We start from the raw sequence: 144179 nt of genomic DNA, 5'->3' as shown, positions 1-144179 counted from the left end.
ATTTGTGGTGTATTGTTGCAGCGTTACGTGTAGGGTGGGGGCAGGTTTCTATGATGTTTATTGCGGGACATGAGGCAGTAAAGCTATGGCGCGAGATGAAGAGGAACAGAGCGTGTTGGATAGTTTAGGTCTGGGAGCGGCCGTTGTTGGATTAGGAGGGGAGAGGGGAGGAGCGGTAGGTAGTTTATCTACACAGAACTGTGTTATTTAGAACACCACTTGCACGTTAGGAATGAAGAATGATTGCATTCATGACAGTAGTAAGACTTTGTACTTGCATTGTGTTATGTTAGGCAACGGTGCTCAGCTCATAATATGAAGTAAGTCCAGTTATTTTGTAAATACCAAGAGAAGGGAGTTTGTGGCAAATAGATTTCTCATTTCAAAGCAGATTAGCAGGGAGAATGGAATGCAGGTAGACTTTGTCCCTATCCGGCCAGGTGAATTCCGAGAAACGGTAGGGTGAACGACCTTCAGCCAACACATCTGTTGACGTTCCTGTAGCCCGGGGCAATAGTTATGTCACCGTCTGTCACACCTCATATTGGTCAAGTACTAACCTAATGACCCAGTGGATTCAAGTAGGATATAATATTAAGAAGGGGAAAGTAGACGGATAGACAGATAAATGTTTGAAAATAATTGTATCACTGGTAATAAAAACGTATAATTTAAGTGTGCTAGATACGAGGTCATGAATCGTGTGAAAATACAATGCAAGATGAAGTCAGCCCTGTGTGGATGCGCGAACCATTTTAAGATGCTGTCTACATCCTTCAGTACGTCTTTAATCCCAGGACTTGGATGCTGACGGGACGATGGATGGACGACCAACTATCAGATATATCCAAGTTGTTGATCCCGAATTTGTAAATAATGATTATTCTGAATCGCAGGTTTTTCTTTTGTATAATATTGTTATTATTATTATTATTATTAGGTTCGTTACGACCTCTGAGGATCACGAGTGACTTGTTCGGTACGTCTTCTTTCTTCCCAATACCTCTTCATTCTCTCACTCCTCCTCTTTCTCTCGGCTTCCGTGATCTGAATCTGGATCCTGGTGTCTGTCCATCTGTGACCTTCCACGAGCTTTTTGTATTTGGACCTATCCTGTACTGTCATCAGTGGATATTTTTCCTTTATGCCAATAGTCTCCCAATCTTCTCTGACTTCCGTCATCCACTTATTTCCAGTTAAGCAGGTTGCATTCCATATCTTCTTCGTCAGCCTACTGTCATCCATCCTCATGAGATGTCCAACAAATCCTAACCTTCTCTTTCTTATCACACTCGAGATTGGTTCTATACTCGCATATAGTTCCTGCCTTGATCTGTGTACCCAAATTTCACCTTGCTTTTTGGTGCCCCATATATGTCTCAAGATTCTTCTTTCCTCCTTCTCCAATTGTATGCAAGCTCTCTTGCCTAATGTCAGCGTTTCAGTTGCATATAATGCAGCATTCCTGATGGTTATCATGTAGTGCTGCAGTTTGGCGTTCCTCGAGAGGTTCTTCTTTCCATATGTAATCATGGCTGCATATCGTAGTTTCAGCAGCAGTTGAGCTCTGTCTCTGGTACTTTTGTTGCTTTGTACTTTACCCGTGATGTTCTCACCTAGGTACCGGAAGCTGTCGACTCTCTCTACCACTTGGCCTTTTACATTCCAATCGGTCTTCGTATTCAGTACCTTCGTCTTGTTGTAGGCTATTTTCAGACCAACCTTTGCTGCAGTTTCTGCTAGATTTGCTAGTGCCAACTTTGCTTCTTCTTCCTTCTCATGTAACAACACCATATCATCTGCAATCCACTATGACATTGTTTTTGATCTTATATCCAATATGTACACCTTCAATTCCCATGGTTCTATTCAACTGTCTCCACTGCTTCACCACTTCATCCAAAACTAGGTTAAATAATATTGGCGACAGCCCATCCCCTTGTCGGTCTCATGTCTTAATTTCAAAGCTGTCTAACAACATACTACGGTATCTTACTCTAGCAGTTGTATCCTTCAGTGTTTCCCCCACCAATCCATGTGTCGTAGAATCCAATCGTCTGTCGCGTAGGATGTTCAGTAGTGTGTTCCTGTCTATTGAATCGTAGGCTTTTGCGAAGTCTATAAATGTAACTATCGTGTCTTTTCCTTTCCTGTGTCTGTGCTCTATGATTCTCTTTAGTCCAAAGATCTGTTCTACACAGTTTCTCCCTTTCCGGAAACCACCCTGGTATTCTCCTATGGTCGATTCAAGCTGTGCTTCCACTCTGTTCAGCAATAATCTCGAGAGTATCTTGTACCCAATATTTAGCAGTGAGATACCTCTGTAGTTATCCAGTATTATTTTGTCTCCTTTCTTATGTACTGGTATAATTATGGCTTCTTTCCAGTCGCTAGGTATTTTCCTATTTATCCAGATGTCCATTATTATCCTGTACATGCTTTCTTCCATTGCAGGACCACCCCATTTGATCTCCTCGGCGCATATACCATCATTACCTGCCGCTTTGTTGTTCTTGAGATCCTTGATTGCCTTCACAACTTCTGTTTTGGTGGGTGCTCGTCCTTGGTTGACGTCCCTGCTATACTCTAGAGTAATGCTCCCTGTGGGTGCTTCTGTGTTCAGTAGATCTTTGAAATATCTTGCCATTTCCTCGCATACATCTTTTTCTCCTATTTTCAACTCGCCATCTTGTCCTTTCACAAAAGGTTCTCTCGCCTCATAACCCTTTATCCTGCTCTTCATCTCCTTAAAAAAGGATCGTGATTTGTTTTTCTTAAACGCATGATCAGCTTCTTCCAGCCTCTCATTCCACCTTTTCCTTCTGGCATTCCTGATCACCTTGGCAGCCATCTTTCTCGCTGTCTCGAAAGTTGATAGGTCCTCTTCCTTCTTGGTAGTCTGCCACCTTACCCACATCTTCCTCCTGTACTCTACCGCCTCTTCACATTCTTCTGTCCACCACTCATGCTTCCTTCTCTTGTTGTTAGTGGCCAATCGTTTGGATTCTTCTCTAACCTTATCCTTTAAGGTTTCCCATTTACTCTCCACTGTCAGGTTCTTCATGTACTGATCTTGGTTTTTGTTCAGCAGTTCTCTGTCGATCTGGTGTGAGTTTGTGTTCGTGTTTCTCCTAGTTCTGTTTGGTATCCATCTACATTTGATTTCAGTAAGATAGTGGTCAGACTCCATCCTGCTGTTTTTCCTGACTTTGGTGTTCATGATCTCTGCATGGTTTTTGTCTCGGATCGCTACGTGGTCTATCTGCCTTTCACCAATTCTATTGCCCGGACTTACCCAGGTTGTCTTTTTACTCGCCTTGGCTTTGTAGTGTGTGGTCATGATTCTCATCTTGTGTCTTTTGCACAAGTTTGCAAGCCTTTCTCCATTCTTATTTGTTGTCTTGTGTGCAGGGTAATCCCCTACAGGGCCTTTGAATCTCCTTTCAGTGCCTAGCTGTGCATTGAAATCCCCCAGCAAGATCGTGACACCTCTCTTGCTTGCTTCCGTTACTACCTTATCCAGTGTGTTCCAGAAGTTATCTGTTCCTGCCTTGTTTGTTTTGTTCTTAGCATTTGTGGGGGCATGTGCATTGACAAGTGTATACGTTTTATTGCCAATTTTCATCATCAAGTATGACAGTCTCTCATTCACACCCTTCCGGTCAATGACACTACTCAAGAAGCTTCGGTCTACTATAAACGCCGTACCAAACATAAAGGGCTGTTGCATCATCTTGATACCCGGTTTTCCCTTCAAAATTACATATCCTTCTGATTCCACCGTATCTTCATCTCTGAATCTCGTTTCCTGTAGAGCCAGTAGGCCGATTCCATGTTCTCTCATTGCATCTAGGACTTGTTTCAGTTTCCCCACTCTGATTATGGTCTGTATGTTGGTGGTTCCCAATTTAAAAGTTCTCTTGGGTCTGATCTTTTGTGACCGGCGTATTGAGGATGTTGAGGTATTGGGGAGCTCCGACTCTCCCTCCGCACACGATACAGGTTCCCCAGAATCCGACAACCTGCTTGCGTCGACTGAGGTCGACGGGGGATTAACCCCCTGGGGTAAAGTAGTGATTATCATGTGCTCCATGGTTACTTCACAAGCCGAAGTATATACTTGTCCATTCTGTAAATTGCATACGCTTAATAATAATAATCGCAAGTTGTCCGTCGTTGGAGTTCGTAATATTCAATGTTAATTATGTAGGTTAGCACCGCAGTCTAATGTATCATGTTAATAATAATAATTAGACCTAGTTTATGATTCACGCATATTAACGGTAATAATTGTAATTATGAGTTAAGGAACTGGCCAGCATTAACTCTTAAGATCGCTGAACATTTTAAACTCTTACTCTGAGGGATAAATATTATTGACCTTGCAACACAAGCAATGCTAGATCATTATGGCTAAATTTTCATAAATCCAAGTAATAACAAAGCATATGAGAAAATTTATATAGAATATCATATCATAGTGAAGGCAAGGGCAAAGATTAATAAACGCAGATAAAATTTGGATGAGTAGTAATATTTGCCCCTAACAGTTGTATGTGTGTTTAAGTTAGACAACACGATATGAGATTAGTAGAAGTAATAATAATAATAATAATAATAATAATAATAATAATAATAATAATAATAATAATTTAACGGGACGTCCATCTCAACTCCGCACATTCAAAATAAGCGCCTTAATGAACTCCTCTATCGACCAAAATGTGAAATTGCCACTACATAAAGTTGAGACTACTGAAATATTAGGTAATTGTGTTATTGTGAAGTTTCCTAAACTGACTGGACTTCCCTTGGTTTTGTTTATACTGTACATCAGGAAGTTTGGATATTTTTCCACATTACCGACCTACGGTCGTGCAAGTATACTTGCGCCTTGCAGTACGTACCCATGGCCAGTAGGCAGTAATGTTCGGTCTTTGAATGTTAAAAGCTTAGCGTAAAATCGTGAAAAATCGTATATATATTCCAATATGGCAATCCACATCACATACGAGTGTTAAGCTATTAGGCCCAGTTAAGAATTGCTGGTACATCTAAAACACTGAGCGTATGTTGAACATTAAAGCTTGAAATTTTCTTCACCAAACGGAAACGAAAAATAATTCATGCAGTAGAGGGCAGGCAGTATATCAGCCAGGTAATGGCCACCTAAATTCTCTTCTTCTGTACCTAACTCCGCAGACTTATCCGAGGGGAAGGTCCGAATTTTTAACTATGTAACAAAACTTTTCTAAAATGTAAATTTTCCTTCGGCTAATGTAAAATTTCATAAAGTCTTTAACTGTAAATCGGGGATAGAAAGTGAGTTACCCTCTCGAGCTCCCCTTCATCTTGGTTTGAGGTACTACGATTTCGTAACTGTTTTCTTCCTGTAATATATTCAATTTATTTCCTTGTGAGCCACCTCAGTAGCTTGGGACTAGCCCCTGTTTCATCGGGCTGAGAGGTTTTTAATATTTCATTATCCAGGAGTGCACGATACGCCTCCATTCAGTTTGTGTTCGGGCCAGTCATTTAACCTGTTCTTTTTCCGCAAAGGCCCAGTAGGTTAGGTACTAGATACCCCTGTGTAAGTCGTGCCTTGTGAGGCCAGAGAGTGTAAGATTGTGATGTAATGTTGCCTTGAGCAGGCTGTAAGAAACTGAGAGCATGCAAGCTCTTTTCTAAGTTTTGTTATAGTGAGGGCTGCCTCCAGAAGGCTAAATATTGTAACCTTTCGAGCAAATTGGGATATTTCCGTCTTTGTCTAAACAGAATCTGTAAACTAAACGCTTGAAGCCCCAAAGCTTTAAAAATTCACTAATCTTGGATTTTCCAAGTCTTGTTTCAATTGCACCTGTCATGTTGTTATGTTCACTCAGTGAAGCGGATTCTTTATTCGTTCTGCTCGGTTGTGGAATGAACTCCCACCGCAGGTAAAAGAACTACCTGCAGAAAATTTTTGTAAAGACGTAAAAAGGATGTATATATAACGAAACCTTCTGTACAAAACATAATTTTTCTACTGTGTGAATGTTCAGTATGAGTGGGAGGATGGATGAAAGTTATGGGATTCCGAGTGATTGAGACGGTAAATGGGTATGAGTGAGCCGGTCTAGCTAAAATATATGTGGGGATTCGAGAGAGGGGGAGAGACTGTGCGTGTGTGTGGGTGGGTGTCTCGAATTACTTGAATGTTGAACAGGTCTTGTGAGTATTATGTAATTATGCCTATGTAAATACAGTAACTGTATATAAGAACACTATGTAGAATGTAATTGTATATTTGTATATTATAATTTTAAGTGGTGATGGAGGCACTTTTGTGTATGTGGGGCTATGCCCTTTCTCCATTCACCATCCCTAAATTGTAACTACAGTTAGTGGAAAATAAATAATAATAATAATAATAATAATAATAATAATAATAATAATAATAATAATAATAATAATAATATAACCTTTGAAAGTTTTAATTCAGTTCTTGATATTGTAGTTAGACCCATTCCACCCAGCACCTTCTTTTACCTCTTTCTGCTCCACGGATATCTCCGTAATAATAATAATAATAATAATAATAATAATAATAATAATAATAATAATAATAATAATTACAAAGCATTGAGGAACAAATCGGTCATCTGCAGTTTTGTCGACTTCAGGAAAGCGTACGGCACGGTTGATCGACGGTCTCTCTTCGTTATTCTTGAGGAACTGGGGCTTGATTCCAAGAACCTCATCCTCATCAAGGCAACACTCACTGACACTATCTCCAAAGTTAAATTCATGGGGGAGATCTCTGAACCATTCCCAATTAAAACTGGCGTCCGACAAGGTGACGGCTTATCTCCGCTTCTTTTCAACCTCATCCTAGACAAAGTCATCCGCGAGTGGGAGAAGGCATTGAAAGGCACGGGATACTGGCGCCCCATACGACTAGGACGACCCAAAGACGATATTGAGATATCATGCCTCGCTTTTGCAGATGACCTTGCCATACTGACAGATGATGTAGTCACAGCCGTTAAACAAATTGAAATCCTTAGAGAATGTGCTGGAAAGGTTGGCCTACAAATTTCCTTCGAAAAGACTAAGTTCTTCTGCTCAAAACTTGACATCCAAAATTTGAACACGACATATGGGCAAATCAACCGAGTAGCAGACTTCAAGTACTTGGGAGAAATACTTGAACCAACGGGAGGCGAGAAGGCTGTACAGAAAATTCGCTTACAAAAATTTCGAAAAGCCTACGGTAGGGTTCAGAACATATACAATAAAAAGTGCTTGTCCCGCCATGCAAAGATCAGACACTATAATACAGTAATCAAGCCCGAAGTCTTATATGCCAGCGAGACCCTTACACTAAACGGGAAAGGTGACCTAGAAAACATTTTAAAAGAAGAAAGAAGAATCCTGAGGAAAATTCTCGGCCGCCGAAAAACAGAAGATGGATATAGACTGAGGTCACGCAAAGTGACAGAAGAGCTTTCCAACATTGCAGCAGACATCCGCAAAAGACGTCTGAAATTTTATGGGCACGTCCGCAGACCGCCGGCAAGTAGACTGACACACAAGATTCTCACCTACATAGAACATTAGAGGTGGGGACGGAGCGAGTAATACCGATGAGTAATCCGGTTGTAGCGGTAGAGCGCTCCACCCACGGTTACTAGACTAGACGGTAGGGGCCATCAGTTGGGTGCGCAGTAGCAGGTTACGCCTCCTGACGTCACGCGTTCCCCATGTTCGCTAAACGAAGCAGAACACCATTAGTCTAGGGATGGTGTTTACCTTCTCAACAGTGTAAGAGTTTAATTTTTCTGTGCTGTGCTGTGCCATGGTGCGTTGTGGTGCCGCTGGTTGCTCTAACCACGATATACACTGACTGACAGAGCAAATGCAACACCAAGAAGGAGTGGTCAGAACTTTATGCCAATTGCAGGGTAGACTGACGTCACTGAGGTATGCTCATGATGTGAAATGCGCCGCTGTGCTGCGCACGTAGCGAACGATAAATGGGACACGGCGTTGGCGAATGGCCCACTTCGTACCGCGATTTCTCAGCCGACAGTCATTGTAGAACGTGTTGTCGTGTGCCACAGGACACGTGTATAGCTAAGAATGCCAGGCCGCCGTCAACGGAGGCATTTCCAGCAGACAGACGACTTTACGAGGGGTATGGTGATCGGGCTGAGAAGGGCAGGTTGGTCGCTTCGTCAAATCGCAGCCGATACCCATAAGGATGTGTCCACGGTGCAGCGCCTGTGGCGAAGATGGTTGGCGCAAGGACATGTGGCACGTGCGAGGGGTCCAGGCGCAGCCCGAGTGACGTCAGCACGCGAGGATCGGCTCATCCGCCGCCAAGCGGTGGCAGCCCCGCACGCCACGTCAACCGCCATTCTTCAGCATGTGCAAGACACCCTGGCTGTTCCAATGTCGACCAGAACAATTTCCCGTCGATTGGTTGAAGGAGGCCTGCACTCCCGGCGTCCGCTCAGAAGACTACCATTGACTCCACAGCATAGACGTGCACGCCTGGCATGGTGCCGGGCTAGAGCGACTTGGATGAGGGAATGGCGGAACGTCGTGTTCTCCGATGAGTCACGCTTTTGTTCTGTCAGTGATAGTCACCGCAGACGAGTGTGGCGTCGGCGTGGAGAAAGGTCAAATCCGGCAGTAACTGTGGAGCGCCCTACCGCTAGACAACGCGGCATCATGGTTTGGGGCGCTATTGCGTATGATTCCACGTCACCTCTAGTGCGTATTCAAGGCACGTTAAATGCCCACCGCTACGTGCAGCATGTGCTGCGGCCGGTGGCACTCCCGTACCTTCAGGGGCTACCCAATGCTCTGTTTCAGCAGGATAATGCCCGCCCACACACTGCTCGCATCTCCCAACAGGCTCTACGAGGTGTACAGATGCTTCCGTGGCCAGCGTACTCTCCGAATCTCTCACCAATCGAACACGTGTGGGATCTCATTGGACGCCGTTTGCAAACTCTGCCCCAGCCTCGTACGGACGACCAACCGTGGCAAATGGTTGACAGAGAATGGAGAACCATCCCTCAGGACACCATCCGCACTCTTATTGACTCTGTACCTCGACGTGTTTCTGCGTGCATCGCCGCTCGCGGTGGTCCTACATCCTACTGAGTCGATGGCGTGCGCATTGTGTAACCTGCATATCGGTTTGAAATAAACATCAATTATTCTTCCGTGCCGTCTCTGTTTTTTCCCCAACTTTCATCCCTTTCGAACCGCTCCTTCTTGGTGTTGCATTTGCTCTGTCAGTCAGTGTACATCAGAAGGACTTAGACATTAAATTGCATCGTTTTCCAAAGAACAGTGAAACTTTAAAATTTAACGTGATTTACGGCCTGACATTTAAATTTGCCATCGAGTAGTAATGATTTAGCGAGTCAGTTCTGTAAAGATCGTGAAATAAGGGCACAAAAGCGAAATCATCGTAAGGAGATATGGCAAATTTTACAATCGCAGGTGCCAATTGAAGCAGAAAATGTTAATAATGCAATCTTGAGGAAGGAATTAGATAACAAAAGTAAACATCAGTCCGCCTCTGTGGTGTAGTGGTTAGTGTGATTAGCTACCACCCCCGGAGGCCCGGGTTCGATTCCCGGCTCTGCCACGAAATTTGAAAAGTGGTACGAGAGATGGAACGGGGTCCACTCAACCTCCGTACGTCAAATGAATAGAAGCGTGTTCTATTCCCACCTGAGTCATCCTAGAAGTTATTTTTCGTGGTTTCCCGCTTATCCTCCAGGCAAATGCCGGGATGGTACCTAACTTAAGGCCACGGCCAATTTCTTCCCTCTTCCTTGTCTATCCCTTGCAATTTTCCCATACCCCCCCCCACAAGGCCCCTGTTCAGCATGGCAGGTGAGGCCACCTGGGCGAGGTACTGGTCATTCTCCCCAGTTTCATCCCCCGACTCAATGTCTCACGTTCCAGAGCACTGCCCTTGAGGTGGTAGAAGTGGGATCCCTCGCTGAGTCCGAGGGGAAAACCAACCCTGGAGGGTTAACAGATTAGGAAGAAGAAAATGGAAAATGAATTTAGTGCCTTCCATGGAAACTACATTAAGAAATGTCCAGGAGATTTTAGGTTTGTAAAGGAAAAAAGAAAAGAAAAACATCCTGATCTTGAAGATTTCGTTGTTTTATGTTTCGTTAGAACCAGAACGTTCATAAGGATGAAAAACATAAACAAACATAGGCACATGAATTCTTGCAAGAGCTGTAAACGAACTCCTAATGAAAAATAGAAGTGTGAAAAAAATTAAGTGTTGTTTGATGGACTGATTTTGAAGTAATGTAAAACAACCGAGTAAAAATCTGGTGTAAATATTTTGTGTGGAACCTATATAATGTAAAAATGTATACAGTTTTACTACCATAATAATAATTAGGAGTATTCATTCGGTATTTTAAAATATTGAACATTTGATCGCATTTTCTGACTGAGGGTTTTCTCCGCGCCACATTTCTAGTCTGTGGGAAACATCTTTCCCCACCAAACAATGGTGACCCCTGATATGGTGGAAGAGGTTGACGTTTCTTCAGGGGAATTTTACCAACATTCCACCGGCCAATACACATTTATAAATAATAACTTATACATAAATATAATATTAGATGTTTTTAATACTACTTAAGACCAACAATCCACGAAAACAACGGTAAAAAGCATCCCGCGTGATTGGTCATGTTTCTTTAATTTTTGTAACTAGTTTTAGAAATACCGAGCTCGATAGCTGCAGTCGCTTAAGTGCGGCCAGTGTCCAGTGTTCGGGAGATAGTAGGTTCGAACCCCACTGTCGGCAGCCCTGAAAATGATTTTCCGTGGTTTCCCATTTTCACACCGAGCAAATGCTGGGGCTGTACCTTAATTAAGGCCACGGCCGCTTCCTTCTCACTCCTAACCTTTCCCTGTCCCATTGTCGCCATAAGACATATCTGTGTCAGTGCGACGTAAAGCAACTAGCAAAAAAAAAATGTTTTAGAAATAAAACTACGTATAAAATGGTTCTAAAATCACTGGATGGATAGAAAATACGAAAACCGAACAGAAAATACTTTATTTGCGAGGCGAAAGATAATTTATTAGTGAGAGAGCTACTGGAGTAGTTCGTGTTAAGCACAGTGTTATTATATACTTGTAATGTTCTTAAAAATACTGAAATAAATTACAACATAATTACCTACACATAACAACTGGCAATTATATTTGACAAAACTGAAAAATATTTAGCAAGTGGTTAAATAAAAAGAAGCAAATCATTAATAGAAACGCACAATTCCAATGGGTCGTGTTCACTGCAAGCCCGGCAGTGGGGATCAGATGACGTCACCAGCCAAAGCGAGCCTGCGCGTAACCCCTACCGTCTAGTCTAGTAACCGTGGCTCCACCGATCCCCTCCGCTTACAACTGCGAGTACTCGCGGAGGACCTGAGCACAGTGTAGCGCACAACACACGTACGAAAGTACCTGTATTCAATCTGTGTGTTTCGAATGTACGTATACATTTCCTATGCTTGTTATGTTTTGTAGATAATGTACAGTCTGTTAGATTATATTTGTATTGTTAGTGTGATATTTAAACATATTCGTAGATAGTAGTTATATTTTTAGAATATTCAAAGGAATTTAAAGAAATTTTTACAGAACGTTGTTCCACAAATGCCACGAAAACCGTCGGATGCCTGGCAGTTTTTTGACATCACTGATAATAGGAAACACGCAAAATGCAAATTTTGTGGCCGCACATACGCGACGGGTGGTGGCACATCAAATATAATATAATATAATATAATATAATATAATATAATATAATATAATATAATATAATATAATATAATATAATATAATATAATATAATATAATATAATATAATATAATAAGTGTATTTATAGAAGCATTCTACTGATAGCTGTTTGGCATTGGGACGTGTAGTAGTATGTTGTCAGATATGTTTTCTAATCACATTTGCAAAGAAGGACATTCCAGTCAACGTTCATTTACGTAATTACTTTTGTCATTCTTTACATGAAATTATGTCAGTGTTTTTCATTATATTCTGATAAGATATTTATATTCAGGTTATTCTTCTCATAACAGTGTACCGTATCACATGAACTTATGAAATAATTGTTAATACATTACAGTAGTATAATTGGATGGTTCGGCCGCCTCCTCCGGCGAGAACTTTGAATTCTGGCGGGAAATTTGAATTTGGCGGGAAATTTGAATTTTGGTGGGAGATTTGAATTTGTAAACAACGCCACGTGCTTTTCGACAGCTGTCATCGACAACAATGCGTCGCTAACCTCACTGCTGCCATCTTGACGGGCCTAAACCTCAGTAGTGCCAACTTAACCTAACTAGCGCGAGGTAAACAAAGCCACGTGTTTTTTTGACAGCCACGTGCTTTTTGACAGACAACAACGCATCGCTAACCTCAGTACTGCCATCTTGACGGGCCTAAACATCAGTAGTGCCAACTTAACCTAACTAGTGCGAGATAAACAAAGCCACGTGTTTTTTGACAGCCACGTGCTTTTTGACAGACAACAACGCACCGCTAACCTCAGTACTGCCATCTTGACGGACCTAAACCCTAGTGGTACCAACTTAACCTAACTAGCGTGTGGTAAACAAAGCCACGTGCTTTTTTGACACTTGTTATCCGCCATCTTTAAACTAAAGAGCACTGTGCAGCACTCTTCATCGTAGTAGATGTAAAATTCCTCACCTGTCATCGGCAGTGCTGCCATCTTGGCGGACCTAAACCTTAGTGCTACCAAATTAACGTCGCTAGCGTGAGATAAACAAATCCACGTGCAGCTGTCATCCGCCATCTTTAATCCATAGAGCACCGTGCTGCCCTCTTAAGCTACTTACCTTTGAAATGTGGTACGTCACAGCTGTCATCCGCCATCTTGCATCGCAAACCTCAGTGCTGCACTCTTTAGTTTGAAATGTGGTGGCGGCAAATTCCACGTGCTCTTGTTTGGAAACAAAGCCACGTGCAGCTGTCATCCCCCATCTTTAATCTAGAGAGCACCGTGCTGCCCTTTTTAGCTACTTACCTTCGAAATGTGGTACGTCACAGCTGTCATCCGCCATCTTGCATCTCAAACCTCAGTGCTGCACTCTTTAGCTAGATACCTTTCAAATGTAGTGGCGGCAAATTCCACGTGCTCTTGTTTGGAAACAAAGCCACGTGCAGCTGTCAACCAGCATCTTTCAACCAGAGAGCACCGTGCTGCCCCCTTTAGCTACTTACCTTTGAAATGTGGTACGTCTGTCATCCGCCATCTTGCATCGCAAACTTCAGTGCTGCACTCTTTAGCTAGATACCTTTGAAATGTAGTGGCGGCAATTTCTTTATGCTCCTGCTTGGAAACAAAGCCACGTGCAGCTATCATCCGTCATATTTAATCTAGAGAGCACCGTGCTGCCCTCTATGTGGTGGTGGTAAATTCTACACGCTTTACAAACCCATGTGCTTTTCTGACAGCTGTCAATCGCCAGAGAGCACCGTGCTGCCCTCTTTGTGCCGGTGACAATAGATACCTTTGAAATGTGGTGGCGACAAATTCCACGTACTCTTGTTTTGTAAACAAAGCCACGCGCTTTTTTGACAGCTGTCGTCCGCCATCTTTAATCAATAGAGCACTGTGCTGCGGGTAATTTCGTCAGCTGTCATCCGCCATCTTTAATCCACAGAGCACCGTGCTGCTCTCCGTAGTAGCGGGTAATTTGAAAAGTTCTGTTAGCTGTCATCCGCCATCTTTAATCAAGAGAGCACCGTGCTGCCATCTTTACTTGAACTGTGGTGGCGGAAAATTCCACGTGCTCTTGTTTAGTAAACAAACTCACGCGCTTTTTGTCAGCTGTCATCCGCCATCTTACATCGCAAACCTCAGTGCTACACTCTTTAGTTGAAAAATGGTGGCGGATAATTTAAAAAGAAAAATTCTACAGCAGCCATCTCTCGACGCTAATTGCACAAGATGGTGGCGATACATGACTCCTTAAAGGTGCTTATGCGAGATGATCGCTATACATAGTTTCTTATGAGACGCCCTTGGGATGCTTGCGCAAGATGGCGGTTATACAAGGCTCCTTAGGAGACACCCTAGGGATGCTTGCGCAAGATGGTGGTTGCTCTTCTGAGGCGGCTTAAGGATCCTTGCAAAAGATGGCTAGAGACGCCCTAAGGATGATTGCGCAAGATGGCGGACGCAAGATGGCGGTTATACATAGCTCCTTATGAGACAGCCAGTACTCGATACAACATGTGATCAGAACATTGATTGATGTGTTCAGAACACAAAATAAGTGATCAAGACTAGAATCGAACACTGTACTCGATGTCGTTAACTTCAACATGTGATGAAAACATTGTTTGGTGTGTTCAGAACACTACATAAGTAGAATCGAACGCTGTACAACATGTTAGGGGATACCTTTGTTCTAAGAAGATCAGATTGAAACATAACAAGACTAGAATTGAACACTGCACCCGATGTCGTTAACGTTAACATGTGAACAGAAAATTGATTGATGTGTTCAGATCACTAAACAAGTGGAACCGAACACTGTACAACATGTTAGGGGATACCTTTGTTCTAAGAAAATTAGATTGAAACAGAACAAGACTAGAATCGAACACTGCACTCGATATCGTTAACCTTAACATGTGATCAGAACATTGATTGATGTGTTCATATCACTAAACAAGTAGAACCGAACACTGTACAACATGTTAGGGGATACTTTAGTTCTAAGAAGATCAGATTGAAACATAACAAGACTAGAATTGAACACAGCACTCGATGTCATTAACCTTAACATGTGATCAGAACATTGACTGATGTGTTCATTTCACTAAACAAGTAGAACCGAACACTGTACAACATGTTAGGGGATACCTTTGTTCTAAGAAGATCAGTTTGAAACATAACAAGACTAGAATTGAACACTGCACTCGATACAGCATGTGATCAGAACATTGATTGATGTGTTCAGATCACTAAACAAGTAGAACCGAACACTGTACAACATGTTACGGGATACCTTTGTTCTAAGAAAATTAGATTGAAACATAACAAGACTAGAATCGAACACTGCACTCGATGTCGTTAACCTTAACATGTGATCCGATACAACATGTTAGGGGATACCTTTGTTCTAAGAAAATTATATTGAAGCATAGCAGGACTAGAATCGAACACTTTAAGAACATTGTTTGATGTGTTCAGAGCAAAAGTACAACTTCAATGATTTACCTAGTGTAAAACACACACTGTGGACATTTCGCATAGCTATCTCGCCTATCACTTGCCTAGTATGAAAATCAAAAACACACTGTGCACATATCGCATAGCTAACTCGGCAACACTTCAAATGATTTGCTTAGTACGAAAATAAAAAAATATATACCGCGTAGCTAACTCGTTTATCGCACTGCTAAGACGCTTAGTAATTGCAAATACACTGATATATGTCATACGAAAATCAAGAAAGCACACTGCGTAGCCAACTCGCTCGGGTCACTCGCTTAGTAATTGCAACACGACTAGAACACTGATACACACACGGATAAGAATGTTGCGAGATACTACATACTTACATGTTAAAAAAATAGGGGGATGAAAGATGCCCTTCCTGACGGCATAAGTTGCCAGGATTTGAATCGCGGTATCCATCATTGTGTCTGACTTGCAAGCTCACGCGTATTTTTTTGCTGAGATATCATGCTACTTCCGTTCGCCAGCTAGAGCGGAAACTCGCAGTACTGCGTCTATTTCGTCTTACAACTTGGAGGAGACAACATGTGTACATATAATTTATGATCTTTCATCCCCCTATTTTTTAACATGTAAGTATGTAGTATCTCGCAACATTCTTATCCGTGTGTGTATCAGTGTTCTAGTCGTGTTGCAATTACTAAGCGAGTGACCCGAGCGAGTTGGCTTCGCAGAGTGCTTTCTTGATTTTCGTATGACATATATCAGTGTATTTGCAATTACTAAGCGTCTTAGCAGTGCGATGAACGAGTTAGCTACGCGGTATAGATTTTTTATTTTCGTACTAAGCAAATCATTTGAAGTGTTGCCGAGTTAGCTATGCGATATGTGCACAGTGTGTTTTTGATTTTCATACTAGGCAAGTGATAGGCGAGATAGCTATGCGATATGTTCACAGTGTGTGTTTTACACTAGGTAAATCATTGAAGTTGTACTTTTGCTCTGAATACATCAAACAATGTTCTTACAGTGTTCGATTCTAGTCCTGCTATGCTTCAATCTAATTTTCTTAGAACAAAGGTATCCCCGAACATGTTGTATCGGATCACATGTTAAGGTTAACGACATCGAGTGCAGTGTTCGATTCTAGTCTTGTTATGTTTCAATCTAATTTTCTTAGAACAATGGTATCCCCTAACATGTTGTACAGTGTTCGGTTCTACTTGTTTAGTGATCTGAACACATCAATCAATGTTCTGATCACATGTTAAGGTTAACGACATCGAGTGCAGTGTTCGATTCTAGTCTTGTTATGTTTCAATCTAATTTTCTTAGAACAAAGGTATCCCGTAACATGTTGTACAGTGTTCGGTTCTACTTGTTTAGTGATCTGAACACATCAATCAATGTTCTGATCACATGCTGTATCGAGTGCAGTGTTCAATTCTAGTCTTGTTATGTTTCAATCTGATCTTCTTAGAACAAAGTATCCCCTAACATGTTGTACAGTGTTCGGTTCTACTTGTTTAGTGATCTGAACACATCAATCAATGTTCTGATCACATGTTAAGGTTAACGACATCGAGTGCAGTGTTCGATTCTAGTCTTGTTATGTTTCAATCTAATTTTCTTAGAACAAAGGTATCCCCTAACATGTTGTACAGTGTTCGGTTCCACTTGTTTAGTGATCTGAACACATCAATCAATGTTCTGTTCACATGTTAACGTTAACGACATCGAGTGCAGTGTTCGATTCTAGTCTTGTTATGTTTCAATCTAATTTTCTTAGAACAAAGGTATCCCCTTACATGTTGTACAGTGTTCGGTTCTACTTGTTTAGTGATCTGAACACATCAATCAATGTTCTGATCACATGTTAAGGTTAACGACATCGAGTGCAGTGTTCGATTCTAGTCTTTTTATGTTTCAATCTAATTTTCTTAGAACAAAGGTATCCCGTAACATGTTGTACAGTGTTCGGTTCCACTTGTTTAGTGATCTGAACACATCAATCAATGTTCTGTTCACATGTTAGCGTTAACGACATCGAGTGCAGTGTTCGATTCTAGTCTTGTTATGTTTCAATCTAATTTTCTTAGAACAAAGGTATCCCCTTACATGTTGTACAGTGTTCGGTTCTACTTGTTTAGTGATCTGAACACATCAATCAATGTTCTGATCACATGCTGTATCGAGTGCAGTGTTCAATTCTAGTCTTGTTATGTTTCAATCTGATCTTCTTAGAACAAAGGTATCCCCTAACATGTTGTACAGTGTTCGGTTCTACTTGTTTAGTGATCTGAACACATCAATCAATGTTCTGATCACATGTTAAGGTTAACGACATCGAGTACAGTGTTCGATTCTTGTCTTGATTACTTATTTTGTGTTCTGAACACATCAATCAATGTTCTGATCACATGTTGTATCGAGTACTGGTTGTCTCATAAGGAGCTATGTATAACGGCCATCTTGCGTCCGCCATCTTGCGCAAGCATCCTTAGGGCGTCTCTAGCCATCTTTCGCAAGGATCCTTAAGCCGCCTCAGAAGAGCAACCACCATCTTGCGCAAGCATCCCTAGGGTGTCTCATAAGGAGCCTTGTATAACCGCCATCTTGCGCAAGCATCCCAAGGGCGTCTCATAAGAAACTATGTATAGCGATCATCTCGCATAAGCACCTTTAAGGAGTCATGTATAGCCACCATCTTGTGCAATTAGCGTCGAGAGATGGCTGCTGTAGAATTTTTCTTTTTAAATTATCCGCCACCATTTTTCAACTAAAGAGTGTAGCACTGAGGTTTGCGATGTAAGATGGCGGATGACAGCTGACAAAAAGCGCGTGAGTTTGTTTACTAAACAAGAGCACGTGGAATTTGCCGCCACCACAGTTCAAGTAAAGATGGCAGCACGGTGCTCTCTTGATTAAAGATGGCGGATGACAGCTAACAGAACTTTTCAAATTACCCGCTACTACAGAGAGCAGCACGGTGCTCTGTGGATTAAAGATGGCGGATGACAGCTGACGAAATTACCCGCAGCAGAGTGCTCTATTGATTAAATATGGCGGACGACAGCTGTCAAAAAAGCACGTGGCTTTGTTTACTAAACAAGAGCACGTGGAATTTGCCGCCACCACACTTCAACGGTATCTAGCTAAAGAGTACAGCACTGAGGTTTGTGATGCAAGATGGCGGATGACAGCTGTGATGTATCACATTTCAAAATTAAGTAGCTAAAGAGGGCAGCACGGTGCTCTCTGGATTAAAGATGGCGGATGACAGCTGTCAGAAAAGCACATGGGTTTGTAAAGCGTGTAGAATTTACCACCACCACGGCGCTCTCTAGATTGAAGATGGCGGATGATAGCTGACAAAACAAGCGCATAGTTTTGTTTCCATACATGAGCATAAGGAATTTGCCGCCACTACATTTCAAAGGTATCTAGCTAAAGAGTGCAGCACTGAGGTTTGTGATGCAAGATGGCGGATGACAGCTGTGATGTACCACATTTCAAAATTAAGTAGCTAAAGAGGGCAGCACGGTGCTCTCTGGATTAAAGATGGCGGATGACTGCTGCAAGTGGCTTTGTTTCCAAACAAGAGCACGTGTAATTTGCCGCCACTACATTTCAAACTAAAGAGTGCAGCACTGAGGTTTGCGATGCAAGATGGCGGATGACAGCTGTGACGTACCACATTTCAAAGGTAAGTAGCTAAAGAGGGCAGCACGGTGCTCTCTAGATTAAAGATGGCGGATGACAGCTGCACGTGGCTTTGTTTCCAAACAAGAGCACGTGGAATTTACCGCCACTACATTTCAAACTAAAGAGTGCAGCACTGAGGTTTGCGATGCCAGATGGCGGGTGACAGCTGTGACGTACCACATTTCAAAGGTAAGTAGCTAAAAAGGGCAGCACGGTGCTCTCTGGATTAAAGATGGTGGTTGACAGCTGCACGTGGCTTTGTTTCCAGACAAGAGCATAAAGAATTGGCCACCACTACATTTCAAAGGTATCTAGCTAAAGAGTGCAGCACTGAGGTTTCGGTTGCAGGATGGCGGATGACAGCTGTGACGTACCACATTTCAAAGGTTAGTAGCTATAGAGGGCAGCACGGTGCTCTATAGATTAAAGATGGCGGATGACAGCTGCACGTGGATTTGTTAATCTCACGCTAGTGAGGTTAAGTTGGTAGCACTAAGGTTTAGGCCCGCCAAGATGACAGCACTGCCGATGACAGGTGACGAATTTTACATCTACTACGATAAAGAGGGCAGCACAGTGCTCTGTGGTTTAAAGATGGCGGATGACAGCTGTCAAAAAAGCACGTGGCTGTCAAAAAACACGTGGCTTTGTTTACCACACGCCAGTTAGGTTAAGTTGGTACCACTAATTTTTAGGCTCGTCAAGATGGCAGTACTGAGGTTAGCGATGCGTTGTTGTCTGTCAAAAAGCACGTGGCTGTCAAAAAACACGTGGCTTTGTTTACCTCGCGCTAGTTAGGTTAAGTTGGCACTACTGAGGTTTAGGCCCGTCAAGATGGCAGCAGTGAGGTTAGCGATGCGTTGTTGTCGATGACAGCTGTCAAAAAGCACGTGGCTTTGTTTACCTCGCACTAGTTAGGTTAAGTTGGCACTACTGAGGTTTAGGCCCGTCAAGATGGCAGCAGTGAGGTTAGTGATGCGTTGTTGTCGATAACAGCTGTCAAAAAGCACGTGGCTTTTTTTACAAATTCAAATCTCCCGCCAAAATTCAAATTTCCCGCCAGAATTCAAATTTCCCGTGGGAGGAGGCGGCCGAACCCGCTTATTATACTACTCATTACTTTTCTGTTAACTTCCAATCCCCTTGTACACAAACCCTTTCGGTAAGTGTGCGCCATACTTTGTTTCACTATTCGAATGAGTTAACTATACGTTTTACTAACATTTATTCCACATACTACCTCCTACTCCCTAGCAGTTACGTATATAACAATTATAGTGAATATATATGCAGTTATTTACAGTTGTTACGTTGTGAGAGAAGGGTATTAATAGGGGGATGCAATACCTTACTATAACGTGTTTAAACGTCCCGCGTCAGGACATTCACTCGGTAGTTCACTCGGTACTACCGGGTGATGACGTCACAACAACTGCTCCGCTCCGTCCCCAGCACTATAGAACATCAAAAAAAAAAATATTCCGTGGATACTGGAAGTGAAGAAGGATCTGGAAAAAAGCCCAGATGAACTCAACTGACACCGCACACAGAAACCTCTACAGGATAAATATTAATGGATGGAAAGTGCAACCAGAGAACGAAGTGAAAAAGTAGACTGGAGCAAAGTGGACAGAAGAACGAAAAAGGATTCGCGGAGAAAGGATGAGAGCTGTTTGGCAACTCAGAAAACAGAGCTTTGCGTGATCCATTGGGTCCATACGCACATAATAATAATAATAATAATAATAATAATAATAATAATAATAATAATAATAATAATAATAATAATAATAATAATAATAATAATAATAATAATAATAATAAACTTCAGTGAGATTATAATGAGTTACATCACCAGGTTTAATAGTCCATTGCTCCGATAATTTATGTCATCGTGATGCTATATGTTGTTATACGGCATTATCGTGTAACCTGGGGGAACCAATTGTTATGTAATGATGTTAGAAAGGAGCCACTTAACGTTGAAGGCGATAGCTAAGTTGCTGAAGGCATTATATGAGAGTTTGATGGGTGAGTTAACAAGCAACACGTTGATTCGTTCCAAGAGAACGTGAGATGTTGAGAATCAGATTATTATTCCGGCAATTAGGCTGAGAAAATGAAATATTTATTTATGAACTGAAGTGGTACGCTATGTTCGAGAAATATGAGCAGATGAAATATGTGTGCGATGAAATAATGAAGTAGAAATTAAGAAGGAATAAAGAGATGGTTGTCGTCGCAGGTCAACGACCGTATTAGTACGTGTCCGTGAGTAGCATAAAGAGGACCGGATGAATGAAATATTACTGTTATTACGCAATGCGCACAGAAGGATCACAGATGTTATAATTTGCGCTGTCGTGTCAAGCGTAAAGTTACCTAATTGCTTTCTACAGGGAATAATACAATCGTAAGAGATTTTAATATTAATAATAATAGGACTATAATTAAAAGTTTATTTTTATGGAATTTTATTTTATCATTTTTATGTTGTGGAGGAGAGTGAGGTAGTTTTATCATTTGAGTCTTGCCTAGTGAGTCATGAAATCTCAGGACCGACACCAGTTTCATTGACAATTAATTCATAGACATAGCAATTAGCCGGCGTCTCAAAAATACAGTTCAGGTTGTTGATATTTTGTATATGAAACTTTTCGTGAATCACTCTGTAAATAGAGTCTGAGAGTACAATTGCACATTCCATGAGTACAGTTCCTAATTATTATTATTATTATTTTCTTATTGATTAACAATCAAACATTATAGAGATTGGATGCAACTGTTAACACTTAAACAATATGTATGCTGAGTTATAATGCAATTGAATTATAAATTAATCTCTTGAATCATTAGTGCAGCAGTTTGACATTCAGCGGTACATTCTTGTGTGAGAGTCCAACAACACACTGTCACTTGCATATCTTGATCTATTATGATATTTCTATTCAGATATTTTTTAATTTGTTCATTTGAGTCATCATTTTATTTAATAAATTAATTTTTTGCAAACCACACTGTGCGGTCATTATTTGTAGAGTAATTAGGCTAGAGCTGATATTTTATTCCCTATCAACGCCGTAAAGACGAGTCAAGTGAATGAGTGACGCCGTAAAAAGAGAATCATCTGTGGTAAGTATATATTTTTTGCAGATCATCCGAGGAAGCGCTGAGAGATAAAGATGCCGCTGATCACAGTAATCAAAGATTAATTGAATCTTCGAAGGATCAAACAAACATCTTTCTTCGCTTGTGGTACGCGTTATGAGAGGGATGGTTGTATACATGTCCTCCTCCTCAAAGACAAGAACTACCATCACAGTGGCGAATTTCCTATACATGTGATTGATGTGTTTCATCCCCTGCATTTTCCACGAAAAATAAATATTCATTGTTCATATTTTAATGGAAGTTATTTATATAAAATTCAAACGTAACGCAACGACCGTGGCTGACTAATAATGACTGCTACTAATTGCCAAACCACTTCGGAGATGGCAGCACGAATATTGGACACATGTTGGTTGTTAATCTCTTATGTGGGTTTGGAATGTGGAACGAAGAGCCACATTCGTCAAGAGGGCGGTGCAAGGTGGAATATCGTGTGGCCGGGATGTATTTGCTATTTCGTGAAATACTGGACTTCTTGCTTCTGCGTGGTTCTTTCCTTGTGCTATATGACAAATGTATGTGGTAATATAAATAATTAAGTTTCGTGTGCTTGTAGTGTAAATATCATGCGGGAATGATGCGATTTTGAAATGACATCACACCGAGCATATAGCAGCGCAATCCGAACTGAAGTGTTACCGAACGTTTATTAAGAGAACCATTTAGTACATTTTCTTTCTGAAGGACAACCGCTTCCAACTCTGAATATAACTACACAAGTTAAGTCGTGTGTTCGTCATTTCAACAGAAATATTTATGAAACAGGCACCAGATTAGTGGACGTGAGATCATAAGAAATAATTTCTGTTGGCTTTGTTTGTTGCTTTCTCGTGAATAATCTGTTTGGACGGACGGAGGTTAAAAGTGACTTGAATAATATTTATAGATCTAGTAAACAGCATAAGGACTCTGATAAGTTCATTAAATGTGAAAAGGAACTGCGCATGTTTGATAGAGAGGCAAGGATGTAATTTTTTCTGAGTTAATATTTAGATCAGCATAAACAAAATAGGGAAATAGGCTACGTGGTCATCTTATTTCTCCTGTATGCTATCCTGGTGAACATTCAGAAGGTACAATAAAAGTAATTCTTCTAAAAATAAAGGTAATTTTCTGGAATTGTTAAATAAAATTGCCAGGATATTTGATACACTCAAGTCACATATCGAAAATTCTACTTTCTTTCATGGTACGTCGTCTCCTATTCAGAATGATTTGATTTTTCAATTGGTGAAGTCATTACTGAAAACAATTAATAAAGAGGTGTCGGAAGACCCCTTTGTGCTGTCCTTCTAGATTAGAGCTCCGATGTTTCTATGAAATCGGAAAAGGTTACAATTCTGCGGTACTGAACTAGGGAGGGATTCGTTGAAGAACGATTTTCAGATGTTAGCTCTGATAGGTCTGCTCATGGTTTAAAGTAAAACACCCTTCAAGCAATCGACGATTTTAAGTGTGGTCAAAATTAATCGCTCAGACGTACGTCGTAATGGCTTCGGGGCATTAGGCCTACTGCTTCGCAGTTATTTTAACCCGCGAGTGGTCGCTATATGAGATTTTCTCTCACATTATATTTTATTGTCATATTACTTCACAGTGATGAAAGGGAGGTGACTGTTCCCTCTTCTAGCTGAGTTTATAACTGTCGTGAGTAGAGCGATTCACATTTGAAGGATAAGCACCCCCTCCCCTAGTCAGAACAAAGGTTCCTATATATCCGTGCGCGCTGTGTGAGAGTTTCTCTCATCGCGCGACCAATGACGTTGGTGTTATGTTGAAGTGGAGCGGAAAACTTACTCCTGTTGTACGCGTTAGTATTTGTATTATGAGCACTTCTTGTTTTTGAAAATGTTATTGTGTTTAGAAACCTTGCCTTTTACGTAAATGTTACTTGATACAATGCATGTGTGAGATTTTGCCGGGCTGAGTGGCTCAGACGGTTAAGGCGCTGGCCTTCTGACCCCAACTTGGCAGGTTCGATCCTGGCTCAGTCCGGTGGTATTTGAAGGTGCTCAAATACGTCAGCCTCGTGTCGGTAGATTTACTGGCACGTAAAAGAACTCCTGCGGGACTAAATTCCGGAACCTTGGCGTCTCCGCAAACCGTAAAAGAGTAGTTAGTGGGACGTAAAACAAATAACATTATTATTATTATTATTATTATTACTTATTGTGTGAGATTTTATTTTTTTACATCTCCAGGACGGAAGTTATTTTTATGTACATTGCATGTGTTATTTTAAGTAGTAATTTGTGTCTTTAATAAACAGCTAATCATTTCATATTTATGTCCGGCTCCATGGCTAAATGCTTAGTGTGCTGGACTTTGGTGACAGGGATCCCGGGTTCGATTCCCGGCAGGGTCGAGAATTTTAACCATAATTCGTTAATTTTACTGGCACGGGGGCTGAGTGTATGTGTCGTCTTCATCATCATTTCATCTTCATCACAATACGCAGGTCGCCTACGAGAGCCAAATCAAAAAACCTGCACCTGGCGAGCCGAACTTGTCCTCGGACACTCCCGGCACTAAAAGCCATACGCCATTTCATTTTCATTATTTCATTTTTATCTAAAATATATAAGGTAGAACTTGCGTTTGATTTTAGTGGTAATATTCAGCCTTACGCCCCACAAAACTGTGAAAAATGTCACATTTATTTTAATGTGAGAGAAAGTCTCACGCGCGACCAGTCGCGTTACATTTTGGCTAGCGACCATTCGCGGGTTAAAGCTGCAATGTTCCTTAACAACTATGCTCATAAAGGTAATCGTATTCTTTCTCAATCAGCTTGTTTTATTAAACAAGTAGAGATCTTCTTCATTAATATTTCTAGATTTTCAAGTTCTTCTCAGCAACCCGATGGAATTTTCACAGCCGAATTACCAATACTACTAGCAGTGATCAAGCTGATTTTGAACAGTTATTCGAGACCTTTGTGGAAAATGAAGTTTCTGAAAGGAGTGCTGATACTGTTGTTTGTCTTCTAAATATGATAAAAGATATTGAGCTGATGCTATTTCCTCATTCAGGCATCTGCTGCAGTAAAATCTGCCAGGCACTGCATTTTGCAAGAAAGACTTCGTAAGTTTAGGAAGCAATTTTGATGCTTTCCGGAAGGGAATTGATGAATTTGTTGTAGAATGTTGCCTTCCATTAAGAGATCACAGTCCCTTGAGAGACAAAATATGGCATAAAACGTCTCTATAATGAGATTTTAGATGAAATGGCGTATGGCTTTTAGTGCCGGGAGTGTCCGAGGACCTGTTCGGCTTTGGTCTTCTTAGATCCCTTCATTGTGGCTCGTCACTTATGAAGACAGCCTTCACATTAAGAAAGTAACGCAGTATCTACTTTTACAAGCACCGTGCTCGACAGGAAGTCACCTATACAGTGCAGATCTCTCACATTGGAACATTTTTCAATCTTTAAAGAACTGAAAGGAACGGGAGATCTTGTTCGTCAGATTTATTTATTGTTATACATCGTTATTTAATCCAGCTGCGAACAATCGAGTCAATTTCATCATAGATCTTCATCCATTCTGCATATCTCTCGTCTGCTGCTTTAAAGTGTTTTCTTCCACCGTACATTTCACAGTGAGACAACCCTGCAACAAGTAAGAAAATACAAAATAAACTAACACTCGGCCTGAAGATCCCCCCAGTGGATAGAACTTGATATCAATAAGGGGAGGAGTGCAGATATCTCCCTGTCGTAACATGTAGGGGCGTGACTTAGCAAACTGCTAACCCCCAGACGGATGGTCGCGACGATCTCCCTTGACCAACAGTTGTTCTCTTCCGATCCACACGATACTTGAATTCTGATTCATACAGAAAATTTCATGGCCATATTTTCCTTCCTTTCCGTTTCTTCTTGATTTGGTGATCTCGGGGTCAGTAGCTGAATCTGACATTCGTTGCCTGGTTTCTCATCCGATACCCCTTGATCAACATTTGCTCTCTTCCGGTCCCAGCAGCCTTAGCTCTGAGGCTTTTGACTACTCGAGGTTCGGGCTTCTCACATTTCCTCTCTTGATAGAAGTCCCTCATTTTAATACTTCAAGTTCACCTCAACAAAAGATAGTATTCCCTGTGGTATGTAACACTTACCTTGAAAGACGAACGCCCTCGCCGAGCTGGAGAGGTCCCAGAGTACTCCTAGTGGGTGCCAGGGGTCATTGGAGCCGTGCATGAAGACCACGTTCGTCACGTTCGGAGTTTTCCCCCCATATCGCAGATTGGTTTTCCGTATATTGTCTTCAAGCGTTTCCATGCTGATGCTGTAACAAGGGCACTAATTGCAGTGGGCAGCACATTAGGAATGCAGCATATTAAGCAGAACACTGCAGAAGTTCAACACCTGGAACGAAGTCCTAAAGGGAAGAACACTTTGGCACTCCCTATTTTTAATGTTTATATGGAACAAGCGGTGTTAGAAAGCACTAGTAAGAGAAAGAATTACAATTCGAGTAGGCGAAGTCAAAACATTAGTTATATCATCTGATTTTGTAAATAATCCTTGACTGTATGGGCATAGTCCCAGAGAACAAGCACAGATTGACGATAATGTAGCGATAACGGTAATGTGAGAAACGTCACACTGAAAATGAATCCTTAAATGAATTAGTGAGGAAAATAAAATATACTCAAGTTGAAGAAGGAGAAAGCCTTCCTAATGCAAAGAATAATATTCACCTCGAACAGAGAGAATGATGCATGTTTGTTGAATAGAGAACTGAATGCTGCGAGATCAGATAATGAAGTGAGAGGGTGACAACTTGATTATCCAGTTGATTTAGCAGGGAAATTATTCCTGTGGGCAAATGTGATTTAAAAACGGTACACGTTACAGTTACAAAGATATGGCACATGTGGACTGGTAACCCTTACCATACACACAAAAACTTCAAGTGCAGAATTTGTTCCCGGTTGTCTCTGATCGACCTGAATCAAGTAGATGCATAGAATATATTCGCTGTTTGTCTTATGGCGGGATGTGGTGCAGCTCTTCAGGGTTGCTGACAGTGGGGTTCGAACCTGTTATCTTCCGACTGTAAGGTGGCAGGTACGTAGCCTAAACCGCGCAGTCAAGCCACTCCGTCAAAAATGTTTCATTGACGAATAGGAGGCGGGTTTGAACACATCATGTTCCCCGTGGCCCTTGTCGCCAATAATAATATGAATAAAGAAGGAACAATTTACAAAATAAACGATTTGAAATATGTTATCTTCCTACTCGAAGAGCGAGCGAGTTGGCCGTGCGGTTAGGGGCGCAAGCTGTGAGCTTGCATTTGGGAGGTAGTGCGTTCGAACCTCACTGACGGCAGCGATGAAAGAGGGTTGTCCGTGGTTTCCTATTTTCACAGAAGCAAAGCTGGGATCACGGCCGCTTACATCCCAGTACTAGCCCTTTCCTCCCCCATCGTCCCCATAAGACCTATCAGTGTTGGTGCCACGTACAGCAACCTAAAAAAATGACATCAAAGAAACGCAGAAGTAAAAATAGTAATAATAAAAACATTAACTAAATGTGTCTACTTTTGCAGTAGTTCATTAGATAAATATTAACTTCTGTAATTTCTGTCAACCCTGTTTACTTGCGATAAACAATCATATTACCAACTTATGGATATACATTGCTAAGTAAGATCCAAAACACATTAAGAGAGAAGAAGAATTTAATGAATAAAGGTATAGTGTGAAAGTTTTATATTTCAACTAATTTTGTGCTGCCCGACACCTACATTTAATTTGAGGTACCTACGACATCAACTCTCGAACTGAGCATTAATCTCCTAACGTCGTTCCACTCATATAGGTACCTCGCTGGAAACATTTAACGAGGAACTGCTGGTAAGAGGTACTTTTTGATGCAACCTCTTTGATGTCTTTGGGGAGAGCGGGGACAGGGACACAGAGCGAGTATTATGGAGATGAAAGTTGCTGGAGAGTTGAGCACAATATTCTCCACAAGCACCACCACCAACAGTACAATAGCAGCCGTTCAAACAATTCGTCCCTTAAGCGACAGACTTCTCAACTGTAAGCTACAATGCGATACCGGTAGTCTGTTTCACAGTTGAACATCTACCAATGTCAACAAATAAATGAACATGTACCTTTTAATGTTTACGAAATTTTCCTATTTTTTAAGAGTTGAGTGTTTTTTATGCAACTTACTTCCATTGATTACAATCCAGTCTAAACAGTGTATTGACGTTAGGCCATATTCCAAATGGCTGCTTCTTCGACGATAATGTCCTCCAATAGCCAAATTCGTGACAAATTTGGTACAACCACATATCTGAAACACATATGACAACCAATCAATCAATCAATCAATCAATCAATCAATCAATCAATCAATCAATCAATCAATCAATCAATCAATCAATCAATCAATCAATCAATCAATCAATCAATCAATCAATCAATCAATCAATCAATCAATGAAATGCATCGTTTCCTTACTGCAAAACCCTGCGCATGAGATCAGAGAATACTGTAAAATGATTGTATCGCTTGGCTATCGTAGGAGGTGGAAGGAGGCTACAAGCACTAACAAGCCCGGCACTTCGAGAAATGAAGTCATCTGCAAAAGAACAGAAAGGGCCATCAGTGTCCTCAAAATGAAAGGCTCCCTAGGCCTCGAAAACCTAACACCGTCAGGTCGGAAAAGAACAAGACTTGATTGAAGGAGGTCGAATAGGTTAGATGGAAGGAAGTTGGCACCAGTAAGTTGAAGCCATCCGAGATTCAGCTAGAGGAACCGTGGTCGCTATTCGACGCTCCTGGTCCCACCTTTACGACAAGGAGGGGAGCTCAGCTTGCGAGCGTGTTACGACCATAGAGTTAGTAAATAATACACTAGAGTTAGCATTGGCGCTGCAGCGCCCTCTTTGGCGAAAGCTGGAGCTTCCCGATAAATTGAAGTATACACTTCTCTGAAGGAAAATGCCAGTCTCCTGTGCCGCATAGAGAGGTTCATAAAGGGCAGTGGCGTACATTTCACAGGTATGTTTCATTGAAGTTAATTTCCGTGCGTAACACTTATTGTCATGTGACTTGCCCATTTGGGCTGACCTCGCGAGTCGGCGTGAATGAGATTCTTTGGATCTTTCCTTGAAGACTGAAATTAATGATTTAGGAAATATAAGAGATGACAGTTTCCTTTCATTGACTGCCCATGCCTTTGAAAGCGAATATCCAGAAAAATCATGTGCACGATACCAAGGGAGAGGCTGCAGGCTTGCATTCTGCAGATAGTGGGTTTGAACCCCACTGTCGGCAGCCCTGAATATGGTTTCCAATTTTCACACCTTAATTAAGGCCACAGTCGTTTCCTTTCCACTCCTAGCCCTTTCCTGTCCCATATTCGCAGTAGGACCTATCTGTGTCGGTGCGACGTAAAGCAAGTAGGTACAAAATAGGTGATAAGAAAAGATGTGCATGATAGCCTGGAATTGTGCTCCGTTTTTCACTTTCTGTGTGTATTTGTATTAAAAGCTATTGAATATATTCTCTGTATATACAGTTCGTTGCTTTCCCTTCGTACAATACGTGTAGCAATTCCCGTTCACACTTTACCAGATTTTACAGTGTAGAGACTAGATGTGCAACACCATGTGAACATCTGATTCCTTTACTTTCGTCAATATTATTCGCTTAAATGACATATAGGACTGTATTGAACGAGCGTGTTGGTAGCGCGGTTAGGGACACGCAGCTTTAAGCTTGCTTTCGGGAAGTAGTGGGTTTAAACCCCACTGTCGGCAGACCCGAAGATGGTTTTCCATGTTTCCCATTTTCACACCAGGCTGTACCTTAATTAAGCCCACGGGCGCTTCCTTCCCACACCTAGTTTCTTTCAGTCCCATCGTTGCCAGAAGACCTCTGTGCGATATGAAGCAAATTGTAAAAAATTATTGTAAGCATTTTTTCAGTTCTCGTCAATTTACCACTCTCCCTTTCCATTAACGGAAATCATTTCACAAGTTAAAATCTTAAAGCAAATCTTACATTTCAGGAAAAGCTAAACAAAAACTCCATAATAGGCTGAAACCACAACCGAATGCCATATTTCCACTTGTCATCGCGTTCACAAAACATCGACAATGATAATTGTACCAGGAGGTACACCCTTATCCCACGCATTCTAATTCTGCGCCTAATTGTACTCTCCTACTGATAAAAATGTGCAACTGATAATGTAATAAATTTTGAACTTTTGTCTCAAGGTGTCACTACTAAAACATAGGATCCTGCACCCTGGTGCGAAGTGAAAGAACTTTTCTGAAGAAGTTTTGTATCTCTAGGTTTCTGGTAACTAAGTGATGTTCATTTATTTCTGGGTTGGTAATATTTCCCTCCTTTTCGCCAGTTTTGAATTTAGCCAATCCCGAATTTTTGTAATTAATTTCTAACCTATCATGTGTTTCTTCTCCATTTTTGTATCAGCCAATAAAATTTATGTGGGTGTGTCTTAATGATTCATGAAAGATCTCGAATCTTCCCTGAGGGTTTAAATACCGTGGCTTTTCACGCCTCTTGGCCACTTCATCGTCGTATTTCTGAGAGTGCGGGTGTAAAGCAGAAGGCGGGTAGGCGCCTCTTTCATCAGGCAGCAGTTCTCCGTCAAGGTAATGGCCACATAACATCTTTCATTATTGCTTTCTTCGCTAGTTTAGCCCGAGGCGAAGGTCCGAATCTTTAAACATGTAACTTTAGTTTGTAAATGTAACCTTCTTCTGTCTAATGTAAAAACTTCAAAAGTCTTTAACTGTAAATCTGGGGTAGAGACTGCTTTACCCTCTCGAGTTCCCCTTCATTTTTGATTGGAGGTGACTACGTTTCCATAACCGATTTTCTATTCTTAATGCATTAAAATATGCTTATACGAGTCACCTCCCTAGTGTGGGAACAGCCCCTGATTAATCGGCCTAGTGCTCCTTAGGTTTTAACAAGTGTTCATGTAGGAGTGCAAGTACTCGCCTCCAGACATCTTGCTATTTTGGGCCATTTTATTAACCTGTTCCTTTTCATAAAAGCCCTTGTAGGTTGGGTATGAGATACCCCTGTTTCAAATTGTAAAATTGGGTCATAGAAGGCCAGAGTGTTGTAAATTTTTTATGTTGAGAATTTGAGAGCCTGATAGTTCTTTCCTTAAAATTTTGTACTTACAATGTGTGCCTCTTGGAGGCTAGGTATGTTGTTGGTGGAGTAAGTGCTCCGTGAACTAGGGGTTTTCTGCCCCTGAACCTTTGTACCTTCTTATAACTGGGAGCCGTGAGCTCAAGAAATGCTAAGCGAGGGGCTGGAAGCCCGGATTACTAAATTTTGGATGTACTGGCCTTGTAAAAACCTTGTCATGGTACCGGATATGTTATTGCGATCGCACCTAGTGAAAGACTGTTAATGTTTTTGTGTTGTTAATTGTTAAAATTCAAAAAATATAACCTTTGTTTAAGTTTTAAAGTAACTTTAATTTCGTAGTTAGAACCATTCAAGTCCACACCTTCTTTTCACCTCTGCTGGTCCACGGGTAATCCCGTAACAAGTGGTAGCAGAGCGTGGTTGAATGGGTCTCAATTAAGCCCCTTTTGACGGCTAAATAGTGCATCGAACTCTAAGTATTTTCTCAGTTGCTGGAATATTTTTTCTAAATTTGTAAAATCTTTTCTATCATGTCCGGCCCTAGCGAAGTCCTCCATCCTGGCCACTTCCGCAAGGAGGAATTTTTTTCTAGAAACTCCCCATTAAGAAGGTCGAATCTGGGGGCATGCTTGTTCAAGGGATTGTGAAATTAAGGTTCCATCTGGTTGCCCCTTTCAAGTGGTTTCTTTTGAGTGATGATCATTGTTTTGGTCGTGTGACATCAACCTTGTCATTCGTTTCGAGTGCTTCCTAACTGCACTTTTCCTATCGGTTGCCTCTTTAAGATGTAGTTTTTGGGCGAGGTCGTTGGGTATGTTCATGGGCTAAATTCTTTGCGGTAGACCTACTCTCATTGTATAGGCACTACGCCTTCAGGCCAACCTCTCCTTATCTCTCCTATTAAGCCTTGCTGGATGTCACTTCTAATGGTCGTCTGCTATGATAAAATGTGTATATTTTATTTGCTCGTCTTATTTTTCTTCCTGGGTCGGGCATTTCTCAGCCCAATTCTTCCCATGTATCTAATGAGCTTGTGGCGTTCAGGTGTCGCTTACGTCCTAGTTCTCTGTAATGGAAGCTTTCGATGTTGTGTGGAATCTAAGTTCCTTGGGACCTGTAGCCTTCTCTAGGTAGGATCTGTATATCGTCTATTCCCTAGGCTTGATCGTAGGGTACTCTAATTTTGTGGCACGTATTGGTTGGTAAGGTTGCGTGATTGCGAGGTATGCAAACGAAGTATGTGTTCCTTTCGGCCAACATTCTGTTGTGTCTTCACTTTATATGCCCCTCCCATCGGTGATGGGTCAGATGGGGTAAAGCTTCCTACATACTTAAAGTGTTCCCCGTCATGATTTTTGATCTTCCCTGTTTTCGTCCTCACGACATACACATTTCTCGGTCTCACTTCTCTATTTTTGACAGGGCCCACTCAGTTGAGGAATTTTTGTTTCCTTTGAGATGTGTTTCTACGCTTACGACCCGCTATCCGGTCCTCCTGCTCAAGTTCACCCATGATGTCTTTTGTATTTTGATGCTTTGTAGGGTAATATTTTTGTGTAATAGGGGATCTTGTATGGGAGTTATAGACTCCTTTTGGATATACATTTTTCTCTTTTGTGATTTAGGGTATTTATGATGTAAGAGAATGGGAGGATGTATTGGGAGTATGTTGCTTCTTTTGGGTATTGATGCATTTCTCGTGGTATTTCTTGTCGGTATTGTGAGGTCATGGTGTTACCTCTCTTTTGTGTAATTTGTATTGTGTCTTTTGTCTTGTAACATGGGTGTAACTAAGTCACCCCAGAGTGATTATCCCCGGTAGGACATTTGTATCGGTATGAGGCGTGTTTCGGCCTTTGGATTTATCGATGAGGTTCTACACATTAATTACTCCTGGGAGTTGTGCTTTTTCTTCGGGGCAGGCTCTTATACGGCAGTAAACCATCTGGATCGTTTATTTGAGGTTCATCCCTACGAAGTTCTCGATAGTTTTTTTATTTTTTTATTCTACCATCTCAAGAATTCCTCCTGGGAAGTAGGTGCCATTATCTTCCGTTAAATTCTTTCGGGAGTCTATCATAACAGTCCACGGGTAATCCAGTAACACCGAGTGGTTTCAGCCTATTATGGAGTTTTTGTTTAGCTTTTCCTGAAATGTAAGATTTGCTTTAAGATTTTAACTTGTAAAATGAAGTGGCCAAGAGGCGTGAAAAGCCACGGTATTTAAACCCTCAGGGAAGATCCGAGATCTTTCATGAATCATTAAGACACACCCACATAAATTTTATTGGCTGATACAAAAATGGAGAAGAAACCACAACCGAGTGCCATATTTCCACTTGTAATCGCGTTCAGAAAACATCGACAACTACTTACACAGTTTTCGGAAATGTTTCCGAATAGGACACCTCAGAACAATACGGTTTAAAATAGTGTAGATCTTGAATAACTCCCCCATCCAAGACAGCTTCAGCCAAATAATAATGAAATTTGAGACTGTCGTCTGAAGAATACGAAGGAACCCTGAAATTTTAAAACAGATAAATTATCATCGGAATTTTTCCCACGGGAGTTCCTTCATGTGCCGGCAAATCTATCTACAAGAGGTTGACATATTTGAGCACCCTCAAGTATCAACGGACTGAGTCAGGCTCGAACCCACCAGCTTGGGCTCACAAAACCAGCGTCTAAGCCGGCGATGGCACTATTTTGTCTACTTTACCCCAAAATACAACGGTTTAGGCCCAAAAACTCGTGCATCCGCTTCCTACGAGAGAGTACATTTTCTGTCGTTGGGCAGAATTATAGCAAAGTCGTGGTCATTTACACAAACGATAGCAAATTATACGTGCCCGCCTTCTAAACGTTACGAACAGTAAGTTGGTTTTGTGTTATTTAACTGCACCTGAACACCGTCCTCTTTTAATACGCATTTCTCCTGTATTTATGCTTTTAGGACTTTACTGTTTACTGGAGAGAAGCATCGCAAGTATACTGTTGTATCTGAGAATATTTCCATATAAGATTTTTAAACCATATCTATATCCACAGAGTCCCCTATTTACATTGATGAGTACAACGGAGTGAGCTTTTTGCCAAACTGCTGCTCCGCTCGCCACACTGATTCTCTCGTACACTGTGGCGCCAATGCTACCTCTAGTGTATTATTTACTAACACTATCCCTCGCCTGTCGTGATGTGCGAACCTTAGTTCCCTCTTTTTCTTGGCAACCACTTGCGTTAGACTCCTCAGCCTGGCGATATTAGGTTCGCGAGGTCTGAGGATTCCTTCCTTCCACGCACTTCGTGACTTTCTTTTGCCGATAGGCTACATTCACTCTTCCGAACATTCGGATATCTTCAATTTTGTTTCCTCTGGTCTGCGTTTTGAGAGGGTGTTTACCCAGTTGTAGTTCCTTTTAAACCGAGCTCGATAGTTGCAGTCGCTTAAGTGCGGCCAGTATCCAGTATTCGGGAGATAGTAGGTTCGAACCCCACTGTCGGCAGCCCTGAAAATGGTTTTCCGTGGTTTCCCATTTTCACACCAGGCAAATGCTGGGGCTGTACCTTAATTAAGGCCACGGCCGCTTCCTTCCCACTCCTAGCCCTTTCCTGTCCCATCGTCGCCGTAAGACCTATCTGTGTCGGTGCGACGTAAAACAGCTAGCAAAAAAAAGTTCCTTTTAAAACAATAATCACCACCACCGTCAAGTTTCTGTATTCCCTTTCCTCATGGCAATGAGCAGCACCAAGGTATTTTTCCCTTTTGTACTTCCAGGATTCGAATTTGGATAATTTACTTTTATGAACTAACTTACAATAACTATTGCGATTTCTCTTAATAATTACATACTTACTGGCGGCATGTCCTGTTAGTGAGGCGCCAACAAAGCTGCCACTTGTTTCCTGGCTGCGAGGCATGGTGAAGTTTACGAGGATATCCAAGACTGACTTTTCGTGAGTGTATCTTCTTACCGAATAGCACACCTCAGAACAATACGGTTTAAAATAGTGTAGATCTTGAATAACTCCCCTATCCAAGACAGCTTCAGCCAAATAATAATGAAATTTGAGACTATCGTCTGAAGAATACGAAGGAACCCTGAAATTTTAAAACAGATAAATTATCATTTACGGAACAAATCGGTAAATGAAATTTTGCTCTTATTTCTATTTCAAAGAGTCGGACCTCCTTCTATTTTCACTACACTAGTTGTTCTTCCCCATGAAAATAATATTCACTACCGTCTAATCACCTTCGAGTGTGAGACCACTTGTTGTGTTCAGACATGAAAATAAGAGAACAGTCGAAACGAGCAGTGCTCATGCGCCTACTGGTACCACACATATCACCAGCCGGTCTGTTTTACTTATTCCTAGATTTTGCTCTGTTCAGAAGCCACTTTTTCATAAAGATAATGCCCGCCCTACACTGTTCACATTTTCCGGCTGTAGTTACTACTCAGTCTCCTGATTTGTTGTCGAATGATCATGGGAGCGTGGAGCCCCTTTACTGAGACTGGCTCCTCACTCTCAACTCCCTGGTCAGCTCATTTTAGAACCTGTGGCCCTCACTATTTCCCTGCCAGTCGTAAAAAGGGGACTGAATGGGATGAAACTGGAGGCGTCTCATTTTTGGAACATGGGATGGTAACCACGGGAGTTCTGGTGATGAATCTTGAATTGCTTCCCTTTTTGTGCGGTAGGCTCCTGACTAGAATCTTTCCAACCTGACTTCCCTGGCTCAACCCATGTCCCTTTTCTACCCCGAAAGTTACAGATTTGTGAGGTCCTTAACTGCATCTTTCCTTTTTTTTGTCGGTAACTTCATACTTCTGAGTATCGAACCTCTAAGTTCTCTCTCTTTCGATTACTGTTAATTGAGGAAGGTCTTTTCACGATTATCAAAGCACCATCTTCTCAATTTTACTCTTATTATTGTTAATACCAACTACGAAGAATAACATAGAGAGGTGGAGGATAACTGAACACAGACCAACTACAATACTGAGACTAGAATACCGAGAAAGCAGGGCTTCCGTACCGGACCAAAGCTGGCATGGCGACGAATAACCTACTAATGGTCGTGGATATTTTCTTGAAGGAAAGTATGAATCGATGGTTTTTAAAATCATAATAATCGATCCGTAAAAAAAGCAATGGTAATTTTACGTACTCATTATCTAGGAAAGTAATATGCATAGAGAGGATTTTAAAATGATTACGCCAAACATCAAGTTATCAATAACTAACAGTCTTTACTTTGTTCAAAACATGAATACGAATTAAAGAAAGAAAGGAACACAAAACCAACAAATAAAAAATCCCCTGTTATTAACACCACGACAGCATGCCCATTAACCCGTCAAGTATCCTTCACTAGTACTGAACACATCTAACAAACAATTTGAATGTGGTGTAGTTTTCACAAAATAAGCAAAAACGCTGTTATCTTGCTAATGAGATTACTCATCTTTTTCCTTATGTGCTGTTTCTGCCACATCAGTCTTTCTCTCTTTGAAGTCTTTGAAGTTTCTCGGCGATTTCTTTGGAGTTTCTCTTTTCATGTGAGACCTTCGTATAATTAGTCTAATGTTTGTCAAAGGGACACCACACTTACAAACATCATTTGAATTATTAACGCTACTTTCAAAGGCTTCTATTCAGGAAGTTTCCCATATTAAGACTTTGTCAGTCGGTTCAATACTACCGTCTTCGTAGCTACTGAGATGACTTACCAGAGTATCAAATTTCCTCTATCTGTCACACTTGAGGTCGTCTTCTTATTCACATTTTAATCCCTTCGTCCCGTTCCCTGATGCGAGGTCGGGGCTGACGCGTAACGACGTTGTATGACGCCTCAGTTGAGGACGTCATAAAAATGGAACTGGGTAAGGAGTTGAAGGGAATCGACTGTGGCTTATGAAAAGGAACTGGGAGCTTGGCCATCCCTCTCTGTCACAGTATTTTTCTCTTTGTAATTTTCAAAATACACTTGCACATCTCGGTCAGTCGTCATTTCAAAACCCACTAATGTCTGCCTTTAGAACACACCCACACTTTTATCACGAGTGTGTGTCTTATGTTCTTCGCACTCGTCGCTACTTCCTTCCTCGAGGTTAACTACTGTTTATGTGCGAAGGCTGTTTGTAATACTTCCCAGGAATGCGAACTGGTTCAACGGGAAGTATATTGCGGACAATTAACTCAGCTACAAATCCTTGATGCAGACGACATTTTTATTATTTATAGTAAAATAATTCTAGCGATGAATGCAGAGAAACCATTTCTCTCGAACACTCATCCTTCAGCGAGAGCAGAACTACCCGAAAAATTGCCGGTTTTTACTTACCGTGCATTCTACAACGCCACTTGAACTATATGTCATCATCATCATCATCTGCTTACCCTCCAGGTTCGGTTTTTCCCTCGGACTTAGCGAGGGATCCCACCTCTACCGCCTCAAGGGCAGTGTCCTGGAGCTTCAGACTCTTGGTCGGGGATACAACTGGGGAGTATGACCAGTACCTCGCCCAGGCGGCCTCACCTGCTATGCTGAACAGGGGCCTTGTGGAGGGATGGGAAGATTGGAAGGGATAGGCAAGGAAGAGGGAAGGAAGCGTCCGTGGCCTTAAGTTAGGTACCATCCCGGCATTCGCCTGGGGGAGAAGTGGGAAACCACGGAAAACCACTTCCAGGATGGCTGAGGTGGGAATCGAACCCACCTCTACTCAGTTGACCTCCCGAGGCTGAGTGGACCCCGTTCCAGCCCTCGTACCACTTTTCAAATTTCGTGGCAGAGCCGGGAATCGAACCCGGGCCTCCGGGGATGGCAGCTAATCACGCTAACCACTACACCACAGAGGCGGACACTATATGTGCAAACACGAAATAATTAACTTACACGTAAGAGCGCCTAGCGACTGAAATACGTTTCTTTCACAGATTCGAAATAATTATGTCACAATTACAAACTCATGTCCTTGATCATCGTTACCCAACTTTCAACAGATTCAGTACGTCTGTCCTTTGTTCACTTCTCACCGAGGACGTAATCTGCCGGTGTACGGGGCTACCAACATGTCCACGTTGGTGTCGCGAAGCCTGTTTGTTTCATCATGCTAATACGTTGAAGGTGATGGGGAGGTGAACTGTAGACGATCTGCAAATTACAACTAAGATTTTGAGCCCTAGATGTTGGCTCAAGATTAATTCTAGATCAGGTTTCAACAAACAACCATTAATCACCAAATATGGAAATACCGCTTAAGTAGACAAATTTAAGTGTCTAGGCGAAATTATTGAACCAACAGCGTTAAATCAGCAAGCTAACAAACAAATAATTGAAAAACTTGAAAGAGCATACAAAGGGAACAGATCCAATGAAAGGAGTATTTCAAAAAGAGCCAATAGCGCAGTAGCTGTGCACACCGGTGTCAAATCTCGAATAAAGATGATCGAAAAACAAGAAATAAAAAGCCTCGGGAAAATATTAGGACCAAAATGCGAAAATGGAATTTGGAAGAACAAGAAATCACATGAAATATATCATGTTACAGAAAAAATCACAGATGAATTAGGAAACGACGATTACAAATTTTTGTTTACTTATATAGAATATATCATAACAGGCTCACAAATAAAAGTTAAACTCAGCCTTATCAATCACAATAATTGGCTAAAGAAAATCGACATTAATGAAGAAACCTTGCAAGATAGAATAAAATTTAGAATCTTAATTCATTAATAAGAATCTTTCGTAAAGCCCATCCGACTAAATACGGGATGGACTGTAGAACGTAAAAAGGAACACAGCGAGACGATGAAGAGATATTGGGAAGAGAAGAAGAGAAAACAAAAAAGTGAAAAAATTTCAAACGCTCTGCTTAGTTGGGCAAAACGAATCAAGAAAGGATAATGAATGATCTTGTCCAGGCCCTACCCTACTCTGTTTTGAACAGCAAAGTAGACCTAAGCACGATAATGAGTTGTAGAAGATGATTAAGGAAGTAAATCACTACTTCTTATACTTACATCGTTTAGCAGAAGGTTCCTCATCAGGTGGGTTTTCTCGCTTACGTTCCGTTTGTGGTGTGTGCTCCATTTTCTTCATGTGCCAATGTGAGCGAAAAGGAAATATGTTTGGGATGGCATTTGCCAGTAATCGCCGCTGGTCACTTATTTGATACATGCACTGATTTTCGAAGTGTACATAGCATAAGTGGCTATATTGAGTGTGGTACGATTTGTCTCCTTTCATCCTAACAAACCCATTGTTATCTTAAGTCCTAGTTTCTGACTTCTCACTTTTTCAACCTTACGAAGTTCAAACAGGTCGCACAATTTCTCTGTCAGCTGATGGAATGTTAATGCGCCAACTTGCTTCATTTTGTCAACACAAAAGATTGCTCCTAGCGGTGATGTCAGGTGTTATTCTACCTAGACCTATATTGTAGTACACATACTGGCGGATGACCTGTTGACAGCTGCTCCGCCATGCTTTCTGCGGGAGGTGGAGCAACGTCGCCAACATCTACGCCCGGTATGACTGGAGTATGTTTATGTACGTTTGTTTCCCGCGGCAAAGATTTTGGGCATGCTTCTGTTTTTGACAACTAACAGCTGACGAGTGCCACCAGGAAACATGGCGGATGTGTTGCAATTTTCCGCAGACAGGTGCGCTGGATGAGTCCGTTCAGTTGGTCTACAATCCTCAGACCTCAAGTCAGATTTCGATTAGTGGCAATTGGCCGTGGGTGCGGGCCAGGCGTAGGTTAAATGTGATCGTGGAAATGAGTTTAAAGTAACAATTGTGAAATAGTTATTTCAAATCTGCATGTGATCGTACTTCGCGATTTTCAATTCTGATAACGAAATAGTTGTGTCGAGAGTTGCTTTTACGTAGAAGCTTAAAATACCTGTATGTTAATTATTTCGTGTTTGAACGTGCTTGTGTGTTTGAGTGGTGGTGTTATCTTAGAATGTAGTGTGCATAGATTAGGTTAACATGGACCGACCTTTCTGCAGATCAAATTACGGAAATTCTTCGGGTATGTCTACCCTCACCGAAGGATGGAGACTTCGAGAGAAATGGATTCGGTGTGTTGATAGCGAGAATTTTGCTGTAAAAAAACGAGACTGTCGTGTGCATCAAACATTTTAACTCTAAGTTTATTTCCTTTGAGAATAGTGAACATATTCGCGTCCCTAGGAAATATCGTAAATTGTCACCTGCGTCTTGTCCAACCGTATTCTACTATCAGCATAACACAGAGGACGAACAACAAGTGCGAGACGAAGCAGCCTTGGTGTGAAGATCATTTTCAGTGATTTACGACAAAAATGTGAGCCCGTTAAATGTGATTGCGGAATGTTATAGTGTTTTCAAGACCTATTGTAGATATTGCATCAGTATGAAAGTGACGACTGACCTTAAAGTGCAAGTGTTTTTTGATAGTAAAAACAGATATACATGTAGAAAATGTGGAACTATGGTAAGACATCTTGGAGTAGTATTGAAATGAGGGACAGGGTCTTTATTTAGGAGAACTTTCTGAAAAATAAAATTCTCAAAGCGTGTTACTCTCCTAGATGTCGGCGAGTTAGGGTCGCACATCTGTGAGTGGGTTCGAACCCCATTGTCGGCAGCCATGATGATCTTTTCCCATCCTTTCGTCATCGAAAGTGCAACGTTAAACAAGAAAACGAATCTCCTAAAAAATTACTATTTCTTTTACGTATCAAATGGTGAGCGTTCAGAAAACCCGCGATAAACATTTTCTGAGTACTGTAGTTGGTTTTGGAGTATGTAGTATAATGCAGGTCGTTGGGTAATACGGATGTTGCTAGTTGTTCTTCACCACCTCTTCCATTTCCTAATATGAATGGTTTCTACTTGCATTTCCGTTTTCACGACCATCTCTTATCTGGTAATGCGTACACCCCCTCAAACAATAATCGGCACTCGCCTACGACTGACACAGAGAAATCTCCCACGTTCTCACTTAGTACACAGTCATTACTGAGACAAGGTGATGGAGTATTTTGTTCCCTAGTGAAAGAATCTGACGACAGAAACTGTAACTTAATGCCATGGAAATTAAATGTTGTTGTTCGGGAAACGATACATGTTCTACTTACCCAAAGATTTTGGCGAGCTTCCTTTGACCATTAGGAGATTTTGCGAGCATGGCCAATTCCTGATTGGCTTCTAAAATGTTCTGGTGACATAGCGGAGCTCTCCCCTTTAGCACTTCCCCTATGACTTCAAAATACTCTGAAAAGAATGAAGATACCCATATACAGTAGCTGTTACTAACGCCAACAGCCCTCACCAACTCACTTTTGTACTGTTTGTCTGGTGTTCCTCGACGGTAGACCTATCAGAGTTCTTCACTGTCACGCCTATCAAGACCGTTTCCTTAACTGTTGGAAAAGTCCATCCTGTTCCTTTACGACCAGTGTTACATACAGTAGTTGTACTTTCCCCTGGACCAATGAGCACAGCCACCACCAGTACAATTTTACACCAGAAATGAGCCGGAGGGGCCACAAGACACTGGACTTTTCTATATCATTGGCACTTTTGCTACTGGAACCCAGCGCGAAGCGGGGGAGGTACAGAATAATTTCCTCGGTATCGCCTGCCTGACTAAAAGTTCTCAACTTGGGGGAATGCATTGGCATTACTTCCACTTTTCCTTGCCAGTCTTCTAACTTGCACATTTCCTATCCGACCTTTATTAGGCAACTCTCATTCTCCTTCAAACTTGAGTCTCTACCCTTCTCTTTTTTCCTCTGTACAGGCGGAACGCTTCGACATTCTCCAATTATAATTAAAAGAGGATAGTTTGTGCACCGTCATCACCGCCAATACAACTCCTTTAACGGCATTTACAACGCCCTCCTTACTCATCTCCTCGGAATATGCCCGCTCTTCTAAGGTGCCTCCCCCCCCCCCCTACTTTCAGGTGAGAAATGACGGTCATGATATATATTATTGCAATTCAAGGCAATTCTTATTCTACAATAATCTATATTTTGTATCACAATGATGGTTCATGGTGTGGGTTACTGTAGTCACGTCCTAGTTCGTGAACCACGGGCAACGGCTGAGTGGCCTAGTAAGTGGTCCTGAGTGTCGGGATACCAGTTGCTATGGAATGGGAGTGGGCATCTCGGACATATTCTGAGTCGTGGCCCTCCTTGTGCTCAGGCGGCTAGGGCTATACAATTCACCGGTAGTCCATAACCCGTTAGAGGAGAGATCCTCACTTGGACTATGTGCAAGTAGGGCAGCATCCTGCTTCATGAATTCACCGAGCTCAGAAAATTTTAAGCAAGCCTCGGACCTATGGGAGTAATGGAGTCCCACTCCCATTTGACAGGCGAGGGACTCCTTGAAAACAACTTGGCGAACGAAATGGAATTCGATGGGCAGCTATCAATATTAAAGTGGCTTATGGAAGAGAGAAACTAGAACTGACTGAGTCAGCAAAGAGGATGCATCTGGATGTGCTAGAAGTAAGTGATATTCGGGTAAGGGGAGATAACAAGGAAGAGATAGGAGATTATAAAGTGTACTTGATGGGTGCTAGAAAAGGAAGGACAGAGTCTGGGGTAGGGCTCTTTATCAGGAATACCATTGCACGCAACATAGTTTCAGTTAGGCACGTAAATGAGCGAAAGATGTGGGTAGATTTGTCAGGTGAGGAATTAGGACGAGAATTGTCTCAGTGTATTCACCATGTGAGGGTGCAGATGTGGATGACGTTGACAAGTTCTATGAGGTATTGAGTGACATCGTGGTCAGGGACAACAGCAAGGATAGAATAATGCTAATGGGCGATTTCAATGCAAGAGTTGGAAATAGAACTGAAGGATACGAAAGGGTGATTGGTAAATGTGGGGAAGATATGGAAGCTAATGGTAATGGGAAGCGTTTGCTGGACTTCTGTGCTAGTATGTGTTTAGCAGTTCCGAATGCATTCTTCAAACATAAGGCTATTCACCGCTGCACATGGGAGGCTAGGGGTACCAGATCCATAACAGACTATATCTCAACCGACTTCGAATTCAGGAAATCTGTTAAGACTGTACAAGTTTCTCGGGGATATTTCGATGATACAGACCACTATCTGATCTGTAATGAACTAAGTATCTCTAGGCCTAGGGTAGAGAAAATGAAATCCGTCTTCAAACGAATAATTCTAGAAAATCTCCAGGACGAGGAAATTAGACAGAAGTACATGGATATGATTAGTGAGTAGTTCCGAACAGTAGACAGTAAGCAGGTTTAGTATATAGAAAGAGAATGCGTGGCATACAGGGATGTTGTAGTAGAAACAGCAAGGGAATGCCTAGGAACAACTGTATGTAAAGATGGGAAAAGGCGAACATCTTGGTGGAATGTTGAAGTGAGAGCAGCTTATAAACGTAAAAAGAAGGCTTATCAGAAATGGCTCCAAACAAGGGCCGAGGCAGACAGGGATTTGTACGTAGATGAAAGAAACAGAGCGAAACAAATAGTTGTTGAATCCGAAAAGAAGTCACGGGAGGATTTTGGTAATAATCTGGAAAGGCTAGGTCAAGCAGCAGGGAAACCTTTCTGGACAGTTATAAGGAATCTTCGGAAAGGAGGAAAAAAGGAAATGAACAGTGTTTTGAGTAATTCAGGTGAACTCATAGTAAATCCCAGGGAATCACTGGAGAGGTGGAGGGAATATTTTGAACATCTTCTCAACGTAAAAGGAAATCTTCCTGGTGGTGTTGCGAACAGCCAAGTTCATGAGCAGGAGGAAAATGGTGTTGGTGAAATTACGCTTGAGTAAGTGGAATGGATGGTAAATAAACTCCATTGTCATAAAGCAACAGGATAGATGAAATTAGACCTGAAATGGTGAAGTATAGTGGGAAGGCAGGGATGAAATGGCTTCATAGAGTAGTAAAATTAGCATGGAGTGTTGGTAAGGTACCTTCAGATTGGGCAAAAGCAGTAATTGCACTTATCTATAAGCAAGGGAACAGGAAGGATTGCAACAACTATCGAGGTAACTCACTGATTAGAATACCAGGCAGAGTATTCACTGGCATCTTGGAAGGGAGGGTGCGATCAGTCGTTGAGAGGAAGCTGGATGAAAACCAGTGTGGTTTCAGACCACAGAGGGGCTGTCAGGATCAGATTTTCAGTATGCGCAAGATAATTGGAAAATGATACGAGAGGAATAGGCAGTTGTGTTTATGTTTCGTAGATCTAGAGAAAGCATATGACAGGGTACCGAGGGAAAAGATGTTCACCATACCGGGGGACTATGGAATTAAAGGCAGATTATTAAAAGCAATGAAAGGCATTTATGTTGACAATTGGGCTTCAGTGAGAATTGATGGTAGAATGAGTTCTTGGTTCAGGGTACTTACAGGGTTAGACAAGGCTGTAATCTTTCACCTTTGCTGTTCGTAGTTTACATGGATCAACTGGTGAAAGATATAAAATGGCAGGGAGGGATTCAGTTAGGTGGAAATGTAGTATACAGTCTGGCCTATGCTGACGACTTGGTCTTAATGGCAGATTGTGCCGAAAGCCTGCAGTCTAATATCTTGGAACTTGAAAATAGGTGCAATGAGTATGGTATGAAAATTAGCCTCTCGAAGACTAAATTGATGTCAGTAGGTAAGAAATTCAACAGAATTGAATGTCAGATTGGTGATACACAGCTGGAACAGGTCGATAATTTCAAGTATTTAGGTTGTGTGTTCTCCCAGGATGGTGATATAGTAAGTGAGATTGAATCAAGGTGTCGTAAAGCTAATGCAGTGAGCTCGCAGTTGCGATCAGCAGTATTCTGTAAGAAGGAAGTCAGCTCCCAGACGAAACTATCTTTACATCGGTCTGTTTTCAGACCAACTTTGCTTTACGGGAGCGAAAGTTGGTGAACTCATGATATCTTATTCATTAGTGAGAAGTAACAAACATGAAAGTAACGAGAATGATTGCTGGTATAAAGAGGTGGGAACAATGGCAGGAGGGTTCTCAGAATGAGAAGATAAAGGCTAATTTAGGAATGAACTCGATGGATGAAGCTGTACGCATAAACATGCTTCGGTGGTGGGGTCATGTGAGGTGAATGGAGGAGGATAGATGTCCTAGGAGAATAATTGACTCTGTTATTGAGGGTAAGAGAAGTAGAGGTAGACCAAGACGACGATTATTAGACTCAGTTTCTAACGATTTAAATATAAGAGGTATAGAACTAAATGAGGCCACAGCACTAGTTGCAAATGGAGGCTTGTGGCGACGTTTAGTAAATTCACAGAGGCTTGCAGACTGAACGCTGAAAGGCATAACAGTATATAATGATGATGTATGTATGATGATGTATCACAATGAAAGTAATTCCGATAAAGGAGATTGTAGATCCTAAAGAAGTATAACTGTCTGGGTAATCGTGGCGGACCGGCCAATCCCAGAAAGTGCAATTAAACTTATATTCAACAGTTCACTTGTTAACACTATTAAAACAAAACTTTCATCAGGAAATAAGGCATTGCGAATTATTTCCACTGATTACTTTAAATTCATTACCACTTTTCATCATAATTCTATTTTATTCTAGACGGTGGATTCATTTTAAAATTTTAATTATCATTTCATTTCGTTCTACCACAAACCATTAGACTTTGCATCATCATCTGAAATTACTTGTGGATTGTGTAATACTCACCATAGAAGTCCGCTTTAACCAACAAGGGAGCACTGCCTGCAATGGCCCCTTGTACCAAGTGAGGGTATTTCTGTCTCATCCACGTCGCCAGATTGCCAGCATATGAACATCCACTTACTATCCATGGACTATCTGGGTACTGTTCTTTTTGAGCTTCTATGAAATGTGCAATATCTTCCAGAGCCTGTTCTGAGGACAAATAACGTGGATCTCGTCCTGAAAAACTGAAACATACATATTGCTTATATATGTAATTCCTTTATAAAGTTCGACTACTCTTATAGAAGGCTTTAGCAAGTCACAATGCGCAAGTATTGTACGAAAAAAGAAGAGGAACTAGATTGGTTACTGTTTATATAAATTTTCCTCATCTGAGACTTGCCATGCTAAAAATACAACATAAATTATAAACAGCTATCTACTCTAAAATAATTAATAACATTCGTAATATTAACCATAATTATTAGAGGCTATAAAGACCATGCAGCATCTAGATTCATAAACTTGTTGACGATGACCACAGTAAGTTACCAAATTACCGGTACCTGACTGGAACTGACCTGCTTGGATCTTAGGTTACATGCCCAGAGCTGAGTCCTAGCATTGTTCCACCGGGAGAGCTGGCCATGCTGTGACCTCGCATCCTGGAGGTAGTGGATTCCAGCCCCACTGTCGGCAGCCATGAAGATGGTTTTCCAATTTTCACACCAGGCAAATGCTGGGGCTGTACCTGAAGGTACGGCCACGGCCGCTTCCTTCGCATTTCTAGGCCTTTCCTATCCCACCGTCGCCGTAAGAACTACCCGTGTAAAGCAAATTGTAAAAGGAAAATGAACCTTTCTTCTGTCGGCTCCTCACTTTCATCTGTACCATCCGGCACCCCGGTGGTCGTAACGCTTGCCCAGATCTTGAATATTGCAAAGATTATGGTTGTTCTCCAGTTGCACTTCCTCTTAAACAAGATATACCACAGTGAGTACACAAAAAGTTATGGAGAGAGTTCGTATGTAGTCTGGAGTCAGGTGTCCGACACTCAATGGGACGGCAAGTTGGCATGTGATGTCTGTGTTCCCACATGTTTATGGAAGTCACCATCACACTTCACAGTATTCCCGCGTCTTATGTTGAAAAGTACTTCGCGACGGGTTAAAATCCATTCTCCTTGAACGTTTCTGGCAATGTCACTGACAACCATAACGGAAGATACGTTAAACATTGCACGAAAAACTAAAGTTGAGGCGCTAGTTGATTTTAACAGTTGCTATCTGCCTCGGCGCCATGTACGAGGAGTTGTAGCTTCTTATATATCTGAGGGGGTGACGGGCTCTTCTTGTCACTCCCTAGAATGATAGACACGAAGCAACGGATGACGTAGCCATTTATGAGGTATTCCCTGAGATTTATTTGCTGAAGTAATATAAATAAAATTAACGGAATTTGAACGATGAAAATTAAGAAAAAGTTTGAACAAAGTAATAATAATTAGTTAAATGAATTGGAAATAATTTACATTGTTCCTCATGTTTTATTCACTGAATTGAATTGGTTGAAAAACCATCATAAAGGAATTAAAAAATCTAAAAATTGTAAAGTTCGTCTTTCATGCGAAACCGTGGGTTAGTCCACATGTTTCGGGAAAGTTCAGTTTCTCGTCATTTAGATCGAGACTTCCGTTTTAATTAAGGTTATACACCGACTGAATAAAAGTGCAGGGTACCTTACAATCGCCGACTGGAACCTTAATTGAATCGCAGTAACCTCCAGTTCTACGTGGACCGTTTATATTTTAAGAAGTCAAATATTCCAACGGCAAACCAAAATGATCAATTCACAGCCATTCCGGGTAAAGAGGGTATTCTAATGAAAAATATTTGTTCTGAATATGTTCTATTTTCATGCAGTGAGTAGATAAAACTTCTAATTTAAGCATTATGCTTACATATTTTGAGAAGTAATATATTTGATATGTTTTATTACTAAAGGAAGTGGCTGGTTTTAGTTGGTATATTGCCAGATTTATTCACTGAAGTCGGCACCACTTATTTACATGCAGTTGAACTATGAACTCCATTATCACGAAGTTAACTGCTGATTATATGTTTTGAGACTCTACACACTGAATTTCAGAGACCAAGGTGAGCGAATTAATTAATTAAATGGAAACGAGTAGTCAGATATACATGGTGTAACATTCGTGACAAAAAAAGTAGAAACTCTTTAAAAATACATAATTGAACTAAATTCGTTTTTGTCAACGGTAGAAAATGTTGACATTATATGAAATTACTTGCACCCTACCATCTCAAAGATATATCTGAGTTTAATTAAGAATACAATATGCGTCACGGATGTTACTTTTCTATCACCACTGATACTTTTAGGTTAAGGATGTCTAACTTCACTAACTACATAACCTACAACTAGGATAATTCAGACAGGTTTTCAATATATTACTGATGTGTAGAATTTGATTTTATTAAGTCACAGAGTAAAATGAAATGAATTTTATTTATTCCACCAACAATTTATTTTTTGTTAAGATGAAATGTCCTTAAAATCAATGGTAGGTAAACAGAAACATAAAATAACCTATAATTTAGTGTAAACTCATGTCTTTTCTTGTTGTAGATAATACCACCTGTAAAGTCCTCTCCTCGAATGGCAAAAATAAGAGCTAAAAATAATCTGAAAATCCAGAGATATGGGCTGTGTGTTTGGAGAAAGACCGAGAAACAAGGTAAAGACAAAAACCTTTTGAATTTGAGGAGATAAATTCTAGATTGAGGGAGGACGAACGCAGAAGCAATAAAGAACAGTACATATCTAAAACCTTCTTTTTTGGGCTCATATTCTTCAACAAGCACACTTCAAAGAGCTGTCCACAAAGCACGAAAGGATTTGCCATGCAGCCCTTAGAAAACGGGCTGTTGTCAGGCAGGCTTCCTCAAAGTCCGACATCCAAGTTACGAAAGTTACAGTGTCTCAGGATCACACTCGAAAGGAGATTTGTAAACAGTGAATTTATTTTTTTGAAAATGATGACATCAGCTGCATTGCAGTAAAAGATGGAGTCACGGGGAAGAAGAAGAAAGGACAGAAACGCTTCCTTGTATTACTCGAGCAACTTTCAGTGATATTTATTGTTACGGGGGAGAGGAGTAGGAGGGAGCTCTCCCGGTTCCGTTATGCTGCCAACTGAATGGAAATGAAATCTGAATTGAATCGATACTATGATCGATCGATATGAATTTTCTAAACCTTTATTATCTTATCTCGATGCGAATCTTGTTCCTAGCGTGAATTCTATAGTTTGGCTTTGCTGTGTGAATAACAACAGTAAAGAGTACGCCAGATGCCGCACAGCGATGTATAAGCGATTCATAGTTTTTGTGTCAAAGGTTGCCAACACGAATCTCGAAGGTAAACGAGGTCGACCGATTCGGCACCAGGGAGCCCATGTGTTACTAAAAGTTGCGCGAGTAATAATGAATGTTGCTGAAGCTTACCAACGATTCTTGGAGATACATCCTGAAGTGAAGATATCTCTTTCCAAATTCTTTGAAACGCGTCCCAGACATGTGAGACCAGTAAAAGAAACTCCACACAAAGTATGTGTCTGTATTAAGCATGAAAATTTCAGATTTTTAGCTCATGCTATTTCTCGTTTCTGACTTGATTATCAAGGAAGTATTTCAACACCAAGGGCACTGCTACAGAAAATGTGCTGCAATATTTGTGAAGAGCGTTGCATGACAAACAAATGTACGGTATGTTATTATGATGTGAAATGTCTGACGGAAATTAAATGGAAACCAATGGGCAGCTGGTTGCTGAAGAGACAACAGCAAATCTAAAGGAGCTGGTTACAGAAACAAATACCTCTCTTCCCAAATTCAAGACGCACAGGTACGTGAAGAATAAGCAACAAGCTATTTTGAGGACAGGAAGAATAATTTGAAAAGGCGTGAAGCAATGATGCAGGTGGACTATGACAGTGCTGTTCAACACTCTCAATTTTCAATTTTCACCTGTTGCTTGTGGTCTGACGACAGAACAATTTCTTATGTGTTTGTAAGTGATGATCTGAGTCAATCTATACAGTCAGCTTGACTCTCACTGAGACAAAAGTGTCTCATTTTTAGAGCAGGTACTCGGATGCCCCTTTATGTAATATGATTATATCCCAATTTAAGAGCAAATATGCAGCTTTCAATATGTGCCACTTACCTGATGATCTCAACGTGGAAACTGTAGAGTGGATCTATTTCGCAGCTGGCCATGGCAAAGGAGCAGTAGATGCAATTGGCGGGCAGCAGTTAAGTCACGACGTTGTACTGTTCGGAAAGCTGAAAAATTCTTCAAAGTCGCTGAAGTTCAATGTAAGTCAACTGTTACCAAGAAAGTGATAGAAGAAACTACAACGTTCTCAAATAAACGATGGGAGTACGTCCGAACGACACCAGGAATACGAGAAATACATCATATCAAGAAAATTTATGATGTACGTCAAGCTGTTAGCTTTTTTGCTATTTGCTTTATGTCGCACCGACACAGATATGTCTTATGGCGACGATGGGACAGGAAAGGCCTAGGAACTGGAAGGAAGCGGCCGTGGCCTTAATTAAGGTACAGCCCCGGCATTTGCCTGGTGTGAAAATGGGAAACCACGGAAAACCATCTTCAGGGCTGCCGACAGTGGGGCTCGAACCCACTATCTCCCGATTACTGGATACTGCCCGCAATTAAGCGACTGCAGCTATCGAGCTCGGTAGCTGTTAGCTTGACATCAAAATCTATCAAACAATAGTGCCACAAAGTATGAGTAGTAAATTGCAGTGGTGTGATGTGTATTCATCTGATTCTGGCAGTGGAACATATTCTGATTATGAAGATGATGATGATGCATGTGTTGAAAACAACATAAATGAACTTGGACATAGTTCGAAATGAAATGGCGTATGCCTTTTAGTGCCGGGAGTGTCCGAATTTATGATTTCAGAAGCAAGGTCTGCTTGTAGGAGTAGCATTTTTTAAGAAAAGTCTTATTCTTGTTATAATTACAAATTGGATAATGGCCACACATTACCGTTTTCTTCAATCCATGTTTTTTCCATCCAATAAATAAAATGATTTCCTCTGATTTCTAATTAGAGGCCTAATAATGTATTACTGCATAGCTGTGTTAATTATTCAATGTAATCTTATTAATATATCATGTATCATGTCAGATATAACATCCGTGACATGAATAAAGCAATTATAAAATCAATCCTTTTACAATTTTAAAAATTAATATATCAGAAATAGAACCTGTAAAGCTTGCAAATCAACAAAATGTATGTAAAATGAATGTTGTCTAAGGCAGTAACCTGAATTTTTAATTTTAATTCACAGCCTGTAAGGTGAGTTCACAAATTCTGTAACATCCGTGGCCGAACACTTTTTCAGTAATACATTTTACTCAACATAGTTCCTTCTGTAGGAAGTTCATTAACATTTACTGCATTTCATGTTAAAAAGTTCGCAAAATGCATTAACATTTTAATGTTAAGGGCTTTAAATTAGTAAAATTGTAATGTCCGTGACAACTGGAAATATTTGAGAAAAATAAAATGTGACTGCTTCACTTGCGTCACTGATTGCCATCAAGAAAATATAATAATTAAAACGCTCAAAAACGCATAAATACTGAAATATGTTGAAAGTACAGTTTAAATAATTAGGAAAACAATTTATTTTTTCTTAAATAAACTTAATCTTCAGTTACCCCGGGAATTCTCTACATGAACTTGCTTAAATGAGCACGCACGATTTTAATATATGAAGAAATTAACATTGAAATTCCAATGCTTATGGTGAGTTTGGTTTCCATTTTTAACAACTTGGTCTGAATTAAATCAGCATATCATTCGCCCGGTAGTGCCTCCTTGGCTCAGACGGCAGCGCGTCGGCCTCTCACCGCTGGATACCGTGGTTCAAATCCCGGTCACTCCATGTGAGATTTGTGCTGGACAAAGCGGAGGCGTGACAGGTTTTCCTCCGGGTACTCCGGTTTTCCCTGTCATCATTCATTCCAGCAACACTCTCCATTCTCATTTCATAGCATCTATCGGTCATTAATAAAAAAATCACATTGGGAGTGGCCACCCCATCGTACTAACAGCCTATATATGATTCATTCATTACATCCCTGACCCGCCAATGACTGGAAAACAGGTTGTAGGTTTTTATTTATTTTTCATCATTCCTTAATGCTCTGTAAAGTTAAATAAAACGCAACTGAAAAATAAATTTACTTAACGCGAGGATTCTTCTCAATTATTTCAGCTCAAGTTACAAGTCTAATCTGCATTCAAATAACTTACTGTAATCCACAATATAAACCTACAGTATAATAAACCTTAAACACAACACGTTGAAAACGATCTTGAAACTGTAAATTCAGAAGCAACTGAAATACACCACGCAGAAATACACTACCTACTCAAAGATTCGTAGACTTGTGTTCAAAACGTTTCAACATTCGATGGTGTTTCATGTGGCGACGATAATAAACATGAGCTAGCTTAGGGTACGAACATACCGAAGATGCATCGCAGCTCGCGGTCGCGGTCGAGGTTTACGTCGCGGTCGATGGAGGGTGAACATATCGGGGAGGTTTACCTTTTAGTGTTCAAGTTAAAGATAATTTATCCTCTATTGCTGAGCTTTTACAAGTATAGAGAATATTCAAGTGACAGTGGAGACAGTGATTCATTGTGCATAAGCACACGATGGAGGCTACTTTCAAATCGGTCAGCCCGCCAGTGGAATACTCATCCTATAAATCAAAGAAGGCAGGCGATTGGGGAATATCACAACTTATTTGAAGAACTGAAACACCACCCGGACAGATTCCATTCATACATGAGAATGTCCCTTGAGAAGTTCCAATACATATACAACAACGTGGAATCAAAAATTGATACTGTGAAGTACAATAACTACCACACGAATACACACGCGGGTTCTGTGAACACCTGGATCAACGGCACAGTAGAACGGGGGGATATATCACGTGATCTCAATCCGGACAAGCCAATCAGGAGCAAGCTACATCGATGCCTCCCGTTCTACAGCGATGAAAACACAAACTTTCTTGTCATCGCGCTAGACCTCCTGGTAAATCGCGATGGTGAATGGAAGCGAGCATCTTTGACATGAACTGTTCCATTTAAAACTGTGTGTTTGTGTTACCAGGAGGTGAAATCGAGGCATCGACCGCGATGTAAACCACGACCGCGAGCTGCGATGCATCTTCGGTATGTTCGTACCCTTACGCAACACTGAGTATACCTGCTCCATCGGTAAATCGCACCACCATGACCCACCACGAGCCCCACTAATGTCCTCCTTCATTGTCTTTCAATGAAACTCTCCATGATAACTATCACTATTTATAAAGGAGATATCAATCATCTCTGTTACGGTATCTAAGAAAGTCACTAATGTCGCTCATGAGGATCCACTCAACGTGCATTACACCTAGCCCCAACTCAAAAGGTACTTTCAAAATCAAATCAAACTCAACTGGCAAACAAACGAACAAACCTGCTCAACCCTAAGCCCTGCAGATTCCGAGGTGGCGTGTGGTCAGTACGTCGAATCCTTTCGGCCATTGTTCTTGGCTTTCTACACCGGAGCCGCTACCTCTCTATCAGATAGCTCCTCAATTGTAATCACGTAAGCCGAGTAAACCTTGAAAAAACTCTCAGACCTAGGTAAAAATCCCTGAACTGGCCGGGAATTAAACGTGGGGCTGCAGGCTCGCGAGGCCGGCAGTGTCCCTGAACTCCTATCGACACTACGACCGAACAGGCCGCTCTGAGAACACAGCAGTACATGTATCTCACTAACACAGAACAATTTAACAAGAGATTTTGCCTCATAACTTCGAATTTCCACTCTTTGGGACCCAAGGAGTTACTTACCACTTAACAAGCTTCACTTTGACACGTTGGACTAAATCTATTACAGATCCCACTGGGCGCGTAATTTATCACCAAATCCGAACCATAGGGCCTTACTTAAACAACAGGGCATTCCAAAAGCTTCTGCTACACATAACCTTCAACATGTCTCAGGGATTCACAGAGTATGGAGGGGTACATATTACTGCAGACTGAAACTGTAAGTTCCAACGTTCATTTGTATCCGAGTCCCGGTTGGTTCTGAACCACATCGATCTACCGTATTTCACTCCTAAACAAACACCGCACCGGATTCACCGTGTCGTAACTGTAATACAAGTCTTCTTTCACAATTCGCCTCAGGTTGTCTACCCGGACGTTTGTTGACAGCCGTTCTCCAAGAGTCACAATCACAATGTTAATACTAACGGTGACAGTATAGAAATATTACTAAAAAAAGTCCTTACTGTATTGATAATACTACTGCCGATCATTGGATTAGTCCTGGGCTTGGAGATCGACTTTTGTCTATCCAAGGAGATCACAAGCTGTGACGTCTCACGTGCACTCAATAGACAAGCGATAGTAGTTTTTTCGAGCAGGCAAGGAACAAAACAATCGGAAACATGTGACGTACACATGGAGTTCATAAGTGCCGCGCAGTTTTCAGCCCCCCCTGGCTGTATTCCGGCTTCCCGCGCATTTGGTGGCAAACGAGTCAAGTCTAACGTGACGTCACTGGGAAGATACAGTGAGCTATGAACTCGCCACTCGCTTTGAAGTCTTGGTTGTGTTGAGTTTGTGGGTGATAAATAGTAAAGTCTATGTTATAAAATCTAACTTGCCGGTGTAAACACTTCGTTTCTCATTTAACAGGCGATTGGTTGCTTTAGTGTTCTACGTATTTAAGTAAAATGAGTGAAAATAGAACTAACTGTGCCGTTGCTCTGTTTAATAATATTGGTTACAGGACTGAGGTCATAGTTTACAATCGATTCCCAAAGAATGAGGCACTCCAAAATACATGGGTAGCTCATTGCAAGCGAATGGACAAGATAAATATTAACAATGCAAGAATTTGTTCAGAGCATTTTCTTTCGGATGATTATGAACGAGACTTGAAAAATGAATTACTGGGTCTCCCAATACGGAAGATATTGAAATCGGACGCTGTTCCATCCCAGAAAATACCGAATTGGCATGGAAATAAAAATGAGGTCCGCCTCTGTGGTGTAGTGGTTAGCGTGATTAACTGCCAGCCCCGGAGGCCCGGGTTCGATTCCCGGCTCTGCCACGAAATTTGAAAAGTGGTACGAGGAATGGGAAGGGGGCCACTCAGCCTCGGGAGGTCAACTGAGTAGAGGTGTGTACCATTCTCACCTCAGCTACCCTCGAAGAGGTTTTCCGTGGTTTCCAACTTTTCCTCCACGCAAATGCCGGGATGGTACTTAACATAAGGCCACGGCCGCTTCCTTCCGTCTTCTTTGCTGTCCCTTCCAATCTTCTCATCCTTCCACAAGGCCCCTGTTCAGCATAGCAGGTGAAGCCGCCTGGGAGAGGTACTGGTCATTCTCCCCAGTTGTATCCCCGACCCAGAGTTTGAAACTCCAAGACACTGCCCTTGAGGCGATAGAGGTGGGATCCCTCGCTGAGTCCGAGGGAAAAACCAAACCAGGAGGGTAACGGGATTTAAAAAAAAAGAAAAAGAAAACTGAGGCTAGTGCAGTAAGTCATATTCACTTTCGTTAATCTCGGCTTTTATTTTGATGTTTTTAAATTTAAAATTACATTTCAGACTTGAAATGCTTGTAATTTATAGTAACATATTCCGGGCGAGTTGGCCGTGCGGTTGAGGGCCGCGCAGCTGTGAGCTTGCATCCGGGAGATAGTGGGTTCGAATCCCACTGTCGGCAGCCGTGAAGATGGTTTTCCGTGGTTTCCCATTTTCACACCAGGCAAATGCTGGGGCTGTACCTTAATTAAGGCCGCGGCCACTTCCTTCCCACTCCTAGCCCTTTCCTATTCCATCGTCGCCATAAGACCTATCTGTGTCGGTGCGACGTAAAGCCAATTGTAAAAACGTACCATACTCATAAACCACAATACCTTTCTTTTCTGTTTAGGTTATAACGGAGGGAGGACACCGCAGTGACACGAGATCAGTTAGGAAAAGGGCCGTAACAGTATTAGACTCCTTACCTCCGAAGAAACTATAACTAGACCAGGCAAGGAACACAAAACCCGCTCCTGATCCAGATATATTAATGAAAGACCAGAAATTAAATATATTCTACACAAACATCATTAATAAATGATGTATTCGTTGTTTTGAACTCACGGGTTCCTAACGACGAAAAAGCTCCCCTTAGAAGTGGTTATGGCCTCAAACATCGAAGTGTAGAAAACACTTTAAGAATAGTTTTTGACATTTGCTCGAGTATGCGGCTGAGGAAAAGAAGCTGTCTCCTTCCGTTCCAAAAAGGGTTTTTAATATCCATAAACTCCCTTATTGGACTCTTTGGAGATGTGAAAGGCATTAGGGCAAAGCACATTTTGACTTCCAGACTGAATCAGACTGTCTGGAAAATTATTTTTCTAAACTTCGGGGTGTCGGTATATTTTATAACAATCCCACTCCTTTCGAAGTGAAGAACATAATGCGACTCTTAATACTAAATGGGAACGCGAACGACATGCCTCTATCACGTGGAGCCTCTGTTGCTCAGGCCAGAAGTCAGCTTTCTACATTTTCTGACCCCCTGACACCTGACGAAAGAACTGAAGAATAATTCCAGAATTTCATTTCCAGCGAACTTTGCATCGAAGTGACTGACAACTCGTCCGATGTTTTGAGTTTTGATAGAAGTGAAGAAAACTTGCTACTTGATACTGACCTAAGCAGTTTAACGATTCCCAATGAAGATGTAACAGACGATGCTTTAAAATACTTGGCAGGTTACGTCGCCTACAAGTGTAAAACATTGACAGTTCGTTGGGAACAACAACGGATATATATCGTCTTGATCCGATACTATTCTCTGAACAAGACCGGATCTCTATCATTTCCCCTGAGTGGTTGGCTACGACAATGGAGTTTGATGTTATTTTAGCTTCCTTCCACGGGCACTGTATTTCAACGTGCTACAAAGTAATGGAAACATTAACATCAACTATACACTCGAAATTTCCCGAAGTCGATAGGAAAATCATTGCCTTATATGGAAGGACAAGGACTTTCATTCGTATGAGACATTTGAACAAAAAGGCCAAATGGAAGGCAATGAAGAAGAATGCAGTAAAGAAGAACCCACTCTGGGTTGTATCTCCTTAACAGCCATAGATTACATTTCCTGCCTTAACAATAAATAAATAAATAAAAAAGCTTTAACCGGTGACAGTGTCGCTAACTTCAACTTATGAAGGATATTTAAAACCTACCGTGGCAAAAACAGCCCACTGAGCGCCGTAGCCTGCTAAGTCGTTGTAGCCTGCAGATAGTGGAAGGATAACCTTGCGAAATCCACATCCGTCTTGTCCGATAAAGAAGAAAAATGTTAAAACAATTTTAAGAACTACCTATTCATTGTAATAGGATTATTAACACAACAAACATGCCAAACTAAGGCTTACAAGGCTGGCACATACATTATGCACTATAATTTGCCCTACGATAAATATTTTCTTTTTTTCTCTCATTCATTAAACATATTCATGATTTAAGTATATGTTCCAAGTCAAGAAAGAAAAACATTCCAGTTTGAAAGCGCAAAAGAAACGATAAATATTACTTTGCATTCAGCATTTAATGCAACAGAATATATCAGATCGCAGATGTGTTCTTCCCGATGACGTCACAAGCCGCTGACCAATGGCAGCACACATGCGCGGAATGGCCTACCTGTAGAGTATTCTAAGTTCCTTGGTTTTCAGCGACTGAGCATAATGGGTTAACTGTGCGACAGTAAACAGCTCTATTGTCTGTCTTTAAGAGTGATTCATATATACTAAATGCCTCCGATGAGACGTTCAGACGTTTTTGAATAATCATCAAATCGACTATATGATATTTTATTATACTAGCTGATGTATCCGGCCGTCGCTACGGAATTCTACACTGTATACAGAATTCTAGGTTAAGTAGTGTACACGTTGTGAGTAAGATTGTATTAAATTACATAGCTCTTAACGTTACCCCAGAAACGCGACGGGGAGTCACCATGCAGACTGAGTTACGGAATGTTCAGTGTAATGGCAGGTCTGGCCTTTGCTGGCAAGATGTAGTGTTTACAGTGCGCTATGTCTTCTGGTATGGGCTAGAATAAAATTGTTACTTTCATTGACCTGTCTCAGTCTTATTCTTGGCTTTGACAATATGAAAGTGGCTGAGGATGAGTGACGCTAGTAATGCCATTCCTTATGCAGCCAGTCCCTGCTATGAATGGTGTGAATATTTCGCTCATAGGGTCGGTTGGTGCACGCATTTCAGTGGGCTTGGCAGACTGATGTGCAATAGCAACTTCTGGCTCAGTGATGAAAGCGACGGGAAACTACCTCACTCCTCATTTCCCTAGTACGCCTCTTCAGTCACACCTAGGCCATCTATGACAGCTAAGGGTGAAACTGTTGAGGATCCAACTAGCCTTTGGGCTGAATACCCAACATACATACATGGCAGGTCCTCTTGCCTACTGTCAGTCACAATTAAGTTGGGGAGTTTTCATTATGATGGCAGCCCCACTTGCCTACTAGCAGTCAGAGTCGAGTTGGGCTGTTTCCGTTATAATGGCAGACAATCTCTACCTGCCTTTTTACATCCTTAGAAATACTGTCTTTGTGGTTTTCCCAACTGAGGACATTATAATGACGTCAGTAGGAAGATCGCGTTTAGAAGCAATGCTGCCATATGAAATACTCGATCAAAAATGTAAAACCGCTAATTTCTCATTTTAAAGAACACTACTCCACTACCGGTCTAACAGTCCAAAGTTCCAGATTTGGAATGGCCAGGCCGCAGACAGTCCTGAACACTCTTGTGCGATTATTCTGTTACGTTTGCGCACTCCTCATTCCAGTCAGTGTCTCAGAGTAGGGATCGAGTGGCTGGAATACTGTGTGTTATGTACCGGTAGTTATCAGCAAATGTATGTACATGAGGAATAGCATGATAAAGAAGAGAGTTATCTAACTCTCCAGCTACTTCCCGCCAAAATTCAGGCGGGTTGTTTCACTCGGTACGCAGCAGTAATCCTATCTATCGGAGATGAGTGGCAGCAGAAGAAACAAAGAACATCAGAAAAAACAATGGTCAATGAAATGTTATTGTTGATCAATTTTATGAGCTTTCTATATCATAGGCTTTCACATTTAGTTGCCTTAGACTCTGTGATATTAGGGCATCTAATATACAGTCGTCTGTGAGACAGTGAGCTGAGCGGATGTGCTGAGTGGAGCGCGGAGCGATGGGTATCACGTTGACACAATATAGGATAGCGATCGGCAGATGGATCTGTAAAAAGGGAAGCAGAATGGAAACAAGAATGGAGTTAAAGGGTGAAAAAAGGAAGATGGTGGCCACGTTACTGGTGGCGGCGGTGGTGATGGTGTTGCTGATAATAGGAGGAGTAGAGATTAATCCCGGCCCAGGTCCAGTAGGTTCCATTGGATGGGAAGAGTACGAGGCGATTAGAGAGATGATAAGAGAGGCTTGTCAGACGGAGCAAATAAAAGAAATGTTCCGAGAGTTATCCAGGGAATTTATGGACCTAAAATTGAGTGTCAAAGAAGATGTAAAGAAGATATTGGAAGAGGAAGGGTGTAATAAAGATGAATTAGACCTATTGAAGCAGAAGGTAAGAAGCCTGGAGTGGGACCTAAGAGAAACGAAGAGAGCAGTCGAGAAGAGTTTACAAGATAACGTAAGAAAAAATATCTTCATATACGGTGTCCAAGAAGAAGAAAGAGAGTCTAAAGTTGAACTAGTGTACAAAGTGGTAGAAGTGATCCAGAACAGGATGAAGATCAACTTCAGTGAAGTTGATATTGACGATGTACAGCGTGTGGGGAGAGTGAAAGGAAAGAGACCAATTAGAGTGAAATTACTATCGACACTGATGGCGGACATTGTAATAAGAAATTCGAGTAATCTAAAAGGACAGAAAGTGTGGATAAAACGGGAGATGGACAGGGAAGCCATAGAGAAGAACAGAATTCTGAATAGACATTTAAGAGAGGCAAGAAGACAAGGTCTTAAGGCATATATTAGAGGGCAGCAGCTGGTGGTTGGAAACGGAAGGTGGAATCGAGTGTGGGGGGCGGGAAGGCTGAAAAAACTTGATGAACACCAACAGCAGCAGAACGTGTCTTTGGCAACAGTGGAAGTAGCAAGGAAGGGCAGTGACGTAGAAAGGAGTGATATTACAGAAGTGAGCGAAGTCCACATCACATCAGGTGCGGGAAGTAGGGATGTGCTGAACAGCAGTGCCAGCAACCAGGTGGGCGGAAATGGAGAGTCCTTGAAGAGTCATCACAACACAGAGATGGAGGAAGCAAGTAATGTGCCACAACTGGTGAGGAGTACAGTGAAAATTGTGAATGAAGGTAACAGTAGGCAGGGTAAGAATGCATCCTCTCCGAGTAAAAGGAACACAGAAAATAAAATGGAAAAAAGACAGGCGCTGAATAAGGAAAGATCATTAAGTTTGAAAGATCTGTGGGGAAAGAAAAAAGGCGTAGGTATGGAGAAAGGGAAGGATGACGGGAGAAAAGAGGACGAGGAGAGACCTGGATAGGACTCACAGGGAAGAGTGACAAGGAGTAGAGGTGGAAATGGAGAAGCACAGGTGCAAAGAGTGGGAGGGAATAAATAACTAGAGATGGCGATAGGGTTGTGGAATATTGAGGGGTTGATGGGGAAGATAGGGAATAAAGAATTGGAGAAAACAGTAAAGGAGTATGAGATTATTGCCCTAGTAGAGACGTGGTTAGGGAAAGGGATAGAAATTGAATGGGATGGGTATAGAGCAGTCAACGTGATAAAAGAAAAAAAGGGGGAGAATGGGAAGAAATCCGGGTGGGATAACAGTTTTAATAAAAAATGAGATAGTAGAGAGAGTAGAGAGAATACAGAATGAGGTAGAAGGGGTGGTATGGCTGAGAATTAAAATGGGAAATGATGCGAAGGAGGCAATTTGCCTGGCTTTATTATACAACCATCCTAAAGACTCAACTTATGCGAATAAAACATTTTTTGAAGAACTGGTTGAAGAAATAAACAAAATGAAAGGATAATATGTGGAAGATGGAATGATATTGTTAGGGGATTGGAATGCAAGAGTGAGTAATAGGGTACCCGATTATGGGAGAGAGGATAATGAAGTGAGGGAGTACAGAAGAAATAGTAAAGACAAAGATATAAATAGCTATGGGGTAAGATTATTAGAGTTATGTGCTATAGAAAAATTATATATTTTAAATGGATGAATGAAGGGAGATAGTAATGGTGAACTGACATTCATCACATCGAAGGGCGGGAGTGTAGTAGATATAGGAGTTAGCACGGAAATAGCTCTAAAGAAGATAATAAGTTTTGAGGTGACAGAATGTGTGATAACAGAACATAAGCCCATCAAGATAAAATTAAGAGGGGAGTATGATGGAGTGAAGAGAAGGATAGGAAAAAGAGACAGGTATAAGGAGGGATGGAAGTACATTTGGAATGATACTACGATCGAGAGATTGAGAACAGAGTTAAAAGAGAGTGAAGAAAGTATAAGGGTTGAAAGTGAAAGGATGTTGGAAGGAGGGGATGTGGATGAAGTTTTAAAACTAATAGAACGCCCAGTATGGAAGGTGGGTAAGAAAGTGAGAATAAGGGAAGAGATAGACAGAAACATAGGCACGGGGTGGTTTGATGAAGAGTGTAAGAGGAAACGAGTGGTTGTAATGACAGCTCTAGCGGACTTCAAGAAAGGAGGGGAACAAGGGAAAACAGAGGAATATTGTAAATTAAGAAGAGATTACAAGAAGTTACTAAATGAGAAAAAAAGTGCTGGAAAGAGGTGGAAGCTAAGAGAGTGAACAGGTATTGCAAAGAGAAAAGATTTGATAGGGTTTGGGAAACTATAAATAAGATAAAGAGAACTAGATCGACAGAGGGAGGAACAATGATAGCAGAAAATGAGTGGATAGGATATTTTGCAGAGCTTTTGGGTGGGAGGGGAGAAGGTCAGGGGGGTATGGAAAAGACGTATATTGTAAAGGAAGTACAAACGGGAGTACAGTTACTAGATAAGGAGATAACAAGTCAGGAAATAGTCAGGGTGTTAAGTAAAATAAAAACCAAAACAGCGGGTGGGGCAAATGGTATTACTAACAGGATATGGAAGGAAGTAGGAGCAAATGAAGTAATGCTGAAAGTGATGGTGAAATTTTTTAACAAGATATGGGAAACGAATAAATTCCCTAGCGAGTGGAGAAAAGGAGTACTTTGTCCTATATATAAGAACAAAGGAAGTCGAAGTGATCCAAACAACTATAGAGGAATAACACTCCTGGAATCGCTGTCGAAGGTATATACAGGAATTTTAGCTAATAGGATTATAAATTGGGCAGAGAAATATGGAAGGATTTCGGACTATCAAAATGGATTTCGAAAAGAGAAAAATACTGTGGATAATATATGGATTTTGGATACTTTAATTACGAAGTATGTGAAAATAGCAGGGAAGAGATTATATGTAGCAGCAGTAGATTTAGAGAAAGCCTTCGATGCAGTGAATAGAGAGGCGTTATTTACTAGATTAAGAGAGGTTGGGTTATCGGAAAAAATGAGGCTGGCAATAGAAGGAATATATGAGAAAGTATTGGTGATGATTAAACTAAAAGGGGGTGGGTTGAGTAAGTGTATGGAATCGAAAAGGGGTGTGAGGCAGGGTTGTAAGCTATCACCGATATTATTTCTACTGTTTATAAATAATATATTGGATAGACATGGAGGCGAGAGATGGCAATGCCCTTGGATTGGGAAAAGAGAGATACCGGGGCTGCTATTTGCAGACGATTTATTGATCTTGGCATTAACAGCAAAGGGGTTGCAAGAAGGGCTAAATGAGGTAGTGGAATATACTAGAAGATGGGCACTCAAGATAAATGTACGGAAGACGCAGATAATGATATGTAGGAAGAGGAAAGCCAAAAAAGAAAAGAAATTCTGGACAGTCGAGCAGCAAGAAATCAGACCAGAAAAAAGATGGAGTATTTATGAGTTATAATTAGTAGTAACGGCACGTGGGAAAATCAGATTAGAAGAGCCAGATATAAAGGGAGGGGAGCACTGGCAGTAGTGGGGATATTAGAAAATAAATTTCCGGATATAAAGTACAAAATACAGAGATTGGTGTTCCAATCAATGGTCAAAGGAAAAATGTTATATGGGGTAGAAATATGGGGTTTAAAGGAAAATAGAAAAGAACTAAACCAGGTGGTGGCGAAATTTAGTAAGATTATTATGGGAGTCCCAAATTGTACTGCAAATGTGGGGGCTAGATTAGTATGTAAAGAATCAATAGACACTACTATAGCCAAGAGGGTGATGAAGTATTGGATGAGATTGGAAGAAGGGAAGGGAGGGGATTTAGTACAAGACACATATAGGTTCCAGTAAAATATGGAGAACGAGAGGTATTGGGTAAATAAGTGCAAAAATAAATTACGAAAACTGGGGTTAGGAGATATAGGATATGAGAGGTGGAGAGAGAAGAAAGAATGGGTATGGAGAAGGGTTATAAGGAGAGTTGCCGATATAGAGAGACAGAGTTTAATAATGGAATGTAGAGAAAGAGCCTCACTATCAGTATTAAACAAATTGTTAGAAATCATGAACCCGAAAATCGAAGTTGAGGACCGGAAGGGCAAAAGAGGCCTATACTGTTGGATTTTTGGAATTCCTAGAAACAGAGGGTGGATAGGTACAGAAAATGCAGGTAGATGTATTCTGTGTGGAGAAAGATGGTCGGACCTACATATATTCACCGAATGTAGGGAGTTAGAAGAGTTGAAAAAGAAAGTGTTGAGTAAAAAAGAGATAGAAAAGTAGAAAAATTGAAAAGATGACGGTATGGCTGGCCAGAGAGTGGGGAAGAGGAACAAATATTTCGAAATATTTAAATATGGTTAGAATGAGATTTATAAAGAAATTAAGAGAATAAGGGGTAAAAGAGGGTTACAGAGGAAGGAGAGGAAGGAGGTAGACGAAACTGCTAGGTTATATAAAAATTTATGACAATGAGAGGAGTTCGGAGTACAATCTGATTGTATGATGAAAAGAAGATTTGTATATATTTGGAGAGGATTGCATGTGTGAGAGAACGGAGGTGGTAGTGAATGTAAGAAAAGGGATAATAAAGTAACGAGGGCTGTGAGTAAGAGGAACTGTTGGACTGTTTAGAAATGGAAATAAGCGGAAGAAACAGAAGGAATAAGGGAAAGCCAGGTTTGATTGTTGGCAATTCGATGGTTTAAGATGTAAGTTCAAAAAAAATTTAGAGATTAGTTTTTAGTTTAAGTCTAAGAGTCGTAGGAGCTAGAGAATTGTCAACAAATACATTTGTAAACAGTGTTTGAATATTAACGATAGGGTTAGTGGACAAGGAAAGGTGTTTGGATAACATAATAGTAGATAATTTTAAACACTTGTTTAAAATTTTAATAAGTAATGAGTGGCCGTGAGGAAGAGGAACTGTTGGACTGTTTAGAGATGGAAAGGATTGATAAGTGATGTGAGGAAACAAGGAAAAGACAGATTTGACTTGTGGCAATTCGGTGGTTTAATATGTAAGTTAAACTATTTAAAAAAATGCAATTGGAAGTAGCTTTAGTCTAGGAGACGCAAGAATAAGAAAGAAAAGCGATGAACAAGGAACTGGAAATTGTCAACAAGTCCGTTTGTATATAGTGTATAAATATTAACTATACGGTATAGTGGATGATTATCTGTAACAGTTAGCGAATAAGTATTATAAGAGAGATGGACAGAGGCAAGGAAGAGTAAGAGGGGAAGATTGGGGATGGATGGGGGGAGGGGTATAAGAGACAGACGGGTGGGATGGTACAGTCCCATCCCTAGGTGAAAGAGGAAACATGTCCGCTCACAGAATAACAAGTGAATCAAGATGGTGGCAGGAATTGAAGTAAGACGACACGATTATAGGCGGAGCAGTAGATAAATGCGTGACGGATCGTATGATGGACCGGCATCCGCCTCTACGATTCGCCACGTAAAATGAGGAGAGAAGTGCGAGTTATAGGTGGGGGTAATATCTAACCCGGGAGGAGTGGCTGATAGCGGTCAGGGTGGAATGGCTCTCTCCTCACAGGGAATGCCGCATGCAGCCAAGGTTTCTTTTTCTTTATGTTTAGTTAGCTGTAGAGAGTAGATATGGGTTAGTACATTAGAATTAAGGTAGGGGATGCCCTTACATGTGGAGGAGTTCCTCGCATACCAGAGGCATCTCAATAGTTTTAGACAAGTTGGTGCAGTGCTAGGCTGGATTCCGCCGGCATGGACACCACTAAATAAGAAGAGTAGTTAGTAAATTGTTTTGTTTGGTTTATATTATTTTGTGTGTTTTTTTTGGGTTCATAGTTAATAGTTTCAGTGTAGATAGTTAGAGTTTTACATTATATATAATAGTATGTTAGTTTATATTGTTTTGTTTGGTTTATATTGTTTTGTTTGGGGGTTTTTTTTGGTTCATGTGTATTTTATGCTCTTTATTGCCTGTAACCGATGGTGCAAAATAGGGTGGCAATAAAGAGTTATCTATCTATCTAGCATCTAATATAAAGTTAGTCCTACTTTCTTTCGAAGAGTCGGACCCATTCCATTTTTTTCTATGGTTAGTGTTATTTAGGGGATGGTTGCCCAGTTGTTAATTCCTCTTAAGAGAATAATCACCACCACCACCAATCTTTTGATAGTCGGTCCGGTAAAACAGAATAAAACATAAATTGTCGGAAATTGTATTGTCTATGACATATAATATGTAGTGCTTTTCGATAGGACCAATAACACAGGTGAAAAAATTACATTTTAGGCGCCTTCCCGTAAACTGCCATTTCAACCAGGGTGGTTAAAATTATTTATAGCGTGGACTGTAGTTCCTTATTTCCCGACTTTACATACTGATTTTCATTAAGTTCTGTTTACGTGTTTTTTCCGTGGCTTGGCTTTGATAATGGACTTACAACAAAAATAGAAATTCGTGAATATCTCTGTTATAATAGCCGGTACTACACAATGTATAAGACATAAATGATCGGAAATTTAATATTATATTACTTTAGTTATGTAGTATTTATGGATAGGACCGGTAATAACATAGATATTTGAGAATTAAATTTTATTTATTCCCCTAAACTTCCATTTCGCTCAGCGTGAATAAAATTGTTTATGTCCTAGGTTGTATAGGTTGTAGCGACTTGTTCCTCGACTTTACATACCAATTTTCATTAAATTTTCTTCAGCCGTTTTCCCGTAAACAACTTTTACATAATTTTGAAATATTATTTATGTTTCCCGATTTTAAATCGGAAGATGTCAGTACATGAATGGAATGCATGTTTCTGATTTCATGACGTGACTGATCAACTACTCAAATATTTTCCAGCTTATAATTTCATCTTGCACTTCCTAATTAGCTCTGGAAAACTTAGCTGATTGACAGACCTCAATACATAATGCCGGTTCGTTAGCCTACCATCAGAATGCAGCATAACTTTTACCGCTATCTTCTGTCAGCTGACTTCACAAGAAAGTGGAAATGAGGAAGTGTGTAGGGTATTTCCTCACTCCAGGCAGATTACTAACTCGGTGATGTTTAGAATAAGGCAGATTGTATTCTGTTCACTAATATTTACAGTAATTGGTAGAGACCATCTGCTTCATTGATCATGGCGAGCATTCGACTGTGTTAAACGTTCCCAACTCCTGCGAATTATGAACGCAATGGGAATAGATAGTGAAGATCTTACGTTTGTAAAGAAGCTATTTGAACATTGAGAAGCTTCCGTAAGAATTGGAAACTCCGAGACTCGAGCTACTAGGATCGGACAGGGAGTACGGCAAGGATGTGTATTATCTCTCCTGCTATTTAATCTGTACTCTGAGCAGAACTTACAATCTGCTCTTAAAGAAATGGAAGATGGAGTAAAAATTAACGGTAGGCTGATTTTGATACCAGAAAAAACTTCTAGAAGAACAAGGTGATGGCCATTTCCAGAACACGTAACACGCACAGTTGAACAAGTGCGGAAATGTAAGTACCTTGGCAGCTGGAGTATGAGGACTTAGACCCGAATTTATACGAATAGAAATGGCTCGTACTAGCTTTATGAAAATGAGGAATCTACTGTGTGAGTGTAGGCTCAGCTGGGAGACACGTCATAACTTCGTCAGGTGCTATGTATTGTAGGGCGTTGAAACATGGACTCTGAAATGTATCACCATCTATATATATAAAATAAGAGTTTTGTTTGTACATTGCTCAGAATTTGAAAAATATGGTATTTCTGTATCGTTCATGTCCACAGTAACAAAGAAATGCATTTTTTCTTTTCCGTAATTTCTGTCTGTCTGTCTGTCTGTCTGTCTGTCTGTCTGTCTGTCTGTCTGTCTGTCTGTCTGTCTGTATGTATGTATGTATGTACACGCATCACTTGAAAACGGCTGAAGAGAATTGAATGAAAATCGGTATGTAAAGTCGGGGGTGAGCCACTACAATCTAGGCTATAAATAATTTTATTCACGCTAAGTGAAATGGTAGTTTAGGGGTAGGCGCCTAAAATTTAATTTTTAAATTTCGTTATTGCTCCTATAGAAAAGTACTACATAACAAAAGTTATAGAGAATACAATTTCCGATCATTTATGTTTTATTCAGTTTTACCGCACCGACTGTGATAAGAGTGGTATTTCAGAGGCGGAAGAAAACTTTTTTTTGCTAGTTGTTTTACGTCGCACCGACACAGATAGGTCTTACGGCGACGATGGGACAGGAAAGGGCTAGGAGTAGGAAGGAAGCGGCCGTGGCCTTAATTAAGGTACAACCCCAGCATTTACCTGGTGTGAAAATGGGAAACCACGGAAAACCATTTTCAGGGCTGCCGACAGTGGGGTTCGAACCTACTATCTCCCGAATACTGAATACTGGCCGCACTTAAGCGACTGCAGCTATCGAGCTCGGTCGGAAGAAAAACTAAATGCGAAGACCTACAATATCGAAAGCGCATAACATTGATCAACAATAACATTAAATTGACCATTGTTTGTTGTGATGTTCTTTGCCTCTTATCGTGCCCTCAACTCCGATAGATGGGATTACAGTTGCGTACCGAGTATAACAGCCTCACTCAATATTGGCGGGAAAGAGCTGGGAAGTTAGAAAACTTTTTTTCTTTAGCATGCCATTCCTCTGGTTCATACATTGTCTGATACTGCTGGTACGTAACACACGGGTTCATCAGTATTCCAGGTATTCGCTCCCTACTCTGACGCGTTGTTTTGAATGAGCAGTGTGCAGTGTAGTATGAGCTGGTCTAGAATTACAATTTAAGCCAATTCTAAATTACAGGACTACAATTCATTAATAATTCAAAATTCAACCCTGAAAAGAAACGTTACTTAAGAAAAGCGTATTCCTCTTCATTTTTATTAAATTCTACATTCATTTTGTTCAAAATTAGCACTGAAGAGGGGTTTTCTCCTCTGGCTTGGAGGAAAAATTTGCCTCCAAGTCAGATAGATTTTTCCGCCACCAGTGTAGTGAAATGAGATTTTCCAACTCATCGGATAGTCCTAGGAAAGAGATTAGTAAAAGGGCATAGATTTGTCCTCCTGGGACTCCCCGCTATTCGAACCCCCCTTCCCCCGACGAAAAAAGACTAAGAGTGTTCACGGATCAAGGCTGTATGGCTTGGCCATTCCAGCTCTGGAACTTTGGACTGTTAGATCGGCAACGTAGTACTGTTCGTTAAATGTGAGAAAATGCGTGGTTTTTCATTTGATCGAGTATTTCATATTGCTTTTAATCGCGCCATTCCTACTGACGTCATTGTAATGACCTATGTTCATTTCACTTTGGAAAACCACTAAGGCAGTCTTTCTGAGAATGTAAAAAAGCAGGTGGAGAGTGAGTGTCTGCCATTATGATGAAAACTCCCCAACCTGATTGTGACTAAGAGTAGGCAAGCAGACCTGCCATCACAATGACAATTGCCTAACCCAGTCTCCATATGAGAAAAGACGTTTGGTGACTTCCCCGTCGCGTTTCTGGGGTAACGTTGCTATGCAATATAATGCAATCTTGCTCACAAGGTGTACACAACTTAACATAGAATTCTGTATACAATGTAGAATTCCGTAGCGAAGCACGGGTACATCAGCTAGTTAACAGAATAAATGCCTTCGAGAGGTGGGTGTTTCGAAGGATGTTATGGATGTCGTGAACTTACCACGTCTCCAATGCTGCCGTACTCAGGTGCATGAGGAGGGGACGAATATTGCTGTGTACAAACAAGGAAAGAAAGACAGCTTGCCCTGGCCATATTACGAGGAATGAGAAGTACAACCTGCATTGATCAAGCAGGGTAAAACTGATGGACGTAGGGGATGAGTAAGTTACGGGACTGGATTCTAGTAGACTGATGAGGACAGTAATAGAGAAGGCACTACAAGAAGGGGAAGGTAGTGGGATGGCCATTTGAAGCAGTTCTAGGAACTCAGGACATTATGTTTTGTCACATAACCATAGGTACTGTCTCAGTTGTACAGTGATCAACCGAGATGGCTCCAGTTCACGAACTTTAGCTCAGAACTTTGATCCTACAGTAGATAACTATGGACGGTGCTTGACCAAAAGTAGACTGTATAATACAATTCCAATTAGAATAGCACTCCGAAGTGTTTTTCACAAATAAAAACAAGCAGTTACGTTCAAATTTCATTAACACAAACACAAAAGGGTTCCTCTCGATGTGAGTTTCATAAAGACTTCGCAGGGAATATAGAAAGTTCAGGTGACAAAATACCTCGTAATTCTGATGTCGCCAAGTTCCTGACGAATCTACAATTGATACCTGATGTAGAGTCCATTAGTCTCTTCTTACATCTGGAGTTCTGTCGATGAAACCACCGAAATTTTGGGCTGATACATTGCAAACATGGTTGAGAAAAAGGCTGGGTTCGGACACGGCTCCTCATTCCGAGCAGACTTCTTGAACGTAGAGAACACACACCAATTTCCCGGTATGTTAATGTTGGACTGTAAGTATTGTCGTCTGGAGGTGTACGCTGACTCAGAAGTCAGTATGTTGAAGTGTTCTATTTTCACTTCATCCATTACACGCGTTTGGTCCATGTCTTTCACCATGTTGCAAAAGCAGTATGAAGTCACTGGACTTCTTTCCTCAACCAAGATCCCGAGGGCTCTTAATTGGGGGCTTCGTTGGCAACCACCGGTCCCTTAGCTGAGTCTGGGCATTGATTCCATATACCTGTACCACACTCCTCTATCCGACCTCCCTAGGCCAACTCGTGTTCTTTCTAAACCCAAAGCTTAGGGAGTCCTTGTCTTTCTTTGGCCGATACTTCCACTTTTCGAAGCGTCGATCCCTCTGATTAGTGTTAATAGAGGATGGTTGTCGAGTTGTACCTCCTTGATCACTCTTCAACTGAGAAGGTGTTTGTGAACACGTGTGCAGCCTTACCAGGAGCAACTAACTCAGCCCGCATTATCACGATGACGCACTTAATTTCTAGTTTGAACTCCTTCGAGATTTTAACACTGTTGTTGGCTATTTCCCTACTGAGTCTGCCGCACAACTTGCATGTCATGTTGCATACTTGGCTGGATTCCTGAAAACATCGAGAAGTTGGAAACTGGTGGACTATTGTTCATGAAATCAATGGACGTCATCTGCGACGTGAAAAATGAACTGAAAGCTGTTCGCGGGTCACTAAGCGAAAAAGTCATGAAAGCAATTCAGCCAGTTCTTGAAAGAAATCCGCGTTACACCGGTTTGTGTGTTGTTAGCTTGATGCTCAACGGAGAGTCACGAGAAATTCCAAAAAAACTCGCTCCCATACATATCCATTTGCGATATCTCTAACCATTTTCAATATACAAGTTACCTCCCGATCGCCGACGGAACATGACCCCTGAGAATACCGTGTTTGGCATCTTGATTGACATAATTACTTACATTTTATTGTTTAAAATTACCCCCCCCCTTTACCTTTCATGCTCAATGAATGTATTTCTGAAGTGTTTACATTTTGAAATTACATATTTGATACATAATTGTTAGGTTTTTGTTACATATTTCATTGATTAATAGTACATGTCAAGTCCTAAGACGCCTAATGATTGGTACCATACAATTCTAGTTTGGTCTCTATTTACTTTACTCGCTATCCTGCCGTAAGTGATTAATTGTCACCATTAGCTGTCATAGTTCATTCTGTGGCATGACTACTAGCCAGTTCCCACCGGCGGGAAGATAAGCGTAGCCTGCAGCCAGTTGTTTCATGCATCATTACACTTCAACTGAAATAAATAGCTCAAAAGAAATCTGATATGTGCACTGTCAATGTCAGTATTCACCACAAAAGCAGTGGTTCTCAACGTTTGTTTGCCTGCACCCCCTTTGTATCCTTCAATTCTTTCACCACCAACAACCTTGCAGCTTCCATAACAACTTGTGAATATATTGAAAAATAGTTTAAACGAAAATTCTTCAACACTCGAGTGTAGAAACGCAGCTTTTTCTTCGGAACAACATTTTAGGTCGATTGCCTGTTCCTGAAGGGAATCCGGAATCAAATCTAGTTCTATTTTGAACGGATTACGCGTCAACTGAAATTGCCACCTATCTGAAGAAATGCCTGGCAAGTTGCGTCCAATTTCACTTTTCAGGCATGACAAATGTTCTGAAGCTCTTCAATTCATTTTTCAAATTTACTGGAAGATTGTTTATGTCATCTAAAAGTTCATTAAGTAAAATAATTTTAGTACGATTTAGCGGTGACGGAGATAACTTTCCGTAGTCGATTCCTTTCTTTGTCACAACTTTTCACTCTTACCAAATTTATTTCTGGTTTTAATTAATAACCACGCCTCCCCTGAAATTCTCCAACGTTTATCCAGGTTGAGAACCGTTTTACTAGATGACGTAAAATTATTTACGGTATGTATAAATTTACTTACCTTGCTGGCACACTCTTCCCATAGTAACGGTGTTCCAAAGCATAGAGAAAACCATGGTATTTCATTGCTAACTCATTTGGAAAATTTGGACCCATTCCGAGTATTTCAACTTCACCGCCGATTTGTAGGAAAATTGGAGCACCTTCCCGAAAAAAGCCATCGTACTTGTAATATCTCTGGAACAGAAAGCTGTGTTGGTATATAGTCCAGTGCCTGTACGAGCAGTGGTGAACGACTCCACTTGGAAGCACAAGGTTCGCTCATAAGAGAGCCCGCAGTATATAACTTTAACATTTCCCGTCCGACCTCCCACGGCCAACTCCTACATCTGCAAGGCCAAGAGAGTCTTGCCGGCCTATTCCTCTTCTTAGACTAAAACCTACTCTCATTCATCGACGTCTCGTACTCTTCCTCCTTCCTCGCATTGGTATAAGGAGAAGATGTTGGGGCAGCTCTACATCCTCTTAAAAGTTGATCCGCACCATCCCGGATGATTGCTTAGTTGTACATCTTAAAACAACAACGAAAACCGTCCAGGATGATTGCTTAGTTGTACATCTTAAAACAACGACGACAACCGTCCCGGACGATTGCTTAGTTGTACATCTTAAAACAACGACGAAAACCGTCCAGAATGATTGCTTGGTTGTACATCTTAAAACAACGACGACAACCGTCCCGGATGATTGCTTAGTTGTACATCTTAAAACAACGACGAAAACCGTCCAGGATGATTGCTTAGTTGTTCATCTTAAAACAACAATGACCAGCATCCCGCATGATTGCTTAGTTGTACATCTTAAAACAAAAATGACAAGCATCCCGTACCATTGCTTAGTTATACATCTTAAAACAACAACGAAAACCATCCCGGATGATTGCTTAGTTGTACATCTTAAAACAACAACGAAAACCGTCCCGGATGATTGCTTAGTTGTACATTTTAAAACAACGACGAAAACCGTCCAGGATGATTGCTTAGTTGTACATCTTAAAACAACAACGATAACTATCCCGCATGATTGCTTAGTTGGCCTGGGGACATGTGCACGAACCTGTTGCTCGGAGAATGCAGGTATAATATTAGTTCCGTTCACACATCATAGACTTCTTGACAATGCCCCACTTCTGCCGACAATATTCCTTGCAATTAGATTAGATAATATGGGCTATGAAAAGTACCTGTTTAAAGCACTCCGTCTTATTGAGATCAAAATGGTCGAGAATTTGATGGAAGTAATATGGCTTCGAAAACTCCGACACGTTCACTGCGCTGGCTGCACAGAGCGCCGTCACCAAGATTGTGGTACCCAATTTCATCCTGGAGAAGACACAAAATATTACTTAACATCGATAAATAAATAAATACATACATACATACATACATAAATACATACATACATACATACATACATACATACATACATACATACATACATACATACATACATACATACATACATACATACATACATACATACATACTTAGTACATACATACATACTGAACCCTTTGGTCCGTCTTGAAGGATACCTACCTTCCTTACATATCAGCAATATTCATGAGATCTGTCTCTTGGGTCGTTTCGGGTTCTTTGTCACTTGCTGAGGTAAAATGTAGGGTTCAATAATCTTAATCTATCTACTAAAATGTAAGGTCTGTTTAAAAATATTCCTATTTATTCATGTAATTTTTGAAGGAATAAAGATTATAATCAATATCATTTGGACTCAAATCTTTTCCACTTGACACCACAATCATTTTTAAACAGAGGGGCCGAACGCTGGTTTGAGCCTTTGACTTAACTGTCTGATGGGCATCCTTACTAGAAACCATTGTCTCAATTATTAAATAAAGAAAGGAAAGTCTGGAAATCCTTAAATTCGACTTCCATGTCGGACTACATGTACCATCATAATGATTCTTGATGGTCCAGCCCTCTTAAGACGAACTCTGGACTCTGGGTATAATTAAGGCAGTCCAATCGGTGTGTGCCACACAGTGCTTGTACGGTATGGACCCTTAATTGAATCGATGTGACCTGCGACTAAGTCATGGACTGACCTCTAAACTTTTAAGTTACTTTAAAGCCATTGTGGATTATGACCGCAAGAAAAATGATGCTACAGTGGCAGATGGCCCTAATCTAAGTCCCTGAGGTTGATGACCCCATGACCACCCAAGTTTCTAAGGTGAAGGCTAAACACAATTAAGTTACATCGGTTGATGACCAAAGTTTTCACTTTACTAACCCCAGCACATTTACTGCTCAATCAATCAAAGTAAAATATGCAACAACAACAACACTCACAAAACTTTGTGGCAGTAAAATCCATTACCTTCGGATATGTCTCCTTAATCGTTACGTTAACATTTAAATATGCTCAGAAAAATAAACTAAGATTTTCAGAATGCATCTTCAAGTTATTCGCTTGGTTTGAAGTTATTTCGTAAATACGGTTTCCACTGAATTTAATAATTAAATAAATTTAAATGATTTAATGAAATCTTAATGAACAACACATTCTGTATCCACGGACGAATGGTTTCTTTCACATGTCCCTACTCAAATTTTGATGTAATTAATTTTACCATCTGTTGTTATCGTGCAGCTGGAAAAACATTACATCATTTATGTCCATTATTATATCTTGTTTCATGACATCACACTTTAATCTAATCCTAACCATTATTAACACTTGGATAATCCTAATCATTAAGTACAAAACCATAAGTAACTCGCCGTAAAATGTAAGCCGATTACGATATAATTTCTTGTCATAACATTACATAAAGCTTTGTGCAACCCTCACAAACAAATCAATCATCACTACCATCACTCTATATTTTGGACAACCCTGAAATTGGCTACCCTCGCTCATTATACTGTAACTTCGTGGTTTCAAATATGCATTACGATCTCAATTACACAAATTCACAGTGTCTAATAACCTACACGTTATTCCCGAATGATATTAACAACTAGTTCTCGCAAATAATGATCTCTGTTCCAAAGAATGCAATCTCGTTTTTTAACACGTAGCAAGCGCACAACCCCGTTATCTCCGAGCGGTGAACTCCGATCAGCTGGCGGCATTGAAAACAAACGACCCTCACCCTGTCTGTCAGTTTTAATATGAAACACATGTCTTTCGCCACGCTTGACTGGCCTTTCAGAATGAAATATTTGACTTAGAAAAATAGAATAAAATACGATATTTCTGATCAACAAATATGCACATAGATTTTAATTTTAAATTTCCTACAATAATTGTACACATCGCAAATTAATACCTGCGTGGATTTTCCCACTCTACTTTCCATCCCAAACATTACACAAATCTTCATCGGGCTCACACAAATCCCGGCACCATTAACAGGCTTCTAATCACCTGATTCACAAATCCTATCTCAACTCATACGACAAATCTAACCTCTTGTCTTCAACTCGACGACTCTCAATGACAAAGGAACTGGGATAAACATACTTAGAATCCACGACGCACAAATACTTTAATAACGAACAACTTCGCATAAAATGATCTCGTATTTTAAAACTTGGATTTTCACAAAAATGACTGACATATTTTACTGTTATTTATTGTCACATAGGCCCAGTTTAAACGGACATAGAAGAACTATACATTTCGTGACAAAATTCACCGATCTGCATTACTCAACACTACATACAGCGCTTCTACCCGATTGAAAATAGGTAGCAACGGATCTTTTTGCACGAATTCCATCAAAATTCCAACATAAATTTTTAACGTCGAATAAACATCTAAATTAGACATTACATAATATAGGCAATAAATTCACGGAAATGACGATCTACTTTGGACGTGACATCACTTCGAAACCCTCATTAATAAATATTTGACAACATTACACGGCACTCGCAATACTTTATAAAAATTTATCCAAGCAGAAAATAAAACAAATGACCTTCCGTCATATTTCTAACATTCACAAAAACATATGGGTGACCAACTGCGTCATAAATACCCATTTAAATACATATAAGTCTGACATCATAAAACAAGATATAGTAGGCGGTAAGATGCTATGTCACCTATCTTATGTTACGTCAGCGTCCATCTTTGGGCTCACCTCTGACCTTCTGTCAGTTATTTAGCCAGTTTTACATTTCTAGCTGTACATGAGACTTTCTTATTTTTCCTGGAAATAAAGCATAAAAATAAACGCTCTTTCACTCGGCGTCTTCGTTGATCGCACATGACTGATTGTATTTATTACCCGCACAGGAGTTACTTTCTTTACAACACAAAACAACTTTATCAATACTTCTTCGTTATCTTGACCGTGCTTTTTTTATAAAATTACTTCTGCTGAGACAAAACTATCTCCACATGGATTCAAGACCCCAGCCACATCGGCCAAAAATCTGTTTGTTGGACTTAGTCTACTTCCTGTCGAACAGTTCAACCCTCTTTCTCAAGCCTCAATGATACAAATGCAGGGGTTCAACATGGCGTCCCTTCTTATTTGCAGACGTTACCCCCTCTCTCCAGGCATTTTTCCTTTGCCGCCAAGAAATTTTGCGTAACTTTTCCGACTTAAATGAACTATTTAAAAGAGTTTTTGATGTTACCACACACTTGCTCCATCGTTATCGGTAGTGTTCATGAACATTGAAAATGTATTCTCATTAAATTAACCGGTTAAATGACCTCATTTGCTAGGCACTATTTTCTGTAGACTTAGCGTGGGTAAAATTAGACACGCGCGTCCTTCTGAAATATCCACACAAATGGCTTAGCAGTCTCAAATCCGCCTTACTAAAGACCAATTATCTTTAGATAAATACAGGACCCTCATTATACTGCGTTCACCTCTAATTATTTCATTTCAATATATTTATTCATCCTAAACTTTCTTCTGTATCCTTCCATGTTCGACACGTGCGGGTGACGTAACGTTTCCTAGCGTGGGAATGAAGGTAGCCACGTGTAACTTCCGTCATATCAAAGAAATGTTCAAGCTCCTCATCACAATTGACATGGGGCCTCATGTAGTAACTTTCATGGTGTGTCATTGCGCATCCAGTCTACCGTAGTGACGTCACACTGGGAGCAAAGCAGGGCAGGCGGTGACATTTCTCAGGCTGTGGAGAGAGCGCATCCTTCAAAATGTATTTATTTACAATATGTTACTACTGTCAATTTATGTAATGAATGCCTTATACATAAGCGTTATAGCTCTAGCAGTTTGTAATTTTTGACATTTTCTTGGACGTTTTTCTACGGGAATATAAGAGAATCTTCTTCCTGTTTAATTGTTTTAAGCGAATATAAGATCTTGTGCGCGCTAAGGTTAAAATCACTTCTCGAGGAGTTTTCACTGCTGGCGGTAATTGCTTCATGGTTCTCTCTGTCAGTTTGTCAAACATGCAGGGTTCCCCGCAAAGGTAATTACCGTGAAGGTCATTAAGTTCTTCCTCCAGTATATTTGTAACTTCCAGTAAATCGTCACTGGGACTCAATAAATTTCCTCTTGACATACATTGGAGCCAGTCTGGTTGCTTGTTTGTTGCTTCTGGCTGCTGAACAATTGTGCCTAAGTAGGAATACTTGTTGCGAAACTTGTGAGCGATATAGCCAGCAATGTATTTCAAGCCTTCCTGCGTAATTGTTGCTTTTGAATAACATATCTTCAAAAGCTTCAAGCACATTTGCGAGTTCTGGAGTCATATTAAAATATGCCATGTCCACCTCGTTTACACTCTGATATTCACACTGAACGAAAATATTAGCATTAATTTCCTCTTCTTCGTAACTCTGTCCGTTTTCATCATCCAAGCTTTTGCTTAGCTGAGCTGGTTTGTGTAAAGCAATAATCGTCGTCTTTTCCATCACCATTACGTAAATTGTCACAATCATGTAGTGGTTTAATTAAACACGATTCGTTGTTGTCCACGGTGTTCTTATTCTGAGTAAACACAGCAGCCGAATGTTTACCCAGAATGTACCACCTTAATCTATGTTTGAAGTCCAACGGATTTGGATGATCATGAGGACCTCTCATCCCTCTTATATATGAAAAGACATTTTCAACAACGTCCTGATTCAAGCGATATGTTAATATATATTCCAGGCTGTATTTAGAGACCAGGTACCGATACATTTCTATCAGGGACGCATTGTTAAGTCGAATTCCTTTTTGGAAGGGCAACAAAGACTTATGCTTTCCAACAGTCATTGCTAACACTTGTTCCGTCACCTTGCTTAAAAGAGCAGTCAGGTTTGTCAAATCTGTGCCAAAAGCATTAACACCCGAATGGGCTCCAAATTTTGCCCACGAATTGAAAAGATCGAACCAGTCATTGAACAGCTGTACCAGGAGAGCTACTTGTTTCAGTTAATATCTGGCATCAAGCCGTGGCTGCCACAATATTCGATCGCTTTTGAGACTGTCCTAGACAATAACTAAGCAGCAGATCGTACCTTTTGTCTCTGAGATACAGACAAGTCTAAATGGTATCTAGTAACCTTGTGAGCAAGTGTTATTTCACTACTTGATGCTCACAGCAATTTTTCAAAAGCTGATATGTCTATTACTGCACCATTCACATTGAAACCTTGATCAAGTAGATTATTTCGCACAAGCTTCAGTAAATGCGGCGCATCTGCATAAAAAACTATTTTCAGTGACTCTTCACTAGGATGCTGTATAAAACACTGCTTATTGTATCCAATGTTCAGTCCTGAATAAAGTTTCATATTTCCACCACCAATGTCACAAGTTATGGCAATAACAGTGAAACAGATATTGTACAATTCTACTAGTATTTCGCGCAGAATTTCGTATGTCATCACCTGATCAAATTTGTAATAGATGTGTTGTTTGCATGCTTTAACTAAGCCTCTTGCTATGGCAGTTTGACAAGTCTTGTGTGGTCCTACCCTTTGCTGCAGTTTCTTATCGATGCAAATTACATTCGATATATACACTTCATCAAATACCAGAAACAGTTAAACGCTCCTGACTACTTAATTCCTGGGCCTTGGTTTTCATTAAAACAAACACATCGCGTAGTATACCCTGTTCTACATTGAAATATGCCGCCCATGTGCGCAATGTTGAAGGAGCCGGAAATGGGTAATGATGTGCTCTTAAGTAACGGTATGCCTTTGGACTAACACTTCGCAATGATATCGCTGCTGCTATATCGTCAGAAGTCCAACGAACTCTTTTACTTTCACTTTTATTTTCACGGTTCATTAACACAATTATTTGCCCTGGAAAAAATATATGTCCGAATATTGAAGCTATTCTCTCAGAAATGTCATTTGCCTTTTTTATTTGTTGTAGTAATTCTCCTTCATTCTTCAATAGCTGTTCACATTTTTTCCGTAAGTCACTATTTTCTCTTTCCAACAGTAGGATCTTCCTTCTCAAACCTTCCAGTTCGTTAGTTCCATTGTCTCCGTTGTAGTCCTGTGAAACCGATATTTGCTTCAGTTCCATGTTCCCTAAAATCAATATAGACACGTTATTTATTCTTTCAGTTGAAAAACAAAAGTGGGAATGTTACATTTAAGCATATATTTATTGTACCGTATTTCCTCACTCGCCTGTTCAGATCAACAGTCGGCGATCTTAGAAGCTTAGCTACATCCTTATGTCGATTTCTCTGTTTTTCCCTCTCAACCCTCCTGTCATTATTGGGAGTTGTTTCGTGCTAGTGGTAAATTCTCAGTGGGAACTGCATCCGGTTTTAAATTACGGCTCTTTTTATTCCGATAATTTAGTAGTTGTTGTCTTAGAGGGATTTCAAAGCACGTCGTAGCAAAATGAAGCGAGCAAACTCGACCTAAAGCAATAAGATACTTTTGTATTAATTTAATACAGGATAAATAGAATAACGACAATAATAATTTATCATATTTTCTAAGTACGTACCATGTTTCAAACTAAAAATGTCATTGCGCCGACATGCGTTTTCCCACACTCTGGCAAGGTCTTCATTTTTCGGGAATGAAAAATACTTTATGTCTGATCCTTTGGTTTTTCTGGAGTGGCTAAAACAACCTGCTACTGCACAGCCCGGCATTCTCAAAAGTGTGATCCGTGTACATTAACGAGAATACTAACAGAGCTTCAAATTATATATGGCACGTATTTCAATAGATAACGCAGGTTTATCACACAAAACATACAGTACAACAGCGGCAAGCCATGTGGCCAGCAGCAACGCGTTTTCGTCTCTGTTACTGACACCATTATATTCACATCACGGTAACTTTCATACTTAAAATTCTTAGGGCACAAAGGTCATTGGTTCAATACATACGTACATACATACATACATACATACATACATACATACATACATACATACATACATACATACATACATACATACAACACAATTTTCTATAGACATCTAAGCCCATAATGGTAGATGCTGGAACACTCCCGCTCTTGGGACAGCAAGGCCTTGAAGTCGGTGTGAGGCGATGCTGCATGTTGATCCCAAAAGCCAGCCTAACGGGGTGTCACAGACGTTCCTAGTTGTTTTATAACTTTGCCAGCTTTAAAAAAGAAATGTTTTACGTCGTACCGGCGCAGATAGGTCTTATGGTGGCGATGGGTTAGAAAATGGCTGGGAATGGGAAGGAAGCGAGCCGTGACCTTAATTAAGGTGCAGCCTGAGCATTTTCCTGGTGTGAAAATGGGAAACCACAGGAAACGATCTTTAGGCCTCTCGACTATGGGTTCGAACCCACTGTATCCTGAATGCAAGCTGACAGCGCAAACCGCGAAGCCACCTGCTTGACTGCCGTATTGAGCTTTGAGGTCGACAATATCTCCTGCGCTCCGTGAGGGATATCAGTTTGAGCGCATAGCTCCTCACGTGCCCTTTCTTGGACAACTCCTATTCTCTTCGAAAAGCTCTGGAGGTAGATTTTCACGATCTAATTATTGTTTTATAGTCATGGTAATCATGGCTGTTCCCTTCTTTTAAATAAACAATTGTTACAACACTCTTTTTATTGTTTCGGTATATTACACGACATTTTTGTATGGAGTGTGCGTATGAGAGATGTCGTTTATTACAGTTGTGAGTGTTGACTTACTTTATTTATAAACTTAACAGTCCTACGGTCGAAAATAACTTTGCTAAGCTGAATGCTGGTACATGGCGCTGTGGTGACGTGGAGGAACTGTTTCAGGGCGTGCGAGGGAGTATCCAGTCAGCGATACATATCTGTGGTTTTGTGGATGAAGCTTGCGCACTTAATATGTACATTCATTTGCAGAGGTGTTCGTTTAATTCTACTTATATAAGAATAATGGCAAGTTATCTTCTGTCTTGTGGAATCCAGTCGGCTCGTTCATTTCCGTAATGTCCGGTGTGTGGACGGGTCCGGTGAATTGTGACTTTTAAGGCGGCCATATCCTTTCTGATCGTAATGATTGCAGTGTTGGGGGTTCACTGCGCGAGATAGATTTTAGCGCAGCTTGTGAATCGTCGTTGATTTCATATCCTCTGTTTGTTTCTGTGAAATTCGCTTTTCAGACGTTTGAATTCCTCGTACCTCTGCTTGAAGCACTGCACATAGCGGATTTAATTGATTTTGAGTAAATTTTAAAGTACCCCACATGCTTGCTCCTATATTTCTCTCCGTGAATATGGTGTAGTTGAACCTGATAGCTCAGCGTGCTGCTGTAACTGGTAAGTTTTCCTGCAATAACAGCAGAAGTTTAAGTGTCCAAATATCATTTCTCATCCTGAGTTCTAACTCTGTGGGAAGATTGTTGCCAGTCACTGTTCATGCTTCGGTAGAAACAAGCCGATAGGAAAGAGGAAATTCTGCGATATGGAGCCAGGTGGTTTAAAGGAAGTCCCCAGGATGTTCGAGAACATCTGATGTGCACTACGTGTTTTCCTACACAGCTGGCCGCCATGTGGGCTTGCCAAGTCAACATGAAACTCTCCTTTCCTTTTGTTCTGCAGAATCGACGGTACTCCTCTCATCTTGGGACCGTAGACCAATGCTCCTCCAACTGAATCTGAATTGACTCCATTTACTTTTTCTAGGTTCCTCATTTTCTTGTTTCGTAATCGAACTTCCTTGTTCAGTTCGTCTTCTCTTCCGACCACCGTGGTGTGAGGGCTACAATGTCCCTCTCGATCCATCCTTAGTCTTCGTAGCGCCGGACCTCTCTCAGTACTTCCTTTGAGAGTACGGTTGCCCTGTTGTACTTGCTCTCAATCACCCACACCGCTCGTAAATGCAGTTTTTATGCATTACGTCCTTTAACTTACGATAATTCTTTATATGAGATCAGACGTCGTCTGCATTTCTGTAGTTCTTACTTAGTTGATTTGTCGGAGCATCATTCCAGTCAGTCACACAATCTCTAGGTTCAGTCTTAATAAATAATCCTTCAAAGTTAATATATGTTTCAAGGGTAGTGAAAGCTTGGTGGCCTCAGGGTATCATATTCTTAAGTTGCTGGTATAAATATGTGCGAACAGTGGAAGGAGGGTGTTACAAATAAGGAGGTAAAGGCTAAGTACGCATAAAGTACGCATAAAGAGGCTTCGATGGTGGGGTCAAGTGCGGGAAATGGAGGTGGAGGGTAAGAGCAGTAGAGGAAGACAAAAACGTTGACCATTAGACTCACTTTCTAATGATTTAAAGATGAAAGGTATAGAAGTAAAATTGTCTTCGCTCTTCATTTCACTCCACAATTCGTCCGCATTTTGTACTCGACGTTGCTTAGAAAATAATGTTACTTTGAGATACGTCCAAATGGGGTCATAAAGTGTCTTGACAGACCTACACACAGACTCACTTTTCCCCCATACGTACTTTTACGTGAATAATATCCGGTTTTCCTGTAGCCCAAAACCGCACATTTTGTTTATTAAGTAAGTGCACCGTTGAGATGAAAATAGGCTTCGTCAGAGAACCAAGTGTTAAACGGTACTTCATCTTTATTTTGAGTCCATAATGCGTACTGCAAACTTTTCTGTCTGAGAAGATCTGTTAGCTTGTGTAGTACAGTCATTTTGTACAGGTACAATTTTCAAGGTTACCGTGTAACATTCTTTGAACTAAATGGCGCGCTATTCCACTTTATGTTGAAGCTCCCCGTGTTGACTGCGCTGCATGGCGTCCCTCAGCGCAAGGATATTTTCGGGAGACCGAACTGCTGGTGCACGTGGTCGCTTTTCTTCTTTCACACTGCCTTGTGCTTCATAGTTTCAAAGTACGGTGTTCCTTGCTGTGCCCACCTAGTCTGAAATACAGCTCGAAATGTCCTTTGAGTCGCCGTAACACTTTTTGATTCGCAATAAAAGGTAACTGTTTTGGCGCGCTGCTGAACGGAGAGTCGACCGTGGTCGGCCATGGCAGAAAGCTCACTGAAATACAGGCATTTGGACGCAAAGCAGCAGTGTCACCTCTATAGCACAACAGAGTACGTAAGTTACATTCTATGTTTTCTATTCAAGTGTGTGTCAACCATTCGTGCGCCACCCTATAGCACTGAAAGTACGACGTACGGTAACTGTTTGTATGTTATTTCAAACTAGCGAGATATCCGTGCTTCGCTACGGTATTATACTGAAATTTAGAATAGAATGTTTATTTTTATATATATATATAATCCGTCGAAATTCGCGATCTGACTCGTTTTCTGAGAGAATTCGCCAAAGTCGCGATCTGATTTGTTTTCTAATAGATTACGGCACGTAAGGAGAATTTTTCAACCTTTCTTTCCAGTAATCGATTTCGTACTTCCCGGGCTAGGTCCAGGTATTCCACCCGGTAAGTTGGGTCCCTAAATCTTTGCCATCTTTTCCTATAAGCATTTTTAATATGGATCAAATCCTGCAGGAGATCCAGCGTGGTGTCGTCTTGGGTGCCTTGGCGATACTGAACCCGCGGCCGGACTGCATTCTTAGTCATTACCCGTCCAGCACCCGTTTCCAGCGCGGTCCGCACATATGACGACGGTCAAGAACATTATTATTATTATTATTATTGTTACCGTGGTTTGGTGGATTAGCAGAGGTGAAAGAAGGTGCGGGGGTGAACGGGCCTCAAAATACGAAATTAAAGTTAAGATAAAATTTAACAAGGTTATATTTTCTTTTCAAAATTAAGAAATAACAAGCATGGCAGGTACAGAGTAGCAAGGCAACAAAAGTGCAATTACAGTATTTACAGGATTTGGGCTTCGAGCCCCGAACTCACAATTCTTGGGCAATTAGCCCAATTTTACTCCAAAATAAGTTTTCACAGAGGGGCAGAAAACCCCATTCATGCCCAGGAGCACTTGCTCCAAAATTACACAGTAAAGCCTCCACAAGGCATACAACCCTCAATTTTCAAGAAAAGAGCCACTCGCTCTCAAACCTTAAGCCTATCAAAGGCCACACCAAACTCCACTTTCAAGTTGTCCTCCACGGACACGAAAACAGGGGTAAAATACCCAACCTACTGAGGCCTATTAAGAGAGAAAAGGTTAATTACATGGCCTCAAAAATACCAATTAGAGAGGAGGCGATCAGCACTCCTAATACATTTGTTTAAAACCTAAACTGGCTCTAGGCCGTTAATGCAAGGGCTAATCCCATACTAAAGAGGTGACTTTCAGAAAGAAACAAATTACATTACATTAAGGAAGAATCGGTTGTGAAAAACAAGTTCACCTCAAAACAATATGCATGGGAGTTCAAGAGGGTTAAGCACTCTCTATCCCAAATTTTTAGTTTGAAAAGACAGAATTGAAACTAAGTGTCTTTACAATTTAGAGGAAAGTTACATGGTGAAAGGTTTCGGACCCGCCCCGAGAGTTAAACTGCTGAGCTAGCAAGAAAAGAAGTTCTTAAACGGCCATTACCTTGTCGTTGAACTGCTGCCCGAAGAAAGAGGCGCTTCCCGCCCCCTGCTATGTACTTTACACACTGAAAGATAGTACTGAAGTGGCCCGGAGACCCTAAAATCAGCAGTTTATATACTCTCGCGGAAAGTTCGAGGCGTTTGAGGAATGAGAACACCCTCCCACAAAAACTTTATTGGCTAGGGTTAAGCAATATATCCCCTCTGGGGAAGATACACCTGATTGGTTATAAATTAATTAAAGAAATTCGGGATTGGCTAAATTCAAAACAAGGGGAAAGAAAGGGTTATACAGCCAACTTAAACAATAACCGAAAGAAATTTAACAAGAAACAAACTTTTGAAATAAAAATTTCTCCAAAAAACAGTTCTTTCACTTCGCACTAGGGTGCACTTTTGTAGTTCTTCAGTAGTGTCCTCTAGAAGAGAAAGTTCACACTTCTTACTACAGGAAAAACAAAAATACGTCGAAAACGACCCAGTTCAGAAACTTCAAAATTTCCAAGTAGAGACATCTTCTGAGAAACTTGAAAATTAACACAGTAGATAAAGTTCAGACTTCCTCCAGCAGAGGAGTTTCAACTGGCGCAAAGTTTGAATTAGCGGCGTGGAGGTGTACCGCCCGGTACAGACCTCCCCCTCCCCCCAAAAAGTCCCTCCAGGGGTGACACATGAAATTTGTTTGAAACCAAGGTCCAAGTTATGATGTTGACATGGAGATTAATTGCAGAAGTTTCTTAAAATGATTGGATCCAAATTCTTGTAGTAACTGTTGATGTAATGTCTTTATGTTAGTAGAAGTTGAATTCAGAAGGAAAATTTTAGTTTCTAAAGTTGAGGAAAGATTTTCTACGTCCACCAGATATTGCAGTAAAATCCAAAAAAGAAAAGGTAGTAATGTTGAACTGGAATGTCCATATAGCTGAATATGTACTTTAAACGTTGATAAGTTTGACGGCCAGACCAGCCGCCGCTGCTTGAGTTCAGAGGAGGCTGCCGCTCGGAACCCTCAAGTACCCTGAGATACCGCTCGCCCCCACTATGAGAGGAGTAGTGGAGTTGAAGCACGCCGCGCCCGCGGCGAACATGCAGGTCGCGGGCCAGTTACAGGTTGTGCGCCGCACATCAGCCTTGGCCGGGAGGAGGACTCCGGCTCGCCGTACACAGGTTGGCCTCACTGGGGAAGGGCGGGCCCGTACCCTGCCTCAGGAGCGATACGGCGCCGCGCTGCTGCGGGGGCACTGAAACATTAAAGCTCGGCGGCAGAATTTTGTTGGACCATCATCTTTTTTGAGGGCACAGGCTTTGTGGAGAGGTTGAGGGGCCAGCGGCGTGCAGATATTCATGGCATTTATAAGCCACTGTGTGTTGTGGAGCAGGAGACGGGAGCGTGGTAATGGCCGTGGCAAGGACAGGATGGCAGTTTAACTGTGCGGGGAGGGTTTACAATAAATGCTTAAATATAAAAAAATATTATAGAAAGGGCAGAAGGCCTTAAAAGTGAAACCCCTCAAAAATATAACCTTCATATTTCTTTCAAAATCATATGAACCAAATTAGTACAGAAATTATACCGGTTTCACCTGAGACAGGTGAACCCTAAATATCCTCTCGGTGGCTGGATTGCTTAATAACAACGTAACCGGCGTAAGGAAATCGAGAATGATACACGGCCCATGAAATCTGGGGCAAGCTTGCCCGCGGGAACAAAATTCTTGACCATCACCTGGTCACCTACCTTCAAATGGGTGGGTCTCCGTCCACCATCATATCTTTCCCTAACCTTTTCATGAGACACCTTAAGGTTGGCTTTAGCCTTCTTCCAAAGATCTTTAATGTTGTCTGGATCTATTGTCTCGGGTAGAATGTCACTCAGAGACCAGAGGTTAGAGAGCGGTGTGTTGGGAACAAACTTGAACATCAGCGAAGCTGGAGTAAACTTGTGAGATACATGAACCGCCCAATTCAAAGCAAAAGGTAACCAATGCAGGGACGTGTCCCACCTAGAATGATCTTCATGATGATAGGCAATAAGCGCGGACCTGAGATTACGATTAACCCGTTCAGCCAGAGATGGTTGAGGGTAATAAGCAGAAGTAGTCACATGAGAGATGGACAGGTCAAAACAGAATTTACGAAAAAGATTTGATGTGAAAGCCTTAGCATTATCAGATACAATATATTGACACGGACCAAAAGAAGCAAAGATAGAATTTAGACAAGTAATGGTGGACTGAGCGGTAGCCAGCTTAGTCGGAAATAACCAGGAAAATCTTGTAAAACCATCTACACATACATAGATGAACTTGTTGGCATTTCCCTTTGACTGGGGGAAGGGTCCTACATAATCAATATACAGGCGTTCCATGGGGCGCGACGCTTGATGAGAAGACAACAGGCCTACCTTAGTGGACATGGTTGGTTTACTAAGCAAACAGGATTTACAAGCCTTAACTAGTTCACGGATTTCACAGTCCATACCCTTCCAGATGAACCTTTCCCGAATCTTTTCACGAGTTTTAAAGATTCCAAGATGCCCGCCTAATGGGGTCTCATGATAGTACTTGAAGATCATAGGTACAAGAACAGCTGGAGCGACAACTTTCATCATCTTATCATGCCTCGAAGGGCAACATAAAACACCATTCCTCAGTACATAAGGGACGACATGTTCCTCAGAAGAAAGGGTTTCCATTATCGGAGCCAGCGTCGGATCTTCACGTTGGTATTTCTCGATATCCCTAAAGAGCATGGGAGCATCTGTTAAGATGGCATTAACATCAAATAGTATGGACTCGGGAGGTGATGAACTGTTGACCGGTTCATGGGTCTCAACGTCGTTGGAAAACATTCGGCTGAGTCCATCAGCAACAACATTTTCGGTACCTCTGATATGCCTGACATCGAACTGGAAGGCAGAAATACGGATGGCCCAACGGGCTATACGACCAGTACGACGCGGCCTACCTAAGACCCAGCTTAAGGCTTGATTATCTGTCTCCAGGTCGAATTTGACATGTTCCAGATAGACACGGAACTTTTCTAAGGCAAATAAGACTGCCAAACCTTCGAGCTCATAGATGGAATACTTGGCTTCTTGAGCCGATAGAGTCCTAGATGCATAGGCGATGGGTCGCCTCCCTAGTTCAGTCTCTTGAAGAAGGACTGCAGCTACCGCCGACGACGACGCGTCGGTTTGGACGATGAATTTCTTTGAGAAATCAGGCATAGCAAGGACAGGGGCATTACAGAGAGCTAATTTAAGATCTTCAAAAGCGGCTTGTTGAGAAGGTCCCGACTCAAATTTGATGCCTTTCCTACGAAGAAGGTTTAAGGGCGCCGCTCTATTAGCAAAGTTAGGAATAAACTTCCTGAAGAAATTCACCATACCAACGAACCTGGCGATACCTTTGATGTCCTTAGGAGGTTTAAAATCACGGATGGCCTGTGTTCTAGAATGATCGACAGCAACACCATCAGGTGAGACAATATGCCCTAGGAATGACATGGAGGGCTTAGCAAAGGTAACCTTGGACAACTTCACAGTTAACCCATCCTTACGAAGGCGATTGAGAACTTCTCGCAGATGATCTAGATGTTCTTCAAAGGTTTCCGAAAATACGACGACATCATCCAGGTAGTGATACAAGTACTCAAATTTGATGTCGGAGAAGACCCTATTTAGCAGTCTAGTGAGTACAGCTGCTCCCGTGGGGAGCCCGAAAGGCACGCGGTTGTATTCATACAAATTCCAATCCGTGGCAAACGCTGTAAGATGTTTAGACTCTTCGGCAAGGGGAATTTGATTATAGGCCTGATTCAAGTCCAAGATAGTAAAGAACTTGGCCTTACGAAACCATGAAAAACAAGAATGAAGGTCAGGAAGGGGCACAGATTGCAACACCACCTTCCGATTGAGAGCCCTATAATCAATGACAGGCCTGAAGCCACCTTGTGGTTTCGGGACTAGAAAAATAGGTGAAGAATACGCCGACTTAGAGGGCCTAATAATACCATCCTTCAACATCTGATCGATGATTTCTTTCAGAGCCTTCATTTTAGGTGGAGATAGCCTATATGGTGGAAAACGGACAGGAATCGAATCCGTGACCTCAATTTTGTATTCAATAAGGTCAGTAACACCAAGAGTATCAGAGAACACCTCTGGAAACGACTGACACAGCTTACGAATACTATCAGCCTGCTCCTCAGGTAGATGTCTAAGGTCTAACAACATCTCATCCTGGGTAGGCGAAATAGATGAACATGATACAGAATTACATTTCAATAATGGAATTTTACAATTAGACGCAAGTTTGAAAGTGCACGACCTACTCTGAAGGTCGAGCACAAGACCAGTATGAGAAATGAAGTCAGCTCCCAATATAATGGGGCAAGACAAGTGCTTGGCCACAAACAATTTAATTTTCCATGTAAATTTAAAAATGCGGATTTTGACATTTACAGAACCTAGAATTTCTAATGGAGATGAATTAGCCGAAACATATTGAACAGGAGATGAGCCATAGTCAGGTAGTTTACAAACAGATTTCAATTTTGAATACCATTCAGCCGAAATAATAGAACAAACGCTGCATGAATCTAATAGAGCAGTTACAGGTTCGTTATTTAGTTCAATTTTAAGAAAAGGAACAGGTCCGGGGGTATCCGCCGCAATCCTAAGACATTCTTTGGGGCATTCAAAAGATGAATTTGAAGGCTGACCTTTCCCTGAATTTTCGACCTGTTTACCAGGGGCTGAGCCTCGGAAAGATGGATTAGTCGACTCAGCCGAAGCCACTAGTCACTTTTTATTATTGGCACTGGTGGAATTTGCACCAGAAGTTGAGCAGGAGGGGGTGCTATTTGAATTTGGGCAATTCTTGGCGATATGTGAGAAAGCCCCACATTTAAAACAGCCTTGTGATGAACCAGCTCCATTATTTGCCCTACTAGATTTGATTGATGGGCACTTGTTCCGAAGATGGTCAGGCGACCCGCAAGCATAACATTTACGAGGTGTGACTAGTCGGCGAGGTGGAGGCCGAGGATTACCAAAAGAAGGAGGGGGTTCTTTCGCGACCCGCAAGGAATCGGCGTATCTAACTCCTTCCGCAGAGACAGCCAATGCTTCAAGTTCAGAGAAAGTTTGCGGGCACGCCGCGAAACACAAATATGACCTATAGGATGGTGAAATGCCTTCCACAATAGCCTGTACAATTTGATCCTCAGGAAAGTGAAGAGCAAACACCCTAGTATAGAATTTAATATCTTGGATGAAGTCTGCCAAGTTTTCATCCAAGCGCTGTACACGATAATAGTACTTCTGAATAAGGGAGGACCTTGCCCTAGCCGGGATGAAGTTAGCTAGCAAGTGGGCGTGGAAGTCTTCAATAGATGATTGCTCGGCAATGGCTCTTACTATTTTGTCTGAGAGAATACCAATTGCATAGGGATAAATGATTTGCAAGATCTGACATGGAGAAAGAGAAAAAACAAGAGCATGGTCCTGGAACTCAACTAAAAACCTTAAAAAGGAAATAACTTCACTGGTAGTGTTAACAGAAAATTTCGAGATACCTCTGAGCAACATTGCCAATGGATGAGGCAAGCTGCTGAACCCAGGTGACATAGTAGGTAAAGGTTTAAGTGGCAAAGACGTTAATTCAGAACGTACATTATTCAACGAGGTTCGGCGTTCAGACTCGTTGTCCAATGGGGCAGAGGTTGTTTGAGCTGCAACGGTTTTCCTATTGACGTCTCCCTTAGGAGGCTCTTCCTCGCTACCTACATTCACCGTGGTGGGTTGATCGATTTTGGGAGGAACTTCCCCAGTTAACAATTGGGTAACCTTACTAGATAATTCAGAAAGATTTTCAAGAACCATACTAGCTTCCTTCCTCTGAACGTCATTCAACTTTAGAGACAACAGATCGTTAACTCTATTTGAAAAATGAAATAGCCTGGCTTGCACACGCTTAATTTGATTAGGCGAAGGATCATTTTCTTAAAAAAAAAACTAACTACAGATGCTAGCTCAGTAGTATTATCAGTGATCGTGGAAAGAGAGTCGTCAATTTCTTTCTCTCCCAAAGTGGGGATGGAAATGGGCAAATCAAGGGACTCTCTAAGCTTATTTGTGTCAACCGCAACCGTGCCTCCAGATTGCACATTTCTAATAGTCAATTCATAGATCAACTCCTCCTTGCGCAAATAGTTAAGATGGAGAACATCGCGAGGGCCGGGCATGATGACAGAACAATTTTGAAAAAGGAAAAATCAAAAATTCCAGCAACTGGGAAAATAGTTAGAGTTGTAATCAAAGCAATGTTTAGCCGTCAAAAGGGGCTAAATTGAGACCCATTCAACCACGCTCTGCTACCACTTGTTACCGTGGTTTGGTGGATTAGCAGAGGTGAAAGAAGGTGCGGGGGTGAACGGGCCTCAAAATACGAAATTAAAGTTAAGATAAAATTTAAAAAGGTTATATTTTCTTTTCAAAATTAAGAAATAACAAGCATGGCAGGTACAGAGTAGCAAGGCAACAAAAGTGCAATTACAGTATTTACAGGATTTGGGCTTCGAGCCCCGAACTCATAATTCTTGGGCAATTGGCCCAATTTTACTCCAAAATAAGTTTTCACAGAGGGGCAGAAAACCCCATTCATGCCCAGGAGCACTTGCTCCAAAATTACACAGTAAAGCCTCCACAAGGCATACAACCCTCAATTTTCAAGAAAAGAGCCACTCGCTCTCAAACCTTAAGCCTATCAAAGGCCACACCAAACTCCACTTTCAAGTTGTCCTCCACGGACACGAAAACAGGGGTAAAATACCCAACCTACTGAGGCCTATTAAGAGAGAAAAGGTTAATTACATGGCCTCAAAAATACCAATTAGAGAGGAGACGATCAGCACTCCTAATACATTTGTTTAAAACCTAAACTGGCTCTAGGCCGTTAATGCAAGGGCTAATCCCATACTAAAGAGGTGACTTTCAGAAAGAAACAAATTACATTACATTAAGGAAGAATCGGTTGTGAAAAACAAGTTCACCTCAAAACAATATGCATGGGAGTTCAAGAGGGTTAAGCACTCTCTATCCCAAATTTTTAGTTTAAAAAGACAGAATTGAAACGAAGTGTCTTTACATTTTAGAGGAAAGTTACATGGTGAAAGGTTTCGGACCCGCCCCGAGAGTTAAACTGCTGAGCTAGCAAGAAAAGAAGTTCTTAAACGGCCATTACCTTGTCGTTGAACTGCTGCCCGAAGAAAGAGGCGCTTCCCGCCCCCTGCTATGTACTTTACACACTGAAAGATGGTACTGAAGTGGCCCGGAGACCCTAAAATCAGCAGTTTATATACTCTCGCGGAAAGTTCGAGGCGTTTGAGGAATGAGAACACCCTCCCACAAAAACTTTATTGGCTAGGGTTAAGCAATATATCCCCTCTGGGGAAGATACACCTGATTGGTTATAAATTAATTAAAGAAATTCGGGATTGGCTAAATTCAAAACAAGGGGAAAGAAAGGGTTATACAGCCAACTTAAACAATAACCGAAAGAAATTTAACAAGAAACAAACTTTTGAAATAAAAATTTCTCCAAAAAACAGTTCTTTCACTTCGCACTAGGGTGCACTTTTGTAGTTCTTCAGTAGTGTCCTCTAGAAGAGAAAGTTCACACTTCTTACTACAGGAAAAACAAAAATACGTCGAAAACGACCCAGTCCAGAAACTTCAAAATTTCCAAGTAGAGACATCTTCTGAGAAACTTGAAAATTAACACAGTAGATAAAGTTCAGACTTCCTCCAGCAGAGGAGTTTCAACTGGCGCAAAGTTTGAATTAGCGGCGTGGAGGTGTACCGCCCGGTACAATTATTATTATTATTATCATACGTGAATGGTCCCTTTTGGAACACACGAAGCTTTATTTATGATTTCGTTTGCGGAGGATCCAGGATGCTTTCATCTGTTGACTAAAGATCCTTTACCGTTCTTCCGTCCACTTGGTAACTGCTCTTTTTTGTACTTCAGTCTCTGGAGTAACTTCCCACTTGTCAATTTTCTTTCTCTATATATAGTCGATTCAAAATGTCTTCAGGTTGAATTTGTGCGTTCTTCATGTCCACTTTTGTTTGTTGTATCCAAGGGAAATTCTTCAGTTTATCAACTCTTTCAAGAACTTGGTGGGTTATTCTATTTTCTGGAAGCCTCGTAACATGTCCATAAAATTTCAGCCTTCTTTTCCTGAGGTCTGCCGCAATATTAGATAATTTTTCTGTGGATTTCCGGGTTTGGAAGCGGTACCATTCTCCCGTGTGTCTTGGTCCTAAAATTTTCCTCATGATTTTTCGTTCTTCTTTTAGGATATTTTCCAGGTCGCCCTTTCTATGAAGCGTTAGAGTTTCCCCTGCATGTAAAGCCTCAGGTTTGATTCCAGTACTGTAATGTTTAATCTTAACGTGGAGAGACATACATTTTTTGTTGTAGATTTCTCTTGTTCTCGCATAAGCTCTTCTGAGTTTTTGGACACTGTTGTTTTGGGCTATTTTCTCTTGTCCGGTTGATTCTAAAATTTCGCCCAGGTATTTGAAGTGACGGACTCTGTTGATTTTTCCGTATTTTGTACTGAGACTATGGATGTCTAGTTTTGCACAGAAATATTCAGTTTTCTGGAAGGAGATATGACGTTCGACATTTCTGGCACATTCTTGGAGAATTTCAACTTCTTTATTGCTGTGACTTCATCGCTAGACAAAAGGGCTAAGTCATCCGCGAAGGCTAATTATGGAATTTTCAAGCTTGTTTTTTCGTGTCCCGATGTTTACTGGGTTCCAGCTATTTTGTGCTTTCAGTTCGTTTTCCCATTCCCTCATCACCTTATCTAGGACGAGGTTGAAGAGGAGGGGTGACAGTCCATCTCCTTGCCGGACACCAGTTTTTATCCGGAATTCGTCTGAGATTTCTCCCATGAATTTCGCTCTTGACTTCGTGTCAGTGAGGGTCTGTTTGGTCAAGTTTAGCGTTTTGGAAACTAGCCCCTGTTCTTTCAGGATGTTGAACAGAGATTGGCGATCAATTGAATCCTAAGCCTTCTTTAAATCTACGAAGGTACAGATGACTGGAAGGTTTCTGAGGGCCCTGAATTTTAGAGCGGTTTTGAGGTTGAAGATCTGTTCAGTGCATGATCTGTGAGGGCGGGACCCAGCTTGCTATTCACCAATCGTATGCTCTAGTTGTTCTTGTATTCTTTTCAACAGGCATGCAGGTAAAATTTTGTAGCCAACTTCAAGGAGGGAGATTCCCCTATAGTTGTTCATATCAGTTTTGTCTCCTTTTTTGTGAAGTGGGTGAATTAAGGCACATTTCCAGTCTTCAGGGAGTTTTTCGTTTTTTCAGATTTTCTGTATGATTTCTGTAAGTTCTTTGAGTGAATTTGGACCAAGATTCTTAAGGAATTCTGCAACAATCCCGTCTCTTCCTGAGGTTCTGTTGTTCTTTAGTCGTTTAATGTGGCTCTGAATTTCTTCCTGGTTTGGTTGAGGTGATTCTGGGTGAGTGAAACTGGATGCTTCTTCAAGAAACCTTTCAGTGGGTTCGGGGCAGTTAAGAAGTTCTGAGAAATACCGTGTTAGTTCTTGGCAGTTTTCTTTATTAGTAAGCGCCAATTTTCCGTCTTGTTTCCTGAAACATAAGTTCTGTTGAATGTATCCTCGGATTTTTCTGTGAATGTTCTGTAGAAATCCCTTGTGTTGTGGTTTCTAAAGTTTTCTTCAATTGACTCCAGTTGTTCTTTCAGGTGCTTTCTTTTCTCTTGCCTGATGGTTTTGGATACTTGTTTTCTGGTTTCATAAAATTCTCGTTGAGTTTTCTGGGATTTTCTACTGTTGTATTTCTGAACCGCAGATTTTCTTATCTCTAGGGCTTGGTTGCATGTTGAGTTCCACCAGGGGTGTTTTTAAGGGTTCCATTTCTCATGCCTTCTGTATGATTTTGGTGTGGAATTCTTCCCATGTTTTCGCTGGCTGATTTTCCCATGATTCTTTTAGATCCGTAACAGGAATCCATTTTATGCCAAATTTCTGTTGTTGGATTTTCTTGGGGTGGTATTTTCTTGGAGTAAATTTTACTTTAACTCTTGTGAGATAGTGATCAGAATCGATGTTTGCTCCTCTTCTCACTTGTACATCATGTACCTCTTTCTGTAGCTGATACGAGATAGCTACATGATCAATCTGAAATTCACCAATGGATTCAATGGGGGACCTCCAGGATGTTTGTTTCTTGGGATGCTTCCTGAGGGATGTGGACATGATTTTAAGGTTGCACTGTTGACAGTTCAATGAGTCTTGAACCGTTTTTGTTGGTAAATTTGTGCGCCGGGTAGAGTCCGACAGTTTTCCTGTATTCCTTTTCTCGGCCTATTTGTGCAGTGAAATCGCTTAAGAGGATTTTAACGTCATCCTTTGGAATTTTTGACATTACTTTTTCAAGTTTGTTCCAAAATTTGTCCACGTTTTTGGGATTCTTCTTGTTGTCTATATTTGTAGGAGCGTGTGCATTTATTAATGTATATTTTTTATTGGCACACTGAATCCTCATGGTCATTAGGTGATTGCTGATGGAATTAAGTTCCTGGATCGAGTTCAATATACTTTTATGTACTACGAAGCTCATACTGAATAAAGGGGTCCGATTTAGAATCTTTTGGTCTGTTTTACTTTTGAATATACGGTAATTTCCATAATCCATTGTGGCATCATCAGTAAATCGAGTTTCCTGCAGGGCAAGGATAAGAATTTTTTGCCGATCAAGTTCTGTGACTAAATTTAGTAATTTTCCTGGTTGTATCAAAGTGTTGATATTGAATGTACCAATGTATGTGGGGGCTTTGTGGGATAGTTTACCAGAGAGGTCCGACTCTCTCCCATGTTTTCGTGGTTGTCCAGGCTCCCCAGAATCCGAAAGCCTGTTGCTGTCTCAATGCGACGGGTGGATTGGATACCACCTGGGGTAATGTTGTTACTACGCTCACGAATCATGTTTGGCTTGTTATAGGAGATCCAGCAGTGCTGGGTGCTTAGAACCAGGGATTGTTAGTTCCTGGAGCTTGATTTGCCGCCGCACCTACAAGGTGTCAGACGCGGACCAGGAAGCCGGTGGATACCACTCAGACGCACCTGGATTTTAAACAGGCTTTTTATTACTATCCCAAAACGCAAGGGTGCCTCCTCCGCCAGTTGCGCCGTACCAATGATCTTGATTTCCGCCTTCACTGCCGTTGAGGTCTTCACTCGTAACCCTGAGCTGGGACCCTTACCAGATGATACACATCGGGTCAGTGTGCTCTGGGACTCACATAGGCAGGGGCGCCACTCCCTGGGCAGGGCTGCCTCCGAAGAGGGTCCCTACCTGCTAACTTAACATTATTATTATTATTATTATTATTATTATTATTATTATTATTATTATTATTATTATTATTATTATTATTATTATTATTATTATTATTATTATTATCTTATTATTATTATTATTATTATTATTATTATTATTATTATTATTATTATTATTATTATTATTATTATTATCTTATTATTATTATTATTATTATTATTATTATTATTATTATTATTATTGTTATTATTATTATTATTATTATTATTATTATTATTATTATTATTATTATTATTATTATTATTATTATTATTATTATTATTATTATTAGATGTTCTGGACCCCACAGCAAGATGCAAGACAGCTACTTGGCGGTAAATTACATCTGCTGCCATTGTCATTGTTGAGAATGTGATCAGCACCATTGTCGCGCGTAGGCAAGTGTGCGGGATTTCTGGCTATACGAATGACATACTTCCGTGCATTATTGACCTTATTAAAGAGGTGTACAATTGGACGGTCAATCTCATTCCTATCGTTTATTTCAGATGTTTTTAAATTTTTATTTATATGCCAGGAGAATCTACTGTCAGGAATGGAATGAATAAAGCCCCCATCTAGCGATGACAATAGGAATTGTGCCGGCTGCCGAAACCTGTCGCACTCCTCTGGGCAATGATTAATAAATGACAAATGAAATGAAATTATATTGGGCAGTATTGCTGGAATGAACAATGACAGGGAAAACGGAGTATCCGGAGAAAAACCTGTCCCGCCTCCGTTTTGTCCAGCACGAATGTCAAATGGAGAGACCTGGATTTGAACCACGGAATCCAGCTGTGAGAGGCCGGTGCGCTGCCGCCTGAGCAACGGAGGCTCCTTATAAATACATTATGAACAGTAAAATCAATTGGTCTCACCTCCTTTTACACCCCACCGCCGTTAAGTTTATTTACCCCCCCCCCAAAAAAAACTAAAAGAAGGCGTGTTGCTTTATGTTTAAAGGAGATTCCAAACACCAATGTTCACGTCTATTACCTTCAGTTTTGAGATAAAAATAATTCACTTTTTTCACATTCACACTCCTCCCGCCCCTAAGTGAATTTTCCGGGAAAAAATACTTGTTTCTTTAATAGTAAAGGATCTTCTAAATACCAATTATCACGAATCTAACTTCTTCAGTTTTTTAATTATGTGTCCTCATGAAAGGAATTCAATTCCTTTTCACTCCCGCCCCCCAAGATGATCCCCCCCAAACGGGTTTTTCTTTGTTTTTAAAGGAGTACCGAATACCAATTTTCACGTCTGTAGGCCCTAACAACTTTAGCTTTTATTAGATGTAAGTATTCTCATACAATTATGTCAATTAATTTTTAATTCTTTCACCTTCCTCCCCCCCCGTCCCCATTCATTGGACTTTCCGAGAATTGGTGTTTCTTTACTTTTAAAGCAGATTCCATATATCAAATTTCACGTCTGTAACATCTTCATTTTTGAGATAACAGTAGCCTAATTAAAAGACTTCAACACCATTTTCAGTCACTTTTAGCCCCCCCCCCCACACCATCCCCCGTCCACCCAAGTGGTATTTCCGAAAACTAAAAATACACGTTTCTTGATTTTTAATAGAGATAAAAATACAATTTTTCACTTCTGTAACATGTTAAGTTTTTGAGACATACTGTATAAATTCTCATTTTAAAATTTAATCCCCTTTTTATTTCCCCTTAAGAGGAGTTTCCAAAAACAAATCACCTATGTTTCTTTACATTTACAAGAGATTCCAAATCTCACGTTTTACGTCTGTAACATTCTACGTTTCTCAGATATTCTGTAGATGTAGTCTTTTAAAAAATTCACCCCAGTTTGTCACTCCTGTTTAACCGCCATTAATTGGATTTTCCAAAAACAAAACAATACGTGTTTCTTTATTTTTAAAGATCTCATGTACAAATTTTCAGTTCTGTAATATCTTCAGTTTCTGAGATACACGTATCCTCATTAAAGGCATTCAACCCAATATTCACCCTTTTAACCCCTCCTATTGGGATTTACAGATAAGAAAAGAAATAAGTGTCCTTTTATTTTTAAAACAGATTCTAAATATCAATTTTCACATGTGCAAACTTTTAAAGTTTTGAGATGTAGATACACTCATTTTAAAAATCCAACCCCTTTTCACGCCCCCCTCCCATTACTTGGATTTTCCGAAAGCAAAAAAAGTTTCCTTATTTTTAAAGGATATCCCAAATACCAATTCTCAGGTCTGTAATATCTTCAGTTTCTGAGATTTAAGTATCCTCATTAAAGGCATTCAACCCCTGTTTCACCCCTCCTATTGGGATTTTCCGATAACAAAAAATACACGTTTCTTTATTTTTAAAAGAGATTCTAAATACCAATTTTTACATCTATAAATTTTAACAGTTTTGAGATATAGATACACTCATTATAAATATTCACCCCCTTTTCAACCCCCATTAATTGGATTTTCTAAAAGAAAAGAAATACGTGTTTCTTTGTTTGTAAAGGAGATCCCAAACAGTAATTTTCAGGTCTGTAATATCTTCAGTTTCTGAGATATAAGTATTCTTATTACAGGCATTCAACCCCTTTTTCACCCCTTTTCACCTTTCCTATTGGGATTTTCCGAAAACAAAAATCCGTGTTTCTTTATTTTTAATGAAGATTCTAAATACCAATTTTTACATCTGTAAACTTTCAAAGTTTTGAGATATAGATACGCTCATTTAAAAAATTCACCCCCCTTTTCACCCTCCTATTGATTGGATTTTCCAAAAAACAAACGAATACGTGTTTCTTAATTTTTAAAAGAGATCTAAAGTACCAATTTTCAGGTCTGTAATATCTTCAGTTTCTGAGATATAAGTACCGGTATCCTGATTAAAGTCATTCAACTCCCTTTTCACCCTTTTTCACCCCTCCTATTGGGATTTTCTGAAAACAAAAAAATACGCATTTCCTTATTTTTAAAGAAGATTCTAAATACCAATTTTTACATCTGTACACTTTTAAAGTTTTGAGATATAGATACACTCATTTTAAAAAATTTCACCCCTCTTTTCACCCCCTTAGCGACGGAATATCCAAAAATTCTCTCTTAGGGAGCACCTACATCTTAATATGAATCTATCCCCAAAATTTAATTTCTTTATGTCCAGTAGTTTTGGCTCGGCGATGATGAATCAGTCAGTCAGTCAGGACAAGTTATTTTATATATATAGATAAGAAGGATTAGTCCACATGACGTGACCATAGCAGGTGACGTAATCTCGCACATTTAGTGGATGTTTTTGGTGGTCAACGGTACAGTACACGTCAAAAATTTAGGACCACATATAGAAATCACGAAATGCCACCTAGAACCTACAATTGTGGCACTAGACCTCCGTAATTTTCTTTCTGAACTTTCACATCTAATTGTACCTATGAAAAGAAATGACATTGTGATTAAACTAAACATTTATTACGTGAGGGGCAGCTGGTTTGGTGCCGTGTGCAGGTCAATTAACAGTCAGAGGGATTGTCGATCCGTGTGCTATTGTGCGGGTAGAAAATACAAGTAGATCGTGTTGGATCCAATTTCATTGAGTTAGTGCAAGTGCTGTACAAGTTGTGAATTGATAGTTCACACCAAGTATATTCTAATTAGTTGCAAGTATTGCCACCGAGATTTCTTGTAGGTGGGGGCCACTTTAGTTTAATATGCGGGACCGTTTTGTTTGCTTGTGTTTTTTTTTTTTTTTTCAAAGGAGCGCCAGATGCTTGATTTTTCTTTGCATTTGTCAGGTGGCCCAAGGTATCGGCGTCTGACTGATCTGCCCTGACAGTTTCAATTGTACTCCGCACATGGCATCCAAGAACACATTTCTGTTACGTCATTATAACGTGATATGCTCTTGATATTTCATGACTTAAAAGTCTGCTAATTGTAGCAGGCGGTATCACGACCTTACAAGAGGATGAACTGTTTCTTCATAAGAACATTTAACATTCGTAACATCATTCTTGCTTCAGTTTCGAATGTTTTAAACTACAAAACGCAGTGTCAATGTTAGCAATCTACTCAGGATGATCCAGTTTGTAAAGATGCGACAAATGTGAGATTTATTTTTTTCAAATTCACATTAACCATAATGTATCGAATAAGAAGGATATCGTTTAACAATAAATCACTGTTATATTGATTTAAAGAAAGTTTAGCTGTTAATACGTAATAAATGTTTAATTTAATCAGAATGTCATTTCTTTTCATAGGTACAATTAGATGTGAAAGTTCAGAAAGAAAATTACGGAGGTCTAGTGCCACAATTGTAGGTTCTATGTGGCATTTCGTGATTTCTATATGTGGTCCTAAATTTTTGACGTGTACTGTACCTTTGACCACCAAAAAACATTCACTAAATGTGCGAGATTACGTCACCTGCTATGGTCACGTCATGTGGACTAATCCTTCTTATCTCTATATATAATAAAAATAACTTGTCCTGACTGACTGACTGATTCATCATCGCCGAGCCAAATTTATATTCTGTGGTAGGTTTAACAAGAGAAAGAAACCAAAACATACAAACAAAACTAGAAATAATTTATCGATAATGTTGTAGGCAAATACACTGGCCTATGAAACCAATCAGTGATGTTAAAATAACACTGCAGACTATAGCTCAGATAAGTTCTATACACAAGATTACATGCTTTATCTTGTAATCAGAGGTGAATATTTACAATTTAAGCAAATTTTAATGTAACGCAGAGCTGAACTATTCTTGATCATGGCGAGTTTATTGTACATTAGACGCGTTCTTACTAACGGTGATTTTTTGTAATATACAGTTTTTGGTATTTTGCAAACTAACAGATCTCGATTTCTACGGTAAGTTTCTTGCTCCGGCATTAAAATTAATCTGCTGCAATAAGCCACTGATTTATAGAAAGACACCTGCTGTACGGTTACGCTCCTCGCTGCCGACCTATAGTACATGACTATTTGAATTATATGCTTTAAATGCAGATATACCATTGTCTTTATAATATAAGGACTTTAGGGCACATTCTTGTAATTTTTCAAGGTTCCTTTCCAGTGATTTGTAATACGCATGCCAAATAACCGAACCTTACTCTAACTTGGTTCCGTCAAACTTAAAGTCTTTACTTGCCCTAATAAGAAATCCCAGAATTTTGAATGCTGAATTGACACAATTCAGTCATGTCCAAAATATACGTAGGATGCAAAGATCCAAGAAAAATGTTAGTTCATTATGAGATCTTGAAATTATTATTAGGAATGTTGTGATTATCAGCGATTCACTTATTGATACCGAGTTAAGAAGACGCAATCTAGACTTTAAATTCAACACGTCAAAAGCACAACACAGGAAACCCATACAGTACACTGTATTTTGTAAGTTCTGTCTACTTATAACTACAAAAAATTGAAAGATGTTACATATCTAAGGAGATAATTTTCGGTATCGACCTAGTTTGTAGTAATGGGAGCATGACTTATAACAGAAAGACGGGGAAAACGGACTCACCTTGGCGACCACAACCATCAGTAGACTCTACAACAGTGTAGACCGTTTGCTGTGACAGTCATCGAGATACCGTGTAGGACTACACGCGGCTTGCGAGTTCTGCAAATAATAATTACTGTCACAAACTTAAACATGTAAAAAGCGCTGTCACGTTTTTCTTCCGTAACAATACATTTTATTTTCCTTATCTTCATTATTTAGACTCATTTTAGACGCGAGCTAGGAAGGATTATTTATTATAATTGCACTATCAGTGAGTTCCATAGGCGTGCACGGAGTAATAACTCTTCGAACTGCTTGACTTATACGACTTTGTGTTTCTTATTGTCTGTGTTGCCCCATGGCGCACCTGATTGCTGGCAAGGTTGGACGTAATGTGATCAGTGAGGGTAATTCAAAGTAACAGAATATCGGCAACACGCTTATATGCCATGTTGAGTTTTGATGCAGCTTTCCAGTCCGAAATGCTACATCTACTCCAATCTCTATGTCATATTCGTACCGCCTACACTTACCTCAACATCTTACTGGCTGTTTTCTTCTTCTTGTCAAATTTAGCAGAATTGTTCTGGTTTCACTCGTGATGCCACACCACACTTCCATAGCTTGTATTCTCATTCTTTCTGAGCTAGTCACTGGCCATGTTTCCCTCACTTCACCTCCAGAGTGCAGAGCAAAACATGAAAGCTGCAGTATCTGCACTATCTACGAACCCAATATGACATTTTCACGATATCTGCCGTTTTGAGCACTCGGAAGGGGTTTCTACCAAGATGTACCACACGAATAAAAATATAATTTTTTCAAATATAATTAACTGTAAGAACACAAATGCAACAAGTTTCAGTTTTTATGGAAGTAGCCTATTTCAGTCCCGTTTTATCACTTTTTAGTGGAATTTACAAATATTCATGAATTTTGCATCATCATCTTCATCATTTGCAGGAAGTTTTGGCGTTTGAATATCTGCTTCTGTGTCGTCATTGTCAAACTCCAAATCGGAATTGCAAGGGTTCCACGCATCCAACAATTTCATGCAGTTTCAATATTGAAAACAAAGATGATATTAACGGCAAATATTAACGTAACATATTAAATACAGAAGCCGCTGTATGTCAAAAATACTACATACAATCATTCAAAGGTGTTTAGATTAAACCAATCTCGTGTTGCCCATAGAAGGAAAGACACTCAGCATACAATATTGTGTTTACTGACAGGAAAGGGTCCCAATGCATGATACAGATAAAACAACCTCAGAATGAATTATCTGACAGAGATGTGATATTTATGTTATCTACAGGCATGATGTTACATTATTATCAAAGTTAGATCTAAAAATAAGAGTATTACTAATATTCACCTTCTTTCTTCTTGACTTAGCTCCAACACGCGCGCTGTCGCTGGCATGACCAAACTGTTGACGCACAAGCAGCGAAAGATGATACAATAGGTCACGTGAGGCCTCACCTTCGCGATTCACGGAGACGGTAGAGGTAGACGAACGTCTTCAAAACATTCGATATGAAAACGTTTATTTTCCTAAGAAAGGCCTTCATTGGTTGTCCTGCTCGTCCTCCTTACTTTTAGCATCGTAGTTACTCATCTCCTTCCTTTAAAACTGCATTTCCTAATCCAATATTTCTTGCAGCACCTGACTTCGTTCCACTGCACTCCCTCACTTTGGGTATAGATTTATTGATTTTCACCTCGTACCTCTTCTCAAACACTGTGTCAGCAATTTATCCAAACCTTCTGCAGACCCATAAAAATTAAAATTATCGTACTCAAATCTCAGTCCTCTCCTTGGATTATGATTAACTTTCCGAACTCCTTTCCTGTTTTCTTTATCGCCTGCTCTATATAAACGTTGAAAAGGAGAGGGTAAAACTGCAACCTTGCCTCACTCCTTTCTGAATTGCTGTCTCCATTTCATAATCTTCGATTCTCACAGCTGTACAGATTGTAGATAATACCTCTTCCTCGATGTCTGATACCGATCACCTTCAGCTTGGCCCAGTCAATATTGTCGTATGCCTTCGTACGAGGGCTTGTCCTTCTTAATTCGATCCTCCAAGATCAAACGTAAAGTCAGAATTGCTCCACGTATTCTTACATGTCTTCTAAATCGAAACTGATCTTCTCGCATCTCAGCTTTAACCTGCCTTCCCATTCTTCCGTAAATGATACATGCTAAAATTTTGAAAGAGCGAAATAATAAACTAATGGTGCTCACTTGTCAGCACCTTGTACCTTTCGAGTAGGTATAACAACATTATGTCTAAAATCGGATCGTACTTGCCCTCATTATACACCTTACACATCAATTGAAATAATCTGACTATAACGGTTTCTTCTAAGGCAGTCACAATTCTGAACATAAGTTATTTCTCAAAGCTCTGTCGAACTCTGACTTCAAAATTGTGTCTCTTATTTTACCAGCATCTTCTTGTTCTAGAGCCTTTTCATCTACTTCCTTCTTCTCATACAATTATTGTTGAATATTGTTATACCATATTTCTGCTTTCTCTTCTGTTTCTCGAAGTGGTTTTCCATTCGAGATGTTAATATTCGTACACCTAGTTTCTCTTCCTCCAAATAATTCCTTGGTTATCCTGTATGCGGACATCTATCCTTCCTTCAACATACTTGCACATCTCTTTTAATGATTCTTGCTTATATTCCCTGCTCTTTCTAATTACTTCATTTTTAATCGCTTCTACATTTTTCTCTTTGATTTTTTGGACTCTTGTAGTTTGGCCGCTCGTCAGTTAGGTCTAATATCTCCTGGGTTATCCGTTGATCCTTACGTGATCTTTTCTTTCATCAGCAGACCTGTTGAACTCATTCCTCACGACTGTCCGCTCCTCGTCTCTTCTACTTCCTTCAGCCTTACTGACCGATCAGCATCGCCTCACTCCACTCGTGACAGTGTGTCTATTGCTATACAACCACATTCCAATGACAAGGGTGTTGTATCGGGCTGTCCACCCGCAGCAACGCGAGGAGGTGCTTTCTTTACACAGGGACACCATCTTTCCTTCCTACAACGTCTTTAAGTCCAGACAGCATCGCATGAGCACCAAGTTGTGGTCGGAGTGAACGCCTGCTCCTGGGAAGACCTTGAATCCAGCACGCCTGCGTCTTTGACTACTAATGATAATAACCACGGTGTATGAGGATTTAGCTGCGCGTGTGTGAGTTAAAATAGCGACCCAGGCTGGAATGGAACTCGGCGCGGAGCCGGAACTTATTTCCAGTTCATTTTTGCTCTTTACATGTGGTCCCCATTAATATGGGCCGAGCGCAGTTTTACAGGCTGATGCCCTATATCAGGCATGTTTTACTAATGCTTAGTAGTGTGCAAGTGTTTCAAGTTGATCCGAAATAAATTAGGTTAAAATGCGACAGAAGGGGAATGGGATGCAAACAGCAAGGAGAGTACACTAGCGCCGTGTGTGAGTTTACATTATATCAAATACCCATCATCAGTAAGGAACACGAATGTGTTGAACAGAAGACGAAACAAGAACATAAACTCACTCGATCATTTATTATGGCACTAATATAATAAACTACAGTGCGTTTTATCTCTCGCTTAGTCACAGACTTCTTGATTCCTTCCATTCTCCAAGTTGTTATGACAAATTTTGGGGATATGTTTTGGAAACATGCCGTTCTTTAGGGAACCGTAATACACGACACCTGTGCGAACGTCAATTCCAATATAATCCACTATTGAAATTTAATTAAATTTATGGATGAAATTTAAATAATTTAAAAAGCAACAACAATTTTTGTGTTGATATTCCTGCCGTTTTGGTCAATTGGCAGATCCTTAAAGAGTTGGGGAAAGCCATAAAGGTAGCCTTTCTGAAGGAAGGTGGAGAGTCAGTGTCTGCTATTACAATGAAAACTCCCAGAGTCGGTCTTAACATGAGAAACAAGGTATAGCGACCACCCTGACGTGTTTTTCGGGTAACGGAAAGAGCCATGCAATTAATAGCATCTTACTTACAACATGTACACTTCATTACCTGCAATTCTGTATACAATGTAGATTTTCGTCGTGAATCAGCTAGAGGCTTCATAAAGTAATGAGGTAAGCATGGAATGTTAGCAAGGTAGCGGACAAGAGCAATAATTGCACTTATCTGTAAGCAAGGGAAAAGAAAGGATTGCAACAACTACCGAGGTATTTTATTGATCAGTATAGTAGGCAAGGTGGACGGGAGCGTGCGATCAATGGTTTTGAGTAAGTTTCTGACCACACAGGAGTTGTCAAGAGTTCCCGGTTAGTTAAAAATGCTACGAGAGGAATATACAGTTATGTGAAACTTTTATAAGTCTAGAGCAGGGGTTTCCAAATGGCGGCCGCGAGAGCTTTAAAAAATTATATTTGAATATATCTGAAGATAATTTATTTAAAAAATTCACTGCTCGTTCAAAGTGTGTTAATGTTTTTAAAATTAAAATAGACCCAGCTCATAACTAATTCATTCTTTAATATTATTTCCTGTTTTGAAGTATTCACTTGGTCTGAATAAAATATTTTTGTTAAAAAGTAAAATCCAAACTTCGTCGGAACTTGAGCCCTCACAAATGCCAGTGCTGAGTCTTAACCATTATAGACAGTTGGGTGAGGGTATGTGCTGGCCATGTGGTAGCAGGATGAGTGTAACATATCCTATCTTGATTACAATGGAATGGACATCATCGCTTGTGCTTGTGGAGATCAGGGAAGCATTCTCTACTGCAGGGGCGAATGCTGGTCATGAAAGTCAGGCTTGCTCTTCCATTCGTGAAAGTTGGTGGGGTGGGACATTCATAGTTCTGAATTAATAAAATTTATAAACCCAATAATCGCTAAATCACATGAACATTTTAATCATCGGTTACATGAACATGCATTCAAACTGGTTACGTCACACCTTCAAGAATGGCCAAAAGAATAACAATCAGACACGTTTTATAATTATTTAAACAAGTAAACGTCAAACTATGTACACAGAAAAATTGCAACTATTTATTAGATCATCCTACTTGAAAACAAACGCTACTCTGCGGCTTCTCTTTACAAGACCATTAATAACTTCATCATATAAAGAGGACTGTAATCTAATTTTTGCAAGCAATCCTTTTTCAATCAACAACATAGCTAATGATGATAGCCTCTCCTGACCTTGAGTCGATCTGCAATATGTATTAATGCGTCTCAGTGTTGAAAAAGGACGTTCTGCAGAGGATGTAGTAGCAGGAATTGTTGCTACAAGTTTGATGAGCTTGAAAATTTCTGGCATACCCATGTACAATTTATTAGTGTGCATAAACTGCATTAAGTCTGAAACACGTTTCTCTTTAAAGTCAGAGGATGAATACATCACACTTAATTCGTTTTTAAGCGAACAATGTCGAAAAATGACCCATAGGTCTTTTCTAGGGCAGTAAAATCACTGTCTGGAAACCTGTTTCTGTGCTTCTCAAACAAATCACAATCCAACAGCGAGAAGAACACACATTTCTTTATGCATTTAATACGCTCTCCTATTTGGACGAGTACATTGTCAATAATTTCATTGAATAGACGTTTATATTTTGATGTTTCTGGTTCATCACTAATTCTTCGATTTTTAGGGCACGGCTGTCCTCCATAAACATCAATTTCAGTATCAACATGTCCATACAAACTATCACAATCTTCATCTCTCATAGACTGGATATTTAAAAAGAGCTCCTCAACCTTCTTGCCACAGTACTGACTATCCAGACTTTTTGTTTGTAAAATATTGAACACTGTATCGGAGAATGAAAAAAATCTCGGAGAACACTGCCAGCAGAAATCTTATGTTGAACTTAAGTAAGAAGAACAAAAATCCTTGTGCTTTCAATGTAGTGTCTTCATCCCAGTCGTCTGAAGTATCTTGTACATGTTGAAAGAATTTCACCAGAGTATCATAATATTCCTTCACAGTAATAATAAGACGTGAAGCAAAATTCCATCTCTTTGGTGCTACGCTTGGCAACTTCTTCTGAACAAACTCTCAAAGAGCAGCTGTTCTCTTTGTAGACTTTGAAACAAAAAGCAGCAAGTCCTGACATTGTTTGGAAGAAAATTGTACATTCTTTGATTTTTGAAGCAGACTGCTGTAGTGTTAAATTCAATAGGTGTCTATAACAATGCAAAAATATCGCATATGGATACTGGTCTTGAAGTAGTTTATTAAGCCCATTCACATGACCGGCTAAGACAGCAGCACCCTCATATGTTTGAGCCACAATCTTTTCCTCACAACTGAACTCTTTTAAAATAGCACGAACATGATTTAAGAAGGCTCCAGCAGTGCCATCTTTACTAACGTCAGCAAAACCAAGAAACCTCTCTTGAATTTCACCACTTTCATCTACAAAACGGAGTAAAGTAGAGAGTTGTGACTTATTAATAATATCGGACGTTTCGTCCAACATTATTGCCACAAAAATTGTTTGTTTAAGCTCATCCTTTATTCTCAAAATTACTTAACTTATTTCTGCTATTAAAATATTTTGAATTGCAGACGTCGTCCCTCTAAAAATGGTGGAGTCTTTCAGATGAGCTGCCAGAAGAAGATCGTATTCACTTGTAAATTGTAGAAGTTCGATGTAATTTCCTCTGTTTACGGAGGTTGCAGACTCGTCATGTCCGCGAAATGGTAGTTCCTGTTTTGCTAAAAAACACACTGCATCGATCAGTCTTTTAAGTATGTCACGATTTTTCTTTACCTTTTCATTATGAAGTTGGCTGCTGATGCGTTTCTGTTCATCCAGCTGGTGGTCGATCCTCGTATGCCCAAAGCTATTTAACTGCAAGAAACACTTCATATGGTTTGCAGATTTCTCATGTCTTGTAATGGACAGTGTCAGGGTGTTCAAATTGTCAAAGCCACTTTTACACCATACACCAGTATCAGCAGAAAATAGTAAACACGGCCAGCAAAACAGTCTATTCAGTTTCTTGCACCCTGTCAACCAGTGCATATTATTATATTGAGATACAGAGAACGAACGTACATATTCTCTATCTTTCTCCCTGTGCTGTGTCTTTAAATCTGATAGCGCCGGACAGGGCGTGCCATTCTTAATAATGTCTGTTTTCTCTTGGATAGTCCTCTGAGAAAATGGATTTGATAACAAGCTGTCAATAATGCACGGTTCGGAACCCATTGCAGCACATCAAATCATTCAGAATAGATGATCAGGAACTTACAGTACACTACTCACTAACACAAAACACTAGATCTGTAGCTCTGAGACCAGAGCTTCTAACTACACATTACAAACGTGACAGCTTGCAATCGGCCTTGGATAGAAGAAACCTGCGCGCGCATACATTTCTCGCTGTGTCGACAGCTCCACTGAAGCTCCTAAAACACGAGCAAGCCTCGCTGGACTCGCCAAGATATATGCAACATGCGATTTGTATAATGCAGATCTATTACAGATACGGTACATATTGTAATTTTTTTAACTCGCATGCTTTAGAAAAATATTGCGCTTGCGCAGCAAGCGTAGCATGCTCGGAGAAGTCGCCCCTGCTCTACTGTATTTCATACATATGTTGAACTTCCTTATGCATAGCGAAATGTTGCACCTAGAAGTTCATAACCTGGTATTTTACCTCTGCTACCGGTACGCAATTGGGCTTCATATGCTACGTGAGTTTCCTGCAAAGCAATTACATCAATATTCTTTTCCAGAGATAGTCTTGATAAAAAATGACACTTTGATCTGCTTAGCCCTACTCTGTTGATCTGCATTATTTGAATACGACCTAGGTTCCTATATTGTTTTTGATCCTTATTAGGACCGTTTCCCTGAAGTCTTGTCATTGTGATATGCTTTAAGCCAGGAGACCTCAAGGGTTGTGTGGCTGCCAATGTTGTTGCTTTCTTAGCTTCACCCAGGAGTCACGTGTAGGGCACATTGAGGTTAAACCTACGGACGTAAAACAACAGCGTACCTCCGAAAAGGAAATTGGGCTCACAGCACGTGGTGTTCCCAAGCGGTCCCCCGTCCAAGTATTGACCACACCCAATGTTGCTTAACTGCGGTGATCGGACAAGAACCGGTGTGTTCAACATGAACCTCTGTGGCATTTATTGCTTTGACTGCAGCTTATGTTAGTTACTGTGTGGACCGTGCTAATATAGCATTGATATGTTGTTTCCCGTATTACAAAGAACTTGTATCGGCCTCGCCTCAATTCACTTAAGTGTTTCCATGTTTGTATCAGAGAGGACAGCTCCCCCGGTCGTGAGCACGGAAGATCATTCTTTCAGCGAGAGAGTAGTTTTATGTCTTTGCAGCTCTTCCCTGCTTCGTTACGTGTGTGAAATGTAAACATGGACCCCTTGCATATTGGAGTGATGTTCTTGGGCCACAAATGGATCTTTAACAGATTTAAACTTGATCCGTACTACCTTTCTTCTTGATGTCTTGAGTATTGATATGGCAGGTACGGTTAATCTTGTATTTATATTATTACTATGCATAAATTGTGCCCTTCGCCTTTTAGTCATGATGGCCGGTTGATATGCATCCTTGTGCTCTACTGCATGAATGAGCCGTGTGTCTGTGGTTGATATGATTGCGATGTATTAATAACTGGGTCTCTGACTGATTATTTTCGTGCACTTCATGGTATTGTGTCTAGCCGTCAATGAATACACACCCTGCGTGTCGACACGGAGATCCATTCGTGTTGTACGCAGCGCGTGAGGTGATGGTTTAATGTGTGACTACTGAGTCTGTATTATCCTGGTGGTAATTGTGTGCGCTATGGACGCTGCTCTGTCATACGGGAGACCCTAGTTCGTGACCGTGTGAGTCGTTCTACTAGTGATTGAGTTCGACTTATTTCTGAGAGCTAATGCTCAGATTTTTTGCCGTTCTGGCGATGTCTGAATGTTTGGGAGTGTGCTTGTGAGTGAATGAGGAGATGGAATGACATATCGATCTGCTTATTTTATATTTTAACCTTGTTTCTGTGACTCATGTTTGTTTCCCGCACGATAATATTTGTTTTGCCTTGGTTTTTATCGCGGCCGTTGTTTGCCTAGGAGGCCGCCATTTTCTTTTCTTATTCAGGCCATGGGCATACCTGTGATACTCCTTGAGTTTAAGTTTGTCTATTGTTATGTCGCGAACTCTCGCATTTTATTTCTCTGTACTTTTTGCCCTCCTTGCTGCGTGGAAGCTTTGATCTGTGTTCTAATTGTTGTGGATGTGGAAGTTAAATAGACGGGGTCATAATGAATTTTATCAGTCTCGTGGAAAATATGACCGAAATAAGCCGTATGCATTGTATTGGCATTAGCAGATTATGCTGTGAGATTGAGAATATAACGGCGATCCCGTGTTATGAATAATTTGAGGTTGATATTGATAAGTTTGTGCACACGCATTAGCGTCATGACTTCAATTGGATGGGCTGTGTACATGTACGTATCATTTATATATTTTATTTAATTGCTGGCTTCATTTCTCTTTTCCTCTTGATTTTTATTATTATAATAAACGCTCATTTAAATTTTCTTGGGATTTTTTGACAGTAGCTTTGTGTTTTACCTGTTATGATTTTGATATGAGCACCGTTTCCAGTTTAGGGCTGTGTTTGACCTTTCCTAGTCGAGGTCCACGCCTCGAATCTCCGACGTGTGCGTTTTATGCGTAGGTGTGTTGTCGGTAAGGGTGGGGGTGTGGCTCAAAATGGTAGCAGATGCGTGCTGGATTGAGATGCCTGCTCTGAGAAAGGATCGGATGAGGTAGAACTAGAGATGGTGTTCTGTATAAATAAATTAAGTGACGGCTTATTTTCCCTCCTGTTAGCCTTATGCAGCCAGTATGTTTTAACCTTGTCCTGTGTGTTATTTTTAAGTCATGTGTTTTGTTGTGGCCATTTGCATATGCGTGTCATGTTTATTATCGCAGAAAGTAGCCTAGGGTATGGAAAGTCAGAAGGCCGTAGAGATGAGTAATGAAAGTGAAATTTTTACAGGGTAAGTTCTCAACCTTGAGAGAGATAAGAGGGATGGTATTGTTGAAGCTAATGCGTCACTTGTGTCTGGTAGTGAGAGTGATAGGTGCCCAGAATGTAGGAATGCTATTGCATGTACTGATCGTGCCCTCGGCGTAAACCGTATGGAGCTCATTTCCCCCAGTTCGAGACCCACTAGTGATCCTTGCGCTAATATTAACCCTGTCTTTGACGTGGTGAGGAAATGGAAGATAAATTTGTCTGGTGAACGGAACAGCCGTAGTGTCATAGAATTTCTTGAACGGGTGGAAGACATCGCTGATTATAGCTCGCTACCCCTTGACCTGTTCGTTCCTGTTTTTCCCGGGATGCTGGAGGGGCCAGCGTTAAAATGGTTCAGGCTAATCAAAAATAACATTCAGTCATGGGATGATTTCGCCACTCGGATTAAATAGCGGTTTGGCTTGTCCGACATAGACTACTGTTTGAAAAAGGAAATTTTCAGGACGACTCAGGGAGTAGGGGAAGGAATTGATGTTTACGCCACCGGTATTTTGACCTTATTTAACCCTATGTGTGTGAAGGTGCCAGAATCTGAAGTCTTTGACCAGTTCTATAGAAATTTAGCCCCATGATTATAAGTTATATATTAAAAGATCTCAGGTTGAATGTGTTGAAGATATTATTAATTTAGGTCGTGAATTCGAGTCCACAGTCTGTCAGAATAAATTATACCGTCCGCCTCCCCCTCCGTCTGATTGTTCATTTCCCGACGTTGCCAGTCGTACGCCCGTTAAATCGGTCTCCTTTGGTGCAACCCCTTCCCCATCTCGCCCCGTTGGTAGTCCCGATCTCAGGGCTAGTGTTGTGTCTCCGCCTCAGCGTTCCGTTAATGTCATCCAATCTCCTAACGCGCCCGTTGTTAGCGACGCTGCTGCAAGGAAGTGCTGGAATTGTAGGAATTTAGGGCACGTTTCGAAGAACTGCTGGTCTAAGTCTCCTCTGAAATGCTCCCAGTGTGGTCTAGCAGGTGTCACTCTGCGCGTGTGTCCTCGGTGCAACCCTCAACAGGGAAACTAAAGGCGCGCCGGCGTGATGGCCCGTCGTTGGCACCTGATGTTGGTGTTAATAAAAGGATCTGGGGCCTTCCCCCGTCTACACCCTGGGCCAAAATTTTGGTTGGATCGCGGGTACTGTATGCCTTATTAGACACCGGTTCATGTGTCTCCTTCATGAACCAATCCCTTGTGTCTTCTATGGATTTAGAATATCTCCAATCCTGTGAGAGCTTGGGAATGTTCATGTCTGCCGATGGCCGTCAGGTATGTCCCGTGGGTCGAATAAAATATCTCATCAAAATTCACAACCTTTCATGGGATTGGGCGTTTAATGTTGTGCCCGATCTGTCTATCCCGGTGATTTTAGGAACCGATTTTATGCTGGCTACTGGTCTATCTATTGATTTTATCACTCGTGCATTTGCCTTTCGATTCAAATCAGGCGTATGTTACCCTTTTGAAGCCCCTTTCCAGCGTGCTACTGTATGCGCTCTTTCGAAATCCCAACTTCCCAACGCCTCATGTGATCTGACTGACAACCAAATCCTGATGTGGAGCGGTTTGTTGGAAGAATTTTCTGATGTTTTAACGGCTAATTTGGGTTGTGCTAAAATTTCTCCTATTCCATTGAACTCAAAGATTATACCCCTGTTAGGTCACCTCCATTCGGTTGCTCGCCCCCTAAGTCGTCTGTTATGAGAAGGAATGCCTGGCCGTAGTTTTAGGTGTTGAGAAATTCCGTTCGTACTTGGAGCACCGTAATTTCTTCGTCCATACGGACAATCAAGCCCTATCGTGGATGAGCGCCAACGTGAAGCGACTTGGCCGGACTGCTAGATGGATCCTCCGACTATCTGCCTATAAATTTACAGTCGTGCATGTCCGTGGAAAAGAGAATGTTGTGGCCGACTGTCTGTCGCGCATGTTCGACGGGGTAAAGGAGAGTGAGGTCGAGTCTGAGGAAGATTGTCATCTAACCGAAAATGTTAATTGTGTCAATATTTTGCAAAATTATCCCTGGTCCTTCACGGACATTTCTGAGCACCAAAATGATGACAGCGAGTTTCAGAAGCTGGTGAAAGGAATCGCTGATGGGAGTCTTCGAGATGAGTCGTTTAGTATTAAACGAGGGTTGTTGGTTGGTCGCAACCGTAAAAACGGCAAAGACAAAATTTACGTTCGTCTCAAATTAAGATCCACAATGCTACATTATTATCATGATTCTTGGCTGGGTGGTCATCTAGGTCAATATAAAACCTAGCACCGTATCTCCCGTGATTTATTTTGGCGTAACCTCAAAAGGAAAGTGTTAGAGTATGTGGAAAGTTGCGACGTGAGTCAAGGATGTAAACCAGAGCAATCCTCACAAACTGTACTCCATTCCGCTGACGTTGCGTCATGCCCAGGAGGAAAGTTGTTTTATTGATTATTTCGGTCCTCTTATTAAATCCAAGAATGGCAACGCTGGAATCCTGTCCGTCGTAGATGCCTTTTCTAAATTCGTATGGTTCTTCCTAGTTCGTAAGATTAACTCGACGAGCGCTGTCCACTTTCTATCTCGGCCCCTTTTTTGGAGTTTATGGGCCCCCGAAGGTAATAGTTACCGACAATGCGTCTACATTCAGCTGCCGTAAATTTCGTCACCTGTGTTTTCGGTGGGGAGTGAAGCATGTTTTCCTGAGCCCCCACTACCCCAAACCTTCTCACGTTGAAAGATTCCACCCTAACCTAAAAGCCTGCCTAACTGCATTCTGCAGCGCAGATCAGCGCAGCTGGGACGATCAATTGGATTTCTTGTTTTAGTCTTCAACAGCGCTATGCACGAGTCCCATTGCCGCCCCCCGGCAGATCTATTTTTAGGTAGAAGCTTTGCTGACCTGCTCCAGCTGCAGTGGGACATTGGGTACCTGTCTGAGCCGTCGAGAAACAGAAATATCGAGGAGAAATGGAAGGAAGCCCTTGCGCACTTGGTCAGAGCCTGAGACCGGGTGGCAAAAAGATTCAACCAGGGAAGGAAAAAGGTCGACCTGGAAGTTGGAGACCTGGTTGTTGTGAAAATGTTCTCTGTAAGCTTACAGCCAATCAAATCGCCGCCAAACTGTGTCATAAATGGTCCAACCCTAAGAGAAGAGTAAGGTTCCTGGGACCAGTAACAGTCGAACTGGAAGATCTGACGAGTAAGAGATTATCCAAGGACCACGTAAACTTTACATATTTTCAATTCCATTACATATCAGTGCTGACACCAGTTTATTGTGCTTGTTGTGAAATTGTCAATGTTCTAAAGTCCTTTTTCTTTCAGGTAGAATAATGTTGAAGAAAAAGAATAAAAAAGGAAAATGGAGAGGAAATACTCATGACATTAGTTAAAGATGAGAGGAAATGAGCTGCGGATCCATTGGAGACGCGAAGGTGTTATGTGTAATTACAATCTTCCCCGGCTCATCTGACACGATTCGTGGAAGTATTACATGAACTGATTAACTCAGCGTGTTACTGTTTATGAAAAATACAGAGCCTCAGGTTGACGTGGGCTGCATTACAATGCATTGTTATACCTAAAATTTGTAATTATGTGTAATATGTGTCTCCCTAGTTTTAGTTAGACTGTAAGGCCCTTAGTATTAAGAGTGCGTGCACTTTAGATTTAAGGATTCAAAACCCCGTTCTAAAATGTGTCTCCATGCCTGATCAACAAGAGAAGACCCATTTTAAAAATGGGCAGTGTGATATTGAACCATGCTAATATAGCATGTTCATTGAAATGTTGTTTCCCCTATTACAAAGAACTTGTATCGGCCTCGCCTCAATTCACTTAAGTGTTTCCATGTTTGTATCAGAGAGGGCAGCTCCCTCGGTCGTGAGCACGGGAGATCATTCTTTCGATGAGAGACTAATTTCATCTCTTTGTAGCTCTTCCTTGCATTGTTACGTGTGTGAAATGTAAACATGGACCCCATGCATATTGGAGTGGAGTTTTTGTGCCACAAATAGATCTTTAACAGATTTAAACTTGATCCGTACTACCTTTCTTCTTGATGTCTTGAGTGTTGATATGGCAGGTACGGTTAATCTTGTATTTATATTATTACTGTGCATAAATTGTGTCCTTCGCATTTTAGTAATAATGGCCGGTTGATATGCATCCTTGTGCTCTACTGCATGAATGGGCCGTGTGTCTGTGGGTGATGTGATTGGGATGTATTAATAACTGGGTTCTGACTGATTATTTTCGTGCACTTCATGGTATTGTGCCTAGCTGTCAATGAATGCACACCCTGCGTGTCGACACGGAGATCCATTCGTGTTGTACGCAGCGCGTGAGGTGATGGTTTAATGTGTGACTACTGAGTCTGTATTATCCTGGTGGTAATTGTGTGCGCTATGGACGCTGCTCTGTCATACAGGAGACCCTAGTTCGTGACCGTGTGAGTCGTTCTACTAGAGATTGAGTTCGACTTATTTATGAGAGCTAATGCTCAGATTTTTTGCCGTTCTGGCGATGTCTGAATGTTTGGGAGTGTGCTTGTGAGTGAATGAGGAGAAGGGATGACATATCGATCTGCTTATTTTATATTTTAACCTTGTTTCTGTGACTCATGTTTGTTTCCGGCACGATAATATTTGTTTTGCCTTGGTTTTTATCGCGGCCGTTGTTTGCCTAGGAGGCAGCCATTTTCTTTTCTTATTCAGGCCATGGGCAAGCCTGTGATGCTCCTTGAGTTTAAATTTTACTTCCGCGGTCCAGAGATGTTTGTCTATTGTTATGTCGCAATCTCTCGCATTTTATTTCTCTGTACTTTAGCCCTCCAAGCTGCGTGGAAGCTTTGATCTGTGTTGTAATTGTTGTGGATGTGGAAATTGAATAGACGGGTTCATAATGAATTTTATCAGTCTCGCGGAAAGAATGACCAAAATAAGCCGTACGTGTTGTATTTGCATTACCAGATTATGCTGTGAGGTTGAGAATATAACGGCGAGCCCGTGTTATAAATAATTTGAGGTTGGTATTTGATAAGTTTGTGCTCACGCATTAGCGTCATGACTTCAATTGGATGGGCTGTGTACATGTACGTATCATTTATATATTTTAATTGCTGGCTTCATTTCTTGTTTCCTCTTGATTTTTATTATTATAATAAACGCTCATTTAAATTTTCTTGGGATTTTATTGACAGTAGCTTTGTGTTTTACCTGTTATGATTTTGATATGAGCACCGTTTCCGGTTCAGGGCTGTGTTTGGCCTTTCCTAGTTGAGGTCCACGCCTCGAATCTCCGACGTGTGCGTTTTATACGTAGGTGTGTTGTCGGTAAGTGTGGGGGTTTGGCTCAGAACACTTGTCTTGGCCACAAGAGATACAACGATATCTAGGGATTACTCTTGACAGAACTCTGTCCTTGAAGAAACATTTTCAGAATACGGCTGCTAAGTTACGATCAAGGAACATCTTACAGAAGCTTTGTGGAACCACCTGGGGATCATTAGCATCTACCCTACGGTCTTCAGCTCTTGGTCTTGTGTACGCTGCTGCAGAATACTACTCATCGATTTTTCTGAACAGCAGTTACACCACATTAAATGAGACACTATGCGTATGATATCAGGGACGATTAGATCTTCTCCAACTTTCTGGCTACCTGTTCTATCCCACATTCCACCACCTCACCTGCGTCGAAAAAATGCTCTCCTACGAGATTATAAGAAAATAACTAACAACAGTCAGTTGCTAATCCATGCTGACATGAATGATGCTCTTATTAACAGGCAAAAATCTAGACGCCCACCTGTTAGAACAACCACAAACCTAGCAGACGCTAACTTTAATCTGCTTCAGGCCTGGAAGCAAGTATGGATATCCAGTGCTCCGTTAGAATATCACTATCAACCATGGCTGAAAAACAAACCAGAGAGTTTTGATCTTCCACGGAAGACCTGGACAACCATCAACAGGATTCGCACTGGCCAAGGCAGATGTGCCGACTCCCTCCATAAATGGGGAATACTTAATTCGGCGGTGTGCAGTTGTGGTGCTGTGAAGTAAACAGTTCGGCACATTGTGGAGCAGTGTGTTCTCACTGCCTACAAGGGAAACCCAAGAGACTTTTTTCTGCTCTCACCCTTGTGTGTTGAATATGTAAATAATTTGAACCTGTAAATACTTCAAACTGCAAATATTATATACCTACTATTGTATTTATATATAATGTGATGTGTTAGACATACGCTAAATAAATAAATAAACCATAATTAACATGGCTATGGTATCCATACCAATTCTTAAACAGCATGCCAACCTCACTGTGGACATTTTATTCATAATAGCATGCAGTGAATACCAAGAGAAACTTTAACTGCCATTGGTGTAAGAAGCTGTTTCAGTTCTGCTGCACACTCCTGGAAGTACATTGCTGTTCCCTTCACAGTACTCCCACGAAATTGTCCTGTTTTATGTTTTGCTTTGACTACATCATTAATTTCAGTTTATATTTAGTTTTTTATTTATATTTACTTATATTTATATTTTTAACTTTTTGCCATTTATCAAATAATTCAGATGAACTGACATTGTTGGGTGTTCTTCTTCCAAATTCAATTCTCCTTGGTATCATAGTGTTTAATATAAATTTCACTATTTTATGCAATTGCAAAATAGTGTTTTACGCAATTAAAATTATTAAACCTTCATTTCAATTGAACTATGCATATTATTTAAAACTGGTACCTCAGTTCTATTTGAAGAATTTTTAAAAAATTGGCAAATTATTAAAGTGCGGCCCGCGATCATGACTACGGTCTCCACTGTGGCTCCCGAGCACTTTCACATTGGAAACCCCTGATCTAGAGAATGAATATGACTTACTCTTAAGAAAACGAACAAGTCTAAACCTGCATGATGACGTCATCACTGCAGCACGTGCATGATTAAATACATATTTAATCGCATACAAAAATGTTGTACTTATTGCATTCCTTACACTGATTTACTCTTAAGAAAACGAACGAGTCTAAACATGCATGATGTCGTCATTACTACAGCATGTGCTTACTCCAGCTTCCCCGTTGCATGATTAAACTTGTTCGAATTTTCCGCCACCACATTTAAACTAAAGAGTGCAGCACTGAGGTTTGTGATGCAAGATGGCGAATGACAGCTGTTAGAAAAGCATCTAGATTTTTAATTGCTCGCTACTACGATAAAGAAAGCAGCAGGGTGTTCTGTTGATTAAAGATGGTGGATGACAGCGGGTGGAATTACCCGCAAGATAGCAGCACGGTGTTCTGTAGTTTAAAGATGGCTGCTTGTGAAAAATTATTTTTTCAAATTATCCGCTACCACATTTCAACTAAAGAGTGCAGCAATTAGGTTTGCGATGCAAGAGGGCGGATGAAAGCTTGTCAAATAATTTTTTCAAATAGTCCGCCTGAAAGGTATGTAGCTAAAGAGGGCAGCACTAAGGTTAGCAATGCAAGATGGTGGATGACAGCTGCGACGTAAAAATTACCCGCAAAATAGCAGCACGATACTCTGTTCATTAAAGATGGCAGCTTGTCAAATAGAATTTCTCAAATTAGCCGCCTCAAAGGTAAGTAGCTAAAGAGGGCAGCACGATGCTCTGTTGATTAAAGATGGCTGCTTGTCAAAAATAATTTTTCAAATTATCCGCCACCACACATCAACTAAAGAGTGCAGCACTGTTCTCTCTGGATAAAAGATGGCGGATAACAGCTTTCAGAAAAGCACATGGGCTTGTTTCCAAAACAAGAGCACGTGGAATTTGCCGCCACCACATTTCAAATAAAGAGTGCAGCATGGTGCTCAGTTGATTAAAGATAGCGGATGACAGCTGTCAGAAAAGCATGCTGATTTGTTTCCAAACAAGAGCACGTGAAATTTGCCGCCACCACATTTCAACTAAAGAGTGCAGCACTGTTCTCTCTGGATTAAAGATGGCGGATGACAGCTTTCAGAAAAGCACATGGGTTTTTTTCCAAAACAAGAGCACGTGGAATTTGCCACCACCACATTTCAACTAAAGAGTGCAGCACGGTGCTCTGTTGATTAAAGATGGCGGATGACAGCTGTCAAAAAAGCACGTTTATTTGTTTCCAAAAAAGAGCACGTGGAATTTGCCGCCACCAAATTTCAACTAAAGAGTGCAACACGGTGCTGTGTTGATTGAAGATAGCGGATTACAGCTGTCAAGAAAGCACGTTGATTTGTTTCCAAACAAGAGCACGTGGAATTTGCCGCCACCACATTTCAAAGGTAAGTAGGTAAAGAGGGCAGCACGGTGCTCTGTTGATTAAAGATGGCGAATGACAGCTGTCAGAAAATCACATGGGTTTGTTTCCAAACAAGAGCACGTGGAATTTGCCGCCACCACATGTTAAAGGTATGTAGCTAAAGAGAGCAGCACGGCGCTCTCTTGATTCAAGATGGCGGATGACAGCTGTCAAAAAGCCCCGTAGCTTTGTTTCGGAACAAGAGCATGTGGAATTTTTCAAATTGCCGCCACCACATAGAGTGTAGCACTGTGCTCTCTTGATTAAAGATGGCTGCTGTGACGTAGAATTGCCTGCCACCAGAGTGCAGCACGGTGCTCTGTCGATTAAAGATGGCTGCTATCAAAAAGCATTTTTCAAATTATCCGCCACCACATTTCAAAGATATGTAGCTAAAGAGGGCAGCATGTTGCTCTGTTGATTAAAGATGGCGGATGACAGCTGTCAAAAAAGCATGTAGATTTGTTTACCGATTGAAATCTCGCGCTAGTGAGGTTAAGTTGGTACTACTAAGGTTTAGGCCCGTCAAGATGGCAGTACTGAGGTTAGCGATGCGTTGTTGTCTGTCAAAAAGCACGTGGCTGTCAAAAAGCACGTGGATTTGTTTACCAATTCAAATCTCGCGCTAGTTAGGTTAAGTTGGTACCACTAAGGTTTAGGCCCGTTAAGATGGCAGCAGTGAGGTTAGCGATGCGTCGCTGTCGATGACAGCTGTCAAAAAGCACGTGGCTTTGTTTACAAATTCAAATCTCCCGACAAAATTCAAATTTCCCGCGGGAGGATGTGGCCTCTCCCGAGAGCCGGAGGAGGAGGAGGCGGCAGAACTGTCCAATTATACTACTAATGTGAACTATGTCTCGGTCTACACAGACTCTTCAAATCATAAATCCACCAAACTTTTCCCCATTCTTGTTCGCTATTTTATTTACAGCAAGGGGGTACAGGTAAAATTGTTAGATTTTGAAGAACAGGTAGGGGAAACTGCTGACATTATTTCGTCATTCGTCCTGAAAACGGTAAATGATTTTCATCTTGAAAGTAAAGTGGTTGGACTTTGTGCAGACAACACTAATACTAACTTCGGTGGCTCATCTCCGAAAGGTTCTAAAAATGTTTATTCCATCGTGCAGAATTCTCTTGAGAAATCGATTGTTGGTGTTGGTTGCAGTGCTCACATAGTCAACAATGCAATACAAACTGCTGTGAACTGTCTTCCGGTTTGTGTTCAAAGTGTAGTGCAAAAAAATCTACTCATATTTTCAAATTTACACTGTACGTTAGGCCTTCTTGATTGGGTTTTGTGATTTTGTCGATAATGAGTATTCCAAAGTTATTGGTTTCAGTCGAACAAGGTGGCTTTCCTTGTTACCTTCCATTGAACGAGTACTGAAGTTGTATCCGGCCCTGAAATCATATTTTGAATCATATAGCAGGTGTCCTACTGTAATTAAACAGTTCTTCGATGATCCCTTGTCTGATGTGTGGTTGAATTTTGTGCATACTCAAGCAGCAATTTTTCACAGTGTTATTCAGTTATTAGAGGGGCAACATGTTGTTATGTTGGATGCTTGTAAAGTACTTGAGGATCTCAGGAAAAAGCTCCCAAATCGGCTAGACTGTGTGTTTGTACCCTCAGTGGTTCAATCTAAACTAAAGAACCTTGAAAATGATGGCTTAGTTAATGTTTCATATTTCAAAACAAAATGTTGAAATATTTTACTCCACTTGCTTGGAATACTTAGACCATTGGACTTTTCATTTTTCTGAATTCAGTGTGTTAATTTGGGCAGATCTTAATGCTGTGTTCGAATGGAGTGATGTACATAGGTCATTAGATTTTATACTTAAGGACACTGGGAAAGACATATGTGATACAATGCTTTTTGATGAGATTGTTAATGTCAGGGAATATGTCACAGTTAGTAAAGTAAAGGAATGGAATTCGTCTCGTACACCAACTCATTTCAGGTGGGTGGAAATATTCACTAATTTTGAAGATAGGAATATTGGCTTCAGGAATATAGGTGATATTGTAGAATTTGTGTTATGCTTGCCTGCAACAAATGCTCCTACAGAACGGGTATCTTCATTAATGAACAATCTTTGGACAGATGACAAATCCAGAGTAAATCCTGAAAATTTAAAACACATGGTAATTTCTAGGTGCAACTTGGATTATAACTGCGTAGAGTTTTATGACATACTGCGTGGAAACTTAAAGTTGTTGAAGACAATTCATTCAAGTGAAAAGTACGAGAGCCTGTCACAGTGACTTCACACTGCAACGTGTTAATATAACACTGTGTGTTGTAATGTAAACAACTGTAATAGCATAATAGATTAGTAGGTTAATAACATTTGGTAATTTTTGTTATTGGAATATATTACTTCCTTTCTATAGCATCTACAAATCACATAAAAAATGTGTTATTATGCTGTAGTGAGTAATAATGTACGATTCGTTGTATGGTTTTTACGCTTTGTATCGTTTAACAGGAACGAGAAATATTAGCGATTAAGTTCGCTGCTAGATCATATTTACGATCAGTCTCTGGATATCTGGTCACCCTATATGAGGGCGACGTATTCTTGACGACAGACTGTGCTGCAATCTAATATATGAGTTTGAGAACAAGAGCAGCAAAAATTAGGATTTCTGAGACAAAAGTGATAAGAGTGAAGAAGCAGCCTAAACTACAAAACTGGAACAAGTAGATAACTTATAAGTATTTAAGATGTGCTTTCTTCCAGCGTATGAGATTGAATCAATAGGACTACACAAAAGAGTGACTGAATGGGTGGGTGTATTTCTAGAAAATAGATCTCAGAGAATTATAGTAGGCGAAGCTTTCTGTTCTCTGAAACTGTAATAATTAAAAGGGGAACTCCTCATGGCAGTATTATTGGACCTATGTTTTCTTATATATATATATACACTGACTGACAGAGCAAATGCAACACCAAGAAGGAGTGGTCAGAACTTTATGCCAATTGCAGGGTAGACTGACGTCACTGAGGTATGCCCATGATGTGAAATGCGCCGCTGTGCTGCGCACGTAGCGAACGATAAATGGGACACGGCGTTGGCGAATGGCCCACTTCGTACCGTGATTTCTCAGCCGACAGTCATTGTAGAACGTGTTGTCGTGTGCCACAGGACACGTGTATAGCTAAGAATGCCAGGCCGCCGTCAAAGGAGGCATTTCCAGCAGACAGACGACTTTACGAGGGGTATGGTGATCGGGCTGAGAAGGGCAGGTTGGTCGCTTCGTCAAATCGCAGCCGATACCCATAGGGATGTGTCCATGGTGCAGCGCCTGTGGCGAAGATGGTTGGCGCAGGGACATGTGGCACGTGCGAGCGGTCCAGGCGCAGCCCGAGTGACGTCAGCACGCGAGGATCGGCGCATCCGCCGCCAAGCGGTGGCAGCCCCGCACGCCACGTCAACCGCCATTCTTCAGCATGTGCAAGACACCCTGGCTGTTCCAATATCGACCAGAACAATTTGCCGTCGATTGGTTGAAGGAGGCCTGCACTCCCGGCGTCCGCTCAGAAGACTACCATTGACTCCACAGCATAGACGTGCACGCCTGGCATGGTGCCGGGCTAGAGCGACTTGGATGAGGGAATGGCGGAACGTCGTGTTCTCCGATGAGTCACGCTTTTGTTCTGTCAGTGATAGTCACCGCAGACGAGTGTGGCGTCGGCGTGGAGAAAGGTCAAATCCGGCAGTAACTGTGGAGCGCCCTACCGCTAGACAACGCGGCATCATGGTTTGGGGCGCTATTGCGTATGATTCCACGTCACCTCTAGTGCGTATTCAAGGCACGTTAAATGCCCACCGCTACGTGCAGCATGTGCTGCGGCCGGTGGCACTCCCGTACCTTCAGGGGCTGCCCAATGCTCTGTTTCAGCAGGATAATGCCCGCCGACACACTGCTCGCATCTCCCAACAGGCTCTACGAGGTGTACAGATGCTTCTGTGGCCAGCGTACTCTCCGGATCTCTCACCAATCGAACACGTGTGGGATCTCATTGGACGCCGTTTGCAAACTCTGCCCCAGCCTCGTACGGACGACCAACTGTGGCAAATGGTTGACAAAGAATGGAGAACCATCCCTCAGGACACCATCCGCACTCTTATTGACTCTGTAGCTCGACGTGTTTCTGCGTGCATCGCCGCTCGCGGTGGTCCTACATCCTACTGAGTCGATGCCGTGCGCATTGTGTAACCTGCATATCGGTTTGAAATAAACATCAATTATTCGTCCGTGCCGTCTCTGTTTTTCCCCAACTTTCATCCCTTTCGAACCACTCCTTCTTGGTGTTGCATTTACTCTGTCAGTCAGTGTATATCAATGATGTGAGTTGGCCTGAAGAAGTGAAATCAGAGATGGAGCTTTTTGCAGATTATGTTATCTGTACAGAGTAATCCTAAGTTACAAGAGTGTGAGCAACTGCAAAATGACCTCGATAATGTTGTGAGATCGTCAGTAGGCGATGGTATGGTGATAAACGGGGTTAAAAGTCAGGTTGTGAGTTCCACAAATAGGAAAGTCCTCTCGGTTTTAATTACCACGTTGATGGGATGAAAGTTTCTAATGGGGATCACTTTAAGTACCTACATGTTAATATAAGGAAAGATCTTCACTGGGGTAATCACATACATGGGATTGTAAAAAAAGGGTACAGATCTCTGCACATTGCTTAGAGGGTATTTAGGACGTAAAAGAGACGACGTATACGTCTCTGGTAAGACCCTCACCAGGATTACTTGATTCAAGAACTGAAAAATCCAAAGAAAAGCAGCTCGATTTCTTCTGGGTGTTTTCCAACAAAAGGGTAGCGAGTAGCGTTGCAAAGTTTGGGCTGGGAAGACTTAGGAGAAAGGAGACGAGCTGCTCGACTAAGTGATATGTTCCTAGCTGTCAGGGCGTGGAATGACACTAGTAGACGAATACGTTTGAGTGGTGTCTTTAAAAGTAGGAAAGATCACAATATGAAGATAAAGTTGAAACAGAAGAGGACAGATTGGGGAAAATATTTGTTTATTAGGAAGGGGAGTTAGGGATTGGTATAACTTACCAAGAAAAATGTTCAATAAATTTCCAATTTCTTTGGAATCATTTTTAAAAAAGGCTAGGAAAACAACAGATAGGGAATCAGCCACCGGGGCGATTGCCCTAAATACAGATCAGTATTGATTTATTGATTGATTGATTGATTGATTGATTGATTGATTGATTGATTGATTGATTGATTGATTGATTGATTGATTGATTGATTGATTGATTGATTGATTGATTGATTGATTGATTGATTGATTGATTCAACGTGCAGCAAAGGTAATACAGTGAGTGTGGAGTTGCGAGTACGCGTATTCCATAACAAAGAGATCAGCTCGGGGCCGATGACGTAGCTGTTAGGTCCCTTTAAACAACGAACATCATCATCATCATCTTCAGATGTCCGCTGACGGAAGAAACTATCTTTACAGCGCTTGATTTCGGACGAACCTTGCTGTAAAGTACAAATGAAATGTCGTATGGCTTTTAGTGCCGGCATATTCCAGGACGGTTTCGGCTCGCCACGTGCAGGTCTTTCTATTTCACGCCCCTAGGCGACCGGCGTGTCGTCATGAGGATGAAATGATGATGAAGACAACACATACACCCAGCCCCTATGCCGTAGGAATTAACCAATTAAGGTTAACACCCCCGACCCGGTCGGGAATCGAACCCGGGGCCCTCTGAACCGAAGGCCAGAACGCCGACCGTTCAGCCAACGAGTCGGACTGTAAGGTAGTGAAAGCTGGGTGGAATCAGGGTATGCTACTTAGAAGAAGCAGACATGAAAGGAGCAAGAATACTGTAATAACTGGTTAAAGAGATGGGAACAGTGGCAGGAGTGTACTCAGAATGAGATTTTAAAGAAGCGTAGGTTACCTGTAAGAATAAAGGACCCGCTCATGGAGGTTAGGAGAAGTAGAGGGAGACCAAGATGACGATGGGTAGATTCAGTTGGTAATGATAAGAAGTAAGGAACTAAACGAAGTCACAGTTGTAGTTACAAGCAGAGGATTGTGTGGGCATTTAGCAAATTGAACACTGGAAGGTAATGTATGGTTAACATCTGCAGTAGTTCCCTCCCTGTTCATTGCTGCCCTACAGTAGTTCCCCCACCTCCCTGTTCATTGCTGCCCTACAGCAGTTCCCCCACCTCCCTGTTCATTGCTGCCCTACAGTAGTTCCCCCACCTCCCTGTTCATTGCTGCCCTGCAGTAGTTCCCTCACCTCCCTGTTCATTGCTGCGCTACAGTAGTTCCCCCACCTCCCTGTTCATTGCTGCCCTGCAGTAGTTCCCTCACCTCCCTGTTCATTGCTGCCCTGCAGTAGTTCCCCCACCTCCCTGTTCATTGCTGCGCTACAGTAGTTCCCCCACCTCCCTGTTCATTGCTGCCCTGCAGTAGTTCCCTCACCTCCCTGTTCATTGCTGCGCTACAGTAGTTCCCCCACCTCCCTGTTCATTGCTGCCCTGCAGTAGTTCCCTCACCTCCCTGTTCATTGCTGCGCTACAGTAGTTCCCTCCCTGTTCATTGCTGCCCTACAGTAGTTCCCCCACCTCCCTGTTCATTGCTGCCCTGCAGTAGTTCCCCCACCTCCCTGTGCATTGCTGCGCTACAGTAGTTCCCTCCCTGTTCATTGCTGCCCTGCAGTAGTTCCCTCACCTCCCTGTTCATTGCTGCGCTACAGTAGTTCCCTCCCTGTTCATTGCTGCCCTACAGTAGTTCCCCCACCTCCCTGTTCATTGCTGCCCTGTAGTTGTTCCCCCACCTCCCTGTTCATTGCTGCGCTACAGTAGTTCCCCCACCTCCCTGTTCATTGCTGCGCTACAGTAGTTCCCCCACCTCCCTGTTAATTGCTGCCCTGCAGTAGTTCCCTCACCTCCCTGTTCATTGCTGCGCTACAGTAGTTCCCCCACCTCCCTGTGCATTGCTGCGCTACAGTAGTTCCCCCACCTCCCTGTTCATTGCTGCCCTGCAGTAGTTCCCCCACCTCCCTGTTCATTGCTGCCCTGCAGTAGTTCCCCCACCTCCCTGTTCATTGCTGTCCTGCAGCAGTTCCCCCACCTCCCTGTTCATTGCTGCGCTACAGTAGTTCCCCCACCTCCCTGTTCATTGCTGCCCTGCAGTAGTTCCCCCACCTCCCTGTTCATTGCTGCCCTACAGTAGTTCCCCCACCTCCCTGTTCATTGCTGCCCTGCAGTAGGCGACTAAAGGGGTTGGAACCACGGGGCCCTGAGATGAGTCCTGGTATTTCTTCCACTTACTTCTACAAGGCTCCTCACTTTCATCTATCCTATCTGGCCTTCCTTCGTCAACTCTTGTTCTTTTCCGAGCTCGATGGTATTAGAGCATTCGAGGCCTAGAGTGTCTTTCATTTTCATGCCCTTCGTGGCCCTTGTCTTTCTTTATCCGATACCTTCATTTTCCGAAGTGTCTGGTCCCTTCCATGGATGTTTACCTAGTTGTACTTCCTCTTAAAACAATAATCACCAGCACCACTGTCGTCAAAGGTGAAATGTTAAGGACAACATTCATTCCAGTAATGTTATTTAAGAGCTCTGTCATTCTGATCCCGGCTCAGATCGGTGCCCAAATACTTCAGCCTCGTGTCAGTAGATCCACTGGCTCTTTAAAGGACTCGTGTGGGACAAAATTCTCCCTGTTCTTTAAGATGTTGTGTTGATGACGATAGGCTATCACTCGCTCACGAGTGTGCTTGTCTTCCTCAGATGTGACAGGTGAGTCTATGAGTCTATGGAGGTCAATTCTCGAGCCACAAATTCTTACACATTGCCAGCGATGAGATCCACTCGTTGAGGGTTATTCATCGTACGGAACGCCCTCTCTTTCCGAGCAATTCTCTTTTCAGTTTGAAATCTCCGGTGTTGTTCAAAATTCTTAGGACTTTCGTGGATAAGACGATAAGGCGGTTAGCTGCTCTTGTTTCCCAGTTAGGGGTGTTGAGCTGGCAATTCTTGACTTTAGTACGACCCTCGACACATTTTGCTGTCGACCCTGGTGTCGAAAGCCACCCTTCAGTTGAGCATATACGAAAATCAGGCATACGAACGACATGGCTTGCCAATGCTGATGGTACAGGCTTCTTCCAACATACTGATGTTGGTTTGGCGATCATGCCATTTAAACCTACGGATAAATAATAAATAAATAAATATTTGGCCACTATTCATCTACGGTCAGTAGCTGGAACTATGCTTCCACACATGTGTTCCCCAACCACCCTCGCAAAAGAAGCTTGACGTAAGGAGTTCAAGTTTTTCATTCACAGTGCACATGAATGTTAGTGGTCAACATCCTGCTGCTGTCAAAAACGCTTGCCGATTAAAAGAATCCCAGCTGCAATTGGAGAAATGTATGCTCCTGTTCCTTATTAGTAACTCCACCAAGTTTGATAGCATCACCTGCCTTATTGCTGCCAAAGCAACTCCATACCATCACTGAAATCCCTCCATACTGAACTGTAGTGCCATACTTCAAAGAAACAAACATCTCGAATTTCGATTCATCCATAAACAACTCTGATTAACAGTCCTATTTTGGTGTGCATTGAAAGCGCTCTGCAGCGGTTGCTTTGCCGCAGCACGCTTCATCCTTTAGGATTTGCATTCGTTTCATTCATTCCATTCCTGACACGGTCCAATGACTGGAAACAGGCTGGGCAGTTTCAAGTTGTCTCTTTACTGCAAAAGCTCTTACAGATTGATCACCCAAATGATTAATGTTTGCTGTCAGCGTGGGGGCTCGACCACGTTCAATGGCATTGGCAAGTTTTGACGCCACCTGACACATTCGTTTGGTCTTTATTACTTTCAATATACACATGTTGCTCTGCTGTCAGAGGCATGTTATGACCTGCTGTGCATTGCAACACTTTGTGTGAGTAAGCGAGCGAGCGTGTAATTGGTAATTACCGAGCTCGATAGCTGCAGTCGCTTAAGTGCCGCCAGTGTGCAGTATTCGGGAGATAGTAGGTTCGAACCCCACTGTCGGCAGCCCTGAAAATGGTTTTCCGTGGCTTCCCATTTTCACACCAGTCAAATGCTGGGGCTGTACCTTAATTAAGGCCACAACCGCTTCCTTCCGACTCCTAGCCCTTTCCTGTCCCATCGTCGCAATAAAACCTATCTGTGTCGGTGCGACGTAAAGCAACTAGCAAAAAATAACGTAATTGGTAATTGGTCTATCGTACTATGTTAAAGCAAAAATATAACGGGAATGGGGCAACATTAATTCAAGTAAACTTATTTGACAGCGATAGTTTAATTTTGCAGGTTCGATGCGGCTCAGTCCCATGGTATTTGAAGATGCTCATATACACCAGCCTCGTGCCGATAGATTCACCGGAACGTGAAAGAACTCCTGTGGCACAAGATTCCCGCACTTCGGCACATCTGAAAATCGCAAAAGAAGTTAGAAGGACGTAATTATTACGAAAGTTACTGTATTTAAAATGTTTTCATTTATTGCTGTAAGACATCTCATGCGGTGACTGTGGAGTGGACACTGAGCCGTGTCGAGGCTCAGCGAACATTCCTGCTTTGTACACACTAAAAGATGAAAGAATCTAGAACACGGCATTTTTTGTAATTACTGTGCTCGTCGACTTGACGAATGAGCTCCCCTGCAGCTCGACGGAATTCGCCCCCGAGCAACGCACAAGGACGGAATGCGAGGACGCCTCTTGTTCGCAGAAGCAACCACATCGATCCGGTGTGGAGACAGTCGTCACAATACTGTCCTTTATCCTATTAAAACTGTGTCAATGAATCAGCCAAGCGGATGTTCTTCCTGCAGTAGCGGCAGCACACCTTGTTGTTCTTACAGTTGGGAGCACCTACCGCTCCTTGCAGATGCTGGTGGAAATCTCGAATAGCAGACAATTCGTACGTATTGCCCGGCTGACTACCTACCAAGTGTCAGCTAGTGACTTTGAAACATTTAGGATAGCCCTTGAAAGAATGGCAAGTTCTATGGGTGCCTTGCGCTTACGGACTACGAGGAGGTGTACACCGTTGTCGAACTCCTGGAGACGGACAGAATTACAGCCGTACTGGTGGGATCCTTGGGGAAACGCCTCATGACGCTGATGTTAAGTGTTGGTAATTTACAAGGTCCATATCAATTAACCTGTTGAGAAATAATGATAAAACATGAAGACGTAGTGAGCCCAGCTTGTTATCAACTTCTGTATTTTGCTCAAATAATCCCGGTAATAATACGAAGTCCGCCTCTGTGGTGTAGTGGCTAGTGTGATTAGCTGCCACCCCTAGAGGCCCGCATTCGATTCTCGGGTATACCACAAAATGTGAAAAGCGGCACAAGACCTGGAACGCCGTCTACTCAGCCTCGGGAGGTCAATTGAGTAGAGAGAATTCAATTCACACCAGAGCGATTCTCGAAGCGGTTTTCCGTGGTTTCCCACTTTTTTCCCAGTCAAATGCGGAGATGGTACCTAACTTAGGGCCACGACCACGGCTAGTTCCTTCGCTAACAATTTGATTGTTCCCATCGCCACAAGGGCCCTCTCTCCCACTTGTTTTATTTCCTCGTTCTCGCCCACCAGTTCGGTCGTCACGGCGTTAGAATTAGTGAATCACATTATGCTTCCTCTGCAGGCATTTGCAGCGCTGAATACTCGAACAAGGCTATCTCAGTCAAAACCTCAATTCACGTTCTTAGAGAATGATATGACTCAAGTTGTTTTATCAAGAAATAGTTAGTTAGTTAGTTAGTTGACTTCAGCAGTGGCGAAGTTAGAGCTCGTGGGCCTTTCTTACACTTAACCACGTAAATTACAAGATAATACACATATAAAATATTTTTTTATTATTCCATTATAAAATCAAGCCTAATTGATAGAAAGAAGAATGAAAGCTAAGTTGAACACATAAAAATAAGATAAAAATCAGGAGCATAAAAGTAAGAAGGGAATGAGAGAAAGTGGCTACATACAAACTGAAAACATAAGCAATACATGAACAATACGTAATTAAGTAGCAGAAATACAAGTATGGCGGTAAACAATGTACATGAGTTAAAAGCTAAATATTAGGCACATTTACACTATAACAATAAAATATAATAATAATAATAATAATAATAATAATAATAATAATAATAATAATAATAATAATAATAATAATAATAATAATAATAATAATAATAATAATAATAATAATAATAAGGGAAAGGTAGGGCGCAGGAGAATGAAGAATGTGCCACACCTGGGGACTGGGTTCATTGTAAGACATAAGATACTGGACTCGGTAATTGACTTCGACTCGCCCAATAGTCGAGTGTCCCTTCTAACCTTCCGGTGCACAAACAAGATATACACTGCAGTAAATGTTCACGCACCTATCAATGAGGACAATAAACGTAACCCTGAAAGTACCGACAAATTTTGGGAAGAACTAGAGGACATCATCAGCAAAGTCCCAGAGCGTCATACAATCATTCTACTCGGGGACTTCAACTCACAGTTAGGGAAAGAGCGCAAATTTAGAGACATTGTGGGAGAATACCCAGCTCACTTACGAACAAATAGAAATGGGGAGCGTCTAGTGGGACTCTGCAAAGCTTTCAACCTGGTAATGAAGTCAACGGCCTTTAAGAAACTACCAAGGAAACAGAAGACCTGGACGTCACCCAACAACCTCTTAGGGGAATTTCAGATAGATCATGTTGCCATTGCAAGGAAAGCCCATAGAGAGATCCAGAATGTAAGAGTGTTAAGAGGAGCGAATTTGGACTCCGACCACTACCTCTCCAAAATAAAGCTGAAATTTCTACCTAGGAACACTAAAAGAACGAAGTCAGTTAAACTTACTAAATTTGATTTAGAAAAACCTGCAACTTGCAAACAGTTTACAGAGAAATTGGAAAGAATAGAATGCAGAGATTGGGATGAATTGAAGAAAAATCTAGTAAAAGTAGCAACAGAGACTGCGCCATTACTAAAACAGAAGAAGCATGCCTGGTGGACAGCTAGATGTGAAGAAGCGGTAATGCAGAGGCAGATGGCCTGGTTAAAGTGGAACTCACAGAAGACACAAGAAAACAGACAGAAGTTCATAGAGCAACGGAAGATAACTGCCAATATCATCAGACAAGTGAAACGGCAATTCACAAAAGACCAATTGACACAGTTGGATGATGACTTCAAGAAGAACAATACCAGAAACTTTTACAGAGGCTTTAAACGGAACGTTAGTCACTACAGTCCACCCAGTCTCCATTTCCGTGGACCAGATGGGAAGATAGCCTATAATGACACTGACAATTGCCACCTTCTCGCCAAGTACTTCGAGGATCTCCTTAATTGTGAATCACCTGATACCTTTTTTGTTTACCAAGACAACATCAAGCAAACAAACTCGCAACCACCATCCAAAGAAGAAGTAATACAAATCATCCAGTCTCTGAAAAACAACAAAGCATCCGGAGAAGATTCGATAGTAGCCGAACTATGGAAGCAGGCTGGAGACAAGACTGTAAGCAAGCTGACAGAAATTCTACAAAACATCTGGGAGACCGAAACATTACCTAGTGACTGGACCACTGCACTGATTCATCCCTTGCACAAGAAAGGAGACTTGACTGACATCAATAATTATCGAGGAATCTCATTGGTACCAGTCACATACAAAATTTTCTCTAAAGCCTTATTAAATAGAGCCGAACCTCAACTAGACCCACAATTAGGAGAGTACCAGGCAGGATTTAGAAAAGGACGCTCTTGTACAGAACAGATACTCAATCTGCAATCAGTATTACATCAAGCAAAAATGGCCGGTAAGAAATACGTTGTCATTTTCGTCGACTTTACAAAGGCGTATGACTCGGTAGACAGACCTACTCTTATGAAGATTTTGCAGGAACTAGGACTTGATGAGAAGACCCATAACCTAATCAAACAGACTTTAAGCAACACCAGGTCACGAGTAAAGTTCAGAGGAGTCATATCAGAAAGTTTTGAAATTAAATCAGGAGTGAGACAGGGAGATGGTCTGTCCCCTCTCCATTTTAACTGTGCCTTGGAGAAAGTAATAAGAGAGTGGCGAAAGGAGTTAGCTAGAATGGAGATTCCAAGTGGCATTTATTTGGGACATAAGCGCATGAGCTCAATGTTGACTGTCTGGCGTATGCCGATGATCTGGCCCTGATATCTAATTCAATAGAAACTTCAGTGAAACAACTAAATGTTCTCAGACAACAAGCAGCAAAGGTTGGGCTACATGTGTCTCTCGAAAAAACACAATTCATCACGAACATCGGTGAATCTCCTTGTACGTTGCATCTGGAACAGGGAGAGATCAGGAAAACCAATAGGTTTAAGTACTTGGGAGAATGGTTGGAATCCAATCTCTCTGAAGGAACAGCTTTGTCAACTCGAGTTAACAGGCTTGAAATGGCCTACCAACTGACCAAGAATACGTATAATAAAAAGTGTCTCTCTCGTAATACTAAGATGAAGCACTACCAGACAGTCATCCGCCCTGAAGCCTTATATGCTTCAGAATGTCTAACATTCAACAGGAAGGGACTCATGGAAAAACTTGAAATCCAGGAAAGAAAGATAATGAGGAAGATACTGGGGCCAGTTATAAAAGACGGCCTAACCAAGAGCTCTACAAGTACTGTGAAAGTATAACGAATGTAGCAAGGAAGAGACGCCTAGCATTCTATGGGCACGTCTACAGGATGCATCCTACCAGGTTGACCAACCAGATTCTCAGCTACTGGCAAAATAGGAAGACCAAGTCACCATGGTTGATGGAAGTGAATAAAGATCTACAGGAACTGGGAATAACAGAAGGAATCTTAAAGGATCGTACAGCACTCAGGAAGATACTTAAACATAAGAAGTTCCAGGACAGATTATCAACAAAGAAGACTGGCGCCCTTTGGACAAAGGAGAGGAAGGAGCAACACAGCCTGAGGATGCGCAACTACTGGGCAAACATCAAAGCCCATTCCAAAATGCAATAGTTGAATGTCGTGGTCCTTAGCTGGCCTATACGAAACAATAATAATAATAATAATAATAATAATAATAATAATAATAATAATAATAATAATAATAATAATAATAATAATAATAATAATAATAATAATAATCTAATATTAATCCGTCATCATCATCACCATCAAAAGTTTCCGTTCACTGCCTGCAGGGGTAGGACAGGTATCGTATCGCAAAGTGATTTTTATCTAAATATAGATTCTACAAAATCCGATTTCGATCATATATTGTAGATGTAATAATTACACCAAATCGATTTAGTGTCAAGGAAGGCCACAATCCACGGAGACCGCACTGCCACTTGATTTTATCATCTCCCTCAAATGGAGATTGCAGCTCAATAAAACTGAAGGAAGATGTTTCCCTCTCAGCATTATAAGCCGGGCGAGTTAGCCGTGCGGTTAGGGGTGCGCAGCTGCGAGCTTACATCTTTGAGATAGTGGGTTCCTACTCCCACTGTCGGCATCCCTGAATATGGTTTTCTGTGGTTTCCCATTTTCATACGACGTAAATACTGGCTGGGAAGGCGAAGGCCGCTCCTCTCCACTCCTATCCCCTAGCGCGCCGTGAAGCAAGTTGTAAATGTTCATTTCGAGAATTCGCAACAAACGTGTGGATGTCTATGAACAGTCCAGTAGCAAACAGTGTGTGGCACCGAGTAGAGAATAGCGGCTGGTCCTCTCTCTTGAGACAGACCACACGTCACCCACTCAGAGAAGCCCGCCCTACCACTCGAGAGTACGAAATGGAAGTGTTTTTTAGTGGCAGTGGCACTTGTAGGAGTTCATCGCCTTCCATTTACCCGGCCTTGTTTAGCAGAATACTGTTCGTCAGGAACCAAGGACATGTTCAAACCCAGCACACCTAGTGTCGTGTGATGGTGGCACGTAAAAATATGGCCGGTCACGTATTTGGTGTTTGCACGACAAAACTCAGACACTAAGTTCTGCCATCTTGTTGAGTAAAACACACCCAGCCTAAATGGCGTCATATGATGAGGGTTATTATTAGATCTACTGGCACTTTCGCTTCTTACAGCATCGCAGCTTCACGAACCTACTTCAGATTGATTAACGCCTGCAAGCAGTATGAGTCTCCAGCGCCACACGAGAATGACACAACCTACCACGGCTCACGGGAAAACCGGAGGGTTTTCATCTATCTCGAAAGGCTCGGGCAACAGAATGTCATTTCGCCATGGCAGATGTGCCGACTTATAGTTTAAGGAGGGAGAAATTGAATCTGCACAATGTACTTGTGGAGTGGCAGTACCTCGTGCATCAATGTCCTATTACAGAATATCAGGGAACCACCGATTATGTTTGTATTAAGTGTGGACCATATAAATAGCTTATCTGTGCATTTATAAATAATTACGCAAATATAATTGCACTGTGGACCTCTTTTGTTATCATGAAAACCTACAACCTGTTTTCCAGTCTTGGCCCGGGTCAGGAATGTAATGAATGAAACATATATAGTGCAACCGTTAAATAGGTTAAGCTACAGTCGGGGAACACTGAGACACCTCAGGTGTGCTCAGTTCATAAACAGGACGCACAGATGGAATATCCAAGAAAGTGGCATGAATAGGAAATATGAACTTAATGGTGGCATATAATGAAGAAAATACGGAATAAAATTAATATATGGCATGGTTTATTAACAACAAAAATATACTCAAATTGTCATCCTTCTAAACTGTGATAATGAAAATGATCGTTAATAAATTAAAAATGTATCTCTTAAAGTACAAATGAAATAATCAAATGGGGTGGTACATGGTTTTACGCCCTATCTTGTCCTAGCAGATTATAATTACATGTTAAATTTAATATTTTGATCAGGTAAAGAGATTTCACTTGATTTATTGAAAGTTCTGGATTCAGACGATCAGCTCTGAACTATCAGAAAAAGAAAAAAATTGAATCAACTTTTGTTCAACAATCACATTAAATTTCCAATATCTATTCAAAATTTTGTGTTCCTATTACAATTACATAATTTGATGCTTTAATTTCTGTTAAAAAAACTGAGTCAGCTCAATGGGATAATAATCTGTTCCATTATCAGTCGTTTACTGGATTAACAAAAATTGAATAAATAAATTACTAAAGTCTGGAAATATAATATAAATTTGAAATGGTCTGCCTAATTGAAAGTTCAGCTTCTGGAATGCCATATCACGAATTCTGAATGCAAATAACGAAGAAATTAACACTGTCCACATCGTATGATAACATCTGCGACAAAAGGAAAACCAACTCCAAAATACCATAACCATATAATAATATAAAAGTACACTAATATTTACACCCTATTTTACACTATCTACACATGTGGCTACATCAAGACGATCATATTGTCGGAGTATCATTGGATAAGCTTATCATAGCTGAAGGTATCGTGAAATTTCTAGAGTTTAGTCAGATGACCTGGAAGAAAAAGCCTCGAATATTCTGGAAAATCTCGAGTTCGGGCAAAGTCTCGAGTGGTGTTCTAATACCATCGTGAATTATCGTGAACATTAAAGTCATGAATTATAGAGAACTCAGGATAAAGCTAATTACGATTACATCTTCGGAAACATACTCAAATTCAAACAGACGTAGGTTCTTTATCCCAAATCACGCAAATATCTATCATAATCCACTACCAATTCTACTCTCGAAGAATTATTTCAACTATTCATTATAATATAATTTCTCTCGAAGACTAAATTATTACATTGACAGTAGTGAAATCTGTAATAACGACTCCTACCATACAATAATACATTTGTGACCCACCCCAGGATATCACAAACTCACAAACTCAATCTAACATCACGCAACAAGTCCTACGCGTATATGATTTCGAAGATCGAATCAACCTGCCGGTTCTCATACTTTGATTCAACTATTTCTGTTCCGCACTTATCTACACGGGCTCTGATCCAAAATGAAGGAATCATTTTTCTTTTAAGACTTAAGTTCCAATATCGCACGATTATACACCCAATAGATACCATATACGGTTGTGTCTCGCCTCTGTACGACGACTGTACTTCCAGAAACATCAAATCTACGTACACGAATGCTCTAACATTAATCTTCACCCAATCGTGGCTATAATAAATTTATAAGATACACCCTGAAAATGATCACTGCCTGATACACCTAATGTAACTCATAAGTCATGCACGCCGTTCCAATATCACACGATTATATAACAGGAATAAATATGTGAGGATCTTCCACTCTTTATAATATGGCAAAGTACTACGACTACATAACTAAAATATACTGCCAGACCATTTACCAACTACAGCTACGTAACTACTTTTCTACCAAACAGATTATATTACACAATTGCGTCGACTTAGCTTTGCGATGTCTTCATGATGAACGGCTGGTCGTCCTCAACAATAATAATACAGTCATAGGTGCCTTTCTCTCATCCCATCGCTGTCAGCTGGTCACATGGGTTTAAGCTTCCATTTCAGCACCAACACGTATAGCGGTATGCGACATCACCTTGATGATATCCATAACTATCCTCTTGAACTTCAGGCTGAAACTAGCACAAGAAATACTAGTAAATTTTCCACACAACACTTTCTGGAAATATCGTTCGAATATTAAACACTGTAGGCAGCTCAACTTAACTTGACGTCTGTATGTTACGTGCGTTGACAAGAGTAATATTCTAAGTAGTATATTTGAATGGTCCAACTTCCTCGATTCAGTTTTCGAGTATCGTCGTCCGCTCTCGAACCAAGGACTTATTTCCACAACGTGTCGAGCTCTACTTAAGTCCGGCGACTGACAGACCCACTAGCACAGTAACCTACTTCTCTTCTCAGCTGATGGGCTGGAGTCCTTGATGCTCCGCGCACGCGCGTTCGGACCGGAACTCTAGTCAAGTTAGCAACAGTAATAATTTTCCACACTGGTTTTATTTGTTAAATAATATTCAGGAACGTTGTTATCATCATTATTATAATCGTTATTTTTGACATACACACTGACTTTCTATCACGCTAGTCTGATAGTATCACAAGTCGTTCATATGTTTGGTTATGACCGGTGTTAAACTGCAAGCTTCGCGTATGCTAGCGATGCGCGCTCTGTTTTTCTTTCTTTTCTTTTCTTTCTTTCTTGGACGGGTTAACTTCTAATCATTGACACCAAGATACAGTTTTACGACTTAAACCATTAATTCAAAGAATATTATGACCACAGGTGAATTCAATGCGACTCCAAAGAGTACTAACTCGAAGATATGCCACTCAATTTACATATTCAAGCCATCCGGCCTATTGAAACTGTCAGATTAGGCTAGTATTACAATGGGGTCGCCACTCCCAAGGTGATTATTAATGACTGGTAGATGCTATGAAATGATAATGGAGAGTGTTGCTGGAACGAAAGATGACAGGGAAAACCGGAGTACCCGGAGAAAATCCTGTCCCGCCTCCACTTTGTCCAGCACAAATCTCACATGAGTGATCGGGATTTGAACCACGTTATCCACTGGTGAGAGACCGACGCGCTGCCGTCTGAACCACGGAGGCTACTCTTTTGTTATCATATGCTAAATAAATATATTTGTCTATGTATCTCAAAGGTTCTCTTTAGGACAGAAGTACTATCATTGCCAGGAAGTCATTAACATAATGGGTGGTCGTAATGTTAGTTCACCGTCAGCACAGGTTCAAGAATGTCTATAACGTATGCCGAGCCGAGTTCTGTGATATGGGACACTCCGTAACAGAGTCAACATCATGCCGACAAAAACTCACCAAGCCTCTAGTAGGAGAATGATCACTGAATCCGAGTGGCAGTGAGAGATAGCGGGAGGCAACCCCACTGTCAGCAGTGGGTCACAAGCTCAATGGCTGATAAGCCAAAGTCTCTCTTCCCAGCTTGAACACCGTTGAACCAGCCCTCAGATCCAGGTAAACATTGCTGACCTAGACCGCGGAACCGTCAGAATGCTACAATGTAATTCTAGTGTTTCTAAACACAAGAAACCAGACTATACAGAGGCTGAGAACTCACGATATTTTCTAGAGATGTTGTTTTGCTACTTGCTATGGGGTGAAGTAGATCGTACAGCCAGATACTCAACCCGGCTCTCTGAGGAGGTCAACGGCTTTAGTTGTGTGCCTGTTCCCCTCGTGGATAAAAATTCAGGCATCATAGGTGTAAAATGCCTTTGTGTGTGGCGAGCCCATCGTATGAAGCGTCAAAGTGGATCAGAACAAAGATATGAGTATCCTCCTCCAGGAGCGGGGCGCGGTGTCTCCATGGAGGTCAATGGTCCACAACTCGATTCAGGAGCTCCCTCCATGGGGATGACGGAGTACGAAAACATTCTCTTTTAACACTTATCAGAAAAGAAAATGGAGGAAATCAAACCCTTTCAAGATGGCAACCATCGTCACGAGTAACATCAAAATGAAAGACACTCAAAGTCAGGCGAACCTGTAAATATAGTGGTGTAATAAACCGTCTCTCATATAAAGTCAGACGAACGCACGACGGGTGCAGTATGGGAGGCGCGGACCTGGCAGGCAGCCTGCACATGTTCGATCTTGCAAGCATCAGTCGCCAGTCTGAATCTCAGCTGTTAACATGGCGAGACAGTCATAATTTTAACACGGTATTTTCTTATCTTCTTAATGGTCGTGTGAACAGTCATAACTATCACGTAGGTGTGCAGAAAATCGTAACGGTTTTTAACAAGTCCCTCATTATGATAGGAAGAATGGTGTTTGGTGAAGACGAATAATTGGGCCTTTTTTTTTGAGACGACCGTAAATGCAGAGAGGTACCAATATGACATTTTGACGCCTTTCTTCCATCAGCTAAGGGAAGGAGAATCGCGTGAGTGGTTTCAACAAGATTCAGGCCCTGTTCATACGGCAGAAGATTCCCTTGTTACAATCTCGGAAGTGTTTCAGACCGAGTGATCAGTGCAGGTCTATTTCCCCCTCGTTTTCCAGATCTACAGAGTCGGATTTTTAACTTGTGGGGTAAACTGAAAGAAAAAATGTATTGAAGAAATCCTCACACATTGGAGGAACTGAAAGAAAACATTACGAATGAAATCAGAAACATTACAGCGGCAGAACTCACTCGCGTCAGTGCCTGTACAAGCCAGGTAGGACGACACTTCCAGCATGTTTTATAAGGTAAGATTTCGTATAAGACTGCGTACACGCTTAAAGCAGGGCGGCACAAACACCGCCCGTTCGGTCTGAGTTTAAAAGCGAGACCCTGTATAATTGTATAAAATAACAGTTTTGTCTGTACATTGCATGAGTGAATATTGGCGGAAGGTAGCTGGGGAGTTGGATAAGTTTGTACATTCTATATGACTGTTACTACAGTTAGTACAACATAGGGCTAGTGATACCCGGTTACTGCGACATTACCCTGAGGGTAATAAGAAGTGGTAGCTGTCTCCTGACAAGCAAATATTAGCAATAGTTCGTCACAATACCGCAATCTATAATCTTACGATAATGTGAAAGTTAAATAAAGACCAGCAATCTCGAGACGTTAACAACTTTATTCCATCAAAATCATTAGTTCGCATTTACTTTCTAATACACAGAAATCTACATATCTATATATATAAAATAAGAGCATTGTCTGTACATAGCTCAGAGTTTAAAAAGGATTGTATTTATGTACCAGTCGTGAACCACAGTAAAAAGGAAATGCACTTTTTACTTTTCCGTAATGTCTGTCTGTCTGTCTGTCTGTCTGTCTGTCTGTCTGTCTGTCTGTCTGTCTGTCTGTCTGTCTGTCTGTCTGTCTGTCTGTCTGTCTGTCTGTCTGTCTGTCTGTCTGTCTGTCTGTCTGTCTGTCTGTCTGTCTGTCTGTCTGTACACGCATCACGAGAAAACGGCTGAAGAGAATTTAATGAAAACCGGTATACAAAGTCGGGTAATAAGTGGCTACAATCTATCCCATAAATAATTTTACTAACACTGACTGAAATGGTAGATTAGGGGAAGGCCTAAAATGTCATTCTCAAATATTTAAGTTATTAGTGGCCATATCTTAATGAAAATCGGTATACAAAGTTGGGGAATAACTAGCTGTAATCTAGGCCATAAATAATTATACCCACGCTGAGTGAAATGGTAGTTTACGGGAAGGCCTAAAATTTAATCCTCAAATATTTGTTATTAATAGTCGTATCTTAACGAAAATCGCTACGGCAAGTCGAGGAAAAGTCGTTACAATCTAGGCCATAAATAATTGTATTCACACTGAGAAAATGATAGTTTAGGGGAAAGACTAAAATTAAATTCTCCATTATTTGCTATTATTGGTCCTATCTTAATGAAAATCGGTATGAAAAGCCGGAAAATAAGTCGCTATAATCTAGGCCATAATTAACTTTATTCACGCTGAGTAATATGGTAGTTTAGGGCAAGGCCTAAAATGTAATTGTCAAATATTAATGTTGTTATGTTATTAGTGGTTGTATCGATAAATACTACATAACTAAAGTTATACAGTTTTAAATATCCCATAATTTATATCTTATGCATTGTTAGCGTACTGGCTATGATCATAGAGATATTCATAAATTTGGATTTTTGTTACTAAGTCCATGTCAGCGCCAAGTCAAGAGAACATGGGTAAACAGAATTTAATGAAAATCAGTATGTAAAGTCGGAGAATAAGGAACTACAGTCTACGCTATAAATAATTAACAAGACGCCCTAATATCACAGCGCTTAAACAAAACTAAATGTTAAGGCCTACAATACAGCTCATGAAACTGATCAACAATAACATTACGTTGACCATTGTTTGTTGTGGTGGACTTTGTGTCTTCTGTCCCCACTCATGTACGATATATAGGATTACTGCTGTGTACCGAGTATTTTTTTAAATTTACTTTACGTCGCACCGACACAGATAGGTCTTATGGCGACGATGGGGTAGGAGATGGCTTGGCCTTAATTGCAGTGCCAGAATTTGCCTGATGTGAAAACGGGAAACTACGGAATACCATTTTCAGGTCTGCCGAGAGTGGGGTTCAAATCCATCGGATGCAAGCTCACAGCTGCGCGCCCCTAATCACACGGCCAACTCGCCCGATTGTACCGCGTGTAACAGCCTGCTTGAATATTGGCGGGAAGTAGCTGGAGAGTTAGATAACTTTCTTCTTTACCATACCGTTCCTCTGGCTCATAAATTTTCTGATATACTGGTACGTAACACACTGGTTCATCATAACATTCGAGGTATTCAATCCCTACTCTGAGGCACTGATTGGAATGAGCAGTGTGCATATTTAAGGGAATTATGGCAGAGGAGTGTTCACGGCAGTCTGCGCTCTGGTCATTCCAGCTCTGGAACTTTCGACTGCTAGATCGGCTCCGTAGTACTGCAAGAAACTATCCTAATTTTTGCCGTATTGAATAGGTGGAAATCAAAGTTTTATTGTTCTCCTTTTAACCAGAGTGCTGTTCGTTAAAAGTGAGAAAATGTGCGGTTTTTCATTTGATCGAGTATTTTATATGATAACATTACTTTCAATCGCTACTCACATTACCTACTGACGTTTTTTGTAATGGCCTTTTTTCACTGCAGTTAGGAAAACCAGAAGGCCAGTCTTTCTGAGAATCCCGTAGCGAAGTACGGGTACATCAGCTAGTACATTATAAGATGACGCTGAAGCCTTCCTACTTCCTGCCTATCGCCCTACATAGCAACCAGGACTGGAGCATGAGAACTGGCTTCAGTCCAAACCCAGCAACTGGAGGTAACGGACGATTACCAGCACTGAACACTTCCTCAGAGATCCTTCAGATGAGATTACAGCCGCGGAAATATAAATCATACATCATATCATAATACTAGTAACAATATCTAAGATGTAGGAGAGATAATTGTATTTCTGAATGTTTGGTAGTCTCCTGTGATTATGTATATCATCAGTTCTGTTAAACAATCTCGATGGCAGTTATCTTCCCTGAGATCGAAATAAGTCAGCAATATTCATGTCTAGAACTTGCAAATGACGTCTTCGGGAACAAATGAAGTAGAATTCCGTGTAATTGAGTTCCACAGACTGTCCCGTATAAAACTAGTTCCCCCCATATCTCACGCAATCACAAATTCCCCAATTTTGGTCTATTTTATTTGCATGACTAGCATGAATCCGCGGCTTCGCCCACGTGGCAGATTCCCTATCTGTTATTTTCCTAGACTCTTCTTAAATGATCGCAAAGAAATTGGAAAATTATTGACATGTCCGTTGGTAAGTTATTCCAATCCCTAACTCCCCTTCCTAAAAAACGAATATTTGCCCCAATCTGTCCTCTTAAATTCCAACTTTATATTCGTATTGTGATCTTTCCTACTTTTAAAGACACCACTCAAACTTATTCGTCTACTGATGTCCTCCTACGCAATCTCTCCACTGACAGCTAGGAACATACCACTTAGTCGAGCAGCTCGTCTCCTCTCTCCCAAGTCTTCCCACCCCAAACTTTGCAACATTTTTGTAACGCTACTCCGTTGTCGGAAATCACCCAGAACAAATCGAGCTGCCTTCCTTTGGATTTTTTCCAGTTCTTGAATCAAGCAATCTTGGTGAGCGTCCCATACACTGGAACCATACT

At 41.1% G+C, this 144179-nt stretch overlaps 1 protein-coding gene across 1 annotated transcript; it reads right to left on the bottom strand.

Annotated features, from left to right (window-relative positions):
- Positions 1–25616: 25616 nt before the first annotated feature.
- LOC137501848 (putative serine protease K12H4.7) lies at positions 25617–102146 on the bottom strand. Its single transcript, XM_068228951.1, has 9 exons — positions 102076–102146; positions 73417–73555; positions 72235–72410; positions 46027–46250; positions 41447–41582; positions 35164–35408; positions 28334–28457; positions 26264–26433; positions 25617–25758 (listed from the first exon to the last, which is right to left on the bottom strand). The coding sequence occupies exons 2-9, from the start codon at positions 73552–73554 to the stop codon at positions 25637–25639; spliced, it is 1335 nt and encodes a 444-aa protein (XP_068085052.1). The 5' UTR covers position 73555; positions 102076–102146; the 3' UTR covers positions 25617–25636.
- Between the last annotated feature and the right edge of the window lie 42033 nt (positions 102147–144179).

This window comes from Anabrus simplex, chromosome 8, assembly GCF_040414725.1.
Source record: "Anabrus simplex isolate iqAnaSimp1 chromosome 8, ASM4041472v1, whole genome shotgun sequence".
Taxonomy (NCBI): Eukaryota; Metazoa; Arthropoda; class Insecta; order Orthoptera; family Tettigoniidae; genus Anabrus; species Anabrus simplex.
Note: the sequence above shows the minus strand (reverse complement) of the source record. Positions and strands in the feature narration are given on the sequence as shown.

Excerpts from the sequence above, each read along its gene's own strand:
- LOC137501848 (XM_068228951.1), bottom strand. The coding sequence starts at position 73,554 with ATGAAATTGGGTACCACAATCTTGGTGACGGCGCTCTGTGCAGCCAGC. Across the intron at positions 35,409-41,446 it reads AAGCTCGCCAAAATCTTTGG|GGTTCCTTCGTATTCTTCAG; the intron begins GTAAGTAGAACA and ends TTAAAATTTCAG. Across the intron at positions 25,759-26,263 it reads GAGGGCGTTCGTCTTTCAAG|GGTTGTCTCACTGTGAAATG; the intron begins GTAAGTGTTACA and ends TACTTGTTGCAG.